We start from the raw sequence: 144,179 nt of genomic DNA, 5'->3' as shown, positions 1-144,179 counted from the left end.
TTATTTTTCATTCAGTGAATAATCCAGGCTGAACTGTTTCCTGGGTGTAAGGCACATATTTGCTTGAGATCTTTCTTAATTTCCTTATATAGATGTTCTATCAAATATGATGCATTCTGAACAGTCCTTAAAAATGGCAAGCCCATAGCATAAACATAAGTATTTTTAAAAAAATTCACCTTAACTTGCACAAAGTGAAGAATTAATGTCTTTATTTTGTTATAATCTGTACTCACTCTTAAATTATCTTTTAACGCACCCTGGTGGCTCAGATGGTAAAGTGTTTGCTTGCAATGTGGAAGACCCTGGTTCAATCCCTGGGTCGGGAAAATCCTTTGGAGAAGGAATGGCAACCCACTCCAGTACTTGTGCCTGGAAAATCCCATGGACCGAGGAGCCTGGTAGGTTACAGTCCATGGGGTCACAGAGACTCGGACATGAGTAAGTGACTTCACTTTCTTGTTTCCCAATTTTGAAGACTTTTCTTTCCCCATCACATACTCTTTTTTATGAGAGAAAACAGTTGCTTTGATGCCTTGGAAAAAGTTAAATACTTCTCTGGATAAATTCTGAATTAAAAATGAAAGATGCATGTATAAGAAATACTAAGAATTGAGGTATGTGTAAGGGTCTGGGTAAGGTATAGGATACTTTGTTTAGTGTCCCATCTACTTTATGTTTATTTTTTTCTTTTGGGGTGTAGTTGAGTTACAAAATTCTGTTATTTTCAGGTATCCAACATAGTGGTTCAAAATTTTATAGATTATAATGTTTATAGTTATAAAATATCGGCTATATTCGTCGTGCTGTAAATATATCCTTGTAGAGTTTGTACCACCTATCCATCTACTTTATCTTTTATCATGTTGGCAGATTGGAAAATCTGACTCACTTTATATCCTCTTCTTTTCTTTAATCAGGAGCTAACTACTTTCAGTTCAGTTCAGTTCAGTCGCTTAGTCGTGTCCGACTCTCCGCGACCCCATGAATCACAGCACGCCAGGCCTCTTTGTCCAACACCAACTCCCGGAGTTCACTCAAACTCATGTCCATCGAGTCGGTGATGCCATCCAGCCATCTCATTCTCTGTCGTCCCCTTCTCCCCCTGTCCCCAATCCCTCCCAGCATCAGAGTCTTTTCCAGGGAGTCAACTCGTTGCACGAGGTGGCCAAAGTATTGGAGTTTCAGCTTTAGCATCAATCCTTCCAATGAACACCCAGGATTGATCTCCTTTAGAATGGACTGGTTGGATCTCCTTGCAGTCCAAGGGATTCTCAAGAGTCTTCCTCAACACCACAGTTCAAAAACATCAATTCTTTGGCGATCAGCTTTCTTCACAGTCCAACTCTCACATCCATACATGACCACTGGAAAAACCATAGCCTTGACTAGACGGGCCTTTGTAGCAAAGTAATGTCTCTGCTTTTTAATATGCTATCTAGGTTGGTCATAACTTTCCTTCCAAGGAGTAAGCGTCTTTTAATTTCATGGCTGCAATTAGGTCATAGCTACTCCGGGAGTTGGTGATGGATAGGGAAGCCTGGCGTGCTACAGTCCATTGGGTTGCAAAGAGTCAGACACAACTGAGCAACTGAATTGAGCTACTTTAGGGCTTTCCAGATGACACTAGTGGTAAAGAACCTGCAAGCTAGTTCAGGAGACATATGAGACTTGAGTTCACTCCCTGGGTCAGGAAGATCCCCTGGAGGAGGGCATGGCAACCCACTCCAGTACTCTTGCCTGGAGAATCACATGGACAGAGGATCCTGGCAGACTGCAGTCCATTAGGGCTGCAAAGAGCCGGACATGACTGAGTGACCAAGCGTGCACTTAAGCTTGGGGAAATGCAAACTAGTAGGACACTCAGTTCCTGATGCTGGACTCCTTCAAGGGATGTGAGTGCCACACTTATCCCCGGTGACCAGGTGATGTCACACCTCTTCCCACAACTTCCCTTTGTCTCCTGGACTGGGGAGAAATTACAACTCCTAAGCCTAGGGAATACTTTCCCTGAAGGTTTCAAAGTTAAAAATATAATTGTTAGCAACAACAGCAAAAACAATAATTGTTAACTGTAATGGTTAATTTTATGAGTCAACTTAGCTGGACCATGGTGGCCAGATATTTGGTCAAACATTATTCTGGCTATTTCTGTGAAAGTATTTTTGGATGAGATTAACATTTAAATTGATAGACTTGAATAAAGCAGATTAACTTCCACAATATTACATTACAGACAAAATTTAAAATATAGTTAAATGTCACCATAACCTCACCATTGCCCTAAAACAAGGATTCTAATTATTCTGTTAAAAGTTAGAAAGTATGCTTCTTATTCACTTAATGTATATCATGGGCTTCCCTGGTGGCTCAGACAGCAAAGAATCCACCTGCAATGCAGGAGATACTGGTTCAATTTCTGTGTTGGAAAGATCCTATAGAGGAGGGCATGGCAACCCACTCCAGTATTCTTGCCTGGAGAATCCCATGGACAGAGGAGCCTGGCGGGCCACAGTCCATGAGGTTGCAAAGAGTTGGATACAGCTGAGCAACCAACCACAGCACAGCACATATTATATATTAAAATCATTTCCTTGTTCCTTAGAAGCTTTTATAATCCTATAAGTTCAGTTCAGTCCCTCAGTTGTGTCTGACTCTTTTGACCCCATGGACTGCAGCATGCCAGGCTTCTCTGTCCATCACCAACTCCCAGAACACGCCCAAGCTCATGTCCATTGAGTCGGTGATGCCATTCAATCATCTCATCCTCTGTCGTCCCCTTCTCCTCCTGCCTTCAATCTTTTCCAGCATCAGGGTCTTTTCAAGTGAGTCAGTTCTTCACATCAGGTGGCCAAAATATTGGAGTTTCAGCTTCAGCATCAGTCCTTCCAATGAATATTCAGGACTGATTTCCTTTGGGATGGACTAGTTGGATCTCCTTCCTGTCCAAGGGACTCTCAGAGTCTTCTCCAATACCACAGTTCAAAAGTATCAATTCTTCGGCCCTCAGCTTTCTTTGTAGTCCAACTCTCACATCATTACATAACTACTGGAAAAACCATAACTTTGACTAGACGGACTGTTGTTGGCAAAGTAATGTCTACGCTTTTTAATATGCTGTCTAGGTTGGTCACAGCCTTTATAATCCTATAAAGAAGGCTTTATAATCATAGCTGTGAGATTTTCTACTGAGTGCCTGTACCTATCCTCTTGCTACTGAAAATTCAAACTTATTTTCAGTTCTCCTCTATTATAGGGTACATCAGTCAGGCTTCTGACATTAAAGTGGAAACCACTCTTAAGTATTTAAAACAGAGAATTTAGTGCAGGAAATTGGTTATTCAGGTGATGCAAGTGCAGAGGAAGAGAACAGAGGGAGCATGATGAGGTATGCTGGAAATTAACAACAAAAAATGTTACTTCCATCCTTAGGCTGAAGACAAAGTGGGATGGGGTTCTGTTACCTACGCTTAGAAACTGGACTTACCCAGTCAAAGCTGGAACCATTATGGGGATGCTGAAGCAGAGGATGAGCATGGAGAGACAATATTTTGGCTTCTTGCTGCTGCTGTCCATTTCTCACCATTGCCTCTGTGATATTGTGATTTATAATAAGGAGTATGTATTTGGTCTTTGTCCTATTTCTGATAAGAGCCACTAATATGTTTTTCTTTTGTTAATGAAGTGACTGTGAATCCCACCTAGGATGGGAGCTGGTATCTGGGAAACGCAACCTTGTAACTGGAAGGCTGGAACCTTCAGTCCCACCCCATGACCTCTGGGGAGATGTGTGGGGTTGAAGATTAAGTTCTGTCTGGCTGGCCAATGATTTAAGCAGTCATACCTATGTAGTGGAGTGTTAGTCACTAAGTCATGTCGGACTGTTTGCAACCTGTTACTGTAACCTGCGAGGCTCCTTTGTCCATGGGATTCTCCAGGCAAGGATACTGGAGTGGGTTGCCATTTCCTTCTCCAGGGGATCTTCCCGACCCAGGGATTGAGCTTGAACCTCCTGCATTGCAGGCAGATTCTTTAACATCTGAACCGCCAGGGAAGCCCACCTATGTAATGAAACTGCCATAAAATCCCCAAAGGCTTTGGAGAGCTTCTGTGTTGTTAAGTACGTGGAGATTGGGGAGAGAGTTGTCCTTGGAAACGACATGGAACCTCTGCACACTTTCCCCATGCTGTGCCCTCTGCATCTCTTCCATCTGGCTGTTTCTGTTATATCCTTTCATACTAAACTGGTAATCTTGCAAGATGTTTGTCTGCATTCTGTGAGCTGCTCTAGCCAAATTAATTGTGATGAGGTCTTGGGAACCTCTAATTTATAGCCTGTCTCAGAGAAACAGGTAACATACTAGATCTGCAGATGTATTTCATCCTTTTATTCTTTCAGAAATACTATGAGCTGTGTAGCCTGAACTACTGTTTTGAAGTATTCTGACTCCAAATTGATATCTATAGAAATAGCCCATTTATTTACCTCTGAGGATATAATTGGTTTTGAGCTCTTTTTCTTCTCGGAAATGTTTGGCCGCATCATACCCTTTCTCCCTCTCTCAAGTAAGTATGAACTCTTGTCAGCCCTTGTTAGTTCCCCTCTTTATCTTGTGCTAACCCCATACAGTGGAGCAGGTTACCAAGCAACCACTAGCTGTCTCTAAGAGCGTCTGCAGCCATGGTACCTCCTGATACCTCCTGTCACGATGTCTCCTGGTAAGTTGTCAGGATCAGGTCACCAACTTGGTTGCCATAGTCACCCATCAGTGAGTGGCCTATGGATGCTGGGCTGAAAGTGTGGCTCAGAGTCCCCAGGATAATTAATGAAACAGTAATGAAATAGGCTATGATAGCTGTCATCTTTTCTGGAACTAAAAAAAAAATTCTGATGAATATGAAGAGATGTACACCATTGAACAGTTTGTGATAATTAGGGTAATACTAGCTTAAATATTTGAAGTAGATAAAATGTCATTCTGTCTATGATGTAACATTGCCAGTGTGGTATTTAGTTACTAATGAAGTGTGTCTCAAAGTAAGTCACATTATGCAATCATTCTTGCTGCTACACATATATCAGAAAGGAATGCTTTTAAGAACCAGGATTTGGTCTCTAAATTGTTTTTATATGGTAGGTAGTTTCATCTTCATTTAATTTAATAAAGACTATAAGTTTGTGCCTGTGTGTAGTTACTTCTTGTTTAGTCGCTCAGTCTTGTCCGAGCCTTTGCTGTTGCATGAACTGTAGCCCACCCGGCTCCTCTGTCCATGGGATTTCCCAGGCAAGAATAATGGAGTGGGCTGCCATTTCCTTTTCCAGGAGGTCTTCTCGACCAAGGGATCTAACCCATGGCTCCTGCATTGGCAAGCAGATTCTTTACCACTGAGCCACTAGGGAATTGTGTAGTTACTAGTTGGTACTTAATCAGAGTGAGTGTTGCTAATGATAATACTAGCAGTTAGTTTTAACATAACAGTACTTCACATCTATTGCCATATTTATGCTGAAATATTTCATATTTTTGGAGGAATTACAATGAAATGGAAACTTTAAGAAATTCCAATTTCTGATTTTTTTCTTTGCTGGTGGACAGAAATATGATTATTTTTTGTACATTGATACTTAATCTTGTGACTTTGTTTAAACCCCCTAATTCGAGTTAATGATTTGTTTGTTACATAGAATTCTCTATATAGGTGAATGTGTCATCTGAGAATAAAGACAATTTTATTTCTTCTTTTGTAATTTTTGACCTTCTATTTCTTTTTCATGTCTAGTTGCCTTATCTAGGATATTCAGTACAATGATGAATGTGGAGATCTTATTTCTGGTTGTAGTGGAAAAGCATTCAGTCTTAACCATTGCTGTAAGCATTTGGTAGATGATCTTTATCAGATTGAGGGAATAGCCTTCTGTTCCTAAGAATTTTTATCAGAAATGAATGTTGGATTTTGCCTTTTTTTTTTTTTTTTTACATCTATTAAGTTGATGGGTAAATTGCATTGATTGACTTTTTTTTTTTAAAGAAAGGTTGAACTAGCCTCAATTCATCTAGCTTTTTCTCAGGATAACACCTGCTTAGTTCTGATACATTATTCTTTTTCTATACTGTCATATTCAGTTTGCTAATATTTTGTTGTGGGTTTTGTGTCTGTATTTATTTAAGATGTTGACCTGTAGCTTTCTTTTGTCATAATGGTTTTGTCTGGCTTGATGTAAAAGTAATACTGGTGTCATAAAATAAGTTGCAGGGTGCCTTCCTTATTTGAATTTTGAATCCCATTGTGAGGAAGTGGTAGTATTTTTGTCTCAAATGTTTGGTCAACTATGTCAATGTAATTCTCGGGGCCTGGAGTTTTCTCTTTTGAAAGATTTTAAAATTATAATTGCTTCTTTAATAGATATAAGGATGTTGTTGTTGTTCAGTCACCAAGTCAAGTCCATGACCCCATGGACTGCAGAGTGCCAGGCTTCCCCGTCATTCACTATCTCCCAGATATTGCTCAAACTCATGTTCATTGAGTCCATGATGCCATCCAACAATCTCATCCTCTGTCACCCCCTTCTCTTCCTGCCCTCTTCCCAGCTTCCCTGGCAGCTCAGGAGGTAAAGAATCTGCTTGCAATGCAGGAGACATGAGTGATCCCTGGGTCAGGAAGACACCCTGGAGAAGGAAATGGCTACTCACTCCAGTATTCTTGCCTGGGAAATCCCATGGACAGAGGAACCTGGTGGGCTACAGTCCATAACGTTGCAAAGAGTTGGATACAACTGAGTGACTAACACACATATAGGGATATCCACATTATTTAATATTTAGTAATTTTTAGCACTTTATGTCTTTAAGGGGTATATAAAATTTATCTAAGTTTTCATATTTATCATCATGGGAGCTTTCAGTTCCCTCATTAGGGTTTGGGTGTCAGAATCCCTTGTCCCACTGTTAGCCTCATCTCTCATCTTCTCTGTGCATCTTTGCACAGAAGCAGAAGGCAATAGGGACCCAGAGTTTCTTATTCACGACTCCCCCTTATTTCTCACCAATCCATGGGCCTCAGAATGGGGATAGTCTTTCCCCTATATTATACTTTGCTCTCCTGAATCCAACAGTGCCCAGCTAAATCTTTTTCTTTTTTTTTTTAATATTTCATCAGAGTATAGTTGCCTTATAATGTTGTGTTAGTTTCTACTGTACAGCAAAGTGAATCAGCTATACGTATACGTATGTTCCCTCTTTTTGTGGTTTCCTTCATTTAGGTCACCACAGAGCACTGAATGGAGTTTCTTATGCTGTACAGTAGGTTCTCATTAGTTATCTGTTTTATACATAGTAGTGTATATATGTCATTCCCAATCTCCAAATTCATTCCATTCTCCATTTCCTGCTTGGTGTCCATATGTTTGTTCTCTACCTCTGGATCTTTATTTCTGCTTTGCAAATAGGTTTATCGGTACCATTTTTTCCTAGATTCCATACATTCATGTTAATATGTGATATTTGTTTTTCTCTTTCTGACTTACTTCACTCTGTGTGAGAGTCTCTAGGTCCATCCATGTCTTTGCAAATGGCACAATTTCATTCATTTTTATGACTAATATTCTACTGTATATATGTACCATATATGAGCTTTTTTGAATTATGATTTTCTCTGGGTATATGCCCAGGAATGGGATTCCTGGGTCATATGGTAGTTCTATTTTTAGGTTTTTAAGGAACCTCCATATTGTTCTCCATAGTGGCTGTATCAATTTACATTCCCACCAACAGCATAAGAGGGTTCCCTTTTCTCCACCTTAACCAGCATTTATTGTTTATATATTTTTTTGCTGATGGCCATTCTGACTGGTGGGCTTCCCAGGTGGCACAATGGTTAGGATTCAGCCTGTTAATGCAAGTGACGAAGGAGACACAAGTTTGATTTTTAGGTCAGGAAGATAACCTGGACTAGGAGATAGCAACCTACTCCACTGTTTTTGCCTGGAAAATTCCACGGACAGAGGATCCTGGTGGGCTCCAGTCCCATGAGTTTGCAAAGAGTCAGACACAACTGAGCATGCATGCACACATTCTGACTGGTGTGATGTGATGTCACATTGTAGTTTTGATGTGTCTTTCTCTAATAATTAGTGCCACTGAGCATCTTTGCATGTGCCTCTTGGCCATCCATGTATCTTCTTTGCAGAAATGTTTATTTGGGTATTCAGTCCATTTTTGACTGGGTTGGTTTATTTCTTTTATATTGAGCTGTATAAGCTGTTTGTATATCTTGGAGATTAATCTCTTGCCAGTTGCTTCTTTTGTTTCTTTATTCCTCTTTATGCCTTTCTCTAGGATTGAGTATTTTTGTGATTCATTTTAATCTCTTTTTCTGGCTTATTATTTATATCTCATTGATTCTGTAAGTTTTATTGAGGCTTTCAGAAGTTTACCATATACATCTCTAATTTCACATAATATCATACTCTGTCTTATAGCTACCATCTCTGTGGAAATTCTCCATTTGTTCTTGAATATTTATTATTTCTATTTAAGCCTGTAACATAACGATCATAGTTATCTAAATTCTCTATTTGTTAGCCCAACATCTAATTCATATCTAGTTGTGTTGATTGCTTGGTCTCTTGGCAGTATATTGTTTCCTTTCTTGTTTTGTAATGTTTGGTTGAAAGGCGGACATCTTATGCAGTACAGTAGAGACTCATGTAAGTAGATCTGATGGCTGGAGCATGTCTTTTCTTTTGCTAGGATTTCAATGTAAGGGAGATTAAGCCAATCTGGTTAGGAGTTCAGCTGGACTCAAATCTTACCACTGCTATGATTGTCCTCTGTGCACCACAGACTTTAAATCCCACTAGCATTAACTTGTGTTCATAGGGGGCCATTTTGCCAGAAGATTTTCTTCAATGTCTGTGCCTCCTTTAACTTTGAGTCTCCTCTTTTCTTTGTGCTTGTATCCAGAAAGGAGTCTCTTTCCACACTCTTGTCCCTCTCCCAATAGCCCATTACTCTCACTTCTTTTTGTATACTCTTAATTTTTGGCCATGTCCCAGTGTGTGGGTCCTTAGTTCCCCCAAAAGGGATAGAACCCACATCCCCTGCATTGAAAGGCAGAGTCTTAGCAACTGGACTGCCAGAGATGTCCCTTCTGTCCCTTCTTATTTGACTTTCGTGAGCCTTGTAGTAATAGCGGGTGAAGGAGCATTCTCTAAACTGCCTTTGCCTTGGTCTTGGGCATAAGATGTGTCTCTGAGTCTCATGTGTAGGACTTTTCCAGTTTTCTTGCCTCTTTGCCTCTTTGAACTCCAAGATATTTTCCTACCCTGCAGCAAGGGTAGAGAAGTATTTTCTACTCTTTTCTCAAAGATTCAGTGGATGCTCACCATTGGTCTTAACAGAGTTTGCTACTCTTCCCCATTGGTTTAAAGCTTTTGTTCTGTAGGAGAGATGGAGAGAAAGATATGGATGGGGTTTCATATTTTTCTATAGATTTGTGATATAGTTTGGAATCAGGAAGTGCAATTTCTCCAGCTATGTTCTTCTCTTAAGATCGAAGAGTTTTTTGTTCTTTCATATGAACTTTAGAATTGTTTTTTTCTATTTCTGTAAAAAATGTCATTGGAATTCTGATAGGGATTGTACTGAATCTGCAGATTACTTTTTGTAGTATGGGTGTTTTAACAATATTAATATTTTCAAGTCATGAACAAGGGATAGCTTTCCATTTATTTGTGTCTTCCTTGCCAAGTAGGATTTGAGGCAAAAAGAAAATCCAGGGAGTCATTTTCATGTTGTTCATTGAGGCCTCAGGTGCCCAGCTGGTCTACTTTCTTTAACCCACCTTTTGTAGAACTCTTTGGTATGTTTTATATACAATGTCTAGGGGTTTTGTTGCCATCAGCAGAAAAATAGTCATATTTAAATAGCAGGAAAAGCACATCTACTTCATCGGCCCGTAAAAATGGATTAAAAAATGTATTTTCCCATTTATCCAACAGCCAAGCAAAAATTGCACAAAGCTAAGTTAAATAGTTGAAGAAGACATCATTCAAGGCTATTGCAATAGAAGCAAGAGATTTGAAGTTAGTCAGAGCTCAACTCCACTGAAAGTGTGGAGAGCTTTTAAAAGCTGTGGTAGGGGCTTCTGTGGTGGTCTAGTGGTTTAGAATTTGCCTTCAGTACAGGGGCATGGGTTCAATCCCTGGTCAGGATACTATGGTCCCACATGCCATGGGGCAACTAAGCCCACATGCCACAATGAAGAGCCTGCACAGTCAAAATAAAAAAGAGCTATGGTACAGGGAAATGGAGGACATCTGTGTTTGCTAATTGGCTTTACTGAAGCAAAAGAAAACTTTCTCACATTTTAAGACAGTAGATTATTTTACAGCTCAGAGTAAGGTAACCATAGCAGTTAGCATCTTATTCCCCCATGGAAACTGGAATATAGGAACTTTACCTTGACACTTACATTTCAAAGGGATGGCTCCCAAGTCTTTCAGAAAGACACTCTGGATTGTAAGATGTCAAGAAAAAAATTTAAAAGATTTACATCTCAAGGGACAGAGGTACAATTTACAATGACAACTTTTCTAAAAGGAGGTCAGAGATCAATAGTCAGGAAGAAGTCTGTGTACAGTTGTCAAGCAGATGAAAATACAGTATTAAGGCCCCCTTGGTCAGCTATAGGAGATAAGGGCTTGACATCATCTAATCATAGGTGTAGCTATTCCTCAGTTTCTGTCTCTTATATGTGGATATGTTATGAATAACGTGCATCAGTATCATTATCTTATATTGTCTTTCCTCCACCTACTTGTTCAAAGTTATGTGCCTCTGATGTGCATACGAGGAGGAACCCATTATAGATCATGGCCAGGCCAGTAACAGGTATGACAACATACATTTGTAGGAGAATATTTATCTGAGCCATTTCATTGATTCCTCTTATGTCGTTTATGATTTCTGATTTGGCTGTATTCCTCAGACTTGTGCTTTCTGATGGGTATGTTCAAATGTGTCTCTGCATATTCTTGAATGATACTCTGTTGCTGACTCTACTACCTGACTTGATCTTGCCTATCACATAATAGGAGTTTAATTCCTGGTTGACTATCCCACTGATGAAGTTTACATTTGGTCTTGGACAAACCTTTTCTTGTAGGATGAGGCACCAATAAGTAGTGCCCATCACTGTACCCACTTCATGCTAAATATTAGAATCCGGGTGTGAGGGAAGCTGGCAGGAGACTATTGAAATACCATCATTTGCTTTTTAACATCACTACATATTTTAACATTTAAGGTTGTTTTACATGGAGGCTGGAATTTAGTAAGTAATGACAAAATTATAAAGTTTTGCAGACTCACTTCTTCATAGAAAGAAATGGAAGCAAAGAACCAAGAATATGTATATGCACCTCTTATTGAAATGAACTATTCAATATGGATATTGGCAGCCTTAAAAAACAAACATCACACACATCTCAGAGGCCACATTCATCTTTTAGATACTAAAAAGGATTGCATTGTTTTTAAATAGCTTGAGTGGTGTCAAAAGTTGTTTAGATCTTCTCCCTTTCTTGGACTTGCTTAAGAAGTGAATGGTGCATAGAAGGGTGCCTTCTTCCACAAAGGAAGTTTTCATAAACTTATGAGCTCAAAAGCCAACAGTGAAAAGCAATGCACTTTTTTGTTTCAAATGGCTCCCATATAGCAATTATTATAAAGACAGAGAAATCTTTATTATGTTTGGAGGTTATAGTATATATTACAGTATTTAAAAGCGGCCTGATAACTGGCATTGCTTTATTCTCTCCTTCCAAAGGAACCCCACCAGGGACATGTAACTTAAAGGTGATAACTTAAAAGGCCATAGTGTAGTGTTGCAGAAATTGTGAAAAAGATAAAGAGAATGGATCTGGCTCTTAGTTTAGGTTCTATCACAATCTTTGTGTAAAAACTTAGAAACATCCTTTTATTTCTATAAACTTGATTTACTCTATTTGTAAAATAATGCACAGAACTTTTATTAGACTAGTATTAGAGAAAATGACATTTTACATTTTAATTATGCCAAAAGGGTTTTTTCCAAATATTATATCTTTGATCATGATTTGATGCCTGATATATTTAAGTTTATTTATTTAAATTATTATTATTTTGGCTGCACTGTGCAACACTGGGATCTTTACTTCCAAGACCAGGGATTGAACTCATGTCCCCTGCATTGGAGAATGCAGTCTTAACCACTAGAGCACAGGAGAAGTCCCCTAAACTAGTCTTATTAAATTGGGATTTGATTAATATAACACTGGTTCATATCACTAGAGGGCAGTATGACAATCAGACTTTCTCCACAAAATGTTCTCCTGGATGAGTTGGAGAAATGTGCTATGTAAAGTTAAGTTGTTCTGTTATATTATATGATTTTCTGGTCTTAGAACATACATCATTAGAAGTAACCAACAGCTATTTTGATATTATTATCCCAAAGATCAGTTAGTTAATGAGTGGTGAGCCTTTATGTGCTCAGCTGAGGTACAGATTTTGGTGCAGTAAGAGTTCAAAGATAGAAGAGATCTTTGCTAAGGGGTGGAGAGATACTAAAGTAAAATATGCAACAACAAGGGAACATCCTAGACGGAACTGAATCTTAACTGCTACCTCAGGTGTGGTTTATAATTTACAAGTATGTGGTTGAAAATAAAAATTTCATTTTTGTATTAGTTATTCAAAGAGTTCCACATATATCAATCTTATTCCTCCACAAAACACACTTAGATAGTAAAACTGTGTTATTTATTAATCCACTCTTCTCCTGACTTCAGTTTTCTTATCTATACATGGAAGAACTTGGAATAAATGTGTGCTACCATTAGTTCCTCCCATGTGTAATCTTGATTCTACAAATTTAAAGTACAGGGAATGTTGAGTTCATGTGGAAACTGAATATTGAGTTCATGTAGAAATTGAAATTCCAAATGCTGAAAGCAGTTATGATCTCTAGGCTATGAATGATAACGAGGAAATGAGACTTGGAACTGTCTTTTCCTTCAGGCACAGGGCCATAAGGGTTGAGTATGAGCTCATTTCCATCAAACTTAGGATCCATCATAATGCAGAGACTTACTCAAGTAACATGTATTCTTGGTATATCATAAGGATTCTGCTCTGGTGTTCATTCATACAGATTGCCCTACATTATGTCACAAAACCTTTGGGAAATTACTCAGATAAAGTTGGAGAGCCTGGTACCTTCGTATAATAGCCTTCTCTAGGAAGTAGATGTGGCTAGTAGATTTTGGTCCTTGTTCTTAAGCAGAGAAGGCCATATGCTCTCTTGCTCTTTCTGAAAAGCATGGCCGTGTATTCACATAGACAGGACATGGATAACATTTTCAAATATTTTGCCTAAACATCATTTGTTTAGGAATCTTGATTACTGTACATTTCAGAGACATTACTTTGCCAACAAAGATCCGTCTAGTCAAGGCTATGGTTTTTCCCGTGGTCATGTATGGATGTGAGTGTTGGACTGTGAAGAAAGCTGATCACCGAAGAATTGATGCTTTTGAACTGTGGTGTTGGAGAAGACTCTTGAGAGTCCCTTGGACTGCAAGGAGATCCAACCAGTCCATTCTGAGGGAGATCGATCCTGAGTGTTCATTGGAAGGACTGATGCTAAAGCTGAAACTGCAATACTTTGGCCACCTCATGTGACGAGTTGCCTCACTGGAAAAGACTCTGATGCTGGGAAAGGTTGGGGGCGGGAGGAGAAGGGGACGACCGAGAATGAGATGGCTGGATGGCATCACCGACTCTGTGGACATGAGTTTGAGTGAACTCCGGGAGTTGGTGATGGACAGGGAGGCCTGGCGTGCTGTGATTCATGGGGTCGCGGAGAGTTGGACACGACTGAGCGACTGAACTGAACTGATGGTTTGATTAGTGGGAAAATTGATTTAGTATGGATTAGCATTAGCAGGAAAATTGATTAACATTAATTCTTTTGAACTGTGGTGTTGGAGAAGACTCTTGAGAGTCCCTTGGACTGCAAGGAGATCCAACCTGTCAATCCTAAAGGAAATCAGTCCTGAATATTCATTGGAAGGACTGATGCTGAAGCTGAAACTCCAATACTTTGGCCACATGATGCGAAGAACTGACTCATTGTAAAAGACCCTGCTGCTGGGTAAGATTGAAGACAGGAGGAGAAGGGGACGACAGAGGATGAGATGGTTGGATGGCATCACCAACTCAATGGATATGAGTTTGAGCAAATTCTGGGAGTCGGTGATGGACAGGGAAGCCTGGTGTGCCGCAGTCCATAGGGTCACAAAGAGTCAGACACAACTGAGCGACTGTACTGAACTGAGTGGGAAAATTAGCCCTTCATGTTCCAAATAAGGCAAAAGAAAGTTATTACTGGAATCGACCAAAAGCCCATGATTTCTGACCTTGAAAAAATTATTAAAACTAACAAGTTAGTTTATCTTTTCCACTTGTTGGACCTCCATTTGTTAGGGGTTGGGCTAGACATGCGGAACCAGGTTCTACCACTAAGGAAAGTCCACTCCTGAGTTTGGGAATGTTTGGGTTTTAGAAGAGCCATCTCTGGGCAGAGGACTAGAGGCAGTGCTAAGCGGCTTATTCTCTAGATATGCTTTGATATTGCAGGCATTTGATTGATAATACAGGGCTTGTGAGTGTTTTCACCAGAAACCTATGGTTTTTGAATACCTTGAGTTTTGCTTCAATATCATCAAACGCTTTCAGCTTTTTACCACTAAGTCCAATGTTGGCTGTGGGTTTGTCATAATGGTCTTTATTATATTGAGGTTTGCTCCCTCTATATCCTTTTTGTTGGGAGTTTTCTTTCTTAAATCATAAACGGGTGTTAAATGTTGTCAAAAGTGTTTTCTGCATCTATTGAGATGATCATATAATTTCTGTTTTTCAATTTGTTAATATGGCATATCCCATTGATTTCTGAATTCTGAGTCATTCTTGCATCCCTGGGGCAAGAATTCACTTGATCCTAGTGTATGATCCTTTTCACTTACTGTTGAACTAAGTTCATTAATATTTTGTTGAGGATTTTTGTGTCTATGTTCATCATTGATATTTTGTTATAATTTTGTTTTTTTTGTGACATCTCTTTGTCTGGGTTTGGAATCAGGGTGATGCTAGCTTCATAGAATGAGTTTGAAAATGTTCCTTTCTCTGCAGTTTTCTTCAATAGCTTGAGAAGGATAGGTGCTAGATGTTTGGTAGAACCCATCTGTAAATGTGTCTGCTCCTGTACTTCTGTATGGAAATTTTTCTTTTTAATTACAGATTCAATTTTCTTATTGGGGATCAGTCTGCTCATGTTTTCTATTTCTTCCTGGTTCAGTCCTGAGAGATTGTATGCTTCTAAGAATCTATCCATTTCTTCTGGGTTGTCCAATTTGTTGGAACATAATTTTAGTGATTGTTTATGGTCCTTTCTGTGGTGTCAGTTATAACTTTAAATTCCGATTTTTTCTTAATTATTTAGCTAAAGGTTTATCAATTTTGTTTATCTTTTCAAAGAACCAGCTCTTAGTTTCATTGATCTTCTCTATTTTTAAGTATGTATTTCATTTATTTCTACTCTGATCTTTATTATTTTTTTCCTTCTGTGAACTGAGATTTGTTTGCTCTTTTCCTAGTTGCAAGGCTAGCTTTTTATTTTGAGATTTTTCTTGTTTACTGAGGTAGGCTTATATCACTATAAAATTCCCTGTTATATTATTTTTGCTGCTTCCCACAGATTTTTGATAATTTCATTGTTTTTCTTTGGTTGGGTAGCTTTCCATACTTAATCATTTGACATCTTCTAGTCTGGCTACATTGGCTGGAGTGAGTGTGATTTTACTGTCCTTTCCAAGTGAGTTGGAAACAGTTTTAACAGGCTGTTAATTTTTAGACCTGTCTAGTAGTGGTTGTTTTAATTGCAAATTAGATTTTCTTAAACTTCAATCATAATATTGAGGGGATGATCCTTGGTCATGCACAGGTCCCATGGAGCACTCTTAGGACAAAGTTCTGTTTCTGCATTTCTCAAACTTGGACCATTTACTTCAGAATCACCTGTACTGGGGCTCTAAGACCTCCTGAGTGAGAATATGCATTTTAAGCAAACTTTCCCTGTAGTTTTGTGTGCAGACTAAAACTTTATTAAGACTGTTGGAGAGATGGAGTCATTAAAGTATTGTGCTTATTTTAAAACCAGTAACAATACTGTTGTATGTGATTAACATAGTAAATCATACTAGAATGTGATCTCCTCCCAAGAAGGAGCCATAGCTTGTTGCTGTACAAAGCAGGTGCTCAAAGAATATTTTAGACATGAATATTAAACTAAATCTACCAGGATGCATCACAGGCAGCCCAGTGATCCACTTTGGCTAAATGAGAGATTGGTTAAAATACACGTGGATCTGACTTTAATAGTCTTATTCCATACAGTGATCGTGGAGCCAAGAAAATAATGATTAAATATTGGAGGTGGATGCGAAAGCTAGTTAGAGATGGACCCAGGAGCAGAATTTATGACTTCAAATGCTTAGATTATTTCTCTTTTAATGTAATCTCTCAGATATCTTTCATTTTTGATGCTTAATGGAAAGGTACTTACACAATCTTAGTTAAGCTAAGCTAGGTTGTTTTTTTTTTTTTAAAGCCAGCATGAGTAGTCCATTATGTGACCATAAAATAAATCAATTTTATTTTAATGTCAATTTGTGTGGCTAAGAATGCTCAAACTACCGCACAATTGCACTCATCTCACATGCTAGTAAAGTCATGCTCAAAATTCTCCAAGCTAGGCTTCAGCAATATGTGAATCGTGAACTTCCAGATGTTCAAGCAGGTTTTAGAAAAGGCAGAGGCACCAGAGATCAAATTGCCAACATCCTCTGGATCATGGAGAAAGCAAGAGAGTTCCAGAAAAACATCTATTTCTGCTTCATTGACTATGCCAAGGCCTTTGACTGTGTGGATCACAATAAACTGTGGAACATTCTGAAAGAGATGGGAATCCCAGACCACCTGACCTGCCTCTTGAGAAACCTGTATGCAGGTCAGGAAGCAACAGTTAGAACTGGCCATGGAACAACAGACTGGTTCCAAATAGGAAAAGGAGTACGTCAAGGTTGTATATTGTCACCCTGCTTATTTAACTTATATGCAGAGTACATCATGAGGAACGCTGGGCTGGAAGAAGCACAAGCTGGAATCAAGATTGCCAGGAGAAATATCAATAACCTCAGATATGCAGATGACACTACCCTTATGGCAGAAAGTGAAGAGGAACGCAAAGGCCTCTTGATGAAAGTGAAAGAGGAGAATGAAAAGGTTGGCTTGAAGCTCAACATTCAGAAAACGAAGATCATGGCATCTGGTCCCATCACTTCTTGGGAAATAGATGGGGAAACAGTGGAAATAGTGTCAGACTTTATTTTTTTGGGCTCCAAAATCACTGTGGATGCTGATTGCAGCCATGAAACTAAAAGATGCTTGCTCCTTGGAAGGAAAGTTATGACCAGCCTAGATAGCATATTAAAGAGCAGAGACATTACTTTGCCAACCAAGGTCCGTCTAGTCAAGGCTATGGTTTTTCCCGTGGTCATGTATGGATGTGAGAGTTGGACTGTGAAGAAAGCTGATCGCCGAAGAATTGATGCTTTTGAACTGTGGTGCTGGAGAAGACTCTTGAGAGTCCCTTGGACTGCAAGATCCAACCAGTCCATTCTAGAGGAGATCAATCCTGGGTGTTCATTGGAAGGACTTATGCTGAAGCTGAAACTCCAATACTTTGGCCACCTCATGCGACGAGTTGACTCACTGGAAAAGACTCTGATGCTGGCAGCGATTGGGGGTAGGAGGAGATGGGGACGACAGAGAATGAGGTGGCTGGATGGCATCACCAACTCGATGGACATGAGTTTGAGTGAACTCCGGGAGTTGGTGATGGACAGGGAGGCCTGGCGTGCTGTGGTTCATGGGGTCGCTAAGAGTCGGACATGACTGAGCGATTGAACTGAACTGAACTGAATGCTTAATATTTTTAAAGTTAGGTTGATATCAGTAAATGGTATCAGATAGGAAAGTCCTAGATGAAGGCAGGCGGACCATTGTCTTTATGGCCCTTCAGTAAATACTCAAAGCCTATTCTTGCCATTTGTAATAAGACCAACTCCTCACTAGGCAAAGTTTCTCTCCTGGCTTCCTTTACATTTCCATGCTGCCAAGTACCTCTCCTCTAAAGATTAAGATACAAGCATCCCCTCCAGACAGAGGAGGTTTCCTATCCTGGTTTTGCCACCTTTTTTTTTTTTTTTGTCTTGGCCACACCATGAGGATTGCAGGATCCTAGATCTCCGACCAGGGATCGAACCTGGGCCCTAGCAGTGAAAGGGCTGAGCCCTAAGCACTGGAGCTTCAGAGAATTCGCTGTCACTTTCTAGTTCTGTGCCTTTTCACCTCTTTGAGCCTCAATCTCCTCAGTGATAGAATAGGGGTGACTGCCTCATAGGGTTTTTATGAAGAATAAATGAGCTTATAATTGTAAAGCCCTGAAACCTAAAATCAGGAACATGCCAGGTGCTTAATAAACGTTGACTTTTATTTTCTGCCTTCCCCTTCCTCTGCCTTTGTTGCTCGCTTCTAGAAGTTAAAATAACAGAAAGTTTAGATTGAAAGGACCTGTGACTCTTCCAGGGGGAACTTTTACACACAGAGAAACCAAAGCTAAGGGTGTGTAAGTTTCCTGAGGTTAAGTGGTTAGACAGAGAAGTGATTCGAGGACCTGATTCTCTCGTGTCCATGATCACGCGAGATTTCAGGGGGTGGCTGGTGAAGGCTGGAGCCAGACTGTTCCCTTCTGCCTCCCATCCTCACTCCTCTGCAGCAGGGGTAACAACTTTCAGCACGTGGTAAACTGTGTTGATGGTTTAGGATTGCTGGTCAACTTTACCACAGATATTGATGCTCTTATTAATATTGTTGACTAAAGTACTGATTTCTTTACTTAAGTCCATCTTCAAACATGAATAGAGTATTTTTTCAATTGTATATAGATAATATGAAAAATTTAATAAATAGGGAGTTAAATTTTAAAAATTATGCAAATCTTCGCAGTTTCAAAATTCTCTGAAGAGTTTTATTCTGATAAACATTAGTGATTTCTCAATTGGTGTTTGGGACCAGAGCTTCTTAGAAATAAGCGAGTGGGACTAACAATAGAGCATTTAGCAGTTACTGCTGCTTTGTCTCAGCTTCTATTACAGAAAAAAAAAATTCTCTTCTTCTGTGATGTCCAACATTTCAAGGATTTGGAAGGCCGTGGGGTTGCTCTGCATACTTCCAAAATGCGCTTCAGACTTCTAAAATTTAGTTTCTCTATAAAGATGTCAAGAGGTGCTTACGATGGTTTTATTGAATAAAATGGGGAATTAATGCCTTGATGAAACCATCTCTTGTAATATTAGCTAATAAATGATGTTATAACATGATAATCTCATCTGAGTATTCCTAGATAAGAGAGAGAAAGGACACATGCAAAGTACACATACTTAAACTGGAAATTCACACAAATGCAGAGGTTACAGCTTGAGAAATGGGCTTCTAGGAAAAAAGAAAATGAGGCAAGCCCTCTTTCTATGTGGGAATAATTATGTCATGCAATTTGCATGCAAATATATTTAAACTAAAGAAATAATTCTAAATTATTCATAGCATAAGATTGACTTTGTATAGCCATTATTCCATACATAAAATATATGCTATAAATCATGCTTTTAATGTAGAGGAGAAGAGCTGAGGTGAAAATACAGTTTCCTCCCAGATGTACAAAATGCAATTGAATATTCTGCATTGAGAGAGGTAATTCTCAATTACAGCATATTGGAATTACTTGATAATCCATTATATGTGAGTAGTTTAAGCAAAATGTGCCTCTTTACAACAAATTAACTTTTCTTCCGAGGATGTATTTCTACTCTTTGTGTAAGGTAATAACGATTTATTTATAAACTATAAAACATATAGCACTGTTATGCCTACAGCACTCAGAAATTACTTGGCTATATATTCATTAAAGAGAAGTAATTACTTTCCAGATATCTTGCCTACGATCTTTTATTGACCTCATAATGCAATTGCTATGCTTAATAGATGATGCAGCTGTTTATGCAATGCTTTTCACAACATATGAGTTGGCTACACAAGTTCAATAATAATTCAAACAGGCACACCCGCTTAATAAGCTTAACAGAAAGGAACACGGAGTCTGCTGTACTTGGGAAAATATCAGTTGAGAGCCCTAAGGATATGGAAGAGGAGGGCAAAAATGATTAAATGTTTTTATGGTAATTGATTTGTAATTGTTACTGCCCACATTTGGTCTCATTGGGAAATAACAGTTTCCGAGGATAGTCGCTGAAATCATTTGAATTCTGATTTGGGGAAGATATTTGCAGAGTTGGAATTTGTTTTCTTAAAGATGCCACAGAAATATTCATATATCGCTCTGTACATGAAAATGTAGGAGCAGTAAAAGTGACGATAATACGACAATAATTTCTCACTTCCTTGGGGGGGGGTCAATTGTTCTGTGTGTGTTTTATGTTGTGTTATAGCTTTTTTTATCCAGTATTTTTCTGACATGATAAAGAAGACATTAATGTGAAATGAAAGGGTGAGTGCAAACTTCATGAGGATACAAGCAAAATTGAAGAAGTATGTTATGTGGATTCAAGTAATAAGCTTGGAATGGTGACTGCTTTCTACTAACTTTGTAAATTACCAGGTTTATTAAAATAAATATTTGAGCCATCTATATGAATATATGTGTTTGTGTATGTATGCACACATATATAGTCATACTTGTGTATATTGTGTAAGCTCTTCAGGCAAGCAGGTGAAAAATAACAAGGAAATGCTTTTGTAAGTATGTTTTAAAAATTGAAATAAAATTAAACTCTCACTTTATTGTCTACTATATCAAAGTCCACTGTTCGTTTAGAAGTATGTTACTATTTTAGTTTATTTCTACTCATAATTTTACTTTAGATTAAGAATATATTCTGAGATGGCAAAATGGGCTATTCTGATAAAACCTTCTTCATGTACAAGTGATTGTTATTTTTAGGAACACTTAAAGAGGGTAAAAAACTAGGAATCCATCTTATTATTTTAGTTTCTTCTAACAAAGACAATTCAGGCAACATATTGAAAGAATATTTAAGAGGATGAGGTGATGAAATCTAGAACCTTGGTATTCAGTCACTTAAAAGTAGACTGTAACTTTGGTCAGGGAAAATACTAATAAGTGTTCTCTGCTCAGCATTAGTATCATATGGTAGTATCATTTTTTATTAACATAATACAAATACCCTGTGCCGGGCTATGCCTTTCATTGCTCGCGGCTTTGGAATCAAAATGTCACAGCAAATTTTACTTTTCACTAATAGATTGAGACTAGTACGTTATATTAATACCAGTGAACAGAAGTGTGGTGTCATGCCCAAACGGCTAAGTCAGGCACATGCAACAATACCTGGAATTACAGTTTGATTGTCCTTGTTCCCAAACAATAGCAGAAAGGTGAGAAATTTGTGTAGGTCTTTTATTATCTTGTTGGAGAAAAGTTCACCTTTCTGCACCTCCTCTATATGCATTGTCAAAATATCACATTATCCCAGTCACTGGAAGTGAATTTACTGCTAAATACCCATTAGGTTCCCAGGAGATGCCTTACATTAATTGTTTAGTGAAAGCACCCTTAGGCTATCACCAGGGAAGCCCATTAAATGCATAAAAAGAGAAGTTGACAGAGATCCCTGTAGAACAAGATGCATCTACCAAGCTCCACACTTCTCTAGGAAGCATCCTATGAGGCTGTGTTGAGAATGGTCATTTGGTGGGGGGTGGGGGGTAGTTTTTCTTCCCTTTTCTCCCTTACGAGTGCACACAAAATTAATAGGAGAAAAAAAAAATGATGTGAGAAAATGATTAGCAAATGACTGCTCAGGTCTTGGTTCTGGGCATCAATGCAGTTTACAGACAGCAAACAAACTGCAAAACTTCGAGGCGAAGGGTATGATTCTCCCGAAGATATTGTAAAAGAGAAAGGATGGTAAACAATGAAGAGGGGAAATTCAAGTTTTTAAAGTTTAAATGTGTAGAAAGAGACTGGTCGCGAAGTTTCAGGCTAATGGCCAAATAGGCTGGTGTAGGGAAAAAAGTCAAACCGTAAATGAATGACAGTAAATTCTGGCAAAATATGTTTTCATAACTGTCTGCCACATGCATCTGAAAACGTTTTCTGTTCTGAATATAGCACAGTTTTTTATCACTCCCTTGTTTAATTACAATCGCTTGTGAAACTATTGTACGTCTATTATGCACTATTATGTTTGTTTATTTCACATCATTTTGTTTAGAACGTTTCTAAAAAGGAAATGTAAAAAAGCAAACAAAATATGTGCTTGGTGTCATAAATCACCCCACTTCCTTTTTTTGGGGCCTGCATTACTGAGAAAATTCCACTAGAGGGAGCACTAGTAAAACAAGAAGCAAGACAGAACAAGGTTTTAACTTTATCATTCTTTTTTCTTAGAGGTGACAAAGTCTCACCCTCCTTTCTCATACCTGGACAGGAATATTTTGAAGAGGTTGCAGTAAAGCAGTGAATATGTCACACAGATATTTAAAATACTTCTGTTAACTTCAGTTTCTTATTTTAATGTTAATGTGCAGTCAGGTTTCAGTCAAAAGAGAAAGAATTCTTGGTTTAACATAGATGAGATTTCATATATTTATATTCCGACTGCTGAAGGCTGAAGTCATAAAGCAGAGTTGCTCCAGTAATTTTTCTTTAGTGACTCCTATCGTTACATAAGCAATTGAAATGTGAGAATTATTCTTTGGTTGTCAAACTGAATTTACCCATGTCACAGGCATGGTCTTAACTGGTTCATCACTGAAAACTTTTAAAAAGGTAATAGAAAAATGTGTCATTTGTTTATAATTTATTAAGAAAATGAGAAGAAAGCCAAAATTTGCCAAGCATTATTAGCTTTAATTATAGCTATTGATTTGATGCTATATATTATCACTATTATTTTTCTTATTATGTAATACTTATTTACAAAACTTCCCTAATAACTAACAATGCTAGTAAGAGAGAGGTACAGTTGGCCATGAGAAGATGTCCTGTTTTTACAATGAGGGGCACATCTTTGTCTATTGGCCCACGTGAGCTTTGTCATCAAGAAATTGTCTGCCCAGAAAGAGTCCAAATCGACCTCTCTTTCTAAACTTCTAAACTTCCTAAATTTATGGCATGACAAAAAAAAAAACACTGTTTTTCAGTTTAATTCTCAAAAAAGCTAGTAAAGTGCCATGCTATATTGGATTAACTAAAATAATCCATCCTAAATCCATATCACAATGTCCAGCAGAATACATATTCTCAGTAAAAATTAGGACATTTTTATTTGCTATTATCGTTCCTTCACCAGGCTTCCCTGGTGGCTCAGATGGTAAAGAATACACCTGCAATGCAGGAGATCTGAGTTTGATCTCTGGGTTGGGAAGATCCCCTGCAGGAGGGCATGACAACCTACTCCAGTCTTCTTGCCTGGAGAATCCCCTCGGACAAAGGAGCCTGGCAGGTTACAGTCCCCAGGGTTGCAAAGAGTTGGACACGACTGAGCGACTAAGCACAGGGATCATTCATTCACCCACTCCAGTACTCTTGCCTGGAGAATCCCATGGATGGAGGAGCCTAGTAGGCTACAGTCCACGGGGTCACAAAGAGTCGGACACGACTGAGCGACTTCACCTCACTTCATTCCTTCCTTATCCTCTGGAATATACAGTTTAGCTAGATTTTCAAGATCTGCTAACATCTTTAGGATTTCTATCTAATCTTTTTCTGTGTTACCTAACACAGATTTTCTGAAGGAAGGAACTGGCTACTCTTGCTTGAAGATCATCTTTCTACTCTGACACATTAAAATGTTGTGAGTTGGTATTTCCTCTGCTTGGGTTTGGGAGATTGCCAGTATTTCTCACAAATGTCAGAAGAATGTTTTAGAAAATTAGTGTCTGAGATCTCTGGCTATGTAAATTTCATGTCACTTAAAAATAGCTCTGGAGAGAATAACCATCACTTGCTCTGTATCAGAGTCATTAGAATATTTGATCCAGATTATATTCTTAGAAGTTACTTAGCACAAATGCCTCCAACAAATGGAATTTGGGGACAAGAGGAGTTAAGCCCAAGGTCACAGAGCTAGCTCTAAGCTGAGCTGCCATTGAAATGTGTCTCAGAATTATTTTAAAACTCAAATTATGGAGTGTGATTCAAAAAATTTTAAAAAAAAATGATTGTGTGAATAGACAGAAAGTGAGGGAATGCCCCAGACCTACTGCACAATTGCATAACGCTTTAGAGTTCATGAAATTTGTTTCCAAACAAGGTTGCCTTTAATAATGTCTTGGTGTGTGGTGGGACTTTATTAGGTTCACTTCTATTGCAATAAAACTTTGCTCATATCCTCTTGCAAATTTTTCATTCTGTTTTTTCATGAATTCTAATAGTAAGTAAAGGCTGATGCCTCTGTTGTGCAAACTAATAAGCTGATAGTATTTGGAAATGGTTATGGAGGGTGTTGGCTCACTGGTGCTGTGGTACAGATTTTTTTCCTCCTCTGCTTTGCTGTTGTGTGACCTCAGGTTTGTAATAGACACAGAGTGGTGATGGCATTTGGTGCCTGGGGCTGTGTCACCAGCCCGGAGAGCTGATCTTCATACTCCTTTATTCCCTTCTTCCAGCCTAAAGAAGTGAGAGAAGGAGGAGGGAGCAAGGTTACTTCTTTGATGTCTGACTCCCTGTGGTCAACAGGGAACTTTCTCCATCTCTGCTTCAGAACATACCTACTGATTCCCTTGGGAATGAGTTTGGTGAATTAGAGAATTTCAATATTAGAAAGAAACTATAGCAAATTCACATTCAACTCCTTTGTTGTATAGATTCACAAAGTGTTTAAAATGACTAGCCCAAGTTCATTCACTCTCTTATCTATTTATTTGTTAAATATGGTACTTTTTTTTTTTTTTAAAGATTCTGTGCTGCTGAAAGGGTTGCACAACTAGATAGTGGTGGAGGTAGGAAGGAAACCTAGTCTTCTTAGGTCAGAGTTCAGAGTTTTTTTCTTAGCTACAAAGCTTCCCATAAAACAATTGACCATGTTGTTGTCAATATTAAATCAATAATCCCCTTCTGAGTCTTTGACTGGCTTTGTTTTTTAAAGCAGGCTGAAATTGTATTTTTGAGCTGTTCTTCAGTGTTCAAGTGAAATGACCAATTAACTCTGACAAGGTATGTTCGAAGGACTCCTGTGAATTTGGAGGTCTATGATTCCTTATTAATCGCTGAAGTATTTTTCCATATTGCAAATTTTCTCTAAAATAGTTTCCCTTAGGTATATTTTACTCCACTTTTCCCATTCCTTCTAATTATATATGATTGTTTTATTTTTTGTTAAGTAGTAGAGATTATATTATTTCAAAAATAATGTGCGTATTCAATTTAGACGACCAGCTGTATCCAACTTGGGATAGCAAACAGTGCACCGCGCAATTTGGGGAGCATTTCCAAATAATTGTCTTGTTCAGCTAGTCTCTGGGCAGTTTATACTGGGAACTTCCTCACAATTCCTTATTTGCATTTAAGATATGGATACAGACAAGAGGTAAGCCAACTGCTGGGTGACACATTTAAAAATATTTGGTTATCTAATTGAGTGATTAAGACTGATTGTCACAGGAGCTTTGATTGGCTGGAAGAACACATGTTGATAGAGGGAAAGAGGTAAGAGGTTGAAAATAATACTTCAGGACAGGTGGAGTATTGCACTGGGGCCAGCTGGGGGGCACACGAAGGCAGTATGCACTGACAGGGGAGGGGGGAAGCGTGCATGTCAAAAGGGATTAGAAAGACAGGGAAACAGAGAAGTAGATTAAAAAAAAGCCAAACCAACCAAACCTTGACCCTCATTCATGTTGTTTTTTATTCAAAAATTTTTAGTGCCCACTATGTGCAAAAATAGTGGCGGATCTGTATTGTCATTAAATTCCCTGGTAGAACAAGTGAGTTGCCTGCAAACATCTGAGAAGTAGGTATATTTTCTAACCCCGCAGGCGAAATCCACACTGTCTATTTGCACCTTTGCCTCTGTCTGTCCCTCTTCCTTTCGCTGGCTGTGATTTCAAGGGACACCATTAGGATGAAAGAGCACCAGTGCGGAAGTGGGGACGCTGAGCTGTTTCTACCCACAGAATTGTCAACAGGTATGCACACAGCATCTGTGACTCCGGCAGAGCTGACAGGCTAGGAGCCAGCTGTGGCTTGCCGTTGAAAATAATAATAATATCCACTTAGGGGTATGGAATTATTTATCATGACTGGTGGAATTTTTGCCAAAGGCAAAAAATGAAAATATCCGATGAAAAATGTCCTTAGTGCACAGCCCGTCATATTCATGCACTGAGATTAACTCTGTGACCAAGAAGCAACCATCCTAAAGTTATTACTGTTATTTTGCTTTTAAAAAGACATTGGGAATTAAGGAATCAGAGCAAACATGGCAATTGGTGCGGTTTGTATGAACATTAGTCAGGACAGAATTTGCCTGCGTAACTGATGTCTCTGAAGGAGCTTCTTTCCTTCCTTCCTGTTTTTAAAGTTTTTGAAAAATTATTTTTTCTCAGATTCATCGAGACTTTTATTTTATTTTTAATCAGAGCATAATTGCTATACAATGTTGTGTTAGTTTCTGCTGCACAACATGAATCAGCTACACACATGCATATTTCTCCTCTCTCTTACGCCTCCTTCCCACCCTCTTCCTTCTTTTTAATTTCCTTTATTTTTCTTTTACTCTCTTCCTATCTACAATCATTGTGGGGCCCAGAACAGGGATGTAAACACCGTGGAATATTGGGCTAGAAACCTACACACAGAATTTATATGAAACCTACAAGAGGGTGCTCTATTTGGCTACGTTTATACGCTGAGTATGATTAATTTTAATACTTATGCGGGCTATTATCTTCCTCAAGCCTGATCGTCCACTTATTGTTATCCTGATGTACTGTCTGTATATACACAAAGTCTATGTATACATCACAGCAAGGCACAAGTGACACATGTGACTGTTGGCTTGGTGGGAGTTCTTGCCAGCCCTCTGGCTCTGCATGTGACTTTATAACTGGATAAAGGCCAAAGTAACCTGCTGCCCAGGCTTGGCCACTGTGAGTCTGGGTGACTGTTTTCTCTCTGTAAGAAAGGACTGTGTCCCAGGATCTGATTTTTATATTAGCATTTGGAGACCCTGACTTCGGATTCTCAAGCTGGGTCTAAGAACACTTCATTTGACCTGTCTCTGAGTCTGCATTTCCCCTTGGGGTACATCTCACTCTATTCTTGGCTCTGGTAAGCCTTTATCACTGTGGTTTGTCTTTGTAAACATTCACTCCAGGTTCTGTTTCATCTCACCTGTCTGGGTATCATTTCCAACCTTAATTCTTTGGAGCCCATTTCTAATTTTCCTTAGTTTCACAAACCAGTGTGTCCATGGGAAGCATTGGTTTCTTCCTCTTGACACCTGAGGATTAAGGGACCAAAGCACCAAAGTATTAGAGGGAAATTGCGCTGTCTTTTCTGCTTTTTAATTTTTCCGTTCTTGTTTTTTCTTCTTTTCTTTATCCCATCTTTCTTTACTCTTTCTTTTTCTTTTCTTCTTTTTATTTAGTCTTTTCCTTTGCTCTTCAATTCATATGGGTATACTAAAAAGTCTGCCATGGCATTTTGGGGACTTGACTAATTATTATGTTATAATAAGGTATCATGGATGGGGATTCTAATCATATGACTTAAATTTAACCAATAAAAAGCTCAATTTTGCTATTTCTTCTCTAAGTAGGATATAATCCTAATAGAAACAAATCTAAAGTTACCCTGAGATGCAAGACTCAGATTTGGGGGATGTTCTCGGTTAAGAAGAGAAAATTGTTATCGTAAGAAAAATACTTTGGATGAAGCCAAACAAATTAGTGAAAATAGTGTTTCTCAAACAATATTTAATGTACATTTTTAGCTTTTATGCACATATCCTTTGGCCTCCACATTTTATTCTATCAAGAATATTTAAAATTTTATATTTCATTTCAGATTGTATGTAGAATCCTAAAATAACTTTATAGAAATATAGAATATTTATTTGTAGTATATGATTAGAGTAAATATAGCAAATCTTGAAATAATAAATCCCATAAATAATATCTTTAAAAGCATTAAATAGAATTTTACTGAAAATAATTTCTAGAATTTTAAAATTCTTTTGTTTAATTGGAAATAACTTTTAAAAGGAAAATAGTAAGAGGTTTCTAAATACATGTTCATATTTCCTCAGTTTCAGTCCTGAAATACAGAAACCCCTGGGAACTTTAAGTTTTAAAAAAATTAACTTGGTATCAGAAATTGATCTGAACTGAGAAGGCTATTTATTGCCTTTATTCATCCTAGCTATTATGAATATTCATATATTTCACTACAAAATGTTAACATGTTCCATAGTGATTTAGCTGTAGCCTCCATTGAGGGTTCTACATAACATACTGTATGTACATTTTGAATTTTGCAAAATTCTGAATTATAAAATATATCTAGCCCCGTGTTTGATAGGGGATTGTGGACATGTATATGGGTTACCTTTCTAAAGTAGATTGTAGCTCTTATTTGGAATCTAACTGTAGAGAACAAATTGCATTGAGGAAAGGAAACTGTGGGTTGGCCCCTCCAAGAAAGTAGAGTTCATTTTCTTGCCATCACACTAGGTAAAACCATTTGACGTGATAACATGTTGTAGCATTGTTGTAGTCAAGTTGAAAATTAGATGAGTCACCTTCAATGTATATCCCAGTGAATCATCTTAAAAGAAAAAAGAAAGCAAATATCATAAAAAATGTTGATACCTGGCTTATTTTTTTAATCCCTATATATATATATATATATATTTACTTTTGCCCATTTTCTTTTTAACTCAACAGCTTCTACCAAGCACAGCTTTGAAATTCCCTGGAAAGTACACATTGCTCTGATCAGCCTGGCTTATCAGCCTACAGCCTTAGCAAGTGACTGAAGGAATCTTAACATGATTAATCAAGGGCCTCTTTCTGAAGAATTCAATGATGAAAACATTTGACTGCTGCTCATCTGGGCAAACAAGGGTGGTTTGATCTCCACATGCTTTGCTGAGCTTAATACTTTACTACAGATACATATCAATACTCAATCTATACTTCCCTTCACATTCATTGAAAGAAACTTAGGGAACAATACACCTGCTGCTATTGCTGCTGCTGCTAAGTTGTTTCAGTCGTGTCCACCTCTTTGCAACCTTATGTACTGTAACCTGCTAGGCTCCTCTGTCCATGGATTCTCCAGGCAAAAATTCAGAGGATTTTCCCCATCCAGGTATTTAACCCATGTCTCTTGCATCTCCTGTATTGGCAGGCGGTTCTTTACCCCAGCTCAGTGCACCGCTGTGTACATTTAAATCTCTCACATATCTCCTCTCTCTCTTCAGCACTGCCTTTAAACTTAGCTTGGAATTCCCAGGTGGCTCAGTGGTAAAGAATTCACCTGCCAATGTAGGAGACACAGGAGATGCTGATTCAATCCCTGGGTCTAGAAGATTCCTTGGAGTATCTTCCAGAGGAAATGGCAACTCACTCCAGTACCCTTGCCTGGAAAATTCCTTGGACAGGTATCCTGGTGGACTACAGTCCATGGGGTGACAAAGAGACATGACTGAGCACGCATGCCCTGCAAAGCACTCCTCAGTTTATATGGATAAGTGTTCCCTGAAGTGGGGGTGAAGGGTTTCTGAAGCTATGTCATTTGTCTTCACCCCTAGGATATAAGAAATAATTCTTTGTATTTAAATAACAGGAATTTGTTTCAAAAGATGAAACTGTTCTTTTTCCCCCAGTTGTTTATGTTTGCTGTTTGATTCTTTAAGAGAGAGAGATTTCAGAGAATCAATATGGTTTTATTTCAACCATGAGATATTTTTCCTTTAGGGGAATAGCACATTGCTGGGTACTTGTTACTTTGGAGTCACAGGGAAGTCTCATTCTATTAACAATGGCATCAGTTTTATTTTTCTGAGATACAGGGGCACACAAAGCCTTTTTCCAGCAGCTGGGAAATTATGACATGATACACTACCCCCTACCCCCCACTCCCCCAAAATAAAGGCATTCTGTTTCCAGGATGAGATTCCCTCCGGGATTTCCAATCTGACTGTGATTACAGGAGGAGTGATAATGGTTTTGAGCCCAGGGTGCGTTCACTCCTACGTGCAGCTATGCAATCTGTTTTCTGCCCAACCTTTCTGTATATTAATATCCTTGGAAGGATACACTGCGAAGCAGTATTCTAGGCCTAAATCATCAGAAACAGGATAAGTTAGGCTACGAAAGGCTACTTTGGGAACACGATGGAGGAAGTGTGTCCTAACTGTTAGGCACACCTATATCTAGAAGTGTGGGTGATGGACTGGGATTCTGGGAAAAATGGGCCAGCATGAATGTGTGTTCTCAATGCCTTAGGTATTAGCCATTGCTCTTTTCACAGATGGGCTGGGCTGTATGTTTTCTTTTCAATTTGAATAATCATTGTAGCATTGCATATAACTACCCCACCAGCAAAACTCCAGAGTCATACATTAAGAAAGGCACAGAGAAACACATATAGAAAATTCACAACTTGAGAAACTCTTCCAAGAATCTATATATTCTACATATCTCTATATAGTAATAATTGATCTATATAATAACATAAATAATAATAGGCATAGTAACAGCATCTAAATAATGTATGCATGTTAGTCGCTCAGTTGTATCTGATTCTTTGTGTCCCCATGGACAGTAGCCCACCAGGTTCCTCAGTCCATGGAATTCTCCAGATAAGAATACTGGATTGGGTTGCCATTCCCTTCTCCGGGGTATCTTCCCAACCCAGGGATCAAACCTGGGTTTCCCACATTGTAGGCAGATTCTTTATCATCTGAGCCACCAGGGAAGCCTACACAGGCATAGTAGATACATAGTTAAATAGGCATAGTAACAACATGTAAATAATACATAACATATCTATGTATTACTACTGCAAATACTACTACAAAAAGCTTGTTTCTCGTGGTTGAGAGCTTGGTGTTTAGAGCCACCAAATAACTTTCAAGTAGTCAATGAATGTTTTTTTCTATAAGCCTTGAGAAGTGGGGCCAGAAGAAAATCTTTTTCCTTTAGAAAGATGGTATATTTCCAATTCCTGACTAAACTGGAGGACTAGAGGCTGGAAGGAGACTCATTAAGTCAGACATCCACTTGCTGGAGAGGTAAGAGCTTTGCCCAAGACCTCACAGCATGCCAGGGAGATAATGGCATCCTAGCCCACGAGCTTTGGCTAATTCAATTATTTATTTATTTATTTTGAATCACTAAGAAGTCAGATTACTGCAGCTTCACTAAACCGAGGTAGCTCCTCTGCCCAATTTAATCAGAACGACACAATAGATCCGAGTTTAAAGAATACCAATCGGTAAATATCAGCATTACGAGGTGGGCCTGCTTTTGACGATGGTGATACTGAGCATTCAGTAAGTAATTTCTAAGTAATTATTTGCTCTACTGATTATGCCACAAAATATCCAGAGTTGCCAATATGAGAGGAAACACTTTAAAGACCTTTCAGATGGACAAAAGAATCTAAATGTAGCAAAATATTCTGGAAATTTCAGACTCTCTGTACTTTGGTTTGGAAGTGCTATAAAGAATGTGACATGTAATATCCATTGTCTCACAGTCCCTTTCTGTAGACATTCTTGTACCTGTCTTTTTTCCCAACATGAAAACTAAAAGAGAGAATTAAGTGCCTGATCTAGTGTTGAACAGTGAGTCATAAGGAGGGGTCATGTCTGTCTTAGAATTCATCTTCCAGTATTTTACATGTTATATTTTTCCTCCAACTAGATGATACGTTGAGAAGGGACATCATATCTTAATACCGTGGCACCTGGACTTTATTTAGTGCCTTCAATAAATAACTCATCTTTCTGCTAATTTCACTAGGTAGTGGTACTTGATTAGACATTCTAATGAAATACCATGAATTGCTATAACTCCCCTCTATTCTGTTTGAGAATTTATATACTCTATGTAGGAGTGAAAATATTGACCTATGGACAGAGGAATCCGGTGAACCACAGTTCACGGGGACGCAAAGTCAGACACAACTGAGTGACTAACACATACACAACCTTAAAAATCTCTAATCCCAACATCCTTCAGTCATTGGTTGTAGTGTGGTAAAGGTTACAAACTGTTCTGGGCAGGTTGATCATCAAAAATACATTGTGTCCCCAGATAACTTCCCAGAATCATGTGAGTTATTTCTCTTTCGCTTCGAAAGTTAAGTGATCCCTTAGGAAAAAAAAAAAAAAAAGCCACTCAAAATCCATCCAACCTCCTAGAAAGCTTAGAATAGAAGTCAAACGTTGCACACTTGCAGATCAGACCCTGCAAAATAGCTTGACTGCTAGAGAATCCTTTGGGATATCAGACATTAGAAAATACATTCCAATGCAATGCTATCACCTGAGGAGGATGAACCACGGATACTCTCAAATCCTGAAAATAGGCCACCCTCCTGGCACTACCTCCTGAAAAAGAGTTACTTGTTGGAGGGAAAAAAATGTATAACCCTGCAATTATCCAACACTAGACAACTTCTTGAATCCAGCTCATCTAAGCTTTTTTTTTTTTTCTACTCTGAAAGCAAAATGAATGCTGTAAGCAGTCAGAGTACTAATGGTCTTTTTTTTTTTTTCTTCCCACATTGTTTCCCTTCCTCCCCCTGAAATCTGGAGCAAGGGACTGCAGAGACTTCAGGAGCCTCTTCACGCTATCACTTCACAGATGAGAAGGTGACAGCTTCGCCAGGGACTAATGCAGTCCGACATAATTGAATGTGGCCTGGAGCGAAGCAGCTGCCTGCAGCCACTCTTGATTGTAGCTGTCATCAGGTAGCGCCTGGTGCAGGAAAATACATTCCAGTGGACACCAGCCCACCACGCAGCTACACGGTGATAGCTTATTTACCCTTACTCGGCGACCACAGTTTTGTAGTTAATAATTGTCAGTATCACACCGCTGAGTGAGTGTGGACGCTGAGCCTTTGAATTATCAATAATCTTTGTAGTGATCTCTTTCTCACTCTTTCTCTCTCTTTTGCTCTCTTGCTCCCTTTCCTTGGGGATTAAATTGTTCCCCAGAATTCTGGATTTCGTCAGAATTTGACTTGATTCAAAACTACTACTCCATCCATTTTTCCACTTTGTTTAACTTAAAAGATTCAACATCCCTTTACAAACAAAACAACAGAAAAAACTAAGAATGCCCCTGCTTTTCCTGTGTATAGCAACATCTCACAAAATTATCTGCCAAATCAGGTTTTATGAGTAGGACGAAAAGTATTGGAAGTGTTTGGATTTCTCTTTAGAGATTATAAAAGCTCACTAGATGCAAATGAATAATGATTCAAAGTATTACATGTCTTTTTCCAACCAAGTACACACAGATTATTTTAGGGGGTCAGATTAAATCCTATGTAAATAATTTAACTTTAAGATAAACATTTTATATGCAAATAAAATAGTATGCAATAAAATAAATATATAGCTATTTTTAATATTTGTATGTTCATAGGAAAAAGAAAGCTATATCACTCTGTAAGTTGAAGTTCAAATGAATTGAGAAATCAGCATGATTTGGATTTTGTGAATTATTTTATTAATTTTGTATTTATTTTTGATTTAATAACCCTGTTTTAAAGTCATATAAATATTTCTGACTGTTTTTTGTATCCCTTTGATGCTGAGATAAGAGTTAAAATTCCTCATATATTACTTGTTGCAATTAATCTTTAGTTATAATTTAATTCTAATGTCAGCTTGTTGTGTGAGATTTATTTCACAGATTCATGGAGATTCTGAATGATTCTAGGACTGAATGCAGGCATACAGATGTCTGATGTTACTGCTTAAAAAAAAAAAAAGACTGGATTTTTGAAACCAATTTAAAATGATAAAATCCACTCTTTTCTTAGAAAGTCCTATTGTTTCCTCAGAACCATGCCTTCATCCAAATACATAGTTTCTCTAATCAAACCTTGTCTATATTTACCTCCTGTGATATCAATACCATTCTCCTTTCCTGCCACTTCCCCTCCCAAATTGGACTCTGTCTGCACTTAGGAAGGTGTTTGATAAAATATTTCAAATGAGTAGCTAAGGTAATATCTGCACGACCAGGTTCACACGCAGCCAAATTGTCATTTTATTGGGACACTAGGATCAATAATTTTGTTTTTTGCTAAGTCATGACTAAACCAGATACTATTTATTGAACCCTATATATCCATGCCCTTAAACCCAATCAAAGAGATGTAGAAAGCTGAATTTTGTTGAATCCTAGTAGCTAGAGAGACGATAGAGCTGGATTTTTCAAATTCTAAAATATCCACTATAAGGGCCATACAATTGACATATACGACCTATATTGCTTGAATTTCTTGAGTTAGATACTCAATTCTCTGACATATAAAATCAAATTTAAGAGAACTTAGACTATTATACATACATATATATATATAAATTTTTTCCTATGAGAAGTAAAAGAGGAAGAGAAGGTAATATTTATTAGTTCACTGTGTTTTTCCTAGAGATTTTCACATTTTATTTTCTTTGATATTTTCAACTGCCTTTCAACGGAATCTATGCTGCTTTCCCACATTAAGTTAGAAGTAGATACGGTTAAATCCTTAGTTACAGATTCAGGAATTCCCATGATTACCAACAGAGCAATAGGCTGACTATTTAAAGAACAGATTCAGTCAACTGCAACCCGTTCTACTTTCAAGTCTTTAGAATCCGCACAAGGCACTCCTTCAGAAATAAGCTCCTCAAATGATAACTTTGATGAGGATCCCAACCGTTCCTCTCCCTTGAGTTATGATGCTGTGCCTAATTGTCTGAGAAGAATATTACCTGTGGAAATAAAAATGAGTTGCATTCACAAACAAAATTTCTTCAGTAAATCCCAGCAGAGATATCCACCTCCCCTCATCCCCAGATTGGGGAAAAGGTTGAATTTGTGAGGCCATCTCCTCCAAATTATTATTCTAAACATTATTTTGGGAAGGCCATAATGACATAGAATTTAGCAAATATGAAAGTAAGAATAATTCTCCTAAAAAAAAGAACAGATTTTAGAATAGTATAATATTTTACTATAAAAGTAAATTGTTACATGCAAGTGTATTTTAATGTTTTGCATGTTATTTCTTTCCTGGAATGAATTTCTTGTTTGCCTTTTTTCTGTAGGTGTTAAGCTATAGATATTTCTATGGGCTAAGATTTAAGGCAAATTTCTTTACCCGTTTAATTCTCTGGGATTCTACTATGGAAGATGTGTATACGGTGAATATTTGGATTGGATGAAGATATTTCTCTGACTTGAACAGGTCATTTCTGTAACTGAAAATTTTATGACCCGAGTCTCATCAATGTGGAGATGAATTGAGAAGCAGAGGTTGAGATTAAAGTGCTGAGGTATAATTTTAGGTGAAAGTAGGTTCCAAAGTGAACAATTTCTTTTCTATATTCTGAGGTGGAAATATTGAAATATGATAAGTGTTCGTAGTATGGAAAGCTGACATCTTAAGAGTTAAAACCTCCTTCTGGTTCATAAAGGTAAATCACCAAAGTACTCCTTCCTAGTCACTCTGGAAACAAATAAAGAGATGTTATAACCCTCTGTTCTAGTTCCTCTGTTAACTTGATCATTTAGAACCAATAGTGTCAACACTGAAATTCCGACTGTCTCCAGAGGCTGAATTTCATGAGCTGTTGTTTACAAACCTACTTCACTCTGCCTGAAAAAGTGCAATGCAAATCTATCATTACTTTTTAGACATTAATATGCACCCATTTATATGTACATAAATACAACATTGATAAGTATACATATAATTATATGAACATTTCTCGATGGAAAGATAAAGAATTAAGTGAGTAAAAGAACTCAAAATTGAGATAGCAATGGCTAACTTTTGATTTGGAAACATTCTGGCACCAAGAAATGTCTTTTCATGTGGCTCTGCACAGAGGATAGAGGAAGTGGTCCTCAAATATTTTAGATCCCTAAACACTCTTTCGGTTCACTGATTTCAGCTGTGATGCATCAACACTGCAGTATAATCTCAAACACATTGTTTTTATAGATTCTTACTATGCCAGGATCTGCTCATTTCAAATCACAGTCAAAATTATTTGCTGATGGTTCTTCTATTTTAATTTAAAATATATACTTTGCATTTTATCAACAGTAATCCATTTCTTTTTTAGTGCATGAAGACTGTATTTTTACTTTATCAGTTAGGTATAGGCAAACTACATTCCTCCTAGACTTTGTTTTAAAATGTACTGCATTTCACCTGTCAGTGCTCAATCATTTTGTTATTAACCAAGACAACTGATATAACCAGCAGTTATGGCTTTGTTTACTTAATGGATCATTTTTAGTAACTTTGAACATATATGTCAATAGAGATACATAGAAGTCCTTTCATAAAGTAAGGATTTTACCCTAAAAGAGCAAAATTGTTATGTTATAAGCAGAAGTTCACCATCACACGATTTTTAAGATGGACTTTGCAAATAATATCAGGACTATTGAAAATAACGGGGAAAACGCATCTGACAAAAAAAAAAATATCTTTCTATGTTTCAAGACCAGGAGCTCCTAGGAGGTTGCCAACAATGAGATTGTTCTCAGACATGCGGTCCGCGGTCCATCCCTGTGAGGGAGACGCAAGTTTGCTGCATTTCCATGAACATGAAAAAGTATATTTTTAAGAGTCGGCCAACTCTGACTAGTCAGCTGTCGGATTGTATTTAGATTTGGGGAAGGCTGTGAGAGGATTGAAACCACTTGTTTCTCTCTCTCTCTTTCTCCACTTGTCACTGCGATGAAGTTGGCTCTGGCTCCAGGGAGCCCTTGGTAAAGTACAATGCCCAGGGCTACGGGAGATGGAGGCCTCAATAACTGATATGAAAGGTCCTTAATTAAGCACTTAGCATTTCAAGGCAGTCATCACTGCTCGCCCACAGCCCGAGCTGGCAGTCCGTCACCGCCGATAGGCCACCTAGAAGACTAACGTGAGTTGAGTCGAGTCTTTTGTACTTGAGGCAAGACGCCCCAGGCACAGGCTGATCCGGTGACCCTCCCAGATACACTTTCTCTGCCGGAAGGAACAGGATATCGGATGTGACAACACTGCAGCTAGGGAAGGATTCCCCCCTCCCCGCCGTCCACCCTACACCCTCGGAAAGATGAGGGATTTGAGGAGAAAGTTAGAATGACAGTGGCACTTCCTTGGCTCAGCACATCAGGATGAATACAACCGAACCCAATGAATGAATAATGATGAACATTATCATGAAGCAAAAGGGAAACCCCCCTCATTGTAAAATGTCAATTATTTTGCAATTACCCAGGGCCTCGAAAAAGTTAACTAGCAAAGAAACATTTCCTTTTCCAGCCCACCCCACCACCGCAGCATGTAATTCTCGGGGCACGGGAAACCAAAATAAGCATAAATGGTTGGGGGGAAGTTTATCCTTATATTAAGGAGCAGGGAGAGTTGGCAGCATTAAAATGGAAAGGGTTAATGGAATGAACTATAGATTAAATTGTAAAACAATCAAAGAAAACCAAACAGTTTATAGCAGACAACCATCTTCTGGTGTTTGGGTCTGTGTCAAGCCATGGATGTGGAAAATTAAAGCCATACTGAGAAGGGAAATGAACCATGTCTAATACATCCCCAGCAATAAAATGTTTTCACTAGGACTGTAAAACTGTGGCTTACATTAGGAAAAAGAAAATCAAACTATATGTCAATTCCACATCATGGGACATGAAGTGTCCACAAAAATTTATATTACTATTTAGAAGTGTTTCATTCTGGTGTTTTATTGTGATTGGATGCGCCCTCCTCAGTATCTTTTGACTGGTATGAAAATGATTTGAACTACTTTTTTAGCATTTATTTTACATCTATTACCTGTTCTATTACTTTTTATTATTTTATTGTGCTTGTGTAGAGGATTTTGCACAGTTTTCATTATAATGTAACATTAAGTCAATTTATTTGTGTATTACATGCTGTATAATTGCACCTTTTTCTAGAACAATTTGGATTTCATTATCTAACAAATCAGCACTCTTACATTTCTAAAAGCTCTTGTTAGAAATCAAGTGTGTTTCAAAGTAGGACAACAGAGGTCAAGTTTACACCAAAAAGATTCCTCAGCGATGCTGAAACTATTTGAACATCAGGTGAAGGTCATATTGAAAAGAGGGAGAGACTTGTTTCTATGAGAAAATATTTAATTATTCACTATTGTACTAGGTTAAGATCAATAAGGATCAATATTGCAAGAAAAGAAATCTTGTAGAACAAAGAGCTGTGACACCGAACTGATAAGAGTGAGATATAGATCATGGAAAGTACAAATTAATCCAGGAAAAATGTCAATTGTAACTGTATTTCTTTTATTATTATAAAGGGTATCAAGATACCATTTGGATGCTTCATTTACAGGGACAATAAATTATACAACTACCAGGCACGATGAACTGTACATATGTTTTTACATAGCTATTTCCGTAAACTGATGTATGCTTAGCACAGACATGGCATAATGATTTCAGGAGTCACACAAGTAAAGTGCAAAGTGCTAAAAAAATAAAAAACAAACAAACCCACATCACTAAGGAATTAATTACGTTGTCAAATCATTATCAGAATGTGGCTTGATGTTTTAACAACATAGTTATATTTCTACATTTTCAATGATGTAGCGTGTAGAGATGATAAGTGCTTTGACACTACATTTTCTAGACTGCATCCTTGATATTTATCCCATATTATTTTGGTTCTTGTTAGACTCTTAGTGGGTTCAAGATAGTTATCATCTGATACTTATACATCTCTACAGCTCTATGACCAGCATAGGTAGTAGTAACATTAACTTTCTATTACTAATAGTGATAAACATCAAGAAATATGCCACTGGTTATGACAATAAGTCACTTTATTTAGCTCCCAAGAAATGGATTACTAATGACTTTTTTTCCTTTAAGAATATGTAGTATCAGAGAACTTTAGAAATCTAAAGAAAATCCCATTTTTATCTGTCAGGATAACTATCAAATTCCCTTTTGAAGATTTTGGGGATGTATGTACCAAAGCTTTACCAGATAAAGGTCTTGATTTTAAAGAGTTCATTATAAAATAATAGAATATATTTCATTTTACTGGACAGTTCTACCTATTATTGAAATTTCACTCAAAATAGTCAAGGAATATCTCTCAGTGAGGATTTTTATTCTCCCATTCACACCAAAACTGCATGGAATGGAGGAAAGGATGCTTTGGCAAAAATTTTAGCAGTTTTTTTTGAGACGTAAATAGTGTCATTTCATTGAATCTTGGCCTTTTTAAAAAAAATAAAATCGTTAGCTTCACAAAGACACATTTTAATAAAAGTTTCTGTGATGTGCTGTCTTGTTATTCTTCTACATAGGAACTCATTGTTGAGGAAAACAAACAACAATAACAAAAAAGCATCTGTGCATTTGATGGTTGAAAGAAACTTGAATGAAGCCTTCAACTCAATATCTTCTTTTCCCTTGTCTGTTTCTTCCATTTTCCCTTTTTATACTTTATCCTTGAATTATACTTTTTCTAATTTTGTGATTCATTTCAACCCTTGGATTTTAGATGCATACTAGTTATCCAAAAGTCAGTCTGTTCTTGGCCTCTACTTTAATCAGCTCATCATTCCTTCTATGAAATTCCTAATGTTAGCAGCTAATCGTCATGTAATTCTGCTTCTACCAACTTGAGTTGTATGTTTGTTCCCCAAATTTGTACCTTTCTCTGTAATTATATAGTGTATTATATCAACAAATAAAATAACTGCCAAACATTTGCTCTATGAAAACTGTTGAGCACTTTAAGAAGACTTGATGAAATAAATTGCAATAAAGGATTCCCAGTCTTCTTGTGAAAAAGTAAGAAAAAAGGTAAACATTTTCAATTCTGTACATACACTTTGCAGATCTTATCAGAACACTCAGTTCTGAAGAAATCCAAACTAAAAATAGTAGATAATACTTTATAATGATAACTTTGGCTTTAAAAATAGGTACTCCAATCAGGAGATCCATACTCAAAGAAAAGATCTTGTCTGTACCTCAAAAGTTTGATTCATGTTTGAATGGACATTACTCTTTACTAAGTTAAAATAACTTTTAAATGAACACATAAATCATTTTTATTATTCCCTTGATGACAATGCTATACATCATGCTAGCTGAGTTTAAGGATTTCCAGGAGCTATACTGACACCAAAAATCAGTTTAGATATATACCACAGCAGAAACCCAAGAGTCTAGATTCATATGTATTGTACAAATGCATAACCAAGCTAAGCAAAATACAATGATTTATGGAAAAATGAGGTAATATTTATGTCTTTCATACTGAGAAATAAATAGGCACTATTTCAATCTCCTAGTTAAATTGAGAACTAAAAATTAAGTATAATTTTTCAAAGTTAAAAAGTAATCACTTAAAAACAATGAGCAACAAAGTGCTATATTTTCTGAATTATTAAAGGGGAAATTAAAGAATGAAAACCTATTACCAAAGATAGGAAAAACAAGCTATTTACAATAGAAATAAAATGACAAATATGGTACCAAATATAATCAAAATATATATAGGATAACATGTTATGTACCATAAAAATGTATGATGTAAATCTTTTGATAAATGTAGTTGAAAAAGAAAAAGCATATAAAATTGTGTGAAAAATAAAAATGATTACTCACTCCACCAATAAAACCCCACAGAAACCTCAAAGTTTATAAATAGAAAAATAAGAAATGAAGAAATTCAGTTAAGAATTAATAATAATAAAAAAGTTGCCATTAATTTTTTCACATACGTACTTGAAAATTCAAATATTATATTGTTTCAATTAAATAAAATAAAAGATAATGAAAGGAAAAATAAATTAAAAATTCAACATAAAGAATTAGTAATCCAATTATTAATATCTCTATAAGTTGAATTCAAGTTAAAAGCATAAAACAGAGGGGAAGAAAACTCCAATCACTTTCAAAGTAATGATAAAATGTATGATAAATGTAACTACATAAAGCGTAATGAAATCACATGTTTTAAATTACATGGCAGAAAAATACTTGAAGCTATGTTTTAGTATTTTAAGTGGAATTAATAGATAATGTTGATAATATTACTACATTGGTAATAATGATAAATTTTAATATACCTCATAATTTCTTGATAAATCCACAACACAGATTACAAGTAGTGATATAGGTATTTCTAAATAATCTTTTGTCAAATTTTAGTTTATCTAGGACGATTTTCCTTAGTATATTCAAGAATCACCTCATTAGAATAAATGTGGGAGTGTTTGTTAAAAAATGAATATTCTTAGCACCTAAAAGAATGGTAGTTCCAAACCATGGTTTTTAAGGATGTGCCTGGGAAATCTGAGTTAGGTGATTGTTGACCCATAGCGATCCAGAAAATTAGTAATAATTAGTTCTAAAATGCAAATCTGTACAGGAAAACCAGAGACTTCTGTTTGAAGATGATACATAGAACATGTTTATCTCGTCTCCTTTAGAAATCCCTCTGAAATTCCATAAAATGAACAAACACATATTAATTCATAGAACTAGAGAATAGTAGATAAAAACAGATAATAGTAGATAAAAGTTGAAGAACAAGAGAGTGTGCTTCAGGCATTAAGAGGTTTCAACAACTCTGGAAGATGAAAAGCAGATGGAAGCATGGTAATTCATGTAGTAGGGCAAAGAAAGGCACAGCTTTGATATTCATAAAGGAGAATAGGGACAGGGGAGACCATTTGTCTCTTAGAATCTTACAGAGGCTTAGATCTAGGAGAAACCAGAGTGCAAGGTGAGAAATGTGGATCAAAACGGGAGGACTTGTTGAAAATTTATATATGGATAGCTGACTCACAGCCCCCCTTCATCCAAAATATATTATAATAAAGTCATATGCCTACTCCCTCCAGTCTTCAAACATTACAGGCAGAAGACTGGAGGTTTCATCTGTGGAGAAAGCGCATGACCTCAAAGAAAAGAACTTCACTTTCTCTATATTTGGCATTCTGATGATCATAAAACCAAATGTAGGAGTCAATAATTCAGGAACACAAGCCTAATCAGATGCTGAGTATCTTGTAATTATAATCAAGGACTATCAAACAAATGAAGGAATTCTTCAGTATGAAAGAGGGAAGGGGACCTGATGGTGGGGAACTATGATATTAGAGCAGCCAGACATACTGAAGTTCTAATAAAAGACATTTGTAAAAGTGTTGAATAAACATTTTATTAATAAAAAGTCCAAAAGTTCTGACAAAGAAAAAATTTCAAAGAACCAATCTTGGAAGGAGGAGCAAGATAGGGGTATGGGATTAAGAGATTTAAATTACTCTGCATAAAATACATGAGCAACACAGATATACTGTATAACAAAAGGAATCATAGCCATTATCCTGTAATAACTTTTAATGAAGTATAATCCATAAAAATACTGAATCACTATGTTGTAAATCTGAAACTAATATATTACAGTAAAGAAACTGTACTTCAGTAAAAATAATTCAGCAGAAAAAAATTATTAGTAAGTAGAACAAAAGACAGTGAGACAGGAAATAGGAGAAGAAATAAAAAAGACATTTATTCTTTAAAGTTCAAAATCTGAAAAATAAGAATTCTCAACAGAGAGAATAGAGAAACAGAGGGAAAGAAATTATCAAAGAAAATAAATAAATTAAAAAAAAATAAAAGAAATTATCAAAGAAATGACAGAAGAAATATTCTCAGACCTGAAGGGAATGAGGCTGTGGGTCTGGGATATCCAATGAAGTAGCCACTTTCTGCTAGTAAAGAGTCACACATACACACACCCCCAAAATAAAATTGAAATTTGTCTATAAAGCAACATAAATCACACAGGTACATGAAAGAAAGAGTTAGTCACTCAGTCGTGTTTAATTCTTTGTGACCCCATAGACTATAGCTCACCAGGCTCCTCTGTCCATGGAATTCTCCAGGCAAGAGTAGTGGAGTGGGTAGCCATTTCTTTTTCCAGGGGATCTTCCTAACCCAGGGATCGAACCCAGGTGTCCCACATTGCAGGCAGATTCCTGGTAGACTCTTTACCATCTGAGCCACCAGGGAAGCCTAATATCACACAAATGCTGTATCAAATCATTTACAAGTATGAGGAAAGAATATAGATATTTCTGACTTGAAAGAGTAGGAAAATTTACTTCCCACATACCCTGTTTTAGGTAGCTACCTTTTGGAATACTTGGATGTATTCCAACAAAATTCAGGAGTAAACCAAAAAGTGGGAGACTATGAGAAATAGAAAAATATGGATTCAGCCCAGAGTATCAGTTGAGCAAAGTTTCAATGTAAATTTCCCCCAATATCCCTAATGTGGATTACATGAAAAATTTATGTACCCCTGTTAATATGACTTTTCGTACTGTTCATGGGGTTCTCAAGGCAAGAATACTGAAGTGGTTTGCCATTCCTTTCTCAAGTGGACCACATTTTGTCATGTATTGATGTGAGAGTTGGACCATAAAGAAAGCTGAGTGCTGAAGAATTGATGCTTTTGCACTGTTGTGTTGGAGAAGACTCTTGAGAGTCCTTTGGACTGCAAGGAGAGCCAACTAGTCAATTCTAAAGGAATCAGTCCTGAATATTCATTGGAAGGACTGATGCATAAGCTGGCCACCTGATGAGAATAACTAACTCATTGGAAAAGACCTTGATGTTGGAAAAGATTAAAGGCAGGAGGAGAAGGGGGCGACAGAGGATGAGATGGTTGGATGGCACCACCGACTCGATGGAAATGAGTTTGAGCAAGCTCCAGGAGATAGTGAAGGACAGGGAAGCCTGGCATGCTGCAGTTCATGGGGTTGCAGAGTTGGACACGACTTAGTGACTGAACAGAAACAACTGTTATTCTACTGTGGTTGACACTTTGCAACAGGGTATTTTAGACACCAGCCCAAATTTGTTTTGTTTTAGTTTGTATCCTTTCTTCACTGTTTGTATGTTTCTTTCACTGGAGAAGGCAATGGCAACCCACTCCGGTATTCTTGCCTAGAGAATCCCAGGGATAGAGGAGTCTGGTGAGCTGCCCGCTATGGGGTCGCACAGAGTCGGACACGACTGAAGCGACTTAGCAGCAGCAGCAGTAAAGTTTATCCTATTACATATCCTATTGTATGTGTGCAGAAAAGTATCTGAAAGGTAATTTACTGAGAAATTGTTATATGTTAACTCTGGGTGCTGTGACTTTGGGAGAATTAATTTTTCTCTTTATACCACCCTGTATTACCTGAATTCTTTTCTTTTCTGTAAGTGCTTTGTAAACAGGATTACACATTATAAATTCAAAGGGAACAGCAAAAGAATGGAAATTACATAAATGACTTTAAATGGGGGGAAACTGGTTAAATAGATTATGGTGTATTAGCACAATGGAAGAGCTTTAAGTCCGGATACATTGGAAAGAAAGTGTGCCCTCTCCATGTATAGAGTGGGTACCATTTGTGTAAAAAATATAAAATAATAATACTTATAAATACTTATATGTTTGGGTTTGTCTGGTGGCTTAGTGGTAAAGAATCTGCCTGCAATGCAGGAGCCTCAGGAGATGCAGTTTCAATCCCTGGGTGGGGAAGATTCCCTGGAGAGGGGTATGGCAATCCACTCTAGTATTCTTGTCTGGAGAATCCCGTGGAGAGAGGAGCCCAGTGGGCTACAACCCACAGGGTCACAAAGAGTTGGACACGACTGAAGCAACAGAGTACGTACGCACATATAATTTGTTTATACACAAATATTTCTGACAGGGTATATAAAAACAGACAAAAGTTAATTGAGGAATCTAGATGGTTTGCGTACAGGCATGAGAAGAATTTTTACTAAATGCCCCTTTAAAACTTCTGAATTTTGAACTGTTTGAGTGTATTATTATTTTGAAGTAATATTTTGAAAACTATGTGAATATATCCTTCAATATCTTTGAGGTACTTTTCTTCTGATTTTCAGAGGAAAGTCATAATTACAAAACTTGCTTAGGTTACTTCTTAAAGGATTTTTTAAAAAAAAATGCTATCCCATTCAGAAGGTGAATTTAGGATTATATTTTAACAAACCTTTGTCACTTTGAGAGGAAATAGTGTTTTGGTTTTCAAATATGTATTCCTCTGACCACTTTTATCAAACCTGGGATCTCCAAGGTTTCATGGCTCTATATCACAAAAGGGTCAGATTTATAGCAATACTTGGCGGCTTCCCTGATAGCTCAGTTGGTACAGAATCTGCCTGCAATGTGGGAGACCTAGGTTTGATCTCTGGGTTGGGAAGATCCCCTGGAGAAGCGAAAGGCTACCCAATTCTGTATTCTGGCCTGGAGAAGTCCATGGATGCAAAAAGTCAGACAGGGCTGAGTGACTTTCACTTTTTACTTTCAAATATTAATACTGACATGGTTGGCAGGAACTTTCTTATTTTCCTTGGGTTTAACCTAATTTTATCTCCCGAAGTCCTGGTAACAGCAATAGTAAGAACTTAAACTTCCTGGCTCCTTAACCACCAACCAGTCACTTTCCAAAGTCCTCCACATGTAAATATCATGTAATCCTCATAGTCCTCTAATTTATGAGTTAGGTACTTGTAGTACCTTAATTTTTCCATATGAGGAAACTGAGGCACAGAGAAAGTAAGTAACTTGCCTATGTTTCTGTCCTTAGCAAGTTGTGTGCTTAGCAAATGTGACCTCAGGTTGCAGGGGTAGGTCGAAGGTTCTAGCAAATGCACAGAGCTGCTGACTGCAGAGCTGCAGTTTCTATGCTGGGTTTCTCCTTCCACTCCAGCAGTACCGCTCACATTTCTAACCAAGAACTCCCGTCACCGTGCCTGGGTCACTGCCAATTCTCTCGGACCTTCTCCACTTGGAGCATGTTCTCTCTCTGAGTAGCAGAAAGCTACTTCTAGGTCTCTTGATTTGCTCCAAGGGGACACCATAGGTTCCTTTGTATGACCGCCTTCTTTACTCCTGGAGTGTTCAAGCACCCCCAGGGTGTGGAGATGGCCCAGAGGGTGTGAGAGCACAGCCAGTCTTTTGTTTCTGTAAACTGCTCCTCAAAACTTCCAGACCCTGCAACTTACTCTCTTCTTCTCTGGAGATCTGCTCCTATTATTACTGTGGGTTAGTTGCTCAGTCGTGTCCGACTCTTTGAAACCCCATGAACTATAGCCCGTCAGGCTCCTCTATCCATGGGATTCTCCAGGCAAGAATACTGGAGTGGATTGCCATTCCCTTCTCCAGAGGATCTTCCCGACCCAGGGATCGAACCCAGGTCTCCTGCATTGCAGGCAGATTCTTTACCATCTGAGCTACAGGGAAGATCTCCCTATTATCACTGCTGCATCACAAATCGCCCCCAAACTAGAGGCTTAAAACAACAATGATTTATGGTGGCTATGGTGGGTCAAGATGTCAAGAATGGCTTAATGAGACATTTTTGGCTCAGGGTCTTTCAGGAGGTTGCGGGGGCTCTGGTCAGTGTGAGATTCATATTGAAATGTTCTTTGCTCATATTTCTACTACTTGGGCTGCAAACGTGAGCAGCTGGGGGCTGGAACAGCAGGGACTCCTGGGGCATTTCCTTCAGGGTGGACTCTACATTCTTCTGTCTAGCATGGGGGCTTCAAGATAGTTGTACTTCTTACATGGTGACTCAGGACTCTAAGGCACAGATCCAGTGAAACAAGAGCAGATAAGGGGAAGAGGGAAAGAAAGGGAAGGGAAAGGAAAGGGAGGAAAAAGGAAGAGGAGAGAGGGAGTGAAAGGTTGAGAGCGGAAGGGAATCAGGGAGGCAGGGAGAGAGAGAGAGTTGAATCACCTAAATTCAGAAGTCAAGCACTGCATCCTGTATGTTTGAAATGAGTCACTAATGCCAGCGCTTGTAGAACAGGTTTCAAACTACCACAATTCTTTGGTTTTTCCCTCTGTTCCACCTTCTTTGGGTGAATACAATCAATCAGACTGCCTTGTGCAGTGTGGACCTCAAATGTGAGTTCAGTTTGCTCCACAGATATTATGGCTTGCATAGTAAGTCAAGCTTATAAAATATTCTGGTCTCCATATTAAGGCAGGCTTTTCTTTTGGTCAATCTGAACATTTCCTGAGAACAGGAAGTTGCTTGCATGTTGTATTCATGATTCTCATGTGTTACAACTTCAAGAAAGTTGTGTTGTATAATTTCCCATATGCCTCTCACAGAGCCTTGGCTCTGACTGCTAAACGGTGTTTCACTGCACAGTTTGGACAAATTTGAAATTATATATATGTTACTCATTCCAGTATCTCCTTAATACTCTTCTTTCATATCCTTTGCCACATTCAAAATTTGAGTCTTGACTTTTTTTTTTTATTGATTGGAAGACGTTTTACATATTAAGGTAATTACCTTTGATTCCTTGTTGTAAACATGTTTTTTCTTATTGTCGCTTGATTCCTTCTTTTTGTTCATTTAAAATTTACTTAAAATATTTTTCTTCATTGAAGCATAACAATCATACAGTAAAGTACACAACTCAGTATCAAATCATTTCTAGGCCCCAGAAAACTGCTTTCTGCCCATTTCCAAACAATACTTCAGAAGTCATGACTAGTCTCACCTCTATCATCCTAAATTCATTTTGCTTGTTTTTGAACTTCATTTAAATGGAATCATACTTTATACACTTGTTCTGGCTTTTTTCATTCAACTTTAAATGTGAAAGATTCATTTTTATTGTTGTATGTAGTGTTAGCTTGTGTTTTTTATTGTTGTATTATATGCCATTGTATGAATATTCCACAATATATTTATCTATTCTCTTGTTGATGGGCATTATGTTGTTTCCAGATTTGTGCCATGAATATTATGTAATATGTTTTGTACATATGCATTCAGTTCTTTCAGGCATGTCCCTATGAATGAAAATGCTTTCAGAGAGTAGGTGACTGTTTAAGTTTAGTATACACTGCCAAAAGGTTTTCCAAAGGGATTGCACCAATTTATACTTTCATTAGCAATTCATGAAAGCTCTAATTTTTCCATATTTAGGAAACAGTAACATATTTTAAAATGTTGGTAAGTAGGTTAATCTTTCGGAGAAGGCAATGGCAAGCCACTCCAGTACTCTTGCCTGGAAAATCCCATGGATGGAGGAGCCTGGTGGGCTGCAGTCCGTGGGGTCGCTAAGGGTCGGACACGACTGAGCGACTTTACTTTCACTTTTCACTTTCACACATTGGAGAAGGAAATGGCAACCCACTCCAGTGTTCTTGCCTGGAGAATCCCAGGGACGGGGGGGCCTGGTGGGCTTCCGTCTATGGGGTCACACAGAGTCGGACACGACTGAAGTGACTTAGCAGCAGCAACAGCAGCAGGTTAATCTTTATATTGCTATCTAGTAAAATGTATATGTAGTCATTCTTTTAAAAAATAATTTAATTAATTTATTTTTGGCTGCACAGGATTTTCATTGCCGTGCAGGCTTTTCTCTAGTTATGGTGAGGGGGGCTACTCTCTGGTTACGGTGCTTGGGCTTCTCACTGTGGTGGCGCAGCATGGGCTCTAGGGCACGCAGGCTTCAATAGTTGTGGCACATGGGCTCAGTTGCTCCGCGTCGTGACCAGGGTTTGAACCTGTGTCTCCTCTATTGGCAGGCAGATTCTTTACCACTGAGCCACTAGGGAAGCCCTGTAGTCACTCTTTTGTTTGTTGTTGTTTCTTCACTAAGTCATGTTCAACTCTTTGCGACCTCATGGACACATAGCTCGCTAGACTCCCTTGTCCATGGGCTTTCCCAGGAAAGAATACTGGAGTGGTTTGCCATTTCCCTGATGACAAGAAATTTACTTCCTTTTAATATGCTTATTTGTCATTTGGTTATTACCTCTTGGAAAATGCCTATTCAACATTACCTGTATTTTTGAAGGTGTTTCTATAGACCATGCTGTTTCTACAAATTCATGGTTATACAGCCATTGTTTTCGTTGCTTCAAATGACCTGCTCATTCTTTCTCTCTCTCTCTTTCTTTCCTCTTTAAAGTTCATCTCAGGGGACTTCCCTGGTGGGCCAGTGGCTAAAACTCAGAGCTCCCAATGCAGGGGGCCTGGGTTCAATCCATGGTCAGGGAGCTAGATCTCACATGCCACAGCTAAGAGTTCACACCCTGCAACTAAAGATCCTGCATGCTGCAACTAAAATGCAGTGCAGACAAATAAATATTAAAAAAGTCATCTCAGGCATCATTTGCAAAAGAAAACCAGCCCCATATAGACAAGTTTTGACTACCTGCTGTTCTTTTGTACATTCATTGCACCTTGGCATGTCCTCATTATTAAGATTACAACTTACCCAAATAAAAATTCTTTGTGTTCTTGTTTTAGTCTCCGACACACTTATCTTCAAGATCCACTGAAAGGCAAGGAGGTCATAAAGTAAGACTCGGAACCAAAAAGGAATGAATGGTGGGCACACAGATGCGTGGTCCTGGAGAGAAGCATCTATATGTGAGCCTGCATTTTATGATGAGGTTGAGATTTGAGAATCCATACTGGCACCTATATGCCTTCCCTCTAGTGAGAAAAATGGAAGCTGACATCTCAGGGCAATTCTTTGTCAGAAATATACATCTGCATGAAGAGAAGAGAGTTAAAAATTTAATCTGCAAAGCTATTTAGAGAGTGGATAGGCCTTGACAGGCCTCCCAAATGTATTACAAGAACAAGAAGAGTGGAGTTACAAAAAAAAAAAAAGCTGTTGCAGCAAACAGAATGAAACTAAGCTTTCTTGACAGAATCAGTTTGCCAAATGACTTTAAAATTGCACTTGTCCTTTTTTTTTTCTTTAAATATACTCTAATTTAAATGACTGAGAGAAGCTTTTAGGATTTATAGGGTGCCTTAAAGAACTTTAAGGCAAGATACTACAATAATATACATAGTGTTATTTGGAAAAAGGGTGTGAGAAATAAGATTAAAAATTATGAAACCACTAACCAGTCACAAAAAGGTAATGAGGATTTTGGAGGCATCTGTGATAATTTGACTGATATTTCTAAAATAATCACCCTCTCTGCCAAATATATTGCTTGACATGAATAAACAGAATAAAGTTTTGGCAATCAACTTCCAAAATAACTGACAATTTAATGTCATTTGATGTACTCTATATTCTTTTTTGTTTTGCCTTTTAGGAGGTTCACCTGTATATGCCAACTCCCATGTTATTATTGTAGGGAAAAGTATTGTTCTATTTTTTGTCTTAGTATTACACTTCTTTGTCCTTTAAATTCATATTTCCCTGAATGCTAGAATAACCCAATATATACTTTAAAAAAAAAATAAGTGCTGCTTGGCATAGGCAGATCACCTTTACCAAAAAGTTAAGAAAATAAAGGTATTGGGAATTTCTTGGCGGTCCAGTGGTTAGGACTCCATGCTTTCACTGCCAAGGGCCCAGGTTCAATTCCCAGTCAGGGAACTAAGATCCCATAAGCTGCATGATGTGGCCAAAAAAAGAAAAAGAAGGAAAGAAAGGTGTAAAATCATATGAACTTTTTGAGAGATATAGCAACAATCATGTAATAAAATACATTTGTTGAATGATTTTACCATTTCAACAAAGTTCTAGACTCCACTGTTATTTTTACAACTCTCTCTCTCTATATTTTTTAATCTGACCAGGCCTCACCCTGGGCAAAAGCACACTACTTCACTAGCAATATCATGCCCATTAATATTGTAGAATTTTTTTCCATTAAAGTCTTAACAACTACTGAAGCATAACTTTTATGTCCTAAGACTTACATCTATCTTAAAACGTTGCTTTAAATCTTTAATATCTAGGGCCTTACCATGTTTTCCAGATTTTCCTTTAAAGTATCAACTTGTTAAATATAAATACTGATCCTTTGGCCCCCAAACCCATTGTACCTACTTTTCTTAACCTGCCATGTTCTTTGTTAGCGGGTTCTGGGCTAGTTTACACTTCCCTGGTAGCTTGGATGGTAAAGCATCTGCCTACAATGCAGGAGACCTGTGTTCGATCCCTGGGTCGGGAAGATCCCCTGGAGAAGGAAGTGGCAACCCACTCCAGTATTCATGCCTGAAAAATCCCATGGACGGAGAAGCCTGATGGGCTACAGTCCATGGGGTCGCAAAGAGTCGGACACGACTGAGCGACTTCTTTCTTCTCCTCGACACTCTGCTCAGATATAGCCAATGATATGGGAGGATTCATAATTATCACATCATAGTTATGAAGACTCTTTACAGACATTTTCTTTCTCTTCATTATGAATATATGGTAGTTTTGTATTTTCCCAGTATGTGTTGAGGTTTTCTATGGTCCTGTGCCTTATTTCTGTCAATGAGATATGAGCAGAAGTGATGTGCTTCACCTCCAAGAAGAAGCTGTAAGAGCCAGGACACCATGTCCTGTGTTTCTCTTTCCTTCTCTGAAAATGTTGGAAATGTGTATTATTAAAATATCCTATCAGACTTGGCTTTTGATCACCGAGATGAACATAGTCCTCCTCTGTATGCCCAGTCCTTGCTAATGACACCTGTTGGCCGTTTAATACGAGAGAGAAGTGAACTTCTGTTGTATGAAGTCACCGAAATTTGAGCTTTTCCTGTTACCACAGCATAACTTACTCTATCCTAACTGAGATGCCATTTTACAGTTGCCTCTGAATCTGACTCTTAGGGAGACAGATTTTGAAAAGGTAATTTAAAAGTTATTCATTAGATACTGAACTCTATTGTTTACCATTTTGGAATGCATTGTTTTTCCTCTTTTATTTTCTTAATGTGATACGTTGACTGATTTTTAACAGCTTTATTGGAGTGTTATTTACACATCATACAACACTTGTCTTGAGTGTACAATTCAGTGATTTTTTAAAATAAATGTATAAAACAAATCATCACCACAGCCTAGTTTTAGAACATTTCCATTCCTCCCTCTTCTTCCCTCTTAAAAAAAAAAAAAAAAAAATCCCTCATGCCTATTTGCTGTCATTCCCTTCATTCCCTACTTCAACTGCTAGTCCTGTGTGCGTGCTCAGTTGATTAAGTCATTGACTCTTTGCGACTCTATGGACTAACCAGCCAGGCTCCACTGTCCATAGGATTCTCCAGGCAAGAATACTGGAGAGGGTTGCCTTGCAATCCTCCAGGGGATCTTCCCGACCCAGGAATGGAACCTGCATTTCCTGCATTCTTTACCCACTGAGCCACCCAAGGAAACCACTAATCTATTTTCTGTCCTTACTGATTTGCCTTTTCTGGATATTTTACGGTAATGCATTATTCAACTTGTGGTATTTTTGTGACTGGCTTCTTTTTTCTTGGGTTGTGTTTCCAAAGTTCATCCATATTTCAGGATGCATCAGTTCTTTATTCCTTTTCATTGTGGAATCATACTACATTAAATAATATACCATATTATGTTTATCCATTCCCCAGTTTCTGGGCATTTGGGTTGGTTTCAGTTTTTGGCTGTTATAAGCAATGTAGCTATGACCATTTGAATATAAATATTTATGTGGAAAATGTTTTAATTTCTCTTGGCTAGATACCTATGAGTGGAATTGTCATATGGTTAACTTATATGTAACCTTTTAAGAAGCTGCTAACCACTTTTTGGGCTTCCCAGGTGGCACAGTGGTAAAGAATCCACCTGTCAATGGAGGAGATGTGGGTTTGATTCCTGGGGTGAGGACGATACCCGGGAGAAGGAAATGACAACCCACTCCAGTATTTCTTACCTGGGAAATCCCATGGACAGAGGAAGGAGCCTGGCGGGCTACAGTCCACGGGGTCACAAAAGAGTCAGGGACAACTTAGTGACTAAACACCAACAACCACAACTAGTTTTCCATGGTGTAGGAAGTGCCATTTGCCCAGCTGAACAAGACTATTAGATTCATAAAGTACTCTTACAGGGTTGTAAGTGGGAAAGTATTCAGGCAATGAATTGGAATATTTCCTCTCCTTCCTCTCTCTGTAACTCATGAATGCTTACCCATATATACATTCTTCATGGTTAATAAATCCTGGTAGATATATATCATTTGTATATCTTATAATTCACCCATTTACAGTGTACAAATCAATGGCTTGTAGTAAACAGTATTCACAGATATGTGCAACTATCATCAGATTTTAGAACATTATCCTCACGTCAAAAGAGACTCTATACCTTTCATCTAACACTCTTCTATCCCCCAACCTCTCCAGCACTAAGTGACCATTAATTTTTCTGCTTCTATAGATTTGCTTTTTCTGGACATTGTATTAATATTGCAGAAATGTGCAAAGGGGTTACTCTGCATTTTACGGACTGGGATTTCTAAAGCAGATTCTCTCACATAAATTCTCTTCCTAATCCTCTTTTTATTTTCTTCCCTTTCCATCATCGTTCCCTACTAACCTACAAGCCAACCAACCAAACTCACTCCAATATCCCCAGTGGCTCTTAAAATAATAAAGATTGTGCTATTCATTGGAAGTCTGATTTCAATAAACATACAGGGACAATTTGACAACGTATAAAGCTAGAGTCTGGCAGAGCATCACCAGGGAAATGACAAAGAGTTCCTGTTACCGCCCCAGGGAAGTACTGGGACACTACGATCTTGCCTGAATTGCCCTCTCCAGGAATTCCTCCTTTGCCAGGAGCACAAATTGAGTCACAGCCATTAAGGAACAAACAACTGTAAGGAAAAGACAAGTTGAGAGAGAGGAAAGCAATGCTGCCCACTTGAATACACAGGAGGGCTTCCTCAAGAACATTTGAGTTTGCATGGACAGTTGACCCTGGAATGCTTGCCCAAGTTGGCAGGACCTGAGGCAATCCCAGGGGTGAGGGCTGGTCAGGGAAGTTAAAGCAGCCTTCGGGGCACTTTCAATTTAAGCCCCAATTTTCTCAAGACTAAGGACAAGAAAGCGAAGCTGAGTTCAACTTTCTCCTTCACCTTTTTTTCTTGTTTCCTTTGCTCCTGTGAGTTTAGTCTATCCAAAAGTGACTTTTTTTTTTGGCTGTACCAGGCAGCACACGAATCTTACTTCCCTGATCAGCGATCAAACCCAGGCCCCTGAGGTGGAAGTGCAGAGTCTTAACCACTGGACCGCCAGGGAAGTATGCAAGAGTGGTTTCTAATGGCTGGGAAAATTCCTTACAAGGATGCTATTACCTGATCTGACCATGTACTAACTTTTTTACAACTCTAATTCAGTCTTTAGCCTCCAGGTGTAAATGTGTAGAATTTTTTTTAAAAAACATTTTTACTTTTGACCCCCTAAGTTCTAGGTTTCTTTCCGCTGTGAATCTACAAACCTTTTCTCAGCATCAGGTTATATATAGTGGGAGTTGCTGTTTTCTGTTATAATTACATTTCCCAGTTTTTAACTTGTTCCATGTCCAATCTTTCTCATATTTCCCTGAATCTGTTTTATGTCTCTTTGGGTTAATCTGACTCCCAGCTAGAGAAATTCAGAATATGTTCTTTTTTTTTCAGAAAGAAAGTTTTTTATTTTCATTAACTGTCAGGTTGGATATTTATGGAAACACTCTTTTTGTGTGTGTGTGTGTATGTATTAGTCTCATGTTCCCTTCAATGAAGAAAAGTGAAAAAAAAAACAACCCTGCAGTTTTATGTATTTCACCATTAATAAGAATAATCAGAACCTTGCTTTGAATAGTATTTGGTGATCTTAATATTAAATATACTCAGTGTACTCACTAGATCTCTTTGCTCTCTTTGAAATATAATCATTTTTTCTTCCCCTAGAAATCTTCTGCTTTTTGGCTTTTAAGCTGCTTCTTCTCATAAAACTGTATTTTCGCTTAATTTCTGATGGCTTTTCTTTCTCAACACATTTCAAAGATTTGTGCTTGAGGTGCCATACTTCTCACTCTAAGCAATGGGGCATTCAGACAAAAACTGCATCTGAAGTTACCCATCAAAGTCTCCTAAGAAGGTGCCCCACAGAGACCAACATAGCATATCTTGTCTTTTCTCCAATTACTACTGAAGCCCAGATAAAGTAGTTGCTTTCTCTTAAGGGCTGTGTTGTCTAAAAAGCAAATAACTTAAAATATAAGTGTCTTTCTTTTTAATATCAGACATTCTTTTTAGAAAACATTATTTGTTTGGCTATGTTGGGTCTTGGTTGAGGTACACAAGATCTTCACTGCATCATGCAGGATCTTTCCCTATGGCCTATGGACTTTCTAGTTGTGGTGAGGGCTCAGTCTTGTGGCATGTGGGATCTTAGTTCTCTGAGAATTGAATCCGCATCTTGTAATTTGCAGAGCAGATTCTTAACCACTGGACAACCAGGGAAGTTCCGAGCATCTTTTTAAAAGGCAAAATATCTATTAGAAGATGGGAATATGGGATATATTTCCTTTGGAATGACAGGTGGAACCCCTACACTTGCTAAGTTGTGATCTCTCTTTTTCTCTTGCAAAACATGTAAGTTGCATTTGCAATAGTGAAGTGTGTGCATGATCAGTCTTTGCTACTCTCCTCAGGTGATCCTGTTTAAGTTCATCATTTCATCATTTCATTTCTATGTTTATGTGTGTGTGGATGCTGTTAGTATTAATACCAGTATTAATTTAGTTTCACCTTCTTGATGGAGTGTGAGTCATCCTGAGCCCACAAAAATATGGGAAGCAGTAATGGCAAACGACTCCTTGATACCTGTATTTTCCCATGCATTCAACACTTGTCCATTTAGCTCACTGTATGGCAAGCTCTGTGCCAGGTATTAGAGTTATGAGGGCAAACTAAGCAAAAGAGCCCTGTTTAAACAGAGCTTATCACCTTACAAAGAGCAATGAGTGCATTCATTCATTTTGTTAGAGGACTCATGATGCATTTACTATGTATTAGGTACTAGGTAACACTCAGGTACCTGACTGTATAAGGAAAACGTGGTTTTTTATTTCTAGAGGCTTCACAGACTTAGAGAATGAACTTATGGTTACCAGGTAGATGAGTAGAGAGAGGGATAGTTAGAGTGTGGGATTGACATATATACACTACTGTTTTTCCTGCTTGGTATTTGTGAGTTTTATCTTTCTCCATTTAGGAAGCTATTTACTTTTTTTCTTTCTCCATGTTATATATATAAACTCAAATGCTTTTGTTGCCTTATTCTATTGTCCAAGTCTTTTATGCCTTCATAGATCTTGGTTATTTTAAACTAATTCAATTTATTTGACAATAAAGAGATGGTCATTAAAAAATACTACAATCAAGGTAGTAATGGCAGTGTTTATAAAGGAAATTTAATAAAAGTAAGCTATATTTAGCTTACAAGATGGCAGGAGGGTCAATATGTGTCTTTGATTATGTAACCAAAGCCCAGGAATCTTGAAAACCATGTACTCAGCTTTAGAAAATTTCTTGGGCCTAATTCTACAATTTTTCTACCCTTAAGATATAGGAAATCGATAATAAAAGGTGAAGGCCATGATTTTCTTTAAGATTTCTTTCTTGCTTGAAAGAACAAAGTGAAGAATGAATCATGTAAATTTATGACAGGAGAAATTAGGAGGGGTCAATAGTAGCAGATTGTTACATCACCATCGTAGGTGAGTATTTCATCTTATTGGTCTCTGCAGTGTTTACATAAAGTGAAAATAAGGTCTATCCCATTTTAGACAGGTGCTATGATTCATTTCCTGTATATCCAAGGCTTCTTTTTATAGACTATTGGGTGGCGCTGTGGGGGCAGCTGTGCTGGGCCATGTGCTTAGATCATAGATAACAGTAGAATGTGTGACAATATCAGGAGGGGAAGTTAGAAATGAAATTTTAAGAAACAAATCATTGACTATCATATTCCAGGCACCAAAGGTACAAAGTCAATGCCAAAAGAAGGTACAAGTGAAAACTATACCCAGGAGTATCATCCAAGGACAATGACTCTCATTTGGCCACAGGAGTGGAAAAGGTCAGTCCCAAAGAAAGGGAATGCCAAAGAACGCTCAAACTACCACACAATTGCACTCATTTCACACGCTAGTAAAGTCATGCTCAAAATTCTCCAAGCCAGGCTTCAGCAATATGTGAACCATGAACTCCCAGATGTTCAATCAGGTTTTAGAAAAGGCAGAGGAACCAGAGATCAAATTGCCAACATCCGCTGGATGATGGAGAAAGCAAGAGAGTGCCAGAAAAACATCTATTTCTGCTTCATTGACTATGCCAAAGCCTTTGACTGTGTCGATCACAATAAACTGTGGAAAATTCTGAAAGAGATGGGAATACCAGACCACCTTACTTGCCTCTTGAGAAACGTGTATGCAGGTCAGGAAGCAACAGTTAGAACTGTACATGGAACAACAGACTGGTTCCAAATAGGAAAAGGAGTACGTCAAGGTTGTATCTTGTCACCCTGCTTATTTAACTTACATGCAGAGTGTATCATGAGGAACGCTGGGCTGGAAGAAGCACAAGCTGGAATCAAGATTGCTGGGAGAAATATCAATAACCTCAGATATGCAGATGACACCACCCTTATGGCAGAAAGTGAAGAGGAACTCAAAAGCCTCTTGATGAAATTGAAAGGGGAGAGTGAAAAGTTTGGCTTGAAGCTCAACATTCAGAAAACAAAGATCATGGCATCTGGTCCCATCACTTCATGGGAAATAGATGGGGAAACAACGGAAACAGTGTCAGACTTTATTTTTTTGGGCTCCAAAATCACTGCAGATGCTGATTGCAACCATGAAATTAAAAGACGCTTGCTCCTTGGAAGGAAAGTTATGACCAACCTAGATAGCATATTAAAGAGCAGAGACATTACTTTGCCAACCAAGGTCCGTCTAGTCAAGGCAATGGTTTTTCCCGTGGTCATGTATGGTTGTGAGAGTTGGACTGTGAAGAAAGCTGATCGCCGAAGAATTGATGCTTTTGAACTGTGGTGCTGGAGAAGATTCTTGAGAGTCCCTTGGACTGCAAGGAGATCCAACCAGTCCATTCTAAAGGAGATCAATCCTGGGTGTTCATTGGAAGGACTGATGCTAAAGCTGAAACTGCAGTACTTTGGCCACCTCATGCGACGAGTTGACTCACTGGAAAAGACTCTGATGCTGGGAGGGATTGGGGGTGGGAGGAGACAGGGACGACAGAGAATGAGATGGCTGGATGGCATCACCGACTCGATGGACATGAGTTTGAGTGTACTCCGGGAGTTGGTGATGGACAGGGAGGCCTGGCGTGCTGTGATTCATGGGGTCGCAAAGAGTCGGACACGACTGAGCGACTGAACTGAACTGAACTGAACCCTCTCTTTATCACGGTGTGTTTCGTAATCTTGACTATTCTTGAATGAAAATCATAGCTAATATAACTTAACTCTGCATGTAACTGAAAAAAAATCAATATAATGGTCTAAGAGTAATATCCAGGAAAATTATATAAAATATTAATATATTTTTCCATATGTAAAGACTTAGGCTCAACTATGCTAGATGATATAGTGAGGTAGTCAGATGCCTGAGCTGTGCATAGAATTTTGAATGCAGAAGCTATAAATGGAGACAGATACTGGTTCATTTATTGGTAATTGAAATATCAGAATAGTGATGTAGCTTTTCAAAACACTGAGTAACTCTAAAAATTTCAAACAAAATAAAGCCTAATTTTCCAAGGATTTTCATTCTTGTAAATCTTAATATATTACATTTCAGTGCAATAAAGTTGCTAATATATTTTATTTTATATTTATAGTTAATGTGAAATGGATACAGAGATTTATAAAATGATTTTTAGCCTAGTCCACTATTTCTAATTTGTAACTGATGTTGGACAAATTAGCACTGTGTGAACACATTTTACCTGCTTACTAACTGCCAGTGACACCCCTTAATCATTTTTACAAGCCCAAAACAATCCTACCTATTTCCATATCTATCAATGGGCAGCTGGTAATGTCACCTTTCATAATCAGTGTTCTAGATATTCATAGCTACCCAAACTATAAATCATGATGAAGTGTGAAACTTTATATAACTGGGTTATGCACAAGGCCAAATGGGAATTCAGAATAAGGATTTTGCTTGGATAGTTTACAAATAATTCATATCCACATAATCTACCTCTAAAATAACTTCCATAAGAATATACATGTCTGTTTCCCTTAAAGAAGTTTTTTCCCGCCTCCTCCAAACTGATTCAAATGAGAAGTAAATAGTACTTAGCATTATTCTTGGCATTCTGATGAAAAATTTTATTTGAATTTGAAATCTACAGGGTCTCTTCTTTTCACATGTTTGAGTATTTGGTGTAGAGCCTGTCGTGTGCTTGGATTCAAACATGCAACTCCGGGAATGACTTTTATTTTGGAGTTGGGCTGTGCCGCTGTTATCGCATGTGTGGTATGCCAGCCTGATCAATAGCCTGATGAGGCATGTGTGGCCTGCACTGCCCAGCCCCACCATTTTCAACCTAATTAGCAGCTGCTCAAAGATGGGAAACAGGTGCAGATCCAGGGCCAGACCAGGGAAGTCTGCCTGTAATTAACAAGGAAAAAAGGGTCAGATATTGGGAAGAATATCAAATCGGCCCACTGGGGTTAGCATGCTGGCCTCAAAGGCATAGTCACCTGAGATCTTAAGCATGCTAATGTAAATTATGCAAGCTTTCAAACAACGTGGCTGCATAATCAGTTGGCAGAGAGGAAAATGATTTTTTTGCAACTGAGTAGGGAAAAAGGGCATCTATAAAACTTATTTTTTTTTTTCTCATCATGTTGGGAATATATAGAAGACATAGTGACGTTTCCTGAGAGGCCATCATGTGTCACCAAGAAGCTGTTAAACAATTAGAGTTCTTCTAGAAGTAGGTGAAATATGGAGGAAAGTCTAATAATCAGGTTACTTGGAGAATGATGTACTAAGATGTTTGAAAGCAGACTCATGCACCTGTGGTTATGCATAATATTTTGACTTTGGTCACTGACAACTTCTGGAATTATTCCATAAAATGAGTTTCATTTATGGTTGACAAGGATTTGCTAAGGGTCAGGCTAAGTCTGGAGAAGGTGAAAGACCAAATTTTTGAGGAAAAAAGTGAAGGACAAGACTGCAGACCAGGTTTAGATTCTGGCTTTAGTAGTCAGGTTTTCAGAATGTTCAGTTCAGTTCAGTGCAGTTCAGTCGCTCAGTCGTGTCCGACTCTCCGCGACCCCATGAATCACAGCACGCCAGGCCTCCCTGTCCATCACCAACTCCCGGAGTTCACTCAAACTCATGTCCACAGAGTCGGTGATGCCATCCAGCCATCTCATTCTCTGTCGTCCCCTTCTCCTCCCGCCCCCAACCTTTCCCAGCATCAGAGTCTTTTCCAGTGAGTCAACTCGTCGCATCAGCCATAAAAAAGAACGAAATTTTGCCATTTGCAACAACATGGGCATTACGCTTAGTGAAATAAGTCAGACAGAGAAAGACAAATGCTATATGTGATCACTTAAATGCAGAATGTGAAAAATAAGCAAGTGACTATAACAAAGCAGAAACACTGCCAGATATAGAGGATAAACTAGTGATTTCCATGGGAAGAGGGAAGTGGGAGGCGCAAAACAGGAGTAGGCTATTAAGCGGTACAAGTTAATATGCATAAAATAAATAAGCTACAGAGCTATATTGTATAGCACAAGAAGATAGCCAAGATTTTATAATAACTTTAAATGGAGTATAAAATATGAAAGTATTGACTCAGTGTATAGTACACCTAAAAGTAATATAATATTGTAAATTGACTATACTTCAAATAAGTAAACAAATAAATAAACAAAAAAGTCAAGTTTTTGGTTCCAAAGCATTCATGCTGTTACAATTTAAAGGAGTTTAAAATTCATGTTAGGTTTCAAAAAAGCTTTACACCCTGTCCTTCTTAGCATTCAGCATTTAGGCTTCCCTGCTGGCTCAGTTGATAATCAGTCTGCAGTGCAGAAGACCCAGGTTTAATCCCTGGGTCAGGAGGATCCACTGGAGAAGGAAACAGCAACCCACTCCAGTATTCTTGCTTGGGGAAATTCCATGGACAGAAAAGCCTGGCGGGCTACAGGCCATGGGGTCACAAAGAGTCGGACATGACTTAGCAACTAAACCAGCATTCTGCCAGTAAACCTTCATCTACTTGGTGCTGGATATCCTGGGCTACAAGGGAGTTTTTCTTTTTCTTTTTTCCTTTTCTGGCCACTCTGTGCAGCATGTCAGATCTTAGTTCCCCAACAAAGGATCCAATCCATGGCCACTGCAATGGAAGCTCGGGGTCTTAACCACTGGACTGCCAGGGAAGTCCTCGAGTTTTTGTTTTTGGTTAATAAAGAGACCGCCTGCAATGCAGGAGACACAGGAGATGCAGGTTTGATCCCTGGGTTGGGAAGATCCTTCTGGAGGAGGAAATGGCAACCCACTCCAATATTCTTGCCTGGACAATCCCAAGGACAGAGGAACCTGGTGGGCTATAGTCCAAAGGGTCTCAAGGAGTCCCAACTGGGCGACTAAGCATGGACACATGCAAAAACAACCTCTAAGCCTCAGACGCTTACAAGGATTTATTTCTCACTCACAGTACACGCCTTGTAGATTGACTGTGACTTCATATTGACTTCATTACAACCTTAATTTGAAGGACAGTCTGTCTCTGGGACATTGCATGTCTTGTGACAAAGACAATCCAACATGGCAGAATTTTGGGAGGAAAAGTTTATCCCTTCAACCTATCTACCATTTGATGTTCCATGACACCAGTGAGGTGGACGTACAATCCTCCCTTGAAAAGGATGGTGAGTACTACTGCTGATAATATTTTGTATTAATAAAATCCACTACAGTGACTTGGGTTGAATCGACATACATTTTTAGAGAGTCAGTCCTTACTGTGGTGTGAATACAGGTACCAGATTGTCTAAAAGAGTATGAATGTTTTAAAATTAGGGAGAATAAAATCATATTAGTTGACTTATTTTTGTTTCTAATATTTACTATGTGCCAGACACTTTATAATGTTATTTTTTTTATCCTTGTAGAAATCTTGAAGCGTTGGTATTATCATCCCCCTTTTATTGACTCTGTGGCTCAGAACCTTTCAATGATATGCTCAAGTCTGCTCAGCTAACAAAGCTTTAGCAATGGGGTTCCAACCCTGCTGTCATAGAGCACAGGCTCTTGAACGTACTACACTGCAACAGAAGATGTGGCAGGTCTGAGGGGTACATTATCCCATGTTCTTTAAACACTCTGCCTCCATTCCGATTCTGAAATGGCTAGTGGCGGGGAGGGTGATGGAATGATGCCCGTGCTGCCTGAAGAGCGTTAGTCAGTTACTTTGGGCCCAGTGTTTGAGTATAGAGGACAGGACACACAATTTCTAGATTGAAGTTAAGATAACTAAAGACTTTCTAGGGTCACTTTACTTCAATACCTTTATATTGGACTTCCTAAATATTGCCACTCGATTTTTTTTGCACTGGATAATTCTTTGCTGTGTATATGTGTAGGGTGGCTGGTTTTAGGATATTTAGAAGCATCTCTGGCCTCTACTCATTAGATACTAGTAGCAACCTTTCTCCTATTGTGAAAACAAAAAAATGTCTCTATACATTGCCAAATGTCCTTGGTATATGTATGTGTGTGTCCATGAATGTTTGCTTGTACAAAACACCTGCAGTTAAATAAAATTGCTATGGAATTAAAAAATAATATTACTACATATGTAAACTCTAGTTTAATAGTTTAATCCTCTTGTACTGTACAATAATCCTTTCTTTAAACAACACTAATTGCTCATCTTTATATTCTGGAGCCATGAAATTAAAAGACGCTTGCTCCTTGGAAGGAAAATCATGACCAACCTAGACAGCTTATTAAAAAGCAGAGACATTACTTTGCCAACAAAGATCCGTCTAGTCAAAGCTATGGATTTTTCCAGTAGTCATGTTTGGATGTGAGAGTTGGACTATTAAAGAAAGCTGAGCACCAAAGAATTGATGCTTTTGAACTGTGGTGTTGGAGAAGACTCTTGAAAGTCCTTTGGACTGCAAGGAGATCCAACCAGTCCATCCTAAGGGAAATCAGTCCTGAATATTCATTGGAAGGACTGATGTTGAAGCTGAAACTCCAATACTTTGGCCACCTGATGTGAAGAACTGACTCATTGAAAAAGACCCTGATGCTGGGAAAGATTGAAGGCAGGAAGAGAAGGGGACAACAGAGGATAAGATGGTTGGATGGCATCACCTACTCAATGGACATGAATTTGAGTAAACTCTGGGAGTTGGTGATGGACAGAGAGGCCTGGCATGCTGCAGTCCATGGGGTTGCAAAGAGTTGGACACAACTGAGCAACTGAACTGAACTGATTATATTCTGGGCACTTTGCTAACTTGGATGGGGGGGCACGAATAGGATAAATATGAATAAAAGCAGAAGAAACTTCACTAGATGATGTGGTTTGCAATTCTGCATCCATAACAGAACTACGAAAAATAGAAAAAAGTTAGATTTGAGTTCTTCAGGTAAACAGAAAAAGAATGATTTTTTAATATATCCAAATACAGCAAAGAATTTTGAGCAGGATTTGATACTGAAAAGAAAATAATGCAGTTAAACATTTATCCCCTTCTCTCTCCAGGATCATCTCTGACCATCTTTATTTAGAGACATCTCAGAGCCCCAGATATCTTCAAATAAATGCAACTGTCTTATGGATTCCAGTATTAATGATACTAAATCTAGGAAGAAACTTAACTTCATTTCAACCTTGAGGCTGAGATCTGCCAAGAAAAGACGGCAAGGTAAGGTGAGTCAGAAAGTCTCTTCTTACTCTTAGGAAGATAATGAAGAAGACAAAAAGTAAAGGAAGAAGATCCAGGAATCATGCTGGAAGAAATGGAGGGACTTGGAGTCACAGACAGTACGATGCAACAGGAAGGTTAGCAAATTTGGACCAAGTTGATCTCAGGCAATTGTGTATCAGAGGTTACATCATCCCTAGAAAGGCAGGAAGCATTAGTGCCTTCAACTTGAGTTACTATAAGAATGAAATTATGTGCCGTATTTTCTCCTAAGACACATTTTAACAGCTCTCAGTCAGCATTCACGTTCAACGTGCTTTTTATTAGTCTTCATCCAATTCTGTCACCTATTACTAATGCAAGAGGCCTGAAGGAAACTAGATTTTCTGGCTCAAAAATTGCAATTTACTTAAGTTTTACATTCCTATTTGAAGGTCAGGTCAGGAAACTTTGGGGCGGTTGAGGAGGGGAAGAAATGAGTTCCTGTAAGAGAGGCTTACATTGGCTAAAGGAGAGAATGAATGCCAAGGAGAGGAGAGATGTTTTGAATCCATCGATCAGCTGGGTTTAAACACACACACAAAGGAAAAGCCAGTGTATGCGATTAGAGCCATTTAGCTTTAGAGGAAGAATGTTAGATTCTTTATTGTGACCAAAAACAGGAAGATGGGACAGATTTTTTAATTTGAGTGTTCCTTTGGTTCTGTTAATAGGCTCTGTATGCTCAATATTGGAACTTTCATTTTTCTTTTTGAATTCCATTGGAAATTTTATGTCTACTGACATTATAAGTGACTTGGGAGGACTTGGGGCTCTTAGTTTCTCAACATTTGTTTAATATACTAAATACATTTTAAATAGGAATGCTCTGAACCTTACTTGTGGAATATTTAATGACATTACCTTACTCATGCTGCTGCTAAGTCACTTCAGTTGTGTCCAACTCTGTGTGACCCCATAGACGGCAGCCCACCAGGCTCTTGCTGGGATTCTCCAGGCAAGAACACTGGAGTGGGTTGCCATTTCCTTCTCCAAGGTGTGAAAGTGAAAAGTGAAAGTGAAGTCGCTCAGTCGTGTCTGACCCTTAGCGACCCAACGGACTGCAGCCTACCAGGCTCCTCCGTCTGTGGGATTTTCTAGGCAAGAGTACTGGAGTGGCTTGCCATTGCCTTCTCCGACCTTACTCACGGGAATAGCTAAATGAATAATGATCCTAAAGAACCTGAAACAAAGTCCCATATATGGTTTAGACAGTTCTAGTAAGTCAAATTTCTTGTCGTGATGCTTATTTTTAAGTACAAGGCGTTATTTTTAACTACAAGATATTCAAGTTGAGTGATCAAGAAATTAAACCATTTCATCTCTATGTAACAGATGAAAAAAAATACCGAGTCTAGACAGTAGTGTTTTATTTAAGGTCACATAGTACGTTAGTTTAAACTGGGATTCTGTTTCTAGGAAATCATGAATTTCCCCAACTGCAGCCACATTTTCAGCCTTATATCCAATGAATGCCAGGCTAAAATATGTCTATTTTAGTTTCTTGAGGTGCCCCACATCACAGTGCATATTAGTAATACCAGGAGAAAATGACTATATTTCATAAATTCCAAGTAAATAAAGTAGATATCATCATTAGATATTTCAGTGAAGTTCAACAGCTGCCCTCAATCCTTCTTTTAAAATGAAGAGACTCAAAATAGACAGGGTAAGATTTATAAAAATAGATTCGTCTGTCACTTCCAATTTTATATTTTTCAAGCAAGTCGTACTTCAATGAAAATTTGCAGATAGATCAAGCATCTGGCCACAGGAAGATTGTCACAGTTTCGGTGGTTTGGATTCAGACTACAAAGGATAATTGATAAAGTTAATCTTTTGTTTGAATAGCCTAAATGATTTAACCTCAGTAACCCTGATGACAGATGGTAAGGATAGTTATTATCAATTCATTTTTATGAGAGGAAGAACCGAAACATTGAATCCCTCCTCACTGTTCAAGCCATGCATCATTGCGGACTGAGGTCCAGCCTAGCTCTGCAAGCCTGGCTTTGTTGCTCACTGGCTTTGTGATCCTGGACACATTGTTGAATATTTGGAGCTTCATTTACTCAACTGTATTAGGACAGAGTTGGTTAGACCCTCCCTATTCCATGGACCAGAAGCATTAGTATCACCTCGAAGTTTCTTAGAGCCTAAGACTCTCAAGCCTCACCCCAGACCTACTGGAATTAGAAACTTCATTTGAAATACATTCCAGGTGATTCCTAAGAACATTGCAAAAGCTGTGGATCTGATGCTCTTAGGGCTTCCTTCAGGTTGAAACACACATCATTTTGAGCACATGGATAGTGATGACTGCCCCACAAGCCCTAACAGAGTACTTGACCTAGAATGCATTTTGGCATCCAAAACAAATGACAAGAAATTTATTCTCACCCAACCAAACCTCAAAGGCGAATCATCTTGACTACCAGGACCTTGAAATCTCAGAACATTTCTAAGTCATCCTGTATTCCTCCAACACAAGCATGAAAGCTCTGGATTCTCATATCCATTTCTTCCTTTTAAACAAAATTGATCTTATTTTGCATTTAAAAAATGGTTGCTCCTAACCTCTGTCTGCACTTATAGATTCCAGGTGGTACAAATACCACACCGATCTGTCCTTTTCCCTGAAGCTGCTGTCTCCCCCCAGCCTCGGCCACCCGCTCAGGCATCACATTACTGCCAGGCCATTGGCACCATCTGCTCATTAAGTGTCAGTTGATGGGAGGATAGGGGACACCTGGTGACCGTGAAGTTGGCCCAAGACACCGAAGGAAATCAGCAAAGTGCTAATAAGGCACAGAATAAAAACAGACCTTGGGAATCCAGAGAGTTGAGTTTCAAAAGAAGGAGCTTTCGAGCCAAGCAGGTTGAGCTTTTGAAGCCCTGGGCAGCCTTTTAATTTCCTGCCCTTCTGCTCTGCGAGCGCTGCGCTGCGCAGGGAGAGAGATTCCTAAGGAAGCAAGGGTACGTACATTTTCTGCTGAGTACCTTCTTCCCGAAAAGCCAGTGGGACCTGGTGAGCCTGCTCAGAGTACTTGTTGCTGAGAAGATTGTTAAATTTCTGAACGGGCACATGTATGTCCAGACTGGGAGCCGGGTCATGGCTCTAGTTCTAGAAGGCATCTATAGTCAACAGTTCATCATTCATGAAAGCAGATTCTGACTGAAAGACCTAGTGTAACCTGCAGATGTATGCCCAGAGGGCTACGCTCTGCAAGACCGGGCCTCAAGAAGCACACGAAGGGCCCCAGGCCAGAGTTAGGATATGTAATCCTAGGCATACTCCAAGGTCTCAACCATCAGTCTGTCCTCTTCCTAGTCCAGAGTCACTGAAAACCAATTGTCACACGTTTAGGTCATGGTTTCAGTTCTCAACAGAAACGTGTTCTATTTCACCTCAGTCGGCAATATGCAAGTTCCTGAAAAGCATTGGTAGTGGTGACCTCTGAAACTTAACACAATCTCTTCAAATTTTTCATGAACAGTTAATCAGAGCCTTTTGTACAGAAGAAGAGTGTAGTGATTAAAAGAATAGTCTCTGGGACAGAATCCTGACTTCATAACTTACTTGTGTGACTATGGGCAAATGAATGTTTTCTGCTTCAGTTTCCTTATCTATAAAATCAGATAATGATAATTAAGATCCCATTTTCCTTGGAGCAACCAAGCCCTCACACTACAACTACTGAACTCTCTCACCACAGCTAATCTGAGCACTGCAGTGAAGATCCTGAGTGCTGCAACTAAGACCCAGGATAGCCAAATAAATAAGTATTCAAAAGATGACATATACCATATACAAGAAGAGTCTGGTATACATTTAACCCTACACAAATGTTTGCTATTATTATTGGAGAAGTAAGAGCATTTTGAAACTTGTTTTTTTGTTTGTTTGTTTGTTTTTACTCACAGAATATAGACGCTAATTAAAGAAACTGTTAAGATCAGCAATCTGCATGGATTCCAAGACCCAAGGAAAACTGAGAAACCTCTTCCATCTTTCCACTTCCTGTCAGGTCTTCTTTCCTATTATCTTATTATTTGACTTCTAGCTTCTGTCAGAGAAAATTAGAAAAAAAAAAAAAGAAATCTATCTAATGACTCCTTCCTGTAGTGTCTTCCTTGTCAGCATCTGCTCCATTGTCAGTAGATATTGATGTATTGAAGGTTCCCTCAAGCTTGTTCAAATAGGGAATTAACTTTAATTCTTGGGGATGAGAGGGGGCTTAGTTGGAGCCAAACTATCTTGCTGCCCTTAAAACTTAAGTCCAGACCCTCACAATGAGTTAAGTGAAGAGTCTCAAACTCAAGTGTCCACAGGGGCCAGATAACCTGACGTTGTTAAAGGCTATCAGCCTCTCTTCTGTTCCCCACGTCAGATAAAGATGTGTTACAGACATAAATGGGGGGTTTCCTGAGTGGCGCAGTGATGAAGAATACATCTACTGATGCAGGAGACTCTGAAGACCTGGGTTCGATCCCTGGGTGGGGAAGATCCCCTGCAGGAGGGAATGGCTACCCACTCCAGTATTCTTGCCTGGAGAATCCCATGGACAGAGGAGCCTGGCGGGCTACAGTCCATGGGGTCACAAAAGAATCAGACACGACTGAGCGACTGAGCACACACACGCTCACAGACATATGTATGGCTCTGCCATTCCGTGCTAAGTCGCTCCAGTCAATGCTGCTTGATTTTCTTAACATTTAAAGAAGCTCCCAACCTGGATTTTTCTTAAAGTGAAATCTCCAGATTTTAAAAATAATCAGCTGCAAATTTCATGTCAAAACATGCAGGGGGGCAAACAAAACATGCTGACCAGCTGAATCTGGTTCATAGGCTTCAATTTGGCATTCAGTCACACACACTTTGATCCCTCTCTAGGGCAGCTGGTAAGATATTCAGAACCCTGCCTGTGCATGGTGGAGGGCTAGGTGCTGCAGGGAGAAAGAAAAGCCTTTACATCTTGTTCAGAAGAGGTGAGTCTCAGGCAGGAGGACTTTTTCACTTGTTTCCTTTAAGTTTTTACTTTTGGAATAACTCCAGAAACACAGAAAAGTTACAAAAGTAGTACAAAAATTTCTCACACATAAAACTCACCCAGATCCTCCAAACATGGTTAATATTTTACCATATTTCTTTCTTATTCTCTTTCGGCTGAATGTATTCTCTTTACTCTATGTATTGTGTACATGTGTCTGTTTTCTTCCTGGAACATTTGAAAGATGAAGAATTGGTGTCCCTTTATATCTAAATAGGTTAGTTTATTTACCTAAAGCTAGAATAGTCCCTTACATTCCACAGTGTAATGGCCAAATCAGGGAATTAACATTAACACACTTTTATGATGTGATCTATAGTGTGTTTGCTAGTTGTTCTGTCATGTCAAACTCTTTGCGACCATGTGGTCTGTAGCCTGCCATGGTTCCTCTGTTTATGGAATTCTCCAGGCAAGAATAACGGAGTGCGGGTAGCCATTCCCTTCTCCAGGGGATCTTCCCGACCCAGGGATTGAACCTGGGTCTCCTGCATTTCAGCAGATTCTTTTGCATCTGAGCCACCGGGGAAGATGCATGATGTGATCTGTAAAGGTTATTTAAATTTTACATCTCTATTTTTTTTTATAGCAGAAGTAAACACTTCAGGTCCAGAGTGTCACGTGTTGCATTTAGCCTCCTGTTTTACTGGGGGTGGGATGAGGTGGGAGAATGGTTTCTCTTTGTCACAAGAAAAGACAGATCTCTTCTATCTCTTCCAACGCTCATATTTAGGAAGAGAACAGAAAGTGAAAGTGTTAGTCAGTCAGTCATGTCTGACGCTGTGGCCCCATGGACAGTAGCCCACCAGGCTCCTCTGTCCATGGAGGCAAGAATGCTGGAGTGGGTTGCCATGCTCTTCTCTAGGGGATCTTCCCAACCCTGGGACTGAACCCAGGCCTCCTGCACTGCAGGCTGATTCTTTATCATTTGAGCTATCAAAAAGCCCTGGAAGAGAACAGACTAGCTTTTAATTTAGGTTTGTTTCATACTTCCTAATGATTAGACTCAGTCATGATTTTTGGCAGCACCAAGAAGTGATGTCGAGTCCTTCTCAATGTGAGAAAGACACAGTGGGAATATTCAAGGGAGGCCATCAGTTAGCTTTAGGAAGGAAAGCATTAACTGTCTAAGTACTTGCTCTCCAAACTGGCATTTTGCTACTGTTTTTTATTTTAGTCTTATTATTAAAGATCTTATCCAGATTTTTTCCATCTTTATGAGGACTTCTCCCCGTGCTTCTCTTCTCTCACCTCATTTTTGTTTTCATAATGAATACCCAGACTTTTTGGATCCAGCTGGTATTAAGACTGCAGCAGGCCTGTGAAGTTTGATGCACTGTTAGCTGTGACAGCAACATAAAGCAGATAGGACTCTCTACTGAATTTGGTAATAGGAACTCCTGCCCCTCATCAGTCCCTCAGAAGCTTTAAATATAAAATGAGAAGCAGACCAAGGATTAAACAGAGTGTAGACATGCCTCTTTACACCATTTTTGTTTTAATAGAAAAACATGATTCCTTAAATTTATAAAACTTTGAAAAATTCTTGGTTTATTGCATTTATTTTTCTCCTTTTTATAAGAGAAAAGAACAGACAGACTAGATTTTAAAATTTTAGCACGAGAGTGTTTTGCATCAGAATCTTAGTTTTGTCCCTTAGGATGGTCACTGTGGAGACGATTTATGAACTCCAGAAGTTTGAGCAACACTGGAGAGCAGCAGTGAAGCACAGCTTTTGTATTAGTGGATCTTAGTTGGAGCCCAGATTTACCATCCAATATTTGTGGAGTCCAGGACAATTTAGTCTCTGGAGTTCAGTTTTTCTTACTTATGAGTTGGAGGATTATCTTGTCAGACTCTCAGGAGGATTAACAAGGTAAACAAAAGAAAAATACTTAATTCAGTGTACCTGGTAGATAGCTTAAGTCCAGTAAATGTGAATGTACTTTCATATTCCTTTTTATCTTTGAGCCTTCAAGGATTTACTAATTTACTCCTTTTGACAAAGTTCACTGGGAGGAATTTCAGTATCTAGAAATACTGGAAAAGTTTTTTTGGGGAAAAAAAGAGGCACAGGAAGTTTAACCACATGACATATTGGACATTCTCCTTGGGGTCCTAAAATCATGAAAGCAAATATCAAAGACTGGGAAGTTTTCACATGAACATGAGTCATTAAACCACAATACTTGCAAGATCAGTTTGGCAATACCAAATGGAGAGCCTCTGGATCTTGGTTCCCTGAAGAATTTCCCTGTTGGTAATTAATCATTATGTTTCACTCGAGAATGAATGTGTGACAAAGTAGGTGATAAAGACTTTCAGGTATTGAAGAGATTGTCAGAGACTGAAGGAACATTTCTGTATAGAAGAATTTGTTGCTTTTAAGTTTTTCTGATTCCCCGGTGGATGCTAGTGTACATTTAAGCTTTGGCTCCAAACTCTGGCACATACATCCACTTTTGTTCACTTTAGATTTTCACAGGCACTTGACATCCCAGTCTAGGTAAAGCTGAAACAACACTGAATTCCTATTTTATAACCTTTGTAGGAAGAGTTACCTTGTGTGTACAGATATTTCTGTTTTTCTCCTGTGTTTGTAGGAAATCAGTCATCAGAAATGGGGTGGGGAGGAGAGAAGTTACAGATTGGATGACTGGAGAGAGTGGAAAGATAATTAGAGCTTCATTGTCTGCTTAAAAAAAAACAAAAAATGGCTTACTAAAAGGATGGCATCATTTAGACCAGAGCACTTTTGAGAGAGAAAAAGGAAATTATTAGTAATTGTACTGAGACAAGGGCTTCTCAGATGGCACTAGTGGGAAAGAATCTGCCTGTCAATGCAAGAGACGTGAGAGATGCAGGTTCAATCCCTGGGTTGGGAAGATTCCCTGGAGGAGGGCATGGCAACCCACTCCAGTATTCTTGTTTGGATAATCCCATGGACAGAGGAGCCTGACAGGCTACGGTCTAAAGGGTGGCAAAGATTCAGACGTGACTGAAATGTCTTAGCACACATGCACACATACTGAGAAAAAAGGAGCAAACTGAGACTGACCCAGGCAAGCCAAGGCGTACAGGGATGCTGTCCTTCAGAGCCTGGGTCAGGAACTGAAATTACCAGAAAGGTTAGACTTGAGTGCAGTGGTTGAGCAATGCTGTAGTGTCTGTAATGCCCCTCCTGCCACCTGTCTCTTCACTGCCCCGCTCTTCCAGACTCTCTGGGCTTCTCCACTGCAAGTCCCTCACCATCATTCACATGTTGATGCTTTCTTCAGAGCATATGCAGCCAGTGCCCCATTTTCTCATGACTCAGTCCAGAGAATTAAAGATTCATATTACAAATTCCTTTACTAGATGGCATCTATTTCTCATGATCTTAGTGTGGTCGTGTTCTTGGGCAAAGCAATTCATGGACAAGAGCAACTTGGGGAATCTGGAGCTAAGGCTTTTGGAGAGAGACTATTTTTGTTTTACGGAGAAGTTTTGCTTTGTTTTCTAATCTTGTGGGTAGAAGGCTTCTTCCCTTCTGCTTCAAAAAGTCTTTTATTTTTGACATACAACTGAGCATTTCAGACTTTTATGTGTTTAGGTCAATGGTCCCTCCCCACAGAAAGAGCAGGTGGTTTCTACAGAGTGGTTCAGTCATGGAGCACAGGCTTTCTCTTTTAAAAATGAGAACAAATGAGATGGAAAGAAACAAAGTGAAATGCTCATTGTCACAGCAAAAATTAATGTCAAAGCAAAAATTAATACATTCTGCTTTATACCAGGGTATTGAATATAGCTTTCTGTGCTATACAGTGGTATCTTGTACAGAAGAAATTAACACAAAACTATGGCTGTGTGGCACTGGAGCAGCTGTGAGGAGATATCCCATGCCCAAGGGTAAAGGAGAAACCCCAGCAAGATGGTAGGAGGGGTGAATTCACGTTTAGAATCAAACCCCATTCCCGCCAGAGACGCTCAGAGGACTCAAACAAACCTTGTGTGCACCAGGACCCAGGGACCCCACAGAGGCTGAGACAGAACTGTGCTTGAGCATCTCCTGTGGAGGTATGGATCAGCAGTGGACTGTCGCAGAGACAGGGGCTCTGAATGCAGCAGACTTGGTTATGGCATAAGCCCTCTTTGGAGGAGGTCGCCATTAACCCCTCCACAGAGCTGCCAGAATGTACATAGGACCGGGAAATAGACTCTTGGAGGGCACAAGCAGAACCTTGTGTAGTAGGACCCAGGAGAAAGGAGCAGTGACCCCACAAGAGACTGACAGACTTGTCCAGGAGTGACCAGGAATCTCCAGCAGAAGTGTGGGTCGGTGGTGGCCTGCTGCAGAATTGGGGGCACTGAGTGTAGCAGTACATACTCGGGATCTTCTGAAGAAGGTCGCCATTATCTTCCCTACCTCCACCATAGTTTGGCCTCAGGTCAAACAACAGGGAGGGAACACAGCCCCACCCATCAACAGAAAATTGGATTAAAGATTTACTGAGTGTGGCCCTGCCCATCAGAACAAGACCCAGTTTCCCCCTCAGTCAGTCTCTCCTATCAGGAAGCTTCCATAAGCCTCTTATCCTTCTCTATGGAGGGCATGAGTGAGTGAGTGAGTGAGTGAAGTCGCTCAGTCGTGTCCGACTCTTTGCGACCCCATGGACTGTAGCTTACCAGGCTTCTCCGTCCATGGGATTCTCCAGGCAAGAATACTGGAGTGGGTTACCATTTTCCTTCTCCAGGGGATCTTCCCGACCCAGGGATCGAACCCGGGTCTCCTGCATTGGAGGCAGACGCTTTAACCACTAAGCCACCAGGGAAGCCCAATGGAGGGCATACAGACTGAAAACCACAATCACAGAAAACTTAACAATCTGATCACATGGACCACAGCCCTGTCTAACTCAATGAAACTATGAGCCATGCTGTGTAGGGCCACCCAAATGTACAAGTCATGGTGGAGAGTTCTGACAAAATGTGGTCCACTGGAGAAGGGAATGGCAAACCACTTCAGTACTCTTGCCTTGATAACCCCATGAACAGTATGAAAAGGCAAAAAGATAGGACAATGAAAGATGAACTCCCCAGGTCAGTAGGTGCCCAGTATGCTAGTGGAGATCAGTGGAGAAATAACTCCAGAAAGAATGAAGAGATGGAGCCAAAGCAAAAACAACACCCAGTTGTGGAAGTGACTGGTGATAGAAGCAAAGTCTGATGCTGTAAAGAGCAATATTGCATAGGAACCTGGAATGTTAGGTCCATGAATCAAGGTAAATTGAAAGTGGTCAAACAGAAGATGGCAAGAGTGAATGTCGACATTTTAGGAATCAGTGACTAAAACGGACTGGAATGGGTGAATTTAACTCAGATGACCATTATATCTACTACTGTGGGCAAGAATTGCTTAGAAGAAATGGAGTAGCCAGCATGGTCAACAAAAGAGTCTGAAATGCAGTACGTGGATGCAATCTCAAAAACGACAGAATGATCTCTGTTCGTTTCCAAGGCAAACAAATCAGTATCATGGTAATCCAAGTCTATACCCTGACCAGGAATGCTGAAGAAGCTGAATTTGAATGGTTCTATGAAAACCTACAAGGTCTTCTAGAACTAACTCCCAAAAAAGATGTCCTTTTCATTATAAGGGACTGGAATGCAAAAGTAGGAAGTCAAGAAACACCTGGAGTAACAGGCAAATTTGGCCTCGGAATACAGAGTGAAGCAGGGCAAAGACTCATAGTGTTTTGCCAAGAGAATGCACTGGTCATAGCAAACACCCTCTTCCAACAACACAAGAGAAGACTCTACACATGGACATCACCAGGTGGTCAATATCGGAATCAGATTGATTATATTCTTTGCAGCCAAAGATGGAGAAGCTCTATACAGTCAGCAAAAACAAGACCAGGAGCTGACTGTGGCTCAGATCATGAACTCCTTATTGCCAAATTCAGACTTAAATTGAAGAAAGTAGGGAAAACCACTAGACCATTCAGATATGACCTAAATCAAATCCCTTATGATTATACAGTGGAAGTGAGAAATAGATTCAAGGGATTAGATCTGATAGACAGAGTGCCTGAAGAACTATGGACAGAGGTTCATGACATCATACAGGAGACAGGGATCAAGACCATTCCCAAGAAAAAGAAATGCAGAAAGGCAAAATGGCTATTTAAGGAGGCCTTACAAATAGCTGTGAAAAGAAGAGAAGCGAAAAGCAAAGAAGAAAAGGAAAAATATTCCCATCTGAATGTAGAGTTCCAAAGAATAGCAAGGAGAGATAAGAAAGCCTTCCTCAGTGATGAGTGTAAAGAAATAGAGGAAAAAAACAGAATGGGAAAGACTAGAGATCTCTTCAAGAAAATTAGAGATACCAAGGGAACATTTCATGCAAAGATGGGCTCAGTAAAGGACAGAAATGGTGTGAACCTCACAGAAGCAGAAGATATTATGAAGAGGTGGCAAGAATACACAGAAGAACTGTACAAAAAAGATCTTCATGACCCAGATAATCATGATGGTGTGATCACTGACCTAGAGCCAGACATCCTGGAATGTGAAGTCAAGTGGGCCTTAGAAAGCATCACTATACACAAAGCTAGTGGAGGTGATTGGATTCCAGTTGAGCTATTTCAAATCCTAAAAGATGATGCTGTGAAAGTGCTGCACTCAATATGCCTGCAAATTTGGAGAACTCAGCAGTGGCAACAGGACTGGAAAAGGTCAGTCTTCATTCCAATCCCAAAGAAAGGCAATGCCAAAGGATGCTAACACTACCACACAATTGCACTCATCTCACACGCTAGTAAAGTAATGCTCAAAATTCTCCAAGCGAGACTTCAACAGTACATTAACTGTGAACTTCCAGATGTTCAATCTGGTTTTTTTGGTCAACATCCGTTGGATTATTGAAAAAGCAAGAGAGTTCCAGAAAAACATCTATTTCTGCTTTATTGACTATGCCAAAGCCTTTGACTGTGTGGATCACCACAAACTGTGGAAAATTCTGAAAGAGATGGGAATACCAGACCACCTGACCTGCCTCCTAAGAAATCTGTATGCAGGTCAAGAAGCAACAGTTGAAACTGGACTTGGAACAACAGACTGGTCCTGAATTGGGAAAGGAGTACATCAAGGCTGTATATTGTCACACTGTTTATTTAACTTATATGCAGAGTCCATCATGTGAAATGCTAGGTTGGATGAAGCACAAGCTGGAATCAAGATTGCCAGGAGAAATATTAATAACCTCAGATATGCAGATGACACCACCTTTATGTCAGAAAGCAAAGAATTATAGAGCCTCTTGATGAAAGTGAAAGAGGAGAGTAAAAAAGTTAGCTTAAAGCTCAACATTCAGAAAACTAAGATCATGGCATCTGGTCTCATCACTTCTTGGCAATAGATGGGGAAACAATGGAAACAGTGAGAGACTTTATTTTTGGGGGCTCCAAAATCAATGCAGATGGTGACTGCTGCCATGAAATTAAAAGACACTTGCTCCTTGGAAGAAAAGTTATGACCAACCTAGACAGCATATTAAAAAGCAGAGACATTACTTTGCCAACAATGGTCCATCTAAATCAAGGCTATGGTTTTTCCAGCAGTCATGTATGGATGTGACAGTTGGACTATAAAGAAAGCTGAGAGCCAAAGAATCGATGCTTTTGAATTGTTGAAGACTCTTGAGAGTCCCTTGGATTGCAAGGAGATCAAACCAGTCCATCCTGAAGGAAACCAGTCCTGAATATTCACTGGAAGGACTGATGTTGAAGCTGAAACTCCAATACTTTGGTCACCTGATGCAAAGAGCTGGCTCATTTGAAAAGACCCTGATGCTGGGAAAAATTAAGGGCAGGAGGAGAAGGGGATGGCAGAGGATGAGATGGTTGGATAGCATCACTGACTCAATGGACATGAGTTTGAGTAATCTCTGGGAGATGGTGATGGACAGGGAAGCCTGGTGTGCTGCAGTCCATGGGATGGCAGAGTTGGACATGACTGAACGACTGAATTGGACTGATAGATCAAATATACTTCAGTAAAATAAATTTAAAAACTGTGTGTGCCTAGTCTAGAATTTGCATTCTTGAATCCTTTTCTTGTTTACTTTTCCTCTTATAGCTTTTGAAATTTAATTAAATTTGGGTCCCATTGATGGAGTTGTCACAGGCATTTCTGAATTAATAATAGGGATAATTTGATAGTAGTAATACTAAATGATATATTTCTTACCACATGCAAAACATTGTTTCTAAGTGCCTAACATAAATGACAGAATGATCTCTGTTTGTTTCCAAGGCAAACCATTCAATATTACAGTAATTCAAGCCTATGCCCCAACCAGTAACGCTGAAGAAGCCGGCTGGATGACATTACCGACTCGATGGACATGGGTTTGAGTGAACTCTGGGAGTTGGTGATGGACCGGGAGGCCTGGCGTGCTGTGATTCATGGGGTTGCAAAGAGTCGGAGACGACTGAGTGACTGAACTGAACTGAACATGTATTAAGACATTTAACATTTTAATCAATATTTAAAATTGAATCAACATTTAAAATTTTTCTTAATGATAAATGCAAAGTTTAGATATTTTTCCCTTCAAGGGAAAATAAAATTGTTTGCAGCACATTAGTCCTGTTTTGTTTTATTTGCCTGGAAAGCTCTGGGTAGAGAGTTGTCGCGTATAACTTTGTGCTTTAGCTCTTTCATTGTACATTAGAGGAGTGTTTTTCAGCATGTATCTTGCGGCTTTTAGTTCAAGGCTGAATGTGGTTTTTTCTCACAATGTTTATATTTGTGCTAAAGTGGTATGGACTCATATGATTAGGTAAGGTTTGTTGCTGCAGGCAATATTATGCAATTGCTTAAAATCTAACTCAGTTCAGATGGTTAACAGTCTTCAGTGGCATTTAACTCCTGCTTTGTGTTCATCTGTATTCAAGTACTTCAAGACAGGAGTTTAGCTAGCTTCCTGGGGTGACTTTCTGCCTAATATTGTTTAAGCTACATTTCAAATATAGGGGAGAGAAGGGAAAAAAAGAAAAAGGAGAAGAAAAAGGAGACATATAGGACACATTGTCATTCATTACCCATTAAATGTCTAGGAGTTTTTTTTTCCCCCAACTATGAACCAGAGACACAATTAGCCTGAAGGGCATTGCTTTCTGGGTGATCCAAAGTGGAGTCTCCCTGTGAGTGTTGAATACTTAATGTGTTTGGCTATAGTGTCCCCCTGTCCAGTTCAGTTTTGATGATTTTTCTTGGAGTCCCAGCACCATACCTGGCAGTTCGTTAATGCTCCATATGTAATAGAATGAAAGCATCAAGGTTTAGGGCAAGAATTGAAATATAGGAGAGTTTTAGGAAGAAGTTGCTTTGAGGATGAGGATGTGTTTCATCTCGAGAAGTGCCAGGCTGGGTTCTGCTATCACTTTTTTATTTTTTTAGGATTAATATACTTTGCGAACAAAAGTCCGTCTAGTCAAGGCTATGGTTTTTCCCGTGGTCATGTATGGATGTGAGAGTTGGACTGTGAAGAAAGCTGATCACCGAAGAATTGATGCTTTTGAACTGTGGTGTTGGAGAAGACTCTTGAGAGTCCCTTGGACTGCAAGAAGATCCAACCAGTCCATCCTAAAGGAGATCAGTCCTGGGTGTTCATTGGAAGGACTGATGCTGAAGCTGAAACTCCAATACTTTGGCCACCTCATGTGAAGAGCTGACTCACTGGAAAAGAGCCTGATGCTAGGAAGGATTGGGGGTGGGAGGAAACGGGGATGACAGAGAATGAGATGGCTGGATGGCATCACTGACTTGATGGGCATGAGTTTGAGTGAACTCCGGGAGTTGGTGATGGACAGGGAGGCCTGGTGTGCTGTGATTCATGGGGTCGCAAAGAGTTGGACACGACTGAGCGACTGAACTGAACTGAGGGTAAGTATGGAGCAGGAAGATCCAGCCACCAACCCCAAGTAAGAGCTCCTGTAGCATGGAGGACAGCACAGATCTTAACAACCAATTCTCAGAAGTAGGAGCCAACAGACCTCCCCCACTGCATCTTCTACGGGTTTAGTGTTGATGGACAGGACTCAACAACCAAGGCATTGGTCTGAACAAAGCTTAACTCACAGAAAAGAAGAAATACAGCAAGATCAGTATCTGTAGAAAGGCCGTTGGGTCACTCTGGATTGTCAACTCAGGGTGGTGGACTGCACGCAGCCCCTGTGTGTGTTATGTGTGTGCTTAGTTGCTCAGTCATGTCTGACTCTTTGCGACCCCTTAGACTGTAGCCCACCAGGCTCCTCTGTCCATAGGAATTTGCCAGGCAAGAATATTGGAGTGGGTTGCCAAGCTTTCCTCCAGGGGATCTTCCCATTCCAGGGATCGAACCCAGATCTCCTGCATTGCAGGCAGATTCTTTACTGTCTGAGCCAATAGCAGGCAAAAACTGAGTACTCTTCTCAATGTGGGCAGATGGGCTGGAGCAGGTGGTGTGTGGCCAGGTGCCTTATGATGCACAAGCTTAAGCAATACAGTGACATTCACTAGTACACAGCACAGACGAAAGGTTTCTCCTAATGAGGAAGAAGGGGATATGTGACAACTTGCCCCTCACCCCCAGTTCCATATCAGGGAATGCTCCAGGCCCAGGAATAGACAGTCCCAATAGGGCAATCCCAAAGTGGCAGATGGAATAGTAGCTGCTTCTGCAACAGTAGGGACAGGGCAGTGGAGAGTGAAGGATGAAACTGGAAATGCCTGTTCTGGAAATGAGAACTTAGGGTGACTATCTTCATCCCTTCCATTTGTTTTGTGAATGATAGGCATTGCTAATCAATCTTGGAAGTCTTCATAAAGGAATTAGGAGGCAGAGTTAGAACTGCTTTTCATTTTGCCCTTAAAATATTTTTCAACAATTTTTTTTCAAGTGGCCGCTTCCAGCTAGATGGAGTTAATGTATGACTTGAAATTGATGTATTCCAGGACTAAAGATACTGTGAAATTAAAGACATGTCAACTTTGAGGTAAGAAGAGAGTGGAGGAGGGGTATCCGTATTGAAGCAGACCTGTGAAGTGCAGCCAGCTTCCTAAGGAAGAAGAGGGGATCCCAGCAGGGGAGAAATGGATCTCATAAACTCAACTGGGTTGGCATGGATGGATGAATGAATGAATAAATAATGAGAGGTACATTTGAATTAGTCAGAATGTCTGTATTCCCCTCATGGCATTTCCTTCATTTTTAAACAACCTTGGGCAAGCCCCATATGTCAGATATTTCCTAACAAAGCAAAGATGGGAAGTGTGGCAGTATCCTGATAATTCAGGCAAAACCTCCACTTCTGTTTCGTATACAGAAAATACCACTGGGAAAGAGGAGCATAAAATGTGTTTTACTTTTATAACAGCATTTCATTGTCATTTTTATGAATTTATATAACTTTGTTTACTTAGGAAAATCAATGGAGTTCTATTAATGTTTATAAACTATTGCAGAAAGAACCGTGCACTGTAGATTAGCATTAAAATCCAGTACACATGTAAGAAAACTTGAGTTCTTGTTTCTCAGTCATTGGGCCAAACTCCGTATCAGTTGTATTTCGACTTACTAAAGCATTCCAATAAAAAGTACAAAAAGTCCTAAGTGTATATGGAAAAATGCAATACACAACCAACTAACACAGAATGCCTTCATTTGCATTTTCCTGAAGTTATTTGGGGTTGTGTTCACAAAAAGAAAGAAAAGAAAGTGAAGTTGCTCAGTTGGGTCCGACTGTTTGCAACCCCACGGACTGTAGCCTGCCAGTCTCCCCCTTCCATGGGATTTTCCAGGCAAGGATACTGGAGTGGGTTGCTATTTCTCCTCCAGGGGATCTTTCTGACCCAGAGATTGAACCTGGGTCTCTCGCACTGCCAGTAGACTCTTTACCGTCTGAGCCACCAGAGAAGCCCTGTGTTCACATAGTTTTAACCAAATATTTTGGTGTCCTTCTTAAACTGAGGCTCGCAATTTTACTTCTCTGCTCCTTGCTTTAGTTTATCTGCACATCATCATTTCCTTTTGAACTCTTCAGTATAATTTTAAAAGAAATTATATTACATATATCTTAGTTGTCAAAAACTTAAAAATCTGTAAAATTCTACAACTCAAAGTAGCCCCGTCAACGTTTCAGTAATATAGATTCTTTTTAAAAACACAGAAGAAATTCTTTTTATGAACTCTTTTGTAAAATATCTTTGTTCCCCCCACAATATTTCCTGTGAGACATATCTTTTTTCTATAACAATAAAATTAGTTTTTATATAAAATGATCGATGTATCACTTTTCATTGCTGCATAGTGTTCTATTATGCAGGTTTAACACAGGTTGCTTAACCAATTCTTATTTTTGGATGTAACATTTGTTTCCAAACTTTGTAGAATTGTGAATACATGAGAAAATATCCTTGAAACTAAATCTTTGCCTTCATCCTTAATATTCTTTCTATTTGGAATAAACCTTGGAAGTGCTATGTGGGGACAAAGAATGTGCATGTTGTTAAAATTTCAGCTGTAGCTTGCTGAATTACCTTTTAGAAAGGTCACAGATGTTATCCCTCTGAATAGCTGTGTGTGAAAGCCCACGAACCCTTGGTGATATCCCTTTTCTTTCTTCTTTTTTCATCTTTGCAAATTTGACAAATGTGTATTTCATTTTAATTTGATATTATAAATTTTATTAGTGAGTCAGCATATTCTATTTGCTGTTAGATATTACATGTTTTGTGCATATTCTGAACTTTACCATTTTTTCTATTGTTTTTTCGTTTCTCATTTACTCAAAAATAGCTCTATTTATTAAATTTACAAACCCATGGGACTGGATGCATTTCAGAATTTTAGTAAACTTCAAAATCTTCTATATTAGGATTTTGAATTGTGAGTAAATGTCTCCTCTAATTTCCTGCTTTCTTAAATTATCGTCACTGCAATGACCACGAGCAAAAATATAATAATGACCGTAGCAGAAAGTGGCCTGAATCACCCTCTTAGTGATTTCTTTAGTGCCATGAACTAAATTGTGCCTGAGCAGAGAATAAAATAGCTCATTGCAAAGTAAAATAGAAAATTGAATACATTATTTTTACTTTTCAACTAATAGTAAGTTCATGTTTTCTTCCTTAACTAAATATTTTAAACTAAAGTTATGTTTGCCTCCTGGACTTTCTTTTTCCCTCTGATTTTCCGGATAAGTTCTTTTCTGCAATGCTTCATAATGCTAGTATAGACATAGCCAGAGTATTAATGACCTGAGGACCTCAATTTTGGATGAAATAGTTATCACCAATCAAAGTAATTTTGCCTTTTGGGGACTTGCATCCAGGGTCAAATGCAGGCTCTCAGTAGGGGCTTCATGAGGATGGTCTGAGAGGTAGTCCTTTATGGGGAGGAGGTGGGGAGACCGAGTCTTCATCAAATCTGCAGAAAAGCACTGTCTCAATCTGATCCCCATGCTTAAGAATCATCACACTACATCGTGATTCTCCACCAAGCTCAAATCTCAGAGCTTCATCTTTGATTCAGCTGGTACAGTGGGGATGGATATTCATATCTTTACAGACATGTCGCCTTCCCACCCCTAATTTTTTTTCCTCGTGGTGTTTGGTGTTAGGGTGAAGGGCGAAGGCCACATTTGAACATAAGTCAGGTTTTTTCATTTTATGTGGGGGAAAGCCGGGGGCGTTTGCAGAACTTAAAACAGAAATCAAACCTTTAAAGGTCGACTGTATGTGTCCTGCCACTCATATTCTCTTCTGGCTTCTAACTTTCCTTAGGCTTAAAATATATCTGGAGCCGTTGCTTTCTTTGTTCTTTGGAGAGTTCATTTCTTATTCTTTCAAACAAAACAAATAAACAAACAAACAAAAAACCAACAAAAACTCTACTGTTGGTTTTTTTTTAAAAGGGCAAAAAACAAAGTAAAATTTTTGAGATCATGGTTTCAGAGCCTGATTGCATAATAAAACAAGTCCACTGTTATTTCAGAAGTGTCTTGCTGAACCTTAAGTGGCTGGGATTCTCAGTGAGTAGAAGAGCCTACATCCAATGGTTTACTGACTGTGAAATCAGGAGAAATTGGGGCAGGAGAGGAGGATGCTTCAGTTTAAAATGAAGACAGATAAGTAAATGCATCTGGAAAGAAGGCTAATTTAATAGTCCCCAATGACACCATCCTTATGGCAGAAAGTAAAGAGGAACTCAAAGGCCTCTTGATGAAAGTGAAAGAGGAGAGTGAAAAGTTTGGCTTGAAGCTCAACATTCAGAAAACGAAGATCATGGCATCTGGTCCCATCACTTCATGGGAAATAGATGGGGAAACAACGGAAACAGTGTCAGACTTTATTTTTTTGGGCTCCAAAATCACTGCAGATGCTGATTGCAGACATGAAATTAAAAGATGCTTACTCCTTGGAAGGAAAGTTATGACCAACCTAGATAGCATGTTAAAAAGCAGAGACATTACTTTGCCAACCAAAGCCCGTCTAGTCAAGGCTATGGTTTTCCCGTGGTCTTGTATGGATGTGAGAGTTGGACTGTGAAGAAAGCTGATCGCCAAAGAATTGATGCTTTTGAACTGTGGTGCTGGAGAAGACTCTTGAGAGTCCCTTGTACTGCAAGGAGATGCAACCAGTCCATTCTAAAGGAGATCAGTCCTGGGTGTTCATTGGAAGGACTGATGCCAAAGCTGAAACTGCAATACTTTGGCCACCTCATGCGACGAGTTGACTCACTGGAAAAGACTCTGATGCTGAGAGGGATTGGGGGTGGCAGGAGACGGGGACGATGGAGAATGAGATGGCTGGATGGCATCACCGACTCAATGGACATGAGTTTGAGTGAACTCTGGGAGTTGGTGATGGACAGGGAGGCCTGGCGTGCTGTGATTCATGGGGTCGCGGAGAGTCGGAGACGACTGAGTGACTGAACTGAACTGAACTGAATATCTTCTTTAACAAACCCAGGTACAAAGTTTGGCATCAAACCTTCTTTTAATCTTCCACCTCTTAGTGGTTATATCAGTATACATAGTATAGACTGAAAGTTTATAGTTGATCAAAGGAATTCCCTGGTGACTCAGGCGGGAAAGGATCTGCTTGCAGTGCTGTAGACCCAGGTTTGATTCCTGGCTTGGGAAGTTACCATGGAGAAGGGAATGGCTACTCACCCTAGTATTCTTGCCTGGAGAATCCCATGTACAGAGGAGCCTGGCGGGCTACAGTCCATGGGGTCACAAAGAGTTGGACATGATTGAGTAACTAACACTTTCACTCCAAAACATTTGGTTGAGTGCCGGGAATGCTGTTTAGGGATTTTTGTCACATTCAGAATGTATCATTAAAAGAATCAGAATAAAGAAATTCTTCACTTGCTTCATTTTCTAGAGCATGCCTATAGACTGATTCTTTTTCACCATTGTTTTAGTTAAATGTGTAAATAAGAGCTATCTCAGGCTACTTTGAGGAAAAAAAACTTGTAACAAGGTAAATATATTTTCTGCATTAAATAGGTTTTCAACTTTCATTTTAGATCGCAAGTTTTAATTTGGTGAACGTTTTTGTTCTATTCAGTTCTTAGGAGAAATAAGCATTTATTATCTCTGCACATTTATCAGTGTTTCTATCGCTGCCTATTGATTCCCAACTCTCTCATTTCTTCTCTAATCCACATTCTTACTTCTGCTCACTGGAGTCTCTGTCTTTTTCTTTAATTCATTTTCAATGGCTGTATGCTGGGGAAAGAATATGAGCCCAGCCCAAGCAAAGAAGCTCCCATCATCCTGGAGTTTACAATCTAAAGAAACCTGCCTTGATTTTCTTTTGCTGCCATTGCTTGTACCCTGATTAGAAATACTTGCTTTTCCATTCTATAGTTCTCTTTACACTTCAAATCTTGTCTTAGTCACTTCTCCTCTTTGTAGAATTTGAGTGCTGATCGACAAAACACTACCCTCTTCTTACCTGAGCTGTGAACCAATGGAGACCAAGCAATAAGTTGAGTGGGATACAAAATATCATATTTATTTTTATAAAACTCAAAATGGGCAGTAGACAGAAGGGGTTCCTAATTCTGAACTTCAAAATTAGTCAGTTACCCCATAAAAAACACCCTAGAAAAATTAAACAGCACTCTAGGCCAACTCCACTAGATGTAGAAGACCATGAGAATTAACTTTTAGTAAACCTTAAAACTTACAAGGGGGAGCAGCTGGGTCCCAGGGAAAAGGGTCAAGAAAGGGAGGAGCTATTATGCCCAGTTTGTCCTTTCAAGCTGGACATGAGTGGGTGAGAGGCTTAGAGCTGGGCTGGATGTGGGCTCCCTCCACATCTTGAGGGAGAATAAGTGTCTCCATCCCAAAATATTTGATTTCCCTTCCAGTGGGTGCATTTGAATTTATTTTCAATCCTTTAGAGTAGCTAGAATGCAATCAGCGTTTTCTAAATATTTATTAAATGAATTTATTAGGAGATTAACTCATTTCCGGAATTTATTTCAAATCAACAAACAACCAAAAAATTCTTGAACTTCGTTAACTCCAGTATTTCAGTTCAGTTCAGTACAGTTCAGTCACTCAGTCGTGTCCGACTCTCCGCGACCCCATGAATCACAGCACGCCAGGCCTCCCTGTCCATCACCAACTCCCGGAGTTCACTCAAACTCATGTTCATCGAGTCGGTGATGCCATCCAGCCATCTCATTCTCTGTCGTCCCTTTCTCCTCCCGCCCCCAACCTTTCCTAGCATCAGAGTCTTTTCCAGTGCCTTGTAAATAGCATCTATCTCATACATATTTTGATAATATTTACAATGTCAAGATAAAACTTTCATTCATTTAGATTCAAGCAGATAACACCACCCTTATGGCAGAAAGTGAAGAGGAGCTCAAAAGCCTCTTGATGAAAGTGAAAGAGGAGAGTGAAAAGGTTGGCTTGAAGCTCAACATTCAGAAAATGAAGATCATGGCATCTGGTCCCATCACTTCATGGGAAATAGATGGGGAAACAGTGGAAACAGTGTCAGACTTTATTTTTTTGGGCTCCAAAATCACTGCAGATGCTGATTGCAGCCATGAAATTAAAAGACGCTTACTCCTTGGAAGGAAAGTTATGACCAACCTAGATAGCATATTAAAAAGCAGAGACATTACTTTGCCAACCAAGGTCCATTTGGTCAAGGCTATGGTTTTTCCCGTGGTCATGTATGGATGTGAGAGTTGGACTGTGAAGAAAGCTGATCGCCGAAGAATTAATGCTTTTGAACTGTGGTGCTGGAGAAGACTCTTGAGAGTCCCTTGGACTGCAAGGAGATGCAACCAGTCCATTCTAAAGGAGATCAATCCTGGGTGTTCATTGGAAGGACTGATGCTAAAGCTGAAACTGCAATACTTTGGCCTCCTCATTCGACGAGTTGACTCACTGGAAAAGACTCTGATGCTGGGAGGGATTGGAGGTGGGAGGAGACGGGGACGACAGAGAATGAGATGGCTGGATGGCATCACTGACTCTGTGGACATGAGTTTGAGTGAACTCCGGGAGTTGGTGATGGACAGGGAGGCCTGGGGTGCTGTGATTCGTGGGGTCACAGACAGTCGGACACGACTGAGCAACTGAACTGAACTGAACTGATACCCAGTCTTCTATACTTACTGAGATAAAAACAGAAATGTTAAGTGTTTTCAAAAAATAAAAATTTCAAACCACTGTGGGCTGAATTTTGTGAGGAAGATCTGAGAAGACCTCTTGGTGACTCTAAGAGCTTTTTAGAAATCTTAACATTTAATAGCATCATGAACTGAAAATCTGGGTTGTGGTAGAAGAGAGGAATTACAGGAAGAGAAATTCAGGAAAGAGGGAATCCTTGGCAACTGAGCTTAAGAAAATCTTATGCTCTTTCAGCCATACATTTTAAATATTCTTAATTATCTATGTTCCCATCTACCAAGCATGTGATGTCAGTCTTTGCTGATAATAGAACATCTGCTGACTTGGTCAGGGAAACAGCCCTTCATTTAATCGGGGATATGGTCTGATTTCCCTAACAGCAAAGTTTGCCTTAGGGTTTACCATTAATTAATTGCATCTAAATATTAACTGACATCCAATCTAGGGTTTGAGCAAAACTCCCCTCCAGGGCACGTCCTCTTTGGAAAATTTAACATTTCCATTATGAAAGCCACCAGGATGAAATGCTCTTAGAAATGTGGCAATTGAGGGAATATATCTTGTTCAAATTGAGGAAGGAGAAGAGAAAGACCAAAAGAAATGACTCTAGGGAAGGGAATGGCTAGAGGACTGATTCATGGCAGCTTTCAAAGTAATTGAATAAAAAAGGATGGAGGACTGGTTTGCGACGACTCTTCTTGTGTTAGAGTTGTAGAGTTCAAGGAGTCAGGAAGTTGTGATGAACAAGAAGAAATCTTATGAGAACTTCACCTTGAAAATGCTTTTCCTCCGTAGCGGAGAGGTTTGTCAGCAAGAATAACTAAAATCTCATGGTCTTGGGCCATAGAGATGAAATATATTGTTTGTTTTCCTTTTATTACTGAAGAACTGACTCTAGTTTGAGATGAAATTACAAAGTAAGGGAAACCATTTATCTCATGTTCAAGAACTAAATAATATGTTAGATTTGATGCTACAATCTCTCATTCCTCACAGGGAGTGATTTTGTCCTGGGGAAATCATTCAAGCAGACTCTTTTCTCCTTATGGTCATCTCTGTGAAAACTGAGATCATCTGTGTCAACATAACTTAACGTTTCCTTTTAAAAATTCTTATCCAAGAAGATCAAACTGTAAACCAATGATAACTTCACTCTTTGCTTCAGGATATTCTTGTACACCAATTTATCCAGGCAAACACTGTGCTTATCTGGGAAAATTGCTAAATAAACAGGTTTCTCACCTGGATTAAGCGTATGTTGGTCAGGACAATAATCAGCTCATCAAGACTTGCTCTAAGACCCTTGCCTTGTTGTGTCCATTGATACAAAACTACCATGTCACAAACTTCATCCAGTCCTAACAAGCAATGTCTTGAAAGCTCTGTCTTGAATCACTTGAGCCCCGGTCCCCAAGCCTCATGAAAACCCTTCAATTTCTTTCCTCTTTGGGGATGCTATTAGGACTCTACTAAACCTGATGTTTCTCCAGGCTACAGTAAGTTTAGTAAACTTTTCTTTGCTTGACCAAAAGATTTAGTGATCTTATTGGGCAATAAAAGGCTCAAGTAACTGAGGGTTTATTGTGTGGGTAGAAGCATCTATCCATATGGATACTGAGCACTCTCAGGGTGTTGTCCAGATTTCAGACTTTAGTGTAGAGGAAATTTGGCATTGGAGACGCCAGTGAAATTTGGGCATAGGGTGACACAGTGAGGAGACAAAGGTGGTGCTATAGTTGAATTGCAAGACCCTCAGGAGAGCAAATCTGGGGACATTAGAAGAAAACTAATGGTCTGGGTCCAAGTGCAAGACTAAACACCAATAATCAACCTCCTCTCTTGATTTTGAGATCTCTGCTTTGTAGGAGAATGAGGTTCCCCTTTAGATTCAGATAGTATTCCACAGGGATCAGGGCCCATTGAAACTATTTGAAGAGAATAATACATGATCTGAAAAGCTTGTTATCATTCATGTGCCACTGTATTTCAAACTAGGTGACTTGGGCTTACCTAGGCTTATGGTATTAGGAGCAGAATCAATGGAGAAGGCAGTGGCACTCCACTCCAGTACTCTTGCCTGGAAAATCCCATGGACGGAGGAGTCTGGTAGGCTGCAGTCCATGGTGTCGCTAAGAGTTGGACATGACCGAGCGACTTCACTTTCACTTTTCACTTTCATGCATTGGAGAAGGAAATAGAAACCCACTCCAGTGTTCTTGCCTGGAGAATCCCAGGGATGCCGGAGCCTGGTGGGCTGCCATCTATGGGGTCTCACAGAGTCGGACACGACTGAAGAGACTTAGCAGCAGCAAAATCAAAGTCAGAGACAGTTTAGGTAAAAGATGCATAGGACGACGTTTTTTTCTTTTTTTTGAGTTTGAAGTTGGCTAGAAATTTCAGTGGAAATCCAGAAAGGCATTTACAAGTTCAGGACTAGCTCTGAAGAGAGGAGACCATAGACATGCAGATTAGAGATTTAATTATGGAGAAGTGAGTATTGAAGGTTTGACCAAGATCTCTGTAGAGCCAAGCAACTCTTCCCAAGATAGTCCCATCTTTCAATTTGCTTTTCAAATTTTTATTTCTTTTAAATTATTATTTCTTTTAGTACTCAGAGATTTCCTTGCCATACAAAGTTTGTGCAAAGTTTCGTTTTTATTGTACATTTAAAACTGCCATGCACAGTTGATACTGTTTTTGTTATACTGATCGGTCCTTTTGTGACTGGTGGGTAAGGCACATATTTCCATTTGACAGTTGGCTTGCAATTTTTTTCCTGTATATCCTGAATTGCTTTCTTGCTCTTGCAAATATATTCAACATCACAGTTCTTCCACGTGACAGACAGAGAAGGCCCTGGCAGATTCCAACCTCAGGAAGAAATTATGTCTATTTCTATAGCACTATCCAGAGAGTCATGTGTGTTTGTCAGGGAACACCTTTGAGTTCTTCGTGCACTTCCATTAAATGAAGGGCATGTGATATGATATTCTTTGATGTCATTTTACTCTACTAGATCATTGTATTTTTAATTAATTTTTAAACAGTTGATTAAAAATTAGATTCTGACAGCTTTTTAGAGGATTCCACAGAAATATTTTAAAGTAAAATGTCAGGGTTCTTGATGATTGGACTTGATTATCTGTGATGTTTGGGATATACAAGTAAGAAATAATATAGTTTGAAGTATTAATGACAAAATATAAAGTTTCTGATGATGAAGATATGCAATTAGATAAAAATTTCTAGAATGTTTGAAACAATATATAAATTCTTCTATAGTTTCTAATTTATTTATTTTTTTGGCCATGCTGCATAGCATGTGGGATCTTAGTTTCCGGACCAGGGATTGAACCCAAGCCCCCTGTAGTGGAAGTATGGTATCTTAACCACTGGGTCTCCAGAGAAGGCCCTTTAATCTACTTTTGCTGCCATTTAGTCAAAGATACTGATCCTCCTTTGGTACCCTATGGCATCTTCAATTCAAATTCATTATGATTATTCTACAGAATGTGAGATTTGTCTGTTGTTTCTTTCTGAGAATGTTGTATTTGTTAAAACTCTTTCAATGTTCCTTCTGAGAAACTTATTTAAATTTGCCTGATGTAAATTGTCTGTGCACACCCCCCACACACACCCATATTATGAATATACATAATATTATATTCAGGATCTATTTAATATCCTTAAGATATCAATTACTATGAGTTCCCAGAGGGTAAGGCCAGGTGTTTCCCACATCTCCCCGCTGTACAAGCAGTTTTTTTCTACACAGAGGTTACACAACAATTGCTTTTTATATTGAGGTGTTTCTATTCTAGTGAAGCTCTGCTGTCCATATATAATCCCTCATCTCTATCATCTTTTTATGACCTTTACCGTGTGTATATCTCTATTTGCTAAATTTAAATCCTAATCTTTGGATAACCAATATTGTCACTTTATAATTGCTATGATATTATTTCAGTTTCAGGGGGAAAAAGGGCATCTAAATGTCACCTTTATTTGCATCCAGAAAACTTGTAATAATACACTTTACTCAAGTCCAGGAAGTTTTCACATTGGGATGGGAAACAGATGATTTACAGCTCTTAGCAATCATTTCAGAATAGACCCATCATAGATGTCTAGTGAAACACACTTTGGTTTCTGAGTAGATATATTGCTCTAGCAATAGCTAGACCCTTACCATGGTGTTTCAGATCATATGTTCTTTCTGGAGTGTAATGTCTAGAAAATTTACTAGAAATGACTATTAGACTAGAGCAGTCATTCTTAGAGTGTGTTCTCAGACCAGCAGCATCAGTATCACCAGGGAACTTGTCAAAATATAAACCCTCTGGTTCCATCCCAGACCTGTGGTATGAGAATGTCTGTGGGTGGAACCAGCATTGTGTTTTAAGGCCTCCCAGGTGATTCTGATACACAGAAAAGTTTGGGAAATGCTGGGCTAGCGAATGACTGATATTTTGAAGAGATCATCCAACATCAAGACAGTATGATTTAGAGGACTTGGTCAAATGTACAGATTTGGGTCTCAGTTTTCCATCTATAAAATGTGGGGTTTGTACCAGGTAATAGTTAATCTACATTCCTAACTCAACTCTGGTGTTATGGGTCCCTCCTCAAACCTGATTGTTGAGAAGTGTTTCTCCAATTAGTCTTGTGGCTCAGTTCAGTTCAGTCGCTCAGTTGTGTCTGACTCTTTGTGACCGTGTGGACTGCAGCACGCCAGGCTTCCCTGTCCATCACCAACTTTTGGAGCCTACTCAAACACATGTCCATCATGTCGGTGATGCTGTCCAACCATCTCATCCTCTGACATCCACTTCCCCTCCTGCTTTCAATCTTTCTCAGCATCAGGGTCTTTTCCAAGGAGTCAGTTCTTCACATCAGGTGACCAAATTATTGGGGTTTTAGCTTCAGCATCAGTCCTTCCAATGAATATTCAGGATTGATTTCCTTTAGGATTGACTGGTTTGATCTCCTTGCAGTACTGGTTAGTAAATAATTTCTGATAATTTGCCTTGGTATTCAAATATTAACTTAAATGAAACAAAGTAACTTTGTAACTGGGTATTTATATTTATACTTATATTTATAAGTTATAAACTTTATAACTTTGTATGGGCTTCCCTGGTGGCTCAGAGGTTAAAGCGTCTGCCTCCAATGTGGGAGACCCGGGTTCGATCCCTGGGTCGGGAAGATCCCCTGGAGAAGGAAATGGTAACCCACTCCAGTATTCTTGCGTGGAGAATCCCATGGACGGAGAAGCCTGGTAGGCTACAGTCCATGGGGTCGCATAGAGTCGGACACGACTGAGCGACAGAACGGATTTATTCTTATACTTCAGTGGCCTTCTGCAGTGGGAGGCTTTCAGTAGCACACCTATTATGTGACATATGGGACCAAGTCCTGGCTTCAACCTGCCAATTCAGTGTATTCTGGCAGATAGGATCACTGGGTAGCAATAGTTTCATGAAATTCATCTCTTATGGTCCTTTTTCCTGTAACTTAAAGAAAAATGCTGGAAGTCTATGAGAATGAGACAAGCATTTCATATCTTATTAAGTTAGCATAATGGATATTAAAGTTTTTAGTCTATAGATGCAGGTGTCTCAAACGAGTTCTAAAGACTAAACTCAAACTTTTAAATCAGCTTTAAGACAAATACAGTTATTCTTCTAATAACCTAGGTACAAAAACATGGAATCTTTGAATAACTCATCTTCTTTATCCTAAAGGTCATTGCAGACCGTCCTATCAATTACTTTTTTATTTACAATGTTTTGAATTAATCATTTCCTCTATACTCTCCTAATCCTGCCCTTTACCTTAGAATACATGCATGAAGTTTTTGTAACCTGTGTCTCTACTATAACAATACCTTCTTAATGATGTCTGGACTACATTCTCCTCAAATCTCAATAAAGAACATATACATGGCCCTAAAAAGAGACACTTCCTATAAGCCATTTTGCCAAGTGCAATTTAGAGCTTAATAAATCAATATCATTACATTTTATTGAACAAAGAAAGAAAGGAGTTTATTCTTCCTCAGATGCTGCCTCTTTAAGATGAATCTAGTTTCAGGGGTCACTTTAGTGGAGAGTTTAGTTGGTTCTCTCCATATTGTGCTCATGGTGTATAGGAATACATGACTTGACTGTCTCCGACTGTCTGTTTGTCAGTCTGGCACTTCCCCCAAACAAAATACTATTTTCAGGAAAAACAAATCTGAGACCAAAAATAAAACAGGAATAAAATTGTGTTCCAGTTTGTATAAATGATCTAACCTCCTTTTAGTCACCTGGGTCTGAAATGGCTGCTTTAGCAAATTTCTTACTCCATCACCTTGTTAAAAATACAGACAGTTTATAACTTTGTCTAAGCTCATGCATTATTGAGATGATAAATCATAGTGGCTTTGAAAGAGCCAATATGCTCCAGCTGCCTCTCATGCAAATTAACTGCATGTGCTAAACTCCTTATGGAAATTTCAATGGCTAAAAATATTACGCACAATCAAAACCCAATGTGATTTTTGCTTTATCCCTAAAATATTTCCCAAGTTAGTAGATATTTTAATGGGTTTTCAATTCTGATGACTTCTTAATTTTGCTTTATTTTAAAGAAATAACTTCTTTCCCCAACACACGCACACACATATATACATCTATACATATATATAAAATACATAATCAGTTCTCATTATTAGCAGTAATTATTCTCTATGAAGTCACCCAAAATAATGAATTAGCAAATATTAATCTATTGCTCCTAGGGGAAATGCAAGGCTAGGTTCCTGTGAGCCTCTGGTCACATTTTGGTTAACTGATCAATACATGGCCTTGTTTCATGTGTCTTTCTTTAAAGACATTTTGTTTAATACATATTGTTGATTCATCAACATTGTATATGACCATCAGCTCTGTAACTCGTGTCTGAATAAAGTTTATCTAACACACGTATTTTCTCCATAAGGCACATCACAGCCTTCTTGTGCTTGGGAATTCTAGACAACTCTTTAGTACTATAGTGGAGGCCCATTTTAGACAGTGAAATCCTTAACAGAAAGCACAAAATTGCAAAAACCTTCACAGTAAATATACTATGGACAGGACATTTGTTTATAGTATGAAAGCTAAAACAGGATGGCAAACCAAGAATACCTGAGTCACAAAAATTTTGCCACTGTGCACAGGTATGCTAATGCCCATGAGAGCTACCACAAGTATGAGTAGTCATTGGCCGGGGGTGGGGTTGCAGATACATTTTAGGCAAATAGAAAAATCTGTAAATATGGGGAAAAAAGAGAATCAACTTTGTGATAATTAGATGCAGGTAGAATGTGTTAAAACCTTAGAGCCTTAAACCTCAAATAATACAAGTCTCCAGGAACACCTGTAGTGTTCTACAAGTTCAAAGATCTTTAAGTTTCAGAGAGCTCATTCTGGGAATTTCTATTCAATAAAAGTTAATTGATTTTCAAGTCTTCATTTTCTCATATATTTAAGTTTTAATAAATATAATTACATTTTATTGAATAATGTAGTAAAATTACATTTTATTGAATCTAGCACATGCAGCATTTGGTCAGCCACTTGTAGTTGCATTGTTAATCCACACTCTCTCTAGAACTGTAGATACGCCAAAACATCTAGCACGTGACTGTCTAAGCAGAACATTCTCAAAATAAATGTTCACTGAGTTATTAGTGAAATGTTTTCTTCTTCAGTCCCATGAAGAAGCACCTCTATGGTGGTGCTTTAGTTGCTAAGTTGTGTCTGACTCTCGTGACCCCATGAACTGTAACCTGCCAGGCTCCTCTGTCCTTTGAATTCTCCAGGCAAGAATACTGGAGTGGGTTGCCATTTCCTTCTCCAGGGGATCTTCCCAACCCAGGAATCAAACCCAGGTCTCCTGTATTACAGGCAGATTCTTTACTGACTAAGCTAGTAGTTCTATATAGTCTTACACAAACTTCCATGCATTGAAACAGATGTGTTATGGTCTTCTTAGACAGCAGAATATGCTATCATTTGTTAAACCTTCTTATTCTAAACAAGTTTTTAGTCACTTTGAAAGTGATAATAATTTTGACTTGTAGGAGTAGATTTTATTACAAAAGTGAGGTTATTATAAATCAATGATTGAGTTGCAAAGCCCTGAATGTTTTTTAAAAATTGTGATTAAATTATGTACTTTGCCATAGAATGAATAAATTTGATGAAAAAGTAGCTTTATAGATAATTAGATGCACACAAAATACATTAAGTATTTGAAAATGTAAACCCCAAATAATACATCTACAGGTTTCAAAGTGCCCCATTCCGGGGATTTCTATGAACTTGAATTTATCTTCAAGTATAGCTTCTTCTCAAGTGTTTTCACCATATTTTGTTACTGCTATTTTTTGTATCTGTGTACATTGCCTATTATTTCGATGATCAAAACAGGCTATTTTCCCATGGTTCTTTGTTTCTTAGCTATTGATGTGATTGATTAGTTCGGACAATCCCAACGCTCAAAGACATTGCATGATCTCATTGAGATACAGCTTATGAATTGCCCATGGTTTTTACATGAATTGCATTTCTATATTTTATAAGTAGATTTACTTTTTTCCCTCTTCAATTCATTTCCCAATCCAATTACCTATTAAAGCAAGGTTCCTCCTTGTCTGCTTTGAGTATCCCTTCTTTGACTCTAAATTCAACTTTTAAAAGAATATAAGCTAGAAAAGTCAATTAACTTTCCAATTCCTTTTATTCATAAGCTGAATCCCTTTAGATGATTACTTTTGATAATAACTCTTTTTAATTAAAAGTGTTTCCTCTTATTTCAAAGTTCTCCAGATTCAATATGGAAGAATGAAACCTTTGATCTCTATGTGATATTATTCTAATTTATTGTGGTGAAAGTATACAAACATGCTACTTTTAATGTTAATTTCATTATCATCAAAAAAGGATTCAAGAATAAGAATACAAATAAATCTAATCACTTGTGACTTACTTAGTGAATATCAGGTACCCTTTTATCCCCTTTGACATTTCCCAAGTGGATTAAATGTTCAGATATACTAAGAAATTGCCAGTATTTCATATATGAATATATATTTTGAGATTGGTTGAAATTAGTTAAGCTGTAACAGAAGACTGATTTTGTTGTTTTCTTCAGAGGAAGCTAGATTTTTTTATAGATGTACATTTTTCATTGGCAAGTTCAGCATCTAGAGTGTAACCTATTTAAGAATGTTCTGTGTGAATTTGAAGAGAGCATTTCTGAGCTCCATAGACCAAGCTGAGTATTAACAATGCAGTGCTCATGGTATCATGTTTATTAATGACTCAGTAGGAGGGACAGATATGAAACTAGTATATATGTAATTCACTCTTCCTACTATCTTGGTTCTGTAGCAAACCAACAGAATGAAAATATTTGTACAAATCTTGTGCCTTCTCCTACACGTACTTTTAAACATGCCTTGGAAGCCTCCAGATTTTTAAAATATTTGTTTTTGCTATGTGTTAAGTCAGACAAACCCCTTTTCTGCGTTGATGTGATAATCTAGCCCTTTGTTTGCCTAGATCTAGATTTACACGTCAAGAGGAAAACCATGCAATAATATTTATGAATTAAATGAGTTCCTCAAGGACAAAAGAACTACAAAGAATTCATAATAATTACATGACAACTAGAAGGAAATTAGGGGACGTTTTCACCTGAATTTATTTATTTCTCCAAAGAAGAAGAAGTCAGGTTTAGCTAGAAATTAGAAAGAACATGTACACTAACAAAAATATTTGCCTCTTCCTGTTCCAGCTTTTGTTTTGATTGAAACTGATTCCTTTGTAGTCACATAAGGTAACATCATAAGGAAAGCGCAATGGTGGTACATCTAGCCCTTCTGAGTATTCCTGGTACTCCAGAGATGGGAGAGGAAGAATGGTGTTTCTGATGATAGAAGCCAAGAAGTGAGCCTCCTGGGGTTTCTGACTCCAACATGAACAGATTAACATTCCGGAGAAGAAAGTGGCTATGTGGCTCACGCAGCATGAGCACACGCTTGGCTCTGTGGTTACAGCCAGGGAGAGAGAGAGGGAGAGAAACACAATACATTTTAGGGATAATGATGCTATTTTCTTAAATATGTTCTTTAGTTTCAGCAAAATGATATAATTTTTTTAACCTCTCCTATAGCCTTAACTGTATGCCACTTAAGTTCACTGTAAAACTCTGGGTATATCCCATTTTTCCCATGATTGCCTAGATACCTTTTAAGGATTTGAATTCAGAAAGACACAAAGCAACTTGCCCCCAGTCCTGTGAAATAAGATCATTTATCAGCTCTGCTTTATTTGCAAAAGAAGGTTCAGTTGCCCTTTATATTATTGTTAGAGCTCAAGACAATGTTTCTTTACTTATGAGCAGATGTTTGAAATCCTCCAGGAGGTTTCTATAAGACTATGGAAATGAACTTGGCATGGGTACTGGGCTCCCAGGTGGAGCGGTGCACACGAGCCTCCTTAGAAGTGTTAGATCAAGGCTAGTCAGGGGGAGCAACAGAGCCTAGCCACCAAAAGCCGAGCGCTTTGGTGAGTGACAGGTACAGGCTCCTTCTGAAGCATGAAAAGGAATGCTAAATGATCTCCCTGACAGAATAAATCTTCTGTTTGTTTGGTCTGGACCAGATGTGCTACAGGCTGATGTGGAAATGTCTGCTCATGCCAATTTCACTTTAAATCACAATTTGGCAGGCCTGTTAGTTTTGAAAGTTGCAGCCCATTTAGCACTTTAAACAGAAATGTTTTCCAATGGTCCTTTCAGTTAATTTGCAAATCCACACCAGGGCCTAAATAGGGCTGTAAGAAGCTGTTCTCCAGAGATGTGGGTCACTGGATCAAAGAATTCTGTCTTGAGACTGAATGGGAAATACGGCTTTATTTCCTGAGCTCCACTGAGGGATCTTTATGTATAGAGAGGGGAGCTCTGTGTGTCTAGCCCTGTGCTGAGTGCAGTACACAGATTTTTTTCTTACTGTTATTTTACACACGAGTTGCTTTCATAGTTGAAAAACAGAAGAAAGATATGGCTACCAAGTTTTGATTGTTCTAAGCAGTTCTCAAAATCTTCAGTTAGGAAAGATCTAAAAAGACTCCCTCTTCACCACATGTATTACAGACTTTATTTAAATCTAGGGACACTCTAAGAATTGTCATAGATGTGGCCTCTAAAGCAATCTTTAAGGAATTTAAAATTTTAGAAATTTAAAAGATTCTTCTTTGAGAAGAGAAATTCTTTCATGAATTACTTGGAAATATAACTGTCTTCATTTTTTTAAAAAATATAGAAATGGTCTTTATAAGCTCTGATTAATGAATAGAAGGGCATCCCAGGTGGCTCAGTGCTAGAGAATCTACCTGCCAATGCAGGAGATGCAGGTTTGATCCCTGGGTTGGGAAAATCCCCTGGAGAAAGAAATGGCAACCCACTCCAATATTCTTGCCTGGAAAATTTCATGGACAGAGGAGCCAGACAGGCTACAGAGGACAGAAGGCCAGACAGTCCATGGAGTCACAAAAGAGTCATACAACTTAGCAGCTAAACAATAACAAAATAAATAGGAATTTTCATTAGTACCTTTATTCCTGATTCCATGATGATAGGACTCCTGACCTTTTTATTAATTTCTGTTTCCAAACGCCTGGAAAGGAGTCTGGTACATAGTAACTGTTCAATAAACTTTTATTAGATAGTTAATTCAGATAACTGAATGCATCTTTATCATTCATTTGGTGATTAGAGGAAGTTCAGTTCAGTTCAGTTGCTCAGTTGTGTCCGACTCTTTGCAACCCCACGAACGGCAGTATGCCAGACCTCCCTGTCCATCACCAACTCCTGGAGTTCACCCAAACCCATGTCCATCGAGTCGGTGATGCCATCCAACCATCTCATCCTCTGTCGTCCCCTTCTCCTCTTGCCCTCAATCTTTCCCAGCATCAGGGTCTTTTCAAATGAGTCAGCTCTTCACATCAGGTGGCCACATTATTGGAGTTTCAGCTTCAACATCAGTCCTTCCAATGAACACCTAGGACTGATCTCCTTTAGGATGGACTGGTTGGATCTCCTTGCAGTCCAAGTGACTCTCAAAAGTCTTCTCCAACACTACTGTTCAAAAGCATCAATTCTTTGGCACTCAGCTTTCTTTATAATCCAACTCTCACATCCATACATGACTGCTGGAAAAACCATAGCCTTGATTAGATGGACTTTGTTGGCAAAGTAATGTCTCTGCTTTTTAATATGCTGTCTAGGTTGGTCATAACTTTCCTTCCAAAGAGTAAGTGTCTTTTAATTTCCTGGCTGCAATCACCATCTGCAGTGATTTTGGAGCCCCCCCCCCCCACAAAAATAAAGTCAGCCACTGTTTCCACTGTTTCCCTGTCTATTTGCCATGAAGTGATGGGACCAGATGCCATGATTTTAGTTTTATGAATGTTGAGCTTTAAGCCAACTTTTTCACTCTCCTCTTTCACTTTCATCAAGAGGCTCTTTAGTTCTTCTTCACTTTCTGCCATAAGGGTGGTGTCATCTGCATATCTGAGTTTATTGATTAGAGGAAGAGTTTGTTGCAAAAACTCCAGAAAGAATATTCATTTCTGTGGGTGTAGATGCAAAAGTTGAACTCATGTATAGTTTTGATCCAAAGATCTCCAAAGACATCCCATCAATAGAGGGAAACAAACAGGACATCTGTCAATGAGGTCTCAGACAATAAGTTTGTTGCTCCATTGCAAAGTTTTAATTTGGGCTTAGTCTTATGAAGAATTATACTAAAAAATTATCATTTGTGGAAACTTCCCTGGTAGTCCAGTGGTTAAGACTCCACACTCCCAATGGAGGGGCTCTGAGTTTGATCCCTGGTCAGGAAACTAGATCCCACGTGCTGCAACTAAAACTTGGTATAGCCAAATAAATCAAGAAAGCAAATAAAATTTTTAAAAGTTATCATTTGTTTTTATCAAGCTCCACCACCCCTATGAAATTACTACCAGAATACAATAATAAAGTAAATTAAATATTTTACTATTAAAACATTATTTATCTAGATAAAGAGACATCCTCACCTTTCAGAAGAAAATACAGGAGAAGTTTTTTACTTTGGGATTTAATTTTAATATTTATCACAAATTAAAATGCCTTTCTAAGGGAGACCAAAAACTTGGAGGCCATATAAGAAAACATTTTAAATTTAAATGCCGAAGAAATAGTTTCTTCCAGGTTAAAAAAACACACCATAAACCAAGTCAAAATATTAATTGCAAAGTAGGAAAAAATTTCAACACATTTGAAAGCTAAGGGTCAGTATCTTTAACACATAAAAGCTTTGCAAATCAAGAAAAAAATATAAAACGAAATCATATTTAATGAGAAGAAGTTTAATTAAAGCTCTGTCAAAATATATTTTCACCTGACAGACTGACAAATGCCAAAATATAACAAGTTTGATAATACACTGAATATAAAAAGTAAAGAAAGAGGTGCTCTTACATCATTGCTGTGAGTATGCTATATCCAGTCTCAAGGCAATTTTAGAATATTCCTTAAAATAAAAATAAAAATCACATGCCCTTTGACCTAACAATTCCACATGTAGGAATTTATCTTATATACACATGTTTAAGGGCTTACTCCACCCTTATGGCAGAAAGTGAAGAGGAACTAAAAAGCCTCTTGATGAAAGTGAAAAAGGAGAGTGAAAAAGTTGGCTTAAAGCTCAACATTCAGAAAACTAAGATCATGGCATCTGGTCCCATCATTTCATGGCAAATAGATGGGGAAACAGTGGAAACAGTGGCTGGCTTTATTTCGGGGGGCTCCAAAATCACTGCAGATGGTGACTGCAGGCATGAAATTAAAGACGCTTGTTCCTTGGACGAAAAGTTATGACCAACCTAGACAGCATATTAAAAAGCAGAGAAATTACTTAGCCTTGTCCATCTAGTCAAGGCTATGGTTTTTCCAGTAGTCATGTATGGATGTGAGAGTTGGATTATGAAGAAAGCTGAGCATTGAAGAATTGATGCTTTTGAACTATGGTGCTGGAGAAGACTCTTGAGAGTCCCTTGGACTGCAAGGAGATCCAACCAGTCCATCCTAAAGGAGATCAATCCTGGGAGTTCATTGGAAGGACTGATGTTGAAGCTGAAACTCCAATACTTTGGCCACCTCATGTGAAGAGCTGACTCATTTGAAAAGACCCTGATGCTGGGAGGGATTGGGGCAGGAGGAGAAGGGGACAACAGAGGATGAGATGGCTGGATGGCATCACCGACTCGATGGACATGAGTTTGGGTGAACTCCAGGAGTAGGTAATGAACAGGGAGGCCTGGCGTGCTGCGATTCATGGGGTCGCAAAGACTCGGACACGACTGAGTGACTGAACTGAACTGAACTGAACTGGTGGCTCAGACAGTAAAAATATGACTGCAATGTGGGAGACCCAGATTCAATCCCTGGGTTGGGAAGATCCCCTAGAGGGGGGCATGGCAGTCCTCTCCAGTATTGTTGCCTGGAGAATCCTGTAGACAGAGGAGCTTGACATGCCACAGTCCACGGGGTCACAAAGAGCTGGACACAACTGAGCAGCTGACATTTTCACACAAGTATACTTTCAAGGATAATCAAGAAAAGTTTATGTGATATTGCTTTCAGCAGCCAAATACTGAGAACAATCTAATGGTCCAGCGGTTGGAGATTAGTTAAGTATTTTATGGTACACCCATATAATGGGATGCTAGGAAACCATTGAAGAATGAAGCAGCTCCATATGTTCTAAAATTAAGTAATTAATTTAAAAATGAAATGAACGAGTAGCATGTAAAATAAAATGCCAGTTTCTATTCTTTATTAGCTCCATGCATTTCAAATATGGGCTACCCTAGTAGCTTAGATGGTAAAGAATCTGCCTACAATGCAGGAGACCTCAGTTCAATTCCTGGGTCGGGAAGATCACCTGGAGAAGGGATAGGCTACCCACTCCAGTATTCTTGGGCTTCCCTGGTGGTTCAGAAATTGAAGAATCTGCCTGCAAAATATGACAGATCTGAGTTCGATCCCTGGGTTGGGAAGATACCCTGGAAGAGGGCATGGCAACCCACTCTAGTATTTTTGCCTGGAGAATCCCCATAGATAGAGGAATCTGGCAGGTTACAGTCCATGGAGTCACAAAGAATCAGACTGGACTAAGCGGCTAACCATAGCACATTTCAAATATACTTTTTAGTTTGTTTATAGTATCCAAAAATATTTGTCAATCCATATGTGATGTCAATGTATATCATGGAGAAGTTAGCAATGGCTAATTCAACCTCACTAACGGTCTCATAAAGCAATCTGTAATATAGCCCTAACTTTCAGCTACATTTAGACATTGGGACTCATCCAGAAAATTTCACTGATAAGGTATTTCATTTTCAGACCATAATGAGATATGTAAAAGTTTTTCCTATATGCAGAACTTTTGGGGCCATTAAATTGGCATTTGTAAAATGACTCTTCTGGTGCAATAAATGTTGCCTGGGAACTTGAAAAAAATTATTATCCTCCTAAAAAAAGAATATTTTATTTTTCAGTCACTGCAGGAATGAACATCATAAACTGAAAGAATTTAATGGGCTCAAAGTGAACTTAAACAGTGGTGTCCGCATTTTCAGTGTCTTTTTTCTGCTGCATTGGAGGAGCAGTTCCCACGTGACTCTCTATAACCCCTGTTCTTAGTCATTCAGTCATGTCCGACTTTTTGCGACTCCATGGACAGCAGCCCGCCAGGTTCCTCTGTCCATGGGAATTCTCCAAGCAAGAATGCTGAAGTAGGTTGCCATGCCCTCCTCCAGGGGACTTTCCCAACCCAGGTATTGAACCTAGGTCTCCTGCATTGCAAATGGATTCTTTACCATCCGAGCCAGCAGGGAAGCCCAAAGCTCCACTAACAGACAGATTCTTTACCATCAGAGCCAGCAGGGAAGCCCAAAGCTCCACTAACAGATTCTTTACCATCAGAGCCAGCAGGGAAGCCCAAAGCTCCACTAACAGATTCTTTACCATCAGAGCCAGCAGGGAAGCCCAAAGCTCCACTAACAGATTCTTTACCATCAGAGCCAGCAGGGAAGCCCAAAGCTCCACTAACAGACGGATTCTTTACCATCAGAGCCAGCAGGGAAGTCCAGAGCTCCACTAACCCTAAGCTCCACTGCTTGGCTGCTCCTACTTCATTCACTAACTGACTGGCTGAAGGAGAAGAGGGTACAGAGAGGGTAGGTGGAAAAGCTGAGGCATCACTGTATCTCTTAACAGCTGTGTCCTAATGTTACAAGAGAAAATTATTTTCAATTATGTAAACACAAGTGTTAGAAATGAAATTACAGATGGAAGAAAATTCCATCTGGGAAGACTTTTTCCTCAAATTCGGTATAATCTAGATTTGTATATAGATACTGCAGAAAGGCTTTTGTTGTTGGCTATAATTCAGCTCTAAGAGAGGTTTCTGTGGTTAATGAACACAGTATGACAGTTGTGTTGGGTGCATTAGTAAATTAATGCTTATGGGATGGCAACTTGGGGAACGAAGTGTTAAGTTTCTCCTTGTTTTAGGTCAGAATCTCTTTATGTACAAAGTTGAACAACAATCAGATTTAAAATGCTAATGCAGGAGACACAGGAGATGTGGGTTCCATCCCTGGGTTGGGAAGATCTCCTGGAGCAGGGAATGGCAACCCACTCCAGTATTCTTGCCTGGAGAATCCCATGGACAGAGGAACTTGGCAGGCTATGATCCACGGGGTTGCACAGAGTCGGATGTGACTGTGCCCACACGAATGTTAGTGCCCATAGTATTCATTAGATTCTCAAGACAATGAATATAACTGGTGTGTATGGGTCTAGTTTGTTGACCTGCACACAAATAGTCAAGCTAGTATATATCCTGGCAACTCTTCAAAGGAGTCTAAAAAGTCTGTATCGAGCGCATAAGTTACAAATGCTCCATATTACAGAGTATAGCACACTTCCTCTGCAGACAGTTCCATCGAGGGCTTCCTGGTCTGGAAACAACTTTTATAGGAATCCTTTGTTAAGCTGCCCCAAATGTATCATCATAAAATGTTAAACCACTGTCTGGAGTTTAAAAATCCATCTTTGTGGCCTTTCTGACTTTGTCAAGTAAAAGCTAGGGATTGAATATTGTTGATACCTCAAATTCACTTTGCAAGCATTTCCTTAAAATTACTAGGAAGAATAAATGGAAATTTAGTGCATTTAGGATTTATTCTTTATCTGCTCAGCAAGCATTTAGAGAATACTTAGCATTTAGAAGCAACTGAGATTTTAGCTGTGAGGACAAAGAGGAATACAACACAAACTCTGTCTTTATGGAGCTCTAGATTAATGGCTCAGAGATTTCAGTAGACAGAGAGATAAGCAGATAAATGAAAAGCAATCATGAGTGCTTACTGTTTTACACCAAACTCTTCTATCAACCTATGTTTGATTTTGGAAGGTAAACACTTCTGATAGTTCCATGTTCAACCAGTTGGTATCTCAGTGATTGGAAGCCTTTGGTGCCCACTAGATCACCTTGCTGGAGAAAGAAATGGCAACCCACTCCACTCTTCTTGCCTGGAGAATCCCATGGACAGAGGAGCCTGCTGGGCTTCAGTCCATAGGGTCACAGAGCTGGACACGATTGAAGCAACTGAACACTCATGCACAGATCACCTTGAAGCATTTTAGACATGCAGTTGCCTGGGACAGCACACAGACCTAATGAATCAACAGTCCTGGAGATGAAGTCCTGGTATGGACACTCTGAAGAGCTCTGCAGTGCTTCTGGTGTGCTGTTGATCGAGATCTTGTAAAGTTTTACTGCGTGTTTATTATTTGATCGGAAATATGCATCTATCACATAAGTATTTAGAAAGTCAAACCAGTTATTGTGAGCTACAAACCAGTTAGATTATTGTCCTCTCCCAGTCTCCTGCATATTGTTATGTGTTAAACTTGAGTCTGGAGCAGACATGCATTTATGGTACTTTTGTAGCTAAACTTTGTTTATTTGAGCTGATTATATTCCACCTGGTTACCAGAATCCTGTTTACTCTAAAGGGAAGATAAACTGTGTCAACTGTTAGAAAATCATTAAAATAGACCTCGAGGAATAGTTAAGTCCTCATGGAAAACGCTGACACCTGTTGTCTTTTACAGCAATCCCAAGTCGACCTCATCCATTTTCTTTATTTTTTTCCTCTCTTGTTCTTGAGAGATAATTTCCATGAAAATGAGATCTTTATTTCTTGAGAGTTCATCTGTTTCTACTGCTCAGAGGGGGAAAAAATGCTTAAAATTTAAGCTCAGTGAGTTGAATTAGAATGCTGCTCAGTGTTTTCCAACAAGGATCCATAGCTTTTTGTGGTCTACCTGGAATTCAAGCTGTCTGCTTACCAGCTGCTGTTGGGATGAAGGTTTGTTGGTGCTGTTTTCTTGTGGACGTGTCATTCTCGAGAACAGACACTCCAGCTACTGTGACTACAATCAGGGAAAATTTGCACTCCCTTTAATCTTTGTCCTTCTGCTTTGCTCTCAACCCTAATCGGGTGATAACCTACATCTAACAACAGCTTTACCTTACAGCATTAAGTACCAGACGATGAACATAACAGTTTATAAGAGTGAGCATCTTTTCAGAATTCTTTTTTATATGTCACTTTCCCTTTTATTTTATATCTCTTTCTAACTACAAAATAAGTACTATTGTAAGGAAAAGGAACAGAACTTTTATAATTAAGCACTGTCCTAGGTTGACATTTGCAGATATATTGATTAATATTTAATGATTTTCCTTTTGGATTCAGTATACGAATGTCTGAAAAAGGCATGCACTACTTGCTTCGACATTCTAAGTTCACATAGTATATGATAGGAGAAGAAAAAAAGACTCTACTTAAGTAAATTGTAGTTTATCCCTTGGGATTTAATGGACTTGGTGATACATAGGCTAATCAGGCTATATAGATTAATTAACAGGCTCATGAAATTCTAAAACGTACTTGTAACAGTTGTATTTCAATAAAAGTAAAATTTTAAAAGAATTTTGAATACCAGAAGAGTTATGGCAAAAAGAAAGATAATGTAGTCTTATCTTTAACATCTCCTACATAATCAATCATTGCCTTGGCCCATATGGAATTCATAATAAAATATTATAAAAAATTGAGGTCATACATTCAAGTTACTTAATGACTTTTCTTTAATTAGTTACATAAAATAATATAATGAGGACATATGTTCTGATTTACCATTTTATTAGTGAGGAGAAAATCCATTTTTCTAAGTCATATATCTAAGATCCTGAGAAATATTAAAGAGAGACTTGTAAAAAATCTCCTATCCTTTGGAACCCTCCTGGATCTCCATCTTGCATTGTTTATTTGTTTTACTATAGCTGACCCTGACGGTTACATACCCCAAAGCCCTTCTCTGTCTTCTCCCATTGGCCAAACACAACTATTAGGAAAGAGGGTGAATATACCAGATATTTATAATCCTAACTTCCTTCCAGTGTAGGAAAACAAAATGATCTAGAAATGGTCAATGATACATGAAGGGAATTATTTTGGGGGCTTCTGATAAAATATTCGTTCTTAGTAAAAGGATAAAGATTATGTGTATGGGTGGCAGACATTGTGCTTCCTTAATAACTTTGCACATGCATTGTGTGAAGATGTAATATTTGGAGCTACTGCATCTATTCTGCAACCATGAGGAGATATCACCAACTTCTTAAAGATGGTGGAGATGCTTGGAGGATCCTGGCTATTTGATGACATAATGGAGCCACTAAATCAACCTTGAAACTGTGTATTTTGGTATTTTTGTCATGTGAAATGGTAATAAACACCTAATGCCTGAGTCATGCTCACTTATATATTCTATCTCTTTCAATCAAAAGTACTTTAACTGATAACTGGCAAATGCTACAAGACTTACAATGGAGGTTAGATCTGTATATTTAAGAGAGGACTCAATATTTAGGAATCTTCTGGTTTTATTTAATCTGTTAGTAATAAAACCAGATAAGCTATGAAGGAAAACTGAGTTGTTAGCTGGAAATTCTGCAACCAACAATTGTAGTATCTAAAATAGGTTAGAAGACTATACCAGTCAAGTTTGGGTAAGAATAAACATTATATCAAGTGTGGAAGTACACACTGGTATAAATACTCATAGTCAGAAAAGCCAGAATCTCATAATATGAAAAATCAATATTTCTGTCTTTATGCCAGTACCATACTGTCTTGATGACTGTGGGTTTGTAGTAGAGCCTGAAGTCCGGCAGGTTATTTCCCCCAGTTCCATTTTTCTTCCTCAAGATTGCTTTGGCTATTCGAAGTTTTTTGTATTTCCATACAAATTGTGAGATTATTTGTTCTAGTTCTGTGAAAAATATCGTTGGTAGCTTGATAGGGATTTCATTGAATGTATAAATTACTTTGGGTAGTATACTCATTTTTACAATATTTATTCTTCTAATCCATGAACATGGTATATTTCTCCATCTATTAGTGTCCTCTTTGATTACTTTCAGTAGTGTTTTATAGTTTTCTATGTACAAGTCTTTTGTTTCCTTAGGTAGATATATTCCTAAGTATTTAATTCTTTTCGTTGCAACAGTGAATGGAATAGTTTCCTTAATTTCTCTTTCTATTTTCTCATTATTAGTGTATAGGAATGCAAGGGATTTCTGTGTGTTGATTTTATATCCTGCAACATTACTGTAATCATTGATTAGCTCTACTAGTTTTCTGGTAGAGAGAGGGTTTTCTGTGTAGAGGATCACGTCATCAGCGAACAGTGAAAGTTTTACTTCTTCTTTTCCAATTTTTATTCCTTTTATGTCTTTTTCTGCTCTGATTGCTGTGGCCAAAACTTCCAGAACTATGTTGAATAGTAGTGGTGAGAGTGGGCACCCTTGTCTTGTTCCTGACTTTAGGGGAAATGCTTTCAGTTTTTCACCATTGAGGATAATGTTTGCTGTGGGTTTGTCATATATAGCTTTTATTATGTTGAGGTATGGTACTGGCATAAAGACAGAAATATAGATCAATGGAACAAAATAGAAAGCCCAGAGATAAATCCACTCACCTATGGACACCTTATCTTTGACAAAGGAGGCAAGAATATAAAATGGAGAAAAGACAGTCTCTTTAACAAGTGATGCTGGGAAAACTGGTCAGCCACTTGTAAAAGAATGAAACTAGAACACTTCCTAACACCACACACCAAAATAAAATGGATTAGAGAGCTAAATGTAAGACCAGACACTATAAAACTCCTAGAGGAGAACGTAGGCAAAACACTCTCCGAAATAAATCACAGCAGGATCCTCCATGACCCACCTCCCAGAATAGTGGAAATAAAAACAAAAATAAACAAATGGGACCTAATTAAAATCAAAAGCTTCTGCACAACAAAGGAAACTATAAGTAAAGTGAAAGTACAGCCTTCAGAATGGGAGAAAATAATAGCAAATGAAGCAACTGATAAAGGATTAATCTCCAAAATATACAAGCAGCTCCTGCAGCTCAATTCCAGAAAAATAAATGACCCAATCAAAAAATGGGCCAAAGAACTAAACAGACATTTCTCCAAAGAAGACATAAGGATGGCTAACAAACACATGAAAAAATGCTCAACATCCCTCATAATCAGAGAAATGCAAATCAAAACCACAATGAGATACCATTTCACACCAGTTAGAATGGCTGCTATCCAAAAGTCTACATGCAATAAATGCTGGAGAGGATGTGGAGAGAAGGGAACCCTCTTACACTGTTGGTGGGAATGCAAACTAGTACAGCCACTATGGAGAACAGTGTGGAGATTCCTCAAAAAACTGGAAATAGAACTTCCATATGATCCAGCAATCGCATTCCTGGGCATACACACCGAGGAAACCAGAATTGAAAGAGACACATGTACTCCAATGTTCATTGCAGCACTGTTTATAATAGCCAGGACATGGAAGCAACCTAGATGTCCATCTGCAGATGAATGGATAAGAAAGCTTTGGTACATATACACAATGGAGTATTATTCAGCCATCAAAAAGAATGCATTTGAATCAGTTCTAATGAGGTGGATGAAACTGGAGCCTATTATACAGAGTGAAGTAAGCCAGAAAGAAAAACACCAATACAGTATACTAAAGCATATATATGGAATTTAGAAAGATGAAAATGATAACCCTGTATACGAGACAGCAAAAGATACACAAATATATAGAACAGTCTTTGGGACTCTGTGGGAGAGGGTGAGGGTGGGATGATTTGGGAGAATGGCATTGAAACATGTATGTTGTCATATGTGAAACGAATCACCAGTTCAGGGTCGATGCATGTTATAGGATGCTTGGAGCTGGTGGGCGGGGATGACCCAGAGGGAGGATAAAGGGAGGAGGGAGGTGGGAGGGGGGGTTCAGGAGGGGGAACTTATGTACACTGGGGGCGAATTCATGTTAATGTATGGCAAAACCAACCAATATAATATTGTAAAATAATTTGCCTCCAATAAAAAATAAATTAATTTAAAAAAAAAGAAAAAGAAAAATCAAGGGGAAACAGCAAGTTAGATACTTCATGGAAAACCTGAATTGAGGCCTATGTACTTTATTAGGAAAATAATTCAGCCAGTGTATATTTTTTTAGCTTATTGGAATGGAAAAAGAATGAAAACCTGGTAAATACAAAGAAAATATAGGTTATACAGGAGGGCAATACAATTATGCTTGAAAAAGTTTTAAAATTGGCAACTTTAAAAAATAAGAACTAATTTAAAGTACATTCTGTTTCAAATAAAATGCAATCTTTCAAAAGGATGATGCTTTTACATGAGTAGGCAAGTTAGGGGAAACTGTTGACCAAAATTGAACTGCAAACCTACATAGCAATACATGTATTTGAAACTACAAATAAATCTGGATTCTGATAGAAGTTTTTGTGGCTCTCAATAGGCAAACAGAACTTGACACTAGACAGAATGATTTAGGTAATTCAGGAAAGAAAAACCTACATACACTTATTAAAATATGAAGCCAGTAGTGAAATTGAGAGGCATTATTTTGAATGAGGAATTCCCCAGGTCGGTAGGTGCCCAGTATGCTGCTGGGGATCAGTGGAGAAATAACTCTAGAAGGAATAAAGGGATGGAGCAAAAGCAAAACCAGTACCCAGTTGTGGATGTGACCGATGGTAGAAGCAGGGTCCGGTTGCTGGGAAAGGTTGGGGGCGGGAGGAGAAGGGGACAACTGAGAATTAGATGGCTGGATGGCATCACCAACTCTGTGGACATGAGTTTGAGTGAACTCTGGGAGTTGGTGATGGACAGGGAGGCCTGGCGTGCTGTGATTCATGGGGTCGCGGAGAGTTGGAAACGACTGAGCGACTGAACTGAACTGATTTAGGGTATAGTCTAAGCTGTTGTAAGGGAGATTTACAAACAGAGTGGCTTAAACAATTTAGAAGCATCTTTCTCTCTCTTTCTCTCTTGAGTTAGGTAATCCAAGCCTGGCAGAATCTTTGTCATCCTCAAAATATGTCTTCCATTCCTAGATCCAATTCTTACAATGAGGAAGTTCATTCTTTTAAAAGACATAACCTGGAAGTGACAACCATCAATTTTCTTCCTATCTCCCAGACAGAATATGACTGAAGAGACTTAGCACATAGGCATAATTCAATCACATGGTCACATCTAGTTGCAAAGGGTGCTGGGAAATGTACCCTATAGCTAAGGGACATGTTCTTTTGTAAAACTCAATGTAATCTATCCATCATGTGTTCAGTTGTGTCCGATTATTTGTGACTCCATGGACTGTAGCCCACCAGGTTTCTCTGTTCATGGGATTCTCCAGGCAAGAATAATGGAGTGGGTTGTCATTTCCTTTTTCAGGGGACCTTCCTGACACAAGGACCAACCCACGGATGGACTCAGGGATTGAATCAGGGATGGAACCGATATCTCCCATGTCTCCTGCATTGCAAGGGTTTCTTTACCGCTTGAGCCATCTGGGAAGTGCTCTTCTTAAAGGCATAATAATGAGCACTGGGGGACAAGATTCATCTCTGATCCAGGAGACTGTTAGGGTTGGAAGGAATAGTGGAGCTGTAGAGTCTTAGATTTAACCCTAATATTCATCTTCTCCTTGGGGGAATCTTTCTGTTGGAATTTGCCTTAGTCAATTATGCCTCCTTTTTAATGCTCTGGTGCCAACGTGGACCCAATTGTTACCAGCCTGGGACATTTTTGTCTTTATTTTAGTAATGTAAAAAACTATAAAAAGAGTACAAAAATTATTCCTACACATGGTTAGAAAGATCATAAATGGACTTGTATGGAAAAGCATAAGCTTCTTCCTACATGGTGCCATTTGAAAAAGGGGACACCTTTCTAATTCCTATAACTGTGTTTTCTAAATCTCATATCTCAAAACACATATGTATGTGTTTATGTTACTAATTTTATGCATGATCTGTTGAATCTTATTTCACTAGCAATGACATGTGTGCACATGTCCTCAGTCGCTCAGTCATGTTCGAATCCTTCAACCCCAAGGACTGTAGCCTGCCACACTGCTCAGTCCATGGAGTTTTCCAGGGAAGAATACTAGAGTGGGTTACAATATTGGAAAAGGTTACCGTTTCTTTCTCCAGGGGACCTTCCCAACCCAGGGATCAAACCTGTATCTCTTGCATTGGCAGGAGGATCATTACTGTTTGAGCCACCAGGGAAGCTTGAAAATTAATTTCGAGCGATTTAAACTAATATTTAAATTTTAGTTCCTCTATTTAGTGTCTCTGTAATTTTAAGTAATATGCTTACATACTCATTTCTTATTTGGTCAATTGTAGACAATAATCCTTGATTCTCTACTTTGAAGGTGAAGATATTTGCACTTCTAACATTTTTTTTCAGCTTTTATCTTCCATGCTAAGCCCAACTTTTGTCCTCTTTATTCTTCAATATCAAGTTGGATAATATTACTTTGTATTCATTAACCATAATTATCTTTTAATTTGTTAGAGGATGTTTCTAAGCACTGAAAACTAATAAATATTGTTTTTATTATTGTGATTCAGTCAGTCAGTCAGTTCAGTTGCTCAGTTGTGTCTGACTCTTTGCGATCCCATGGACTGCAGCACACCAGGCTTCCCTGTCCATCACCAACTCCTGGAGCTTGCTCAAACTCATGTGCATCAAGTTGGTGATGCCATCCAACCATCTCATCCTCTGTCGTCCCCTTCTCCTCTTGCCTTCAATCTTTCCCAGCATCAGGGTCTTTCCCAATGAGTCAGCTTTTCGTATCACGTGGCCAAAGTATTGGAGCTTTGGCTTCAGCATTAGTCCTTCCAATGAATATTCAGGATTGATTTCCTTTAGGATTGACTGCTTTGATTTCCTTCACAAATTATTTTATTTTTTTTAACTTTTCTTTTGTATTGGAGTATGGCTGATTAGTACACAATGTTGTGATAGTTTCAGGTGAACAGTGAAGGGATTCAGCCATATATATACATGCCTTCATTCTTCCACAAACTCCCCTCTCACCCAGGCTACCATATAAAATTGAGCAGAGTTCCATATACTATACAGGAGGTCCTTGTTGGTTATCCATTTTTAAATATAGCTGTGTGTACATGCCCATCCTAAACTCCCAAACTATCCCTTCCCCCATCTTTCCCCCTGGCAACCATAAGTGCAAATGCTTTTATTTTAAAAACTTAATTTCCATTTGCTCTTCCTGAATGTGGCTGAGAATTGTCTGGGAGTCATCTGAAATCGTCAAGACCCCAAACCTTTTTGTATCTTTTAGTTTTCTTATTTAAATTGGGGAGTAGAAAAATCTTTATGTTTCCTTCCGGTTTTTTCAGGGATGATAATAATAAATACTATTTTTTTCAAAGAGATTTTGAATCTATTTTTTATTGTACTAATTTGCTTTCACAGATATCTGAATAGTAGATATGGTCATTTTTGTTATTCCCATTTTATTGCTGGAAAAAAATGCAGCCCAAAGGCATTAACTAACCTGCTAAAGGTAGAAACAGCTTTGTTTTATTTAAAATATTATTTTGAACATTGTTTAAAAGATACTTAAAATACAGCTTGGTCTAAAATGAAGTTTCCTGTGTTAGTTTGCTAAAAATATCTTAAGAATATCATCTTAAAGACTTTTCTGTCATATCATAAAAAATAATTGTGCCCTGTATCCACTGAGGAGGTTTTTAAAATTGTATGATACTGGTGGATTTATGAGAATGAAATATGTGGTCAAAACACACACACACACACACAACACACACACACACACCACCACCACCACTAAGGATCACAGTTTAATGCTGTAGAATACATTAGAGGTTTTTACAAGATTTTACTGAGAAATACAGAAAAAGGAAGGATCAGCATTTTGTATCTTCAGTACACAGCAGTGGGCTTTAAAAGTATACTTAAATCAGATTTATGTTGTAATGATTTCATGTCACAGAACGTTTGAAGGTATATTTGTTTGTGTTTACCTATCATAGGTGTATACACAACAGAAGACTAATTACTTGGTGCGTAGGAAAGAAAGAGATCGTGGAAGACCTAAATTTTTGTTTTTCACATGAGCTAAAATTTAATTAGATTTCAACATGGGTCCTTAGGAGCTGTGTACTAGGGCAGTAGTTCCCAGACTTGTCAACAGGCATCATCACCTAGGGAACTTGTTGAAACACTTCTTTTCAGATTTCTCCTTGTGTGGGTATCAGTAATCTGAATTTAAGAAACTTCTTTGGTAATTCATATCATCAGTGATTGGGAAAAAGTGCTTTAAAGATACTGAAAAAATGCAAATAAATGGCCTCACTGTGTAGTTTAAAATCCAGTAAAATCAGATTCTTTCTCTTTTTTATAGGGAAAGAAGCTCAGGAGAGCCACAAGGGAGAGCTTCCTGAGACTGTGGAGAGAAGAAAGGCATATTTAACCAAAAATAGTCATTACACAATTAAAATATTAGAGATAGTTTGATAGTTGGGAGGAGACCTGGTCCTGGCATTGTAACTTCTCCTCCTATACTTCCTTCCTTTGATACCTGCCAAGTAACTCAAATGGTAAAGAATCTGCTTGCAATGCAAGTGACCCAGTTTCGATCCCTGGGTCAGGGAGATCCTCTGGAGAAGGGAATGGCAATCCACTCCAGTAGTCTTGCCTGGAGAATCCCATGGTCAGAGGAGTCAGCAGGCTACAGTCCGTGGGATCTCAAAGAGTCAAACACGATTGAGTAACCAGCATTACTGCTACTACTAAGGAGCGACAGCAGCAAGGAGTTTTGACACCCAATCATGGTCAGGCAATGGGAGTTTCATAGGTGAATATTCACAGGGTTAAACTCTCACCTATACGGTCAAGTATTGTTTTTTCTATGACATTCCTTAAGATAAATCATTATATCTACATCTGGGCTTATGGATCTCAGAACACTCTGCACCTCATAAGAAGAGCAAATAATACTATGCCAGTAAACGACAATATTCCTGTAATTCAAATCTGTCTTCTACACAGATAAAAATCAACATTGCTCCAGGATAGATTTTATATATATGGCTTACCTCAATAGCTTAAGGTGAGAATTTTTTTTGGAGAGTCAGTATTTGAAAGCAATTGAATGTCATGATTAAGCAATCCAAAAATCTCAAAAGATGTAACATTCAACAGGACAATTGTCTTGGGCTCTTGAGAGAGATAATAGCATGAAAACAAGCAGAAAACAGAGATTATTATAGACTGTAATAGATTAAACTTACATAATCAAATGTAATGTGCAAACCTAGATTAGCTCCTGGTTCTGGTCAAAAGAAAACAGTCATAAAAGATGATCTTTGGAGAAATGGAAAAATTTAAATATGGACTAAAAATTAAGTGTTAAAGGACAATTATTAATGTTTTTAGGTCATAGTGGCATTATGTTTTTGGTTTCTATTTTTAGATGTGTGCCAAAATGTTTCAGGATAAAGTGCCATGATGTTGAAACTTTCAAATGGTACAGTTGTACATGTATAACACATATACATATGCATAGGGAGAAGGAGAGAATAAATGGTAGAGCATTCTATCATCTACACTCTCCTACTGAAAGGAACAAGAACTCCTTGGAAATAGGCCTGATTCTAAGACTGGGGCAAAAATGTACAAGATAAACGTCAATGTTTTATTATAGCAGATATCAAGGAAGCTATCAAAGATTGTCAAAGTGAAAGTTGCTCAGTCCTGTCTGACTCTTTGCGACCCCATGGCCTATACAGTCAATGAAATTCTCTAGGCCAGAGAATACTGGAGTGGGTAGCCTTTCCCTTTTCCAAGGGATCTTCCCAACTCAGGGATTGAACCCAAGTCTCCTGTATTGCAGGCAGATTCTTTACCAACTGAGCCACAAGGGAAGCCCCAAAGATTGCTAGGTTTGAGTAAAAAGACTCAGGATGCAACTTGAAAGGCTTCCTCTGGCCAAACATGGGACAATTTGAGCATCGATAAAGATAATAACTTCAACAGATTTAAACACGTTAAGTGTTTAGTGTTTAAATCCATGAGTCTTTAGACTATATTTAAAACACTTTGTCATCATTAGAGGGTGGAATATTTTAAGAGTTGATAAAGGACAGAATTTTGAGCAGTTTATTTTGCCTTTCCTATATGACTCTACTCCTGGGAAAGTGAATGGTAGATGAAGGGACATTTCTCTTTACAGAAGTATGTTACGTAATAAATGAAGAAATAATAAAACTAAAATATCAACATTTTGTAACCCCAATGAATTCAGGAATCTAGTGGTTGAATTCATGGCACGTTTAGTGGTTGCTAACATCAGAAAAAGAGAGACACAATGTTACGTGGCACCTGGATGGGAGGGGAATTTGGGGGAGAATGGACACATGTATATGAATGGCTGAGTCACTCTGCTGTGCTCCTGAAACTATCACAATATTGTTAATTGACTATACTCCAATATAAAATAACAAGTTAAAAAAGAAAAAGAGAGAAAACCGAATAAAGCAAGTGGATATAAATGAGATGGAGAAAGAAGGCACATTATCTAATTGCTTTATTTGAATCTTACTTATATCCTGATTCAAAGGAATAATTAAAAAAGAACCTTTTAAAACATGATGGGACATTTGAGTATTAACTGGATATTTTAAAATATTAAGGTATTATTGTTTTCAAGTATTATAATGTTTATAAGTATTATAATGTTTATCTCATTCCCAGAGACAGTGAAGGACAGGGAAGCTTGGTGTGCTGCAGTCCATGGGTTTGTAAAGGGTCAGACATGACTTAGCAACTGAACAATAACAACATTATAATGTTTTGGTGGCTATGTGGTTTTTGAGTAGCATTTAAAACTCCAGTGGAGAATCCCAGGGACAGGGGAGCCTGGTGGGCTATCGTCTATGGGATCGCACAGAGTCGGACATGACTGAAGCGACTTAGCAGCAGCAGCATTTAAAAGATTTTTTTAAATTTATTTTTACTGAAGTATATTTGATTTACAAAATTGTGTTGATTGCTGCTTTACAGCAAAGTAATTCATTTATACATATGTATATATATTTTTATATTCTTTTCCACTATGATTTATCACAGAATATTAAATATAGTTTCCAGTGCTATACAGTAGGATCTTGTTGTTCATCCATTCCATTTATAATAGTTTACAGCTGCTAATCGCAAACCATACTTTCCCCAGCCACCACCCTCTATTTAAAAAAAATTTTTTTTGAGCAGCATTTTTATCTTTTGGAGATATGTACTAATAACTGCAGATAAAGTGAGATATTGTCTGGGATACACCCCTTAATAATATGAGCTGGAAAGGCAGTAGATGAAGCAAGACTTTCATGAATTGATAATGTTTAAGGCTAGGTGATGGGTAACTTTCTAAAAATATAAAGTGTTTTGATATTCTGTAACTTTCACTTTTCACTTTCATACATTGGAGAAGGAAATGGCAACCCACTCCAGTGTTCTTGCCTGGAGAATCCCACGGACGGGGGAGCCTGGTAGGCTTCCGTCTATGGGGTCACACAGAGTCGGACACGACTGAAGTGACTTAGCAGCAGCAGCAGCAGCTTAGAATGAGAAAGCAAAAATCTTCCTGGCTGTTCATTTGGTTGAGGTAACAGACTCAGCTAATGCTAACTTCACAGTTAACAAACAACAATTTTTCTCCCAAGGACATGCTGCAACTCTTGTCTTTAAAAAAAATTATGAAGTTGCTGCCTTTATTATCTTCATTTTACAGAGGAGGATAAAGTGAGTTGCTCAAGATCACACACTATGGTTTGTCACAGAGATGGGTTCCATATCCAGGGACTCTCGACTCAAGGGTCTATATGTGAAGGCATATATCCATGGGATGAGATTTTCACTGGGGTGTTATGACCCAATATAATTGGAGAAGCTTCATTCATATGGAACTTACAAGTAACTCTGTGGCTTATTTGAAAGGTGCGGGTTCCAAATTAGGTCTAGGCCAAAAAATTAGGCCATATGAAAGCCAAGAATCAAGACCATTCCCAGTACTGATGAGTTGAATTTTCTTTGGTACATAAAACACGTAGGAATGATCACAGTTCTTCCATAGTGAATAAGGTAGAGATTTTGGAGATGGCAAGGATGGTAATCACTGTATTCTTCCTTTCATCAATATGCAAAATAGGGAATGAAAATATTTCCTTTAATAGTTGAGAAAGGCTCTTTGCTTCTGAGAGTGATAACTGAGAAAATATTTTTTCCATTGCCTTGGTGGTAGTAAAACTGTTTGATATTTTCAAGCAAGATAACTGACTCATAAGAATGAATATAAAAAGAACTCCAGCATATTAAAAATCTTCCCTATGCTAATGTGTTTGGATATTAGAAACAAATTGATTACATCTGTAAAATAAAAAAAAAGAAAGAAAGAAAAATGATACCCTCCAGGATGCAACAGGGAGAATTTAATAAGCTGCCTTAAATCGCTCAACCTATAACACATCTAAAATGTTAATTAAGCTTTTTTTTTTTTTTTTTCATCCTCACCTCTGCTCTGCTGGCTTTAGTAAAATCCTGTCTGCCAGTATAACTCTCTACAGGTACCTCCAATTCTGTTTGAAGTTGATGATCTGGGCTTGGCTCATAACATTCACAGTAGATTTACCTGAAAGATCAATAAAAGCATGTTCAAAGCTAGATTGGCTTCATAGAGCCCAGGATTTTTATTAATTCATATAAACTTCCTAAAACTTTCACTGTACAGGAAAAAGAAGGAAACTTGAGAATATTCACATTGTAAGAAATTGAATTGGTATCATGGAGTTGCAGAGTTGGTCTGGAGCCTGTGAATCCCCTCACATGTCAGAATTCAAGGAAGCATGAAATGCTGTCTTTCTTAAATCTTCTAGGAGGTCTTAGAATTGTCAGTCACATCAAAAAGTATTTGATAAGTACCAATCTCTTTGTCCTGGATGCTGTGCAAGATTAGTGACAGGACCTTTGCCCTTTATGAACAGATGTCATTAAGCTCATTAGACATGTGTCTAGGCATTAACTACATATCTTACTAATTCTACGGACGAGTTGGAGAGAGTATAGCAAAGAAGAAGTTGAAACAGTTAAAGAAGGTATGCAGATACCATGTGGAAAATAGGAAGAGACTGGATCCTTGAACCTGGGAAAAGAAGAGAAGGTAACATTGTAGGAGCCATCTCATAATGGAGTGAAATAAAAAGGGCATATTGGAGCCAGATACAACTCTAGCTGGAGTTCAGTTCAGTTCAGTCGCTCAGTCGTGTCTGACTCTTTGCAACCCCATGGATTGCAGCACACCAGGCCTCTCTGTCCATCACCAACTCCTGGAGTTTACTCAAAGTAATGTCCATTGAGTCGGTGATGTCATCCAATCATCTCATCCTCTGTCATCCCCTTCTCCTCCTGCCTTCAATCTTTCGCAGCATCAAGGTCTTTTTCAGTGAGTCAGTTTTTCGCGTCAGGTGGCCAAAGTATTGGAGTTTAAGCCTAAATGATCTTTCAGCATTAGTCCTTCCAATGAATATTCAGGACTGATTTCCTTTAGGATGGACTGGTTGGATCTCCTTGCAGTCCAAGGGACTGTCAAGAGTCTTCAACACCACAGTGGTCTTGCACAATTTCCTATTCTTGAACCTCACTTTCTGTATATGTTAGTCAAGAATAAGGGGGAAAAAAACTCATTTAAAGGAAGGAATCTGTTTTTCTTCATTTGTAAAATTAAGGATTTTGAAAAACTATTTTGAAATAATCCCATAATCCCTCTTGAATTATGTTTATACACTTTAAACAGTAGGAGATGCTAGAAGGGGAGAGATTATGTATTCTGGGGTTGGGACAGTCTTTCATTGAAGTAGTGATATTTTTTGCAGTTTAGTATCCGGTGTAAGTGTTCCTGGCAAGTGAAGAAAACAGGGAGTTCCAGGCATAGGCATAGAGTGGGACAATTAATGTGTAATTTGACTAGCATTTATCATTTCTTAGAAAAGTGTATATAGAGATAATTGTTTTCTCTTTGTTGGGGGAGGTAACACTCTTCCTTTTCAAATTTAGATTTTTTTTTTTTAAGAATGTATAGTTTGAGACAAATGGATAAGAAAGCTTTAGTACGTATACACAATGGAGTATTCAGTTCAGTTCAGTCACTCAGTCGTGTCCGACTCTTTGCGACCCCATGAATCACAGCACGCCAGGCCTCCCTGTCCATCACCAACTCCCGGAGTTCACTCAAACTCATGTCCATCAAGTTGGTATTACTCAGCCATTAAAAAGAATACATTTGAATCAGTTCTAATGAGGTGGATGAAACTGGAGCCTATTATACAGAGTGAAGTAAGCCAGAAAGAAAAACATCAATACAGTATACTAACGCATATATATGGAATTTAGAAAGAGGGTAACCTTAACCCTGTATACGAGACTGCAAAAGAGACACAGGTGTATTGAACAGTCTTTGGGACTCTGTGGGAGAGGGCGAGGGTGGGATGATTTGGGAGAATGGCATTGAAACATGTATATTATCATATGTGAAATGAATCACCAATCCAGGTTTGACGCATGAGACAGGATGCTCGGGGCTGGTGCATGGGGATGACCCAGAGGGAGGATAAGGGGAGGAGGGAGGTGGGAGAGGGGTTCAAGAAGGGGAACACATGTACACCCCGGGCGGATTTATGCAATGTATGGCAAAACCAACCAATATAATATTGTAAAGTAATTAGCCTCCAATAAAAAAAAAGAATGTATGGTTTGACTAAGAATGTGAAATTAGGACCTAGAAACTAATCAAGCAGCAAGCAGAGAAGCTTTGATCTTTAAAATGCTGGAATTATCTTTAATCAGAGGAGATTTAAATTGGCTAAATAGTGGGATTAAGGCAAAATTATCATCATTTTGTGCACTAAAATGTTGATTTTTTTCTACTAATGGAAACAATTCTGTGAATAAAAACTCAGTTTTCTCTCTTAATTAAAAGATTCATTGCTTTCTAATAGTTCAGTTTTAAAAATTATTTTTCCTTTTAACAGTTTTAATGTTGGTATCCAAAATAGTGAAATATAAATGTTGATGTAAGATTTTGTTATACTTACCAATGTTTTAACTCTTTTCTTCTATGGAGTACTGCCTGAAATTTTTCTTTTAATCACCAATGTTTATTCCTTTAGAGAAACATCCTGCTATCTGAGCATGGATTTTGCCATTTATTCTATAGGATTCTTGTAAGGGATCCCATAAAAAGTTGATTTGAAATTTATTTGTTACTTATATTTTTAAAAATCTGTAAGAAAAAAGTATACATACTAAATATTGTCACATAACATATTTTACTACCAATATGTTAACATACATTACCAGATTAACTAATTTTGTGCTGATTGTAGAGATTAGAGTCTCCTGATATATGCATATATTTGCTGTCTCACAAATGTGTCATTGATCATTTCTTCTTTTATTAAGTGTTAATGGCTTGGTTTCCCTCTAAGTTTTATAAGGGCTAGATATATGTGTTCAGTTCAGTCGCTCAGTCGTGTCCGACTCTCCGCGACCCCATGAATCACAGCACGCCAGGCCTCCCTATCCATCACCAACTCCTGGAGTTCACTCAAACTCATGTCCACAGAGTCGGTGATGCCATCCAGCCATCTTTTTCTCGGTCGTCCCCTTCTCCTCCCGCCCCCAACCTTTCCCAGCATCAGAGTCTTTTCCAGTGAGTCAACTCGTCGCATGAGGTGGCCAAAGTATTGCAGATATACGTGTTAGTGTCCCTAATTTCAGGATAGTGTTGGTTCTTAAACTGGCTCCCATATAAGGAGGGCCCAAAGAAAGATGCAGGGCTTCCCCTGTGGTTAAGATGGTAAAGAATCTGCCGGCAATGCCAGACTCAGGTTCGATTCCGGGCTACCTACTCTAGTATTCCTGCCTGGAAAAGTCCATGGACAGAGGAGCCTGGTGGGTTACAGTCCATAGGGTCACAAAGAGTTGGACATGACTGAACAACCAACAATTTCACTTTCATTTTTTTTCCAAAGAAAGAGGCAGATCACTCTGAATTGGTAGGTGGCAGGTTTAATAAAAAGAAGGGAACTAAGATATGAGGCTTTTCTCTGGAAGCTGCAAAACAAGTACATCTTTGAACTCACCTGCTAGAATTTTAAAAGTTTATGCAATATGTAGGTCTTAACTGAGTTCAGTTATGTATATTGTCCAGAAGTTCTCAATAACACCTCCCTCTCTCCAGGCTGCATCTTTGAGGCAGCTTCTAGCTTTGGAAGGCAAGCAAAACACATATTCCAAGACAGGGGATGGGATGAGGAGGCAACCCACAGTCACATCCTCTTCACAACTCCCTCCAACAGGTAGGAAATTTTATCATCTGTTTGTTTATTTGATTTATCTGTTTAAGTGAATGCAGCTATCCTTCTCTCAGTTCAGTTCAGTTCAGTCGCTCAGTCGTGTCTGACTCTTTGCGACCCCATGAATCACAGCATGCCAGGCCTCCCTGTCCATCACCAACTCCCAGAGTTCACTCAAACTCATGTCCATCGAGTTGGTGATGCCATCCAGCCATCTCATTCTCTGTCGTCCCCTTCTCCTCCTGCCCCCAATCCCTCCCAGCATCAGAGTCTTTTCCAGTGAGTCAACTCTTCGCATGAGGTGGCCAAAGAATTGCAGTTTCAGCTTTAGCATCAGTCCTTCTAATGAACACCCAGGATTGATCTCCTTTAGAATGGACTGGTTGGATCTCCTTGCAGTCCAAGGGACTCTCAAGAGTCTTCTCCAGCACCACAGCTCAAAAACATCAATTCTTCGGCGATCAGCTTTCTTCACAGTCCAACTCTTACATCTATACATGACCACTGGAAAAACCATAGCCTTGACTAGATGGACATTTATTGGCAAAGTAATGTCTCTTCTTTTAAATATGCTATCTAGGTTGGTCATCACTTTCCTTCCAAGGAGTAAGCGTCTTTTAATTTCATGGCTGCAATCAGCATCCACAGTGATTTTGGAGCCCCCAAAATAAAGTCTGACACTGTTTCCACTGTTTCCCCATCTATTTCCCATGAAGTGATGGGACCAGATGCCATGATCTTTGTTTTCTGAATGTTGAGCTTCAAGCCAACCTTTTCACTCTCCTCTTTTACTTTCATCAAGAGGCTTTTGAGTTCCTCTTCACTTTCTGCCATAAGGGTGGTGTCATCTGCATATCTGAGGTTATTGATATTTCTCCCGGCAATCTTGATTCCAGCTTGTGCTTCTTCCAGCCCAGCGTTCCTCATGATGAACTCTGCATACAAGTTAAATAAGCAGGGTGACAATTTACAACCCTGACGTACTTCTTTTCCTATTTGGAACCAGTCGGTTTTTCCATGTCCAGTTCTAACTGTTGCTTCCTGACCTGTATACAGGTTTCTCAAGAGGCAGGTCAGGTGGTCTGGTATTTCCATCTCTTTCAGAATGTTCCACAGTTTATTGTGATCCACACAGTCAAAGGCCTTGGCATAGTCAATGAAGCAGAAATAGATGTTTTTCTGGAACTCTCTTGCTTTCTCCATGATCCAGCGGATGTTGGCAATTTGATCTCTGGTGCCTCTGCCTTTTCTAAAACCTGCTTGAACATCTGGGAGTTCACGGTTCACATATTGCTGAAGCCTGGCTTGGAGAATTTTGAGCATGACTTTACTAGCGTGTGAGATGAGTGCAATTGTGCGGTAGTTTGAGCATTCTTTGGCATTGTCTTTCTTTGGGATTGGAATGAAGACTGACCTTTTCCAGTCCTGTGGCCACTGCTGAGTTTTCCAAATTTGCTGGCATATTGAGTGCAGCACTTTCACAGCATCATCTTTCAGGATTTGAAATAGCTCAACTGGAATTCCATCACCTCCACTAGCTTTGTTTGTAGTGATGCTTTCTAATGTCCACTTGACTTCACATTCCAAGATGACTGGCTCTAGGTGAGTGATCACGCCATTGTGATTATCTTGGTCATGAAGATCTTTTTTTGTACAGTTCTTCTGTGTATTCATGGTGGAGAGGTCTGACAGAATGTGGTCCACTGGAGAAGGGAATGGCAAACCACTTCAGTATACTTGCCTTGAGAACCCCATGAACAGTATCAAAAGGCAAAATGATAGGATACTGAATGAGGAATTCCCCAGGTCGGTAGGTGCCCAATATGCTACTGGAGATGAGTGACGAAAAACTCCAGAAAGAATGAAGGGATGGAATCAAAGCAAAACCAATACCCAGTTATGAATGTGACTGGTGATAGAAGCAAGGTCTGATTCTGTAAAGAGCAATATTGCATAGGAACCTGGAATTTTAGGTCCATGAATCAAGGCAAATTAGAAGTGGTCAAACAGGAGATGACAAGAGTGAATGTAGACATTCTAGGAATCAGTGAATTAAAATGGACTGGAATGGGTGAATTTAACTCGGATGACCATTATATCTACTACTGTGGGCAGGAATCCCTTAGAAGAAATGGAGTAGCCATCATGGTCAACAAAACAGTCCGAAATGCAGTACTTGGATGCAATCTTGAAAATGACAGAATGATTTCTGTTAGTTTCCAAGGCAAACCTTTCAATATTACAGTAATCCAAGGCTATGCCCCAACCAGTAACGCTGAAGAAGCCGAAGTTGAACGGTTCTATGAAGACCTACAAGACCTTTTAGAACTAACACCCAAAACAGATGTCTTCTTCATTATAGGGAACTGGAATGCAAAAGTAGGAAGTCAAGAAACACCTGGAGTAACAGGCAAATTTGGGCTTGGAGCACGGAAAGAAGCAGGGCAAAGGCTAATAGAGTTTTGTCAAGAGAACGCACTGGTCATAGCAAACACCCTCTTTCGACAACACAAGAGAAGACTCTACACATGGACATCACCAGATGGTCAACACCGAAATCAGATTGATTATATTCTTTGCAGCCAAAGATGGAGAAGCTGTATACAGTTAGCAAAAACAAGACCAGGAGCTGACTGTGGCTCAGATCATGAACTCCTTATTGGCAAATTCAGACTTAAATTGAAGAAAGTAGGGATAACCACTAGACCATTCAGATATGACCTCAATCAAATCCCTTATGATTATAAAGTGGAAGTGAGAAATAGATTTAAGGGACTAGATCTGATTGATAGAGTGCCTGATGAACTCTGGACGGAGGTTCGTGACATTGTACAGGAGACAGGGACCAAGACCATCCCCATGGAAAAGAAATGCAGAAGAGTGAAATGGCTGTCTAAGGAGGCCTTACAAATAGCTGTGAAAAGATGAGAGGCGAAAAGCAAAGGAGAAAAGGAAAGATATAAGCATCTGAATGCAGAGTTCCAAAGAATAGCAAGGAGAGATAAGAAAGCCTTCCTCAGCGATCAATGCAAAGAAATAGAGGAAAACAACAGAATAGGAAAAACAAGAGATCTCTTCAAGAAAATTAGAGATACCAAGGGAACATTTCATGCAAAGATGGGCTTGATAAAGGAGAAATAGTATGGACCTAACAGAAGCAGAAGATATTAAGAAGAGGTGGCAAGAATACACAGAGGAACTGTACAAATAAAGATCCTTCTCTCAGGTGACAAACAATTCACTAATGCATGATTCCTTTATTCATTAGACACTTATTAAGAAACTTCTTTGTGCCAGGCCCTAGTATTGCAATAGTGAAAAATAGCATCCTTATTCTTAAGAGAATTTACAACTAGTGGAAAAGACTTTGTCAGGCAGAGTCTTACCATTGAGCTACCACATAAAAAAGCAAATAATCACACATTGAACACTTGCTTTGATGGAAATGACACTGAGCTTCAGGAGGGTAGAACAGGCAAATTAATTTAGAAATGAGATGCAGGCAAGTTGCTCTTTATAAAGAGGGGTTTAGACTGCAACATGGAGGCTGATGAGGAATTAGGAAGGTTAAGTGCAGTTCTGCATAGAAGGTCTGAGAAGGCCAGCTCCTGGACCACTGGAAGACCTAAAGAAGGCTAGCATGGCTGAGTGAAGCAGGTGAGAGTGACAGGGGACCAAGATGGGTGAAGAGGTAGATAGGACCTGATCATGAAAGGCCTCAAATACACTGGCAAGGAGCTTGGTTTCTATCCAGGATCGGTGAGAACCTATTTAAGAGTCTGAGTGGGAGAGTGAGGGTATTTAAATGATGACTTTAGTAGTTGGCGAGAATGGATTTGAGGTAGACAAGAGCAGTATTAGGGAGACCTGTGAAAAATGATGGTGAATTAGGCCAGGATAAGGCTAGCGGAAGTAGAGAGAACTGAGCAGTGTTCAGACCTATTTTGAGTATGAACTGGCATAACTTCATAATGGGTATAAGTGTATGAAGTTACTGGGTTACTGGTGTGAGCACTTGGGTAAAGGGTTGTCAGATACAGAGGGCAATGTAGAAGGACATTTTGTGGGGAAAAATACAAGAATTCGACACTGAACATTTTAAATTTGAAATGCTGGAGAGAGATCTGAGTGGAAATATTAAACAAGGTGATCAGTCCACATCTCAGAAAGTTTTGAGAAGTCCATATACATTTGAGTGTTGTCGGTAGATAAGGCATAAGTGAAGGTGAGGGATGTACATCAGAAATATCTGTTGGACCCTATTTGTGGTTTAAAAAGTTGTGTTTACATCTTTAGATAATCTATATGTATATACCTGCATCAAAATGTTCTTGTCAAATAAACTCTGCTAATCTATGTTACTTAAGGGGGAAATGATTACAATAATTTTTACTGTCAGTCATTTGAGCACAACCAAGGTGTATACCCAGGAGCATATCTGAGTTAGGAAAGATGGACCACTTCTGCTGGTTTGGCTGTACTCTTCCAAGCCTGTCGGTTTTCAGGTATATCCAAAATATAAAAACACACATGGAGAAACTCCCCAGGGGGATCAGAAAGCCATTCCTTTAAAAATCAATTATCTGCAAACTAGGTGGTAGCAGAGATTTAGTATTAGGTTATGTTTTTCTCTTTCCTTTTTCAGAGATACGAGATGGCTCTTCCTGACTGACCAGTGTGAAGAAGAATTGAGCTTTAAACCACCTTTCTCACATTTATCATGATACTTATTACATTTAACACTTGCCATCTTTAGCAGGGCATCAAGCAGAACCTTCCCTTTCTTTCTGGACTCTCCTCCCAAATCTGTCATAAAATGCAGGTGTTGTAACTTGAAATATATTACAAGTTCCTTTAGGGCAGGAACCGTGTATCACACATATTTGTAGCCAGTCCTTGGCTCAGCAAAGTAGCTCACAAAATGTTTTAGAAATAACGTCAGTTTGTTTCATTTGATTTGACATTTTGCTCCAGAGCTCCATGTACCTTATGGGAGATGAAGAGCTGTTTTTACAAATAAAAATAACTCGATCTTTTTTGACTTAAGATGCTGGCTTCCAAATAAATATTTAGTTTTATTTGGGTAACTTCTCAGTCAATGTAAAGTTCACACATATTGAGGGTTGTTTCTTTCTAAGGGAAATTTCCTTTCCTGTCTTCCTCCTCAGCATGGCATCTGGTGCAGAGGGAGTTAAAATACCCTGGGTCCAGGGGCATAACCCACATACATCTTTCTCTTCCTTGGTGTCAGTTAAGGCTTTGCCAGTTTGGGATGGTTGGTCTTGCCTTGTCTCTGGGCTTCTGGCACTAGTTTCCTTAGCAGGTGGCTGCTGTCACTAGGTTCTCTTGGACCCTGTCCCAACCCTTTGTTGCTAAAGCACACAGTGCCTGCCCTAGTCTCTGGGTGCAAGGTTTCTGAGAGCTAGCTTGAGATCTGTCCTTATCCTTGACTTGCGCCTGGACTCTGCCTCTTAGATCTGCCTTGCCCCTCTCAAAGTTGTTACCTGTGCATCGCTCTGGAATCTCAAGGTTCTACAAGGCACCTGAGCAACTACCTCGTCTGTTCGTAATTTTCACCTTTTGCCATGCTGACTATGACATCATGCCCAGTGCCTGCTTCTCAAAGACATTTGCTGTCTTCTCTATGTCGTGTCCGCAGAAGTGGGGCCCTGTCACTCATAGTCTCAGATTTCCCCCCCAGATCTGCTTGTATGTTTTCATATCCTTATTGCCTACTCCCCATGCAGATGCTCGTGACAGATCTTGTCTTAGCTTTCTCTGTCTCCTTTCTGTGTCTCCACTGGAACCAGAATGGCTTTCTTCATCCTCTGTTTCTATTCTTTAACAATTATTCTTCAGATCCTATGGTAGTTATCTGCTTAGATATTTAAAAAACTGCCAAACTGGTTTACAGAAAGACTATCATATTACATTCTCATCAGCACAGCACTCTACCCTAATCCTATTTTGATGGTGGCAACTTTGGATAGAGATTCTATAAAAATGGGATTCTGCTCCAGGTTTGCTCATTAATTAATTATAATGAATTTCTTCAATGACACCATTTTTTCTAGCTCCAATTTTCCTTAGTTACATAACAGATATGAGGAAAACGACTGCCCTTTGACTTGTGTGAATGTACAATGAGATAGTTTATCTAAAATATAAGCCACTTGGGGAAAATTCTCACGTTTAAATGGGATTTTTATGGTTCAAAAAGCTTTTGAAAATTTACCTAACTTAATTAAAGCAGAAAGTGATCCACAGTTGAAAACTATCTATTTATACTTAAATTCCACTACATGAAAGTCACTGGGGAATGGCTTTACATAAAAATTAACATTATATCAAATTATCTCATAATTTACTTTATATATTTTAATAATCTTTTTATATTGAGGTTTGTAGATTCACAGGCAGTTGTAGGAAATAATACAGAAACACCTATATATGCTTTGCCCAGTTTACTCCTATATAGCATCATCTTGCAAAACTATACCACAAATGGTGTAGTGACTGCCACCTACATCCCCCCACCACCTCTTCCTCAGCTCTAAACTCTGGCAAACACTGGTCAAACTGTTATCTCTAATTTTGTCATTTTATAGATATTATATAAATTAAATCACATGATATACAACCCTTTGAGATTAACTTTTTCACTCAGCATATTTCTCTAGATATTAGTCCAAGTTGTTGCTTACTTCAACAGATTGTTATTTTTTATTGCAGAAGATTATTCCATGGTCTGGATGTACCACAGTTTGTTTAACAATTCAACCACTGAAGGAATATTCCTTCTAGTTTGGGGCTATTAAGAACAAACCTACAATGAACATCTGTACATAGCTTTTTGTGTGAATATGAATTTTCATTTCTCTGGAGTAAATGCCCGAGAGCACAATTGCTGTTTTTTTATGATACCTAACTTTTTAAAAATGAAACTGCCAGACGTTTCCAGAGTAGCTGTACCGTTTTAATTCTTAATAGCATTTTGCAGTTGATCTGATTTAAAGAGATGGGAAAACCAGACCACCTAACCTGCCTCCTGAGAAATCTGTACGCAGGACAGGAAGCAACAGTTAGAACTGGACATGGAACAACAGACTGATTCTAAATAGGGAAAGGAGTACATTAAGGCTGTATATTGTCACCCGGCTAATTTAACTTATATGCAGAGTACATCATGAGAAATGCTGGGCTGGATGAAGTACAAGCTGGAATCAAGATTGCTGGGAGACATCAATAACCTCAGATATGCAGATGACACCACCCTTATGGCAGAAAGCGAAGAAGAACTAAGGAGGCTCTTGATGAAAGTGAAAGAGGAGAGTGAAAAAGTTGACTTAAAACTCAACATTCAGAAAACAAAGATCATGGCATCTGGTCCCATCACTTCATGGGAAATAGATGGGAAAGAGTGGAAAGAGTGGAAACAGTGACAGACTTTATATTTTTGGACTCCAAAATCACTGCAGAAGGTGACTGCAGCCATGAAATTAAAAGATGCTTACTCCTTGGAAGAAAAGTCATGATCAACCTAGACAGCTTATTAAAAAGCAGAAACATTGCTTTGCCACCAAAGATCCATCTAGTCAAAGCTATGGTTTTTCCAGTAGTCATGTATGGATGTGAGAGTTGGACTATAAAGAAAGCTGAGCACTGAAGAATTGATGCTTTTGCACTGTGGTGTTGGAGAAGACTCTTGAGAGTCCCTTGGACTGCAAGGAGATCCAACCAGTCCATCCTAAAGGAAATCAGTCCTGAATATTCATTGGAAGGACTGATGCTGAAGCTGAAACTCCAGTGCCTAGGCCACCTGATGCGAAGAACTGACTCATTGGAAAAGACCCTGATGCCGGGAAAGATTGAAGGCAGGAAGAGAAAGGGACACCAAAGGATGAGGTGGTTGGATGGCGTCAGTGACTCGATGGACATGAGTTTGAGTAAACTCTGGGAATTAATGATAGACAGGGAATCCTGGCGTGCTGCAGTCCATGGGGTCGCAAAGAGTTGGACACGACTGAGCGAATGAGCTGAACTGATTTATTTACATCCTCACCACACTTGGTCTTGTCCATGCTTTTGATTCTAGCCGTTCTAATAGGTGTATAGTGCACAGTCTCCCCTATTATTGATATCTGCCACTGCTGCTGCTGCTGCTGCTAAGTCACGTCAGTCGTGTCCGACTCTGTGTGACCCCATAGACGGAAGCCCACCAGGCTCCCCCGTCCCTGGGATTCTCCAGGCAAGAACACTGGAGTGGGTTGCCATTTCCTTCTCCAATATGTGAAAGTGAAAAGTGAAAGTGAAGTCGCTCAGTCATGTCTGACCCTTAGCGACCCCACAGACTGCAGCCTACCAGGCTCCTCCATCCATGGGATTTTCTAGGCAAGAGTACTGGAGTGGCTTGCCATTGCCTTCTCCGACATCTGCCACTAGAGTGGTACATTTGCTACAACTAGTGAACCTGCATTGACACACAATAATCACTCAGATTATAGTTTACATTATGGTTCATCTTGGTTCTGACAATTGTATAACGAGTTTTAACAAATGTATAATGATATCTATTATTATGATAATAATAATGATATTATATATAATATTGATAATAATATCATCATCATCATTTTATTATTATAGTGATATCCATTATTATGGTATCATGCAGAATATTTTCATTGTCCTAAAAGTTCTCTCTGCTCCATCTATTCATCCTTCCTGCACCTACCAACTCCTGAAAACTACTGGTAAATTTTTCTATTGTCTCCATAGTTTTGCCTTTTCCAGAATGACATGTGATAGTTGAAATCATACCATGTGAGCCTTTTCAGGTCCGTTTTTTCATTTAGCGACTGTTTTTTTCATTTAGCGACTGTTAGTCGCTCAGTTGTGTCCAACTCTTTAAAACCCCATGGATGGTAACCCGCCAGGTTCTTCTGCTCATGGAATCCTCCAGGCAGGAATACTGGAGTGGATAGTTATTCCCTTCTCCAGGGGATCTTCGTGACCCAGGGATTGAACCTAGGTCTCCTGTATTGCAGGCAGATTCTTTACCATTTGAGCTGAATATGCTACTCCTGTCTTATTTTGATTCATGTTTGCATGATATACTTTTTCCTACCATTTTATTTTCATATCTAAATCACTATATTTTAAATATCTCTTGTATATACATACAGTTGTCATATTATTTAATCCACTTTTCCAATCTCTGCCTTTTACTTGACATATTCAGACAATTTATGCCTAATATAGTTGTTTATGGGGCTTCCCAGGTGGCTCAGTGTTAAAGAATCCACCTGCCAATGCAGGAGATGCTGGAGATGGGGGTTCAATCCCTGGGTTGGGAAGATCCCATGGAGGAGGAAATGGCAACCCACTTCAGTATTCTTGCCTAGGGAACCGCATGGACAGAGGCCTGGTGGGCTACACTCCCTAGAGTCACAAAGGGTCAGATATGACTGAGTGACTGAGCAAGCAAAGCACAGCTGTTTATATGTTGGGGCTTAAGTCTGTCATTTTATTTTGTTTGTTCAGTCTCCCCTCTAGGCCTCTTCTGACACAGATGGAAGGGAGCAGAGGAGAGCTCCTCCTTACTTGGGTGGGGTCAGAGTTTTGGCTCCCCTACGAGTCCCCACCGTCATCACCCTGGATGAGGGAGATAGGCTGTTTGTTATTACTCATGCATCACTCTGCAGATACCACAGAGGGTGGCCTCAATACTGCTTGAAGATGGTGAAGGTCCTGATTCTTTACTTGGCCTCCTTTGATACCACTCAGACAACAATGGTGGGCCGCCTGGTTATTATGGGATGTGGTGGAAGTTTAGAATCCCTCCTTGGTTTTCCCTGAAGAAACTCTGAAGCGGGAGAGCCTCCTTAATGCTCAGTGTGGATGAATGTCCTGGCTCCCTACTCAACCTTTCCTGATACTTCCCTGTTGGGGTTGTGTGAGCATGTTTGTATGTGCATGTGCTGTGTTTGGGGTAGCTTTGGTACACCTCTTGATGGCCTGGTGAGGACAGAAGACATTTGCTGGTATGGGAAGACATGGGGCCACGTTTTTTCCATACTGTTTAGATGTGGTGGTTAATATCTAAATAGCTTCTGTTTTCCTAGGTTGTCCTTTCCTAGTTGTTTGGCTAGAGAGATTGGACTTTTATTGGAGATGTTTTGCTCTGCATGCTTTGACAGTTCTCAAACATGAGAGAACAATTATCAGCATCTTCAGCTGCAAGCTTGGTAAATGAAATAAAAACAAATCTCCCCCCTTTGTCTGTTTTTCGGGTCCTGAGGTCCCTAACTAATCTGTCTTCTTCTCACCTTTCAGAAGCTTATGTTTGTTTTCTATGTTCAAGGCTTCTTAGTTGTAGTCTGTAGGCAGAATGGGGAAAAGTGTATTCCATCCAAAAGTCTATTCCATAGTCCCAGAAGGAGAATTTTGATTATTTTTTAAAGAAAACATAGCAATTTAGAATCTCCTTGTAAATCCTCTCTGGTCTCATTCTCCACTCTCTGATTTTAATTTTTATTTTTTTTTATGTATTTTTGTATAGTTATACTCTGGTGATTCTTGTCACTTGGTTAGCTAATTTGTTTCAAAGTGTTTTTGAAATCTATCCATGCTAACACAGGAAGTCTAAGCTCATTCAGACTGATGGATTCTTAGGGTTTTGGATGACAGAACAGGAAATTGTTGGATGCTGGGCTGACACATAGTGTCAATGAAGTGGATTGTGTATGTGCCATCTTATGTGGCCATGAAATAGCTTTGACATTAATTAACAGGAGTTTCTGTGAGCAGTAGAGGCTGTACCTGGTGGACCTGGGAGAGAGGGCTGGACGGTCTCCCAGGACTGCACTGTCAGTCCCCTAGCAGCACCACTACTGAGTTTTGGCATGGGTGGGAAGATGGGTTTTAGTGCAACTTTCTTGGCTCATGAAAGCTTCTAAGTGTGGGTTGAAAGATCTGTAAACATACTGTGAGGGACAGAGGCAGGCCTAGGATTTTCTCTCCAGGTGATCAGCTACATCAGGGAGGCACAGCTTAGTCTCCAAACCTAACGTCCCACATTTGCAGTGGCTCCTTTATGAAACTATTGGCATATGCTCCCTTAAGAGTGGTTAGATAATACGAATTTAAAAATATACTTTACATGCTTGAATGCCAATTAATGTGAGTGACCAGGGTCTCTTCAATTCTTTGATCTTCTTGGGCTTTTTCTTGGTTTTCCCGGAGGCCAGTTTGGACTGAACTGAAAGATAGTGAGTTAGTCCTGGCCTTCTGGGAAACTCAGTGACATTTAAAGGCTACTGGGGCCTAGATTGTGCATATCTCAACTAATTAAAATCAAACAATAATTGTAGGACTTTGGTCCATAGAATTCTAATCAGCCTTGAAGCTAATGAACCATTAAAAAAAAAATCCATGTTGAAGCTTTCTTCACAAATGAGAATTGTATTTTTTTTTTCCATCTGGGCTTATTCCCAGAACTCTTTGGGACTGTAAGCATCATGAGTTTGTATGGTAAACTCTTACTGGGGGTAGGATGTCTCTACTGATTTTCTTCTTCTATTTTATTTTATATTTTGATTTTGCTAAGTTTGCATTTATGTACCTTTGAGCAAAAGTATTATTTGAGCCACATGACTAAGCTAACATTACATTTAGATGTTATTTTATTAGGCTGCATTTTAATTTTATTCCATTTGTCTTCATTAAACAACTGTTTGTCCCCTCAGGCATTTTAGAGCTAACTTTCTGACTCTATATTGGTTCCCAGGCTGTAAAAGTTAAAGCTTATTTGATTTTTTTTCTTTTCTTGCCTAGGACTGTTAAAAACACACAAGAAAATCAACTTGACAAATTCTAAATGTTTTGTATATATATCTGTTTTGGTTTTTGTTTCACACTCAAGGGATAATACCCGTAAATGATAATATTAATCTTTGAGTAAATTATTTTCTTTAACTAAAAGGAATATGTGTATATACACACATATGTGTTTGTGTGTGTATATTTGTTGTTCAGTTGCCAGTCATGTCCGACTCTTTGTGACCCCATGGAGCGCAGCATGCCAGGCTTCCCTGTCCTTCACCATCTCCTGGAGCTTGCTCAAACTCATGTCCATTGAGTTGGTGATGCTATCTAGCTATGCCATCTTCTGTCATCCCCTTCTCCTCCTGCTTTCAATCTTTCCCAGCAATAGGGTTTTTCTAATGAATCAGCTCTTCACCTCAGATGGCCAAAGTATTGGAGCCCCAGCATCAGTCCCTACATTGAATATTTAGGGTTGATTTCCTTTAGGACTGACTGATTGATCTTGTAGAATTGATTGATCTCCTTGCAGTCCAAGGGACTCTCAAGAGTCTTCTCCAACACCACAGTTCAAAAGGCACTCAGCCTTCCTTATGGCCCAATTCTTACATCCATACATGACTACTGGAAAAACCATAGCTTTGACTATATGTATATATAAATAGATTTTCCTGAAACGAATACATGTGTATATATATCATTTATATTTATGTATATACAGCATGTATATTGCAGTAATATATCTGGCTCGGACAGTGTTTAGTCAGTGTGTCCCTGTGGTGTTCAAACTCCGTCCCCCTCCACCATCTCTCTGGTCTGCCAATTCCTCTTCCCCTTCTGCAGTTCTTCACTGGAGAAACTGGAAGCAACAGGAGTAAGGATGCAGAATTAAGAAGAAATGACGTCACCTCTGTCACAACCCTGTGTTGAGGACCCACATTTCCCTCCGAGCTCCAGTTGTATGTCTCACTGCTCCCCTCCACCCTTCTCCAGGCATCAGATAAATCAATACAGACACCTGGGTCCTGCCAGATTGAAATTAATTATTATAAATTCTGATTGCATAGAAGTCATTCCATCTCTTTGGAGTTTTTTGTGAAGCTATTTAACAACCTCTTTAAATTCAGGGATGGACTTTGTTCTTTAGCCTCCTTTTCCAAATTTAAATCCATAATTTATTTTTATTTTCTTTTATCAGCCTCTCTATGCCTTAGACTTTCTCATTTCCTTCAAAAGTCTTCTTCCCCTCCCAGTAATTTTTTTCTCTGAAGCTATTGTGTTTGGATCAAGACCATACAAGTAGCTACAAAAACTTTTATCAATAACAGAGGAAAAACATTTTCTTTTTGTTGTCCAAGCTATTCAGAATTCTTACTTAGTTTTCTTCCTTAGTGTCTTATTCATGATGTGTTAATTTGAATTATTAGTTTAAATATTTTCTTTTCACTATTCCTCATAGGAAAGGCAGTTTCAGCAGGGGTGAAAGACAATTTCATTAACTAAGTTCACAAATAGCAAAAGCCTCACTTCCAACAGAATCAGTAATTTGTCAGTCAGAGGGAAAAACAGCTATTAGATTATGAATTTTATCTTATTATAACTTGACTTTAATTTGAAATATTCCCTGGTAGCTACTAAATTTTAGTTTGGGAAATCCTGTTAGTTAAGAAACTAACTAGTTAGTTCATAGTGTAATAAATTTCTCAGCCATGTGATTGAGAAAAGGAAAGAATGAAAAGTAACCTTGTTGAAGATTTATCATGTATCAGACACTTGGCTGGGAGTAACACAAGAGTAAGCTCTAAGTAAAGGTGAGTACTGTAGATGTGAAAAGCTGAATAACTGCTTAATTACTCCTGAATAATTAAAATGTAGTTCTGCCCAGGGATGGAAAGTTCCATAATCAAGTTTTAGGATTTTTATTGTTTCAACACCTTAAACATTTTGAATCCCATCACAGACAGTGATATGACAGATTAATAATGGTAAAAATGTAAATTTCATGGACAAGCACACTAATTTATTGAAAAGAAAGCTCTTCATGGCTTTTCTGTATTATAATTATGTGACCTCTGGATTATCTCGAACAAGTTTGAAACTCCAGAGCTCATCTGTAAAATGGGGAAGCAGTGGTACATACACAGCAGTTGTATACTAATTGCTTTCTCATCTAAGGGACAAAGATTATGACCAAAAGTCATTGTTTAGATTTACTTACTCTTTCAAGTAGAAAAGAGAAGATTTGGTTCTCTGATAATTTTCTGGAAATGTCCTAAAATGGTTTATATATGGAACAAAAGGCTTGACTGCATTAAAAAAATAATTCAGAAAACGAAGATCATGGCATCTGGTCCCATCACTTCATGGGAAATAGATGGGGAAACAGTGGAAACAGTGTCAGACTTTATTTTTTTGGGTTCCAAAATCACTGCAGATGCTAATTGCAGCCATGAAATTAAAAGACGCTTACTCCTTGGAAGGAAAGTTATCACCAACCTAGATAGCATATTAAAAAGCAGAGACATTATTTTGCCAACCAAGGTCAGTCTAGTCAAGGCTATGGTTTTTCCAGTGGTCATGTATGGATGTGAGAGTTGGACTGTGAAGAAAGCTGATCTCTGAAGAATTGATGCTTTTGAACTGTGGTGCTGGAGAAGACTCTTGAGAGTCCCTTGGACTGCAAGGATGCAACCAGTTCATTCTAAAGGAGATCAATCCTGGGTGTTCATTGGAAGGACTGATGCTAAAGCTGAAACTCCAATACTTTGTCCACCTCATGCGACGAGCTGACTCACTGGAAAAGACTCTGATGCTGGGAGGGATTGAGGGTGGGAGGAGAAGGGGACGACAGAGAATGAGATGGCTGGATGGCATCACCGATTCGATGGACATGAGTTTGAGTGAACTCCGGGAGTTGGTGATGGACAGGGAGGCCTGGCGTGCTGGGATTCATGGGGTCGCAAAGAGTCAGACAGGACTGAGCGACTGAACTGAACTGAAAAAAAAAATAATGGCAATATGAAAGAACTTAACTTCTGTTTTTGTGTGTGAGGGAACACACTTTAATTATGTTTTACAAAAAAGAAGCTGAGAATGTCACTCAAATAGGGTTCAAGTCCTGGCTATGTATCATATGGATGCCATTTAACCTCTTAATTTCCTTGCCTCCAAGCCATGATGTTAATACATCCCTGCCTTGCCTAATTAAATGGTGATGTCACTAAGATTAATTTATGATCAGTGCTTTTCCTCATAGCTAACACTGAATGAGATCATTTTGAAGTATAAGAGTTGGGGGCTTTCTCTACTGTATGAAACACTGCTTGTGAGTATAGTTTTTTCCCTGAAGCTTAGCATTTATCAACTACAAGTTTCTGAAAATTTACTGTATTTTCAGAACACCTACATTTTATTGCTTCTAACTCTAGTCTCAAGTTCTTTTTTTTAAACCAATAAAATATGTGTGAAATATGAGAATATTTAAAGTTTGTTCTAGAATGATATTCTGATGCATAGGACTAGAAAAATAAGATATTGACTTGGTTGGGACTGACAGAATTTTATGTTTTTTCCCCTTATTCACAGATGTTAATGAAACTTTCAAAAATGTCAGTTTTCCAAGATAAAAATGGATAGTTTAATGCCATCTCATTCCAACCCTTGTTTTTGAACATTTTGGTATTTGTTAAACTGAAGTGTCTGTCAGTAAATAATATTCACTCATGCTTCTTGCTCCTTCTTTTTAATGTTTTGAAAAATTTGACTCAGATGGAAAAATACTGATTAACTATTCCAAAACTATTTTGATCATATTCCAAGACCCAAGTGGTGCATGAATAAGTACTTTAAGTTTTATATTTTTAAAATAATTGGATCTTTCTAATCCTAAGTGTCCATATCCCATGTGTTAGCTGGCACAGAACTAAGTAAATAACCCTTTTTTGTATTTGCATTTTAATTTCCCTTTAACGGTTTTGCAATCTATGTTTTCATACAGAGAATATGCCTGCATTATAAATAGATGTCACTTGAGCTGTCATTTCAAAGATCTATGGTAGGAATCTGAAAGTCTAGAGACGATGTTTAAAGTGGCAAATTTACTTAGTTTTTGAAACATTTTTAAACTGTGTTCCTTAAGACGGAAATATATCTGGCCCCCTAATTGATAATCACAACTTGTGGTGTGCTGCTTATTTATATGAATTACATATATACATCAATCTGAGTTAAAGTTTACAAGATAGTTTTCAAACAAAATTATACACACAGCATAAAACTGGATTATTAACACACTTCCTTTTGATTGTGTGTATACACAATATAAATAAACACACATAATATCTCATAATCACATTCATACATAATGCATATATACATGTGTAATATCTCATCAACACATTCATTCAATACAATAGAGTTCTCCCAGATATATTTCCCTCTTTTAGTAAAAATTAAAGACTCTTGATGAAATTCAAAACATACATTAAGTAAATGAGATAAGACTCTGGGATGTTTGCTTACAATAAATGCTTGAATGAACTGTGACCGTGGTGAATTTTTTCTACGAATTATATTTTTCAATGGATTATATCTTTCCATGAATTATGTTTTTAAATTGTATTATATTGTTTCTGTTTGTCGTTGAAGTATACTTTGCAGTGGGAAATATTTTAAACTAAATACTTCCCATCTAGCCTTGCCAAGGTGAATGTTTCCCTCACAGGCTTGACTTGCAGTTGAAACTGATGTGAGAGTATGTCATGGTTGTTTTGACAGTCCGGTCATCCTAATCCAGGAATCTGATCCCTGTGGTTTGTCAATTATCCTGCTAACCCTACAGCGAGAGCAACACTCAAGGCACTGAACTGTCAACCGATAACCAAGAAATAATGTCAGGAGCTAGAGAGGCAGAATTGAGAAGGGGGACGCTTTTGACAACAGAAGTCAGTGTATCATTCAGCATTTATTTTATTTGTGGGGGCTCATAACAAATTAATTATTAGGAATCACATGATGAAATGTCATCCACAGCTTTGGACACTCTTTTGTGTCTAAATTTGAAAAGCAACTATTTGACTGCATGTGTAAGTTTTGCTAAGATAGGATTTTGGAACAAGTTCTATGTGGAAAATGGCTAAATCACCTGAAGTTAATTTGATAGTGATTGCTTTCACCTACCTCATATTTACTTTAAGGTCTTTAGGAAAACAATAATGCACCTGGGGACTATGTGTGTGCTCATGGAAATAATCATAAATTACTAGGAGTCTCATTTATAGGGAAATGAACATAAATATGGGGTGTGTGTGTGAGAAATTATGCCTTGTGTAAAACAAAAAGCATGCATTCAAAACCAAAAATTTCAAAGGGAAATTAGCTTTTGAACAATTCATGATTATTAACAGTTTAAGGGAAAAAAATAAAAGGGACTTTTACTTTGCATAGTAGCTGTCTTAAAATGAGAAAATGATAACAAGGTTTTAAATTACTGCTCTTGAATGTGGCTGAGTGGAATCTTAGTGGCATCTGCTAAAATCTACATAGCCTTTTATTCTACTCTAGCTCATGGTCAGTGTTTCATGTGTGTACCAATTCAAATATTTACTACTTACATAAACTAAGTGATGGTCCATAATTAACAAATACACAAGCCTGGGATCTTCAAATAAGAACTCTCTGGGTATAGCCAAACAAGATTCACTTGCATATGTTTACTCAAGAAAAAGTGGAATAAGCCAAACTTCCTGCTTTGTAAAGTGCAAAAATATTGAAATTTAAATGTATTTTGTGAAATTCCAATCAGTAATCAAACTGACTTCTTGTGCTTAATGGAAAAAAAAAACAAAACATATTCTTCCTGGTTTGAGAAACTATAAAGTCACTTGCATAATAATGCCTATTTATTTTGGGCAATACCTCCCCCCCAAATAAATAAGAAAGATATAAACATAACACAAGCATGCATAGATGTTTACTTTTGGGATATATATATAAATACACACACACACACATATATATATGTAATATATCACATTATATAGATGTATATGTTTAGTGTTTTGTAGCCAACTTATTTTCATTTAATGAACACATTCTCCTGTCATAGCAAATTTTTAAAAAATATAACTTTATGACACCATAATATTTTAACATATAAATATGTGTGTTTGTGTGTGTGTGTGTGTGTGTGTGTTAGTCACTCAGTCGTGCCCGACTCTTTGTGACCGCATGGACTGCAGCCCACCAGGCTCCTCTGTCCATGAGATTTTCCAGGCAGAGATACTGGAGTGGGTTGCCATTTCCTTCTCCAAGGATACATAAATATACTACAATTCAATTAAGTAATACCCTAATGTTGGAATTTATGTTAATTAAATTTGATAAGATATTAAATGACTCTGCAAGAAATAACTCATCTCTGATTTATTTCTGATTTTTATTTGGGGATTAATTTGTTGTAGGTAAAATTACAAGTCAGGGCTTCCTTGGTGGCTCAGATGGTAAAGAATCTGCCTGTAATGTGGGAGACCACGGTTCGATCCCTGGGTTGAGAAGATCCCGTTCAAGGGAATTGCTACCCACTCCAGTATTCTTGCCTGGAGAATTCCATGGACAGGGGAGCCTGGTGGGCTACATTCCATTGCGTTGAAAAGAGTTAGACATGACTGAGTGATTAACACAAACAAGTCAAAGGGTATCAATAATTTTGATCATCTGGGAAGACTTCAAATCTTATTTAAGGTTAATAACTAAGCATTAGAAATTTCCTTACCTCTTTAAATATTGCTTATTGTTCTTCTTTTTTTTTTTTAAGACCCTTACAGGGTAGGAGGCCTAAACTTATTAGTCATTCGGTCTTCTAAAAAACAAGAAAAGGTCATTTTGGGGTGAAAAATATTTATGTTTTGGTCTAGGCATTGTTTTCCAATTTTAATGACTTAATCGAAAACTAATATGGTGGACAGCAGATTCTACTTTTGTGGGTCTAGAGCCCACTTTTGACTCATGCTGTGTTCTCAGACAGAATACTTAACCTCTGTGTTTTATCTCCTGCTATCAAATGAAGATGATATTATTACTCCCATCTTTGGGTCCTGGAGAGGATTAAATAAGGTAATACATAACATATCATATATGTCATGTAGTGCCTGGCATATAGTGAGCTTCCCATAAATGTTAGCTGGCTATTACTTAAATATAGCCATTAGCAGATAAAAATATATTAGGGTTTTAAAAGTGTTGCATTTCTTGTAAGGAAGTAAGAAATGGAAAACATTTTCATTATGCACATATTACCTGGTTAGACAAACTTTTAATGTAGCCATAGAAACTTCTAAAAAACCATGGTGCAATATAGTAGTAAATATTCTTGCCTACTGGGAACAAAAGAAAGGTTAAGATACTAGTGTCTCTGTTCGGGTTATGTGTTATGTGTTATTAGCAGTATGCAAGGATACCCGTCTTGGTATTATGTGCTATAAACCAGAGCTTCTCAAACTTTAGTGTGCTTATGAATCATCTGGTGTGTGCGTGCTCAGTTGCTTCAGCTGTGTCTGACTGTTTGTGACCCTATGAACTGTAGCTGGCCAGGCTCCTCTGTCCATGGGATTCTCCAGGCAAGAATACTGGAGTGGGTTGCCATTCCCTTCTCCAGGGGATCTTCCCGATGCAGGGTCGAACTCATGTCTCTTACATCTCTGAATTGACAGGCAGGTCCTTTACCACTAGTACCACCTGGGAAGCCCTGAATCATCTGGGGATCTCATTAAAAGGCAGTCTGATTTGTGAAGTCCAGGGTGGGGCCTGAGATTCTGTATTTCTACCAGATTCCGTATGATGGTGATTGTTAAGGGGCTACATTGTGTAGCAAGGATTTGGAATTTAAAAATTAAGCCATTTGATTTTAAAAGTCAGTTTTTCATTTACTTCTTCCTCTTTAGCACTTTGCTTTGGGCATTTACTGTATTTGCATACTGTGAATTTGTCTCCACAGTCTTCGGCAAAAGTGCGAAGTCAAGACAAACATTTAAAGTGAATGTCATCAATTGGGAGGAGGAAAGAATGAAAGACAAAAACCTCTCCACCTTCAGATGTCTCTGCAAATGTGACGTGAATATTTGGAGTCAGGCTAGAGGTGCTTCTCAGTGCCACAGTCACTACACAAGGGTCTGTGTTTCTCCTTTAACCTGGCAGCCGCCAAGACACAGAGGCAGGAATCAGGTCCCATCAATGTTGTTTGCTGATGACCATGGTAAGGACACATCCCTCCATCAGAATCTATAATATACTCTGACTGCTTTTGTCAACCATCCTCACCTGATTATCACAGGCTGGATATGAAGTCAAAGGATATATGACATATTGGACACATTTTCCGAATCTTTGTAGAGCATCCATTTTACTCAAAGACTTGGAAATTGCATTACTACAAATGTGGATCATTTATAGCATAAGGTTATATGCACTTAAAAAGCAACATGCAAGATTATGACAGACCACCTGTGGCTAGTTCCTATATCCTATTATTTTGCCATTAAGGCTTATTTCAAGGGAAACAGGTAAAAGCTCTTGGAAGTGAAAAGAGCCGGAGAAGAAACCCAGGGAGGGACTATGATAAAAAAATAAAGTTGATGTAATTTATAATCCTCGCTTAGCCACTCACACCCTTTATAACTCTGTCTCTCTGGTCTCAGTTTTCTCATTTGCAAAATGAAACAGTTAGACTGATTTTGAGGTCCCTCCAAGCTCTGACATTTTATGATTTTATGATTGAATTACTCTTTTCTTCTGAGAATTTTACCCAACTCATAGAGCAGTCAGTTGACTCTTTTGTATGGTAGAGCCTTCCCCAGCCCTGGCTCCTATGGTAGCTTCCATCTGTGACCAGAGCTGTCAATCATTCTGTGATTATTTCCACTGTTTTGCAGAGTCAAAGGCCTTACCCTAGAGATTGAGTTTTATTTGAAAAATAATACAGTGCACATGATGCTGGAAAATGTGTTACCCCACACGCAATGGGGTAAGTCTCTAAAAGAATTTACCCCCTAAACGTAGGGTATCAATGAGACAATGTAAACCACCAGAACAGCTACTTGACAATTTGTCACTCAACTTCAGCAAAACTATAGAGGAACAGCACAATGAATTAATGAATAGCAACAAATCCCCATGACAACATGTTAGTTCATTAAAATTTTATCAGCATTCTTCCTAAGGAAAGTGTGCCTTCTGTTCTGTGTTGAGTTTCTTCAACATTGTTTTACAGCCAATTCACAGCATTCTGGTGCTTCAAAATTAGTTCCTGTGGAGAGTGAGATACACATAGACTCTATACTGTGTCACACATGGGTCTCTTGGGTGTCACGATGAAATATTGCCTGCACTTTTGTGTGTCTTATGGCTTAAGCATTAACCAGCATTTTCCTATTGCCTTTTTTGGATAGTAGGTTAATTAGGTGAAAATCCACCTCTGTGTTATTTCTTAGTAAATGTATTAGATTGCATTTCATAAGCATCTTTCTAACATTCAACAAAAAAAGTATCAAATGAGGGGGAAACGGCAAAATATTTTTGCTTGCTGCCACAGTGGCGTGTTCCCTCTGGCTTCAGAAAACGATAATAACATACAAGCCTTGACATATTCCTTGGATTATTTTCTCTCCTTGAAAAAAAATTTTTTTAATGTGGAACCCAAATGCCAAGGACCTGGGTTTTCTGAACTCATCCAGCATAATAACAATATACTTCCCTTTTGTAATTTGAAAAAAAAAAAGTCTCATAGCCTCTTCCTACAAATACTAGGAAAATCATCATGGTTCTCAATATTTTGGAGGATTTTTGAGGGGATTACATTCTTTCTATTCAGTTTCTGAAGTTGAGTTCTGCTTCTACTGAATTCTTGGTCACACTCATGTCTTTCTTTTATAAAACTACCTAACTGCACATATGTATGTAAGTCAGACCTTTTTATTTTTTGTTGATTTGAAATAGAACAAATTCCCCAATTAGAGTGATTTAATTACCTCTCATTTAGCCCCACAATTTAAGAAAATTGAGGATTATGATCTTGCTAAAGATCACAGATTTAGTCCATTCATCCACATATGCTCATAACCATCATTAGATCTTTATTTTTTGCACAGAATTTGAAGAAGTGATTTTCAACATGCCATTTACAATGTTTACAATGGACACTATGAATTTGTTAATTAGTGTGACCTTTATATTGTGGAATTTACAAAGGCTAGCAAAAATATTACATACATCCCTTGACCTGTTTCTA

This window comes from Moschus berezovskii, chromosome 23 (assembly GCF_049115385.1).
Source record: "Moschus berezovskii isolate FMDL1 chromosome 23, NW_MosBer_1.0, whole genome shotgun sequence".
Classification (NCBI taxonomy): Eukaryota; Metazoa; Chordata; class Mammalia; order Artiodactyla; family Moschidae; genus Moschus; species Moschus berezovskii.
The sequence above is the reverse complement of the archived record's forward strand: the minus strand, read 5'-3'. Positions refer to the sequence as shown.